Here is a 144,179-nt window from a genome sequence, read left to right as displayed (position 1 = left end):
ATGGTTTATTTTTTTACATAATGGAATCGTCTCACAGTGTAAGACGATCTTTCACAATAACTACTGAACAGATAAAGATAAAGATGGAGAGTTACCATCTAATTTAGCACTCAATAATTTTAAAATGTACAAAGTTTAATTCAATAAAATAAAAACATACTTAAATTTGAATATTATTTTGTCAATGCCCTTTGATTGACAAAATTGCATTCTTCATATCTTGCATTGAATAACACCCTTTGTATTTCTTCATAACCACCCCCAAGCACATTTCCTTATTATTATTATTGATATTAATCTCCTCTTCATCATCAAAAAGTGAAGACTTTGCACCAAAAGAACAAAATGAAATACTTCTCCTATGAGACTTATTCCTAATCTTCCTTCCACCATGTGACGGCGAGGAAATCGAGGATGAACTCGACGAGGTAGTCGACCATGACAATGTACTCGATGGGGACGACGTAGGGGTAACATGTGAATTTTTCCGTGACAACGAGGATAAAATAATATCGAAAATCCTCGATTTTCGACTTTTATTATTAGAATGGACATGACCTAAGCTCAAGGAGGAGGAGGAGCTAAGGTAGGAAGGTGGGGGTGTAAGAGGAGGGACAGTATTGTCATTTTTATCAAAGATAGGATGTTTTGGTGTACCTGGTTGTGACTCCCACATGAAGGGTATTGCTGCCCCAGTAGCACCATAATACACTCTAAAGGAGCCCTCACCCATTTCCCTTTTTTCATTGGACAAAAATACCCCTGCCCTTGTGTTATTGTTAGGCATACTTTTCTCTCTAGATCTGAATCTTGGGAATTTGTAGAAGAGAAAATGAATGAAATGGGGAGATTTAAGGAGTGAAATGAAGGTTCCTTAGAGGGTGTATAACACATGGGATGTGGCTATAAAATAAGTGGGGAGTATGATATAGTGATCAAGCATTAATTGATGACATATACACTGAATAAATGAGTGACACTAGAGTACAAGCATGAATTTAATTATTTCTGTTGGGATATTTCTCAGTCTTTGTATATTGTGTATTTATTTCTAGTAGCTAGGAGGGTATGGTAGGAGGAGTAGTAGCTAAGGTGTGAGGTTAGATGATTAATAATGTGTGATTGAACATGTAGATTGGGAAATGATAACAATAGTTATTTTAAATCAGATGGTGTTGTTTAAGACTGTTTTAACAGAAGATTTTTCACAGCTTTCGTTTATTTCTATTTATTTTAATCGGGTGTGAGAGTTGTTTTAAGTAGTTACGACGATTTTAAATAAGAATGGTGATTTTGAAAGAGTTGCAAGGATTAGGCAATGATGGAGCTTATTATTTAAGTTTTCTTATTGAAAAAGGTAATGTGCTTGTAAAGGTTAGGGAGCTTATTATTTAAGTTTTCTGATTGAAAAAGGTAATGTGCTTGTCAAACCGGGTTAGAAGTTTGGATCAATGGATTGTCTAATCAACAAACAATTGTTTTTTTTTTTAATGTAACAATTAAGTGAAATAAAAGTTTTTCTCTTTTATAAGGCAGTAAGAGAGGCGGTATCAAATTATCATTAATGAGAGACACCTCTCATAAGAGATAGTTATTATTTTAATTTATTGTTATATCTTTATTTTTAGTTAGTTTTTAGTATATTTATTAGTTGTCTCTCATTAATATTAGTGATTAGTGAGAGACAGACTCAAAGAAGATTTACTATTTTATAATATATATACATCGTCCTTATGGAAAGCTAAGTATTTGCAGTTAATGTATTATACAACTGGTTGTATATACAACTTATTAATATAGTTGAGCTTTGTTATAAAGTTATCGAGTTCTGCTACAAAGTTATTGCGCTTAACAGAATAATTATTAAGCTCGATAACTTCATAAAATAGCTCAATAACTTGCAAAACAGCTCAACAACTTTGTGTGAGCTCAACAACTTTGAAGCGGTTGTATAATGTTAATATACAACTAGTTGTAGGATAGTATTTATGTAATATTTGTGTCATATATATATCCGTTATCTTATGTATATTATTGTTGGTGATGATGATATTTGAGAAGGTGAGATCATGAGGATGAGATTTATTGGGTTTGTAGTTGTGGTTGCATTGCGCCGGTTTTAATTAATGACAACGTACGTAATGGTTGCCGCAACAAACAGAGCTACAAAATTAACTATCCAGCATTAACATTCAGGTGCGAGATACATACACGAAACATGTTCACTATTTTGTTACATTTAATCCAACAAATTTTCCGTTACAAACCGATAGGCGATAACCGACCTTTTCATTTCTTATAAAAATAAAACTCGTATATTTTTCAACAAACATAAAAAACAGCCAATACAATTGTTGTTACTGTTATTGTTAAGACAAATGTCGTTATTGTTATTTACGTCTGTTTACCTGGATATATGGAGAGAATTTTGAGAAAGCGGTGCAAACACAAATAAGGAGTATTATTTGATAATTTATAAAAACATTAGAGAGACGGTTTCTCACTAAATTATTGAGTGACTGTTATAAAATAAAGGGAATAGAGAATTAGAGAGAATGTAGAGAGGAGTTAAGAGCGAATTTTTTTTTTTTTTTGACAGCTGTGAAGAAAGAGTTTTACATTATAGTGGTACGGCTCACTAAACCATACCTATAAACTACAACATAAAACACCATAGAGCTACTAAAAACATAAACTAAAGCATGGTAACAATTGCATCGGTAAACAACGTCGTGTTGATGGCGTACGACTGAAGTCGAAACACGCTCTTCAAACTCAAACTCCACCCCAATCACTAATGGATGAGCAACGCTGGCCAAAGGAAAAGACTCATCTTTGCTTGTCTTGATAGATGTAGCTTCGGAAAAATACCTGCAACAAGACCTAAAAAAAGGTCTCGGAGATTCATCTCCTTGGCTGTGAAAATCTTCCTCAGAAAACCAACGACCCTCCACAAACTCATTAATACTCGTCTTAATCAAAACAGCCGCGGAGAAATACCTACAACAAGACCCAATGAAGTATCTCGGAGATTCATCTCCTTGGCTGTGATACACCTTATCTGGAAACCAACGAGCCCCTTGACCCAACGAGAGAAAACAAAGTGCACTTACGCCCCAGGGACGTAGAAAGAAAAGACGGAAAGCAGACCACACAAATCTGTCTCCAGAGGAGAGAAAACTCTTACACTTTGTACCACAAATCCCGCTGACCAGAACCCCATAGCCAAGAAAAGCGAGTAAATAGGTGGAAACTAACGGAGGAAACCACTTGAAATTCCCCCTAATCAAAACCATCTCTGCAGACTGCAAAGAATTAGGCTCAACACTGACCCAATGCAAAGTACCAATCGTCCTACTTAACCCATGGAGAAGGGGACAGGACACCCCAACCCACCAAGAGTTTATTATTTGAATTAATAAAATACACAAAAGACCGGAAAGAAGCATTAATCAGAGATGGACCCACCGCATCCGACCCAAACGACGACACTGCCAAACACCCCAATTCCACCCTCCCCAGCAACGCCTCAAGCAAACCGAAAAGAAACCCGACAACCATGACCGCACCCCAACCAGAGGACGAAACATACTCGACAAACCATCCACGACCGACAAGAAAAACCAGCACACACCAAAAACCCGATAAAGACCCCGAGACTCCAAATTCCAAACTGAACCCCCCCAGGACCATCGGTCATCCTGCAACAAAACACCGACCAAAACTACTACAAAGCCCGACACAAGAGAAACAGGTAATGGGACCGAAATGGTGGGGGGAGGGGGCGAGGGGAAGGGGAGACCACCAAAACGACCCAAGACCATCACCATAACCAAAAAACAAAACACCAATAAGAGCCAGACTCATTGACCAGACCGTCGACCTCAAGGGAACGGGAACATACCAGGGGTGGGGAAGGGGCGAGGGAGAGGGGAAACACCCCCGGTTGCAGGCGAGACTTTCGATGACAGGACAGGGGACACGGAGGAACGGAACGACCTCGGAGCACGACGCAAAACTTCAACGCAGCCAGCCGGACAACGGGATGGAATCAAGCACCGTCAAGCCAAAAAGAGGTGAGAAACAAGCCATAGATAACAGAAACAGATCGGAGGCGTGAGCATTCGCCGGAGATAGGGCAAGGGAAGGCCCCATCTCCGGCGAAAGAGGAGGGGGAAATGAAGGGGAAGTGTGTGATTGGGAGATGCGGCGGCTCAACAGGAAAAATTAGGGTTTTTTTGTTAGTTTTAGAGAGACAAAGAGTTTAGAAAGAGAAAGCGTTAACAATAACAAATTGTTAAGAGCGAAAGTAAGGGAGACAAAACTGTGTATTATTGCATTATGAGAGGGTTTATATACACATACAATAGGGTAGAGTTTCCATAATATAATATCTCTAGAATATCCTAACATATGGACATCCATATAATATTACATAATAATATTTCATAACACTCCCCTTGGATGTTCATTATTGAAGAAAATGCCTCGTTAAAAACCTCACTAGAAAAATCTCTTGGGAAAAACACTGGCGAAGGAAAACAGTACACTAATCTTCAAACACGCATAATAATAGTTGTCTCGTTAAAACCTTTCCATGGAAAACTCAGTGGGACAAAACCATGGATAAGGAAAAAGAGTACAACGCGTGTCTACTCCCCCTGATGACTACATAACTTGATGTATCTTGAAATGAACCATGCTTTAACGTAACTTCTCGTCTCGATAGTTGAATAAAATCAATTATAGTTGATAACCAAATCCTTGATAATTTCAATCTTCATATTTCTTTAATTCTCACAATATGGGTGCAGTCATTTGTGATGACTCTTGGATCTTCATTTCAAATAATATTTTCCACAATAGTGATAGGGAACTTCTTGATAGATGACATAACATTATATGTTAAGAATAACTCATCTTAATAATCATAGCGTATCAATGTGCTTATTGTGCTACCTCGTTAAAAACCTTGCTAGGAAAAACCCATTGGGAGAAAAAAAAACCTAGTCGAAGGGAAAAAGAGTGTAGCCATCATTCCTTAATTCCTTATCTTAAGGAGAATCAATCCGATAATTATTGAATAAATCATCCAATACTTTTGAGCGATTTTCTTTGCTAAACAACATATGTATAAATTGGCATTCTCATTGTAGACTTTGACTACATTACTTTCCAATCGTTATGGTACTTCTGGACCATAAACTAAATTTCACATGTTTAGCATGAAGCTCATTTAAATCATTATTTTCTTATGCTCAAACTTCAGGTTGAGACAATAACAATTTCAAATAAACTCAATAGGAGTTTTGATGTTCCATTTTAGAACTAATCACGATTTTTTCAATCGTATTGTAGAGGTTTATATATTTCATCAAGAGTTTTCAATAACTCAATTGATCAACCATTAACAATTGATGATCATTTATAAGAAGCTCCTACAGGGAGTTTTCCACAAAGGAGTAGATCATAATATATTTCTCCTTTCCAACATTATCCATTCAAAATTATATTATGAAACATGTGCATGCATATGATATGAAACTAAGTGCTAAATGACATATGCTAACAAATATGCAATAATAATAAATTAAATATTAAAATTAATATGCAATGATAAACTTACTCTCTATATGCACATGATGATGACTCAAAATGCAAACTGTACAGTTTTCTTTTCCAATATTCATAATTTTGATTGACTCCATGTCAATGGATGGACTTCAGGTCCATGATGAGCTCATTCATAATCATTGATTATGTGTCGACAATAAAATTATGGACTTAAATATAAAATCCCCATTTTCTAGTCCATTAAACTCCGAGCGTAAATGCATATCGGTTCCTTAAATATATCGATATAATTTCAATATCTTGCGATATTATCAGTACTGAATCAATGATATCTGAATATATTTGTTACCATTCATTTTCTATATAGGTCATCTATTATCATTCAGATATCTATGTCACTTCCGGGACATCCAAATTTCGTTACTCCATAGGAGTACCAACTGCCCATGCTTGCCGTTTTCTTATTACTTAAAATATGTGAACCGATATGACTCTCACACTACATTCCACGTGTGGTTATTGTTCAATTTGGCAAGAATCTAATTTTCATTACATATACTTTTTATGACTAATTTATAACTCACTATACCACATATAGGGCTAATCTGTCTATAACTAAATCATAGATTTTAATGTAAACATATCACATTTTGATAAGGTGATAAAAGTGGTATCATAATACATCTTCATAACCAAATGAATACCATAATTTCTAATTCCATGAACCTCCATTTGATGTATTTCATATTGAAAACAAACCACTGAATTTCAGGTCCAGTCGGGGATAATATTCTTGTTTGTTTTTTACCAACTTTTCCTTATCATTCTCCCCCTAAGGTGGTAAAAACCATAACCACTTTAGACCTTAATTTATTATATCACCGATAAGAATTTATATGGGCATTTTTGTACATTAACAAAATCTTTTGGGGAGTAACATATAATGCAGTTGGATTTTAAGTGTGCTGAATCACAATGCCCAATTCGGAGACTAACGATTCCATATAATAATCAAACTGTGATCTCCAATATTAAATATACTCAGTCTTCGTGTAATGTCTTGCCTTTAATAAATTTACACGAGAGAGTTTCAGCACTTATATGTTCCTTAGGATAAACTTCAGGTTTATCAAAACGGGTATAATAGGAACCCGGATGACCTTAATTGTCACATCTGGATTATTTCAAGTCAACTTTCTTAATTGCCCACAATATAATTCATGGCAATTTTTCATAATAATAGAATGTGTCTTATCACATACCACATTTTAGTCGTTGACTATAATTAACATGTGGTTAGCAATATTTATCTCATATAAACTCCAATTAAAATTTTCTATCTGGCAAGATAAACGATGTGGCATAGGACACAACAGGTGTCTCAAAATATGTAAGCAAGACTCATCAATATTCCAATAGGTAGCATAACTGTATTACTCTTTGAGTATTTTCATATCATATATAATTATTATATCATAAGATAAACAAATATAATGAAACTCATATCAAACTTTTTGTATATAATCACGTCTTTGTTACAAGATTCAATAGTTAAAATCAATAAATACTTGTAATAAACAAACGCACCCATTAATGAGACAAATCCAGCTAATAGATTGCATGTGTTATACTACGTACATGATGTGATGAGATGATTACTTACCAATTCATCCAAGTTGTAAGCCGTTAAATTGGTCTTAGGATATAGCAAAGCAATGCCACAAATATCCAATTAATTAAGTGATTAATGAAAAGTATAAAACAAGACATTAAAAACAATTTCCAAATAATTGCGAGAAGTATGATGGAAGACAATCTGGAAGACAAACTAGTAGTGTGAGATAATAATCATCAATAGTAGTAAACAATAGCAAGTATAAAAACTAAAATTAATGGCAAGAATAAATATTATTCCAATTTTATAAACATCTATGCATAAACTTCGATTTCTTTCTAAACTTTGATACGGATTAATATATATTAACTATACACAAACTGAAAATCTGTAAATAATATGAAGTTCAGGTCTCTGTTTTAATACCTGTGAATATTATGAACTTCAGGTCATAATTATGTATATGTAAATACTATGAACTTCGGGTCGTAGTTTAATTATTTGCAAACACTACATATGAACTTCAGGCCATAGTATGAATGTCAAATATAAACCCGTAAATAATTTTTCCCTTTCTCATATCAAACTTCGCGCATATAAGAGTCTCACATGACTTTTAAGAGAAATTTCTTTTGATGAACGAATATGGCTCAATAAGGCCACACCATTAAGCTCAATTAAGGCTTCTTTATTTGGGTCATCAAATGGCACATTATTAGGCTCAATTAAGGCCGCAATACTAGGCTTGTCATAACGCCACAGTCTCGATCTCTGCTACAGAGTCTTTATCAGATGTCTCATTCACTTCAAAGAATGAATCAAATTTCATATCTCATTATACTGTTCAACTTCAGGTGAACAAGAATTATTTCGCAAATAAATTTGTCTTTCATAAAGATCGCTTTAAATTGAACAGCGATTCATATACTCATAGACGTGGACTTCTAGCCACTTACACTTATACAATATGAATATATTGTACTGATGAGACGGTGTTAAATTAGTACACACCTTTAAAACTTTGAACTTCTGGCCAAAGTTATAATACAGACATATTTCTCATCTTAATAAAATAAATATTTTGGAACTTGAGGCCAAAAAATATATGATATGTCCCTTTTCAAAACTTATATATATTTTGTAACAAATGCTCCGTACTTCTTTTTAGATATAGGAATCAAAATCTTGACGATTATAAAACAAAATTAAGTACTTATACGTATATCGGTATATGGAAGAAAACTGTACTAGAAAAACTTAACTGGCGTGATTAAGTGTGATAAACACAAGCTATTATCTTTGTTGTATGACCATCTTAATGATTATGTCTTCCCCCACTTTCCTTCTATCAATTCGGTTTTTTTTTTAATTAATGAGGGTTTCGTGCTATTTATCACTCGTGATTATACGAATATAATGATGGTCATCTAGCCAAGAAAGACAAATTGCATGACAAAATAGCATTAGAGGCTAAAGCAAAATAAGAGAATTCATTAATACTGAAAAGGTGGAACACAAATCAAGCGGCTATAATAAACAATGATTATTAACGACAAAGGACAAAAAGAAAGTGATTACCAAATTAGTGTATGTTTGGATGCGAGAATTTAACAATGGTTAGGAAACTTACACAATTAAATTGATTTCCAAACCGAGTTCAATAAACATACCTCAATGATCAATATTTGACGAAAGACGTGTATGATTATATTTGACGAAAGACATGTATGATTATGAGTTCGGATAGAGCGTCGTGCTGATAACGTGTTATAAAATAAAGGGAAGAGAGAATTAGAGAGAATGTAGAGAGGAGTTAAGAGCATTCTCACTAAATTATTGAGTGACCACTTTATCGTATTTTTTTATGTATTTTTCGTACTCCTTTTGTTATTGATTATGGCTTAAAATATCTATTTCATTTGGTACATGCATAATTTCATAACAAGCTCACTCATTGATAATTATAATTGTTCACACGTTTTTAGGATATTCTTAAGATAGGTACATGATTATCATAATAATAATTAAATATTACTCCCTACTACTCCTTAGAAATATTATATACCAATATTTCTTATTACGAAATATTATCTTTGATATATTTCTGTATATAAGTTTTCTTATTTCCTTTATGATTGAGTTAGGGGAATAGAGGTATAAAACCTCTTGAGAGTTATACGTACAACACATTAAATTTGTTTGTTTCATCAATAAATTTTTTTTTTTCTGTTAATAAGCAACTTACTAATTATAGACCAAAATTAAATACCTCTGCATTGTATGCATCATCGGCATGTTTATGTGCATGTAATGCATGATGCATGATACGTAATTACGTAATACTCCGTATATTACAATATCACATATGTGGATAATATCACAAGCAAAGTCAGCATTTTATGTTCCTTTGATGCTCCTTGCGATTATATAGGGCTAACAAGATTTTTGGTTTTATAGTTGTGGATGTTATAAATGACGAGAGAGATAGTTGTGCCAGAACGATAGCTACAAAAGTAGGAACAAAAAACGTACTAGTACGCTGTAGCTATAAATTCCTCCTCATGCATCCGGGATGGTAATAATGTAATATGCATTTTTTTTTATGAGACTCTCTCATCGAGTCGTCGAGTCATTGTACAAAAAACTTACTTATAATGGAAAGATAAATATCGAACTTTAATGAATATTCGAGATGTTTTTATATACGATTAAACGGTCTTAATTATACGAGTTAAGCTTTCTGATCTCCACGCTTGTCTGACTCGTTTCCTATTAATTGCTAAACCGTAGTAAGTTAATCCATATCAACAACATAATTAGTTAATTACATGTGTAATACCGTAATGTGTTGGATCTCACGATGACCGAAGGTCGAAGGACATAACCTAAACAACAATTTGTTAATTACAAATTTATTATTACGATTTCTCTTAATAAAAGCCAGCATCCAGCAAAAGTCTAGTAGCGTACGAGTGTTCATTTTAAGCTCTTGTTTATAGTCGAAGTATGGGCACACATACAGAATAGTGTTAAAGACGTACGTAAGTTGCATGAGGCTTCATTATATCTTGCTCGGTTATAATCAGCAAGAGATGGGCGACGTATGATAACAGTTTTTTTTGGATTTTTTCTCCATTGTTGTCACAAATCAATTATCCAATAACGGAAAATATTGATTGTTTGTGAATAAATGGTCGGGGCCGGGCCAGGCCAATACGTGTATCTAGTAAATTTTTAATTTCCGTCATCTAACTCCCGTAATTTAAGTTATGCCGATTATAAATTTAACATTAGTGTATACATAGAGTATCAAATATCTTAGTTGTCATTATCCCTTCAAAAACGATCTCATATTTACGTGTCTCGCATTATGATAAATTTATTATAAAACTGTTGTGATATAAAATTTTGCAAAATCTTAACCTCAAACTCGAAGCCTCTTAATTATGCTGAAAAGACTATTAGACATTCTTAGTTTGTTCCTTACAGTATTAGATAACGAAATGGAACCAATTGGAATAAATTTTGAAGTATAATAAAAGCTAGTTAGGTTCCATGACCCATTAAGATGGAGTTTGGATTATCTGTCATCCCAATTTGTGTGTCATTACATTTTCATTTAACACATAAACATTAATCATTGAAAATACTTATATATATCATCAGAAGATAATTATGTGTCGGAAAATAAAAATAGTGAGATACAAGATAAAACACGAAAATGTGACAGAAGTTCGGGTTTGATGAGGCTGAAGCCATCATGTCTACAAAATCAATAGTAGCATGTGTAGTAGAGTTGAGCTCCAATTACCATCCAAATAAATGATTATGTGATTTATACATTTAGATGCATCAATAATTTCCAACCACCATGCATCTACCTACACATATTAATCAGTATGTATTTAGTACAAATGGTCCTAATTCGTATCCTTCAGGGGTAATCATACCCTACCAATTAGATTTCATATCTACTATTCACATATATGCCACTAGTTAATGAATGAGTACTTACGTTTTTTTGCCAATGCGTGCACAACCGTTACATACTTACAAATACGAACCTAAATTAATTGGACTTGCATGGATGTAAGTAAAGCAGGGCCATCCCGGTTGTTTTGGGGCCCTGTGCGAAATCTTATAGAGGGGTTCCGGTATCATTTTTATTAAAAAAATAATTGAAAAAACGTATATTAACTATTTTGAGTAATTTTTATATGGCCGGTTTATTTCTCAATTCTAGAAGCAATATAGTACATAAATATATTGCTTTTATATTCTTCAACAACAATTAATTAGCATGGTGTTTAGTTGGATGATAAAGAAGAGATGCCACCCGAGTTCGATGGCCTTATTTTTCTGAAAATTGAACAACATAAAATACGTGCTAAATTAATTATTAACTAATGCGGATATTTCTTACGATTGGGCCCCCTTCAAGTCGGGACCCTGTACGGCCGTACCGCTTGCACGGCCACAGGGCGGCCCTGAAGTAAAGGATCAATAATCATTGTCTGAGACAGTTTTGTTACTGTGATGAGACTCTCCCATTTTGTATAAGAAAGATATTATACATTACACTACAAGAAAAGGGTGATTTAGCTAATAGCGATTACATAGTAGCTAATTATATAATTTAGCAACTAATTTATAGACTAACGATTTAGGTAGTCTCTAATTTTGATACCAAAGTAAATCATCAGTAGCTGACATTGTCTCTATCTTAGCTATACTGATTAGCTAATTATATCATTTAGGTAGTCTCAAATTTTGATACCAAAGTAAACCAAAGTCTTTTTTTTTTTTTTTTTTTTTTGACAGCTGAAAAGAAAGGTTCCTAGTGCGAACTCATAGCCTGTTTTGCTAAGGCATGAGCTCTGAAGTTACAGTCTCTGCGAACATAGCTAAAACACAAACAATGAAAACCAGATGAAATAAGAGAAATGTCTTGAAGAATGCCCCTAATAAGATGATGCTTTGTCTGATTCCCCATCCATTGCGTCAGTAGCGAGAGACAGTCAGAAGAAAGTTCAACGTGTAGAAAATCTTCCTGACGTGCCCAAGAGATGGCCTCCTTCACCCCTAGAGCTTCAGCTTGAAGGGGAGATTCAGCCCGACCACATAAATAACCTTCATATATAGTTTCCCCTTCAGGCCCAATGGCAATCCATCCAAACCCCGCAAGACACGGTTTTTTCTAACTTGCATCAACATAAATACGTATCATAGCGCAAGAAGAGAAATTTCTGATACAGTAAAAAGGCCGACCCACACGGAGCATCTGGAAGTCAATATCATTTTCAGAAGAAGAGCCTGAGGCACCGTTCTCAAAACCAGGCGGATATAAAGGAGCATTGTTACCCTTTTCATTTGCTTGATGAACGTCTTTAATCATTTGGCGAGTCTTGGTGAAGAAGACGTTCGGGTTAAAGGCTTCACCCCTGAAGCGGGTGTTATTTCTTAAAGACCAGAGGCTAACCAAAATAACGAGAAAGCTTAAGACAAGATTAACCGCATCCTCAAGACCGGATAGATAAAGGACCCAGTTAATAATCCAGTCACGAACATCCAGAGTAGGAAGATGACGGACATTTATCCCCAGCTCCGATCCAGCCCAAATCCTGGAGCTAAGAGGACAGTCGCGGAAAAGGTGATCAAGAGACTCCACGGAATCGCCTGTATTATTGCACATAGAACAATAGGGAGCCCAGTTTAAGTCCCTTTTTGCAAACTCACTCCCAACCGGAAGGGAACTTGCCATGATTTTCCATAGAAGTATTTTCCAAGGTTGAGGACCTGGCAGATTCCATAATCTTTTCCTACAAAAGAGTTTCCAGTTTACGTGGAGCCGCTCTTTGTCCTTTTTAGATCCATGTTCATTGAAGTAATCGTGAAAGCTAATGCCATATCCACTCTTAACAGTGTAGATGCCGCTGCTAGTGAAGGGCCAGAAAATTTCATCTCGTGATTGAGTAGCACAAAGAGGGATGGCCAGAATTTGATTCGCGCTTTCTTCAGTAAAGAGTAACTTAATAAAACCTTCATTCCACCCTCCATTATTAATGCAGATGTCCTTAACACGAAGATCTTTTAGGAAAATAAAGCTTCCCTCAAGAAGGCAGTCTTTAGGTTCCGGGGTTCGCCCGTTAACCCATTTTTTGTCCCACACATTAAGATTAGAATCAATTCCAGGTTTCCAGCCAATATGTTCCTTAATAATCTTTAAGCCATGGGAGATGCTCCGGGCCCCCCAGGAATAGTACTTTTTGCTGCAGAGCCATGAATTGTTTTCTATTCCTAAGGGTCCCAGAATCTTGACCGAACAGAAAAGAGATGTCTCATTTGACACAAGTCTCCACGCATGTTTTGCCAATAAAGCTTGATTGAGACAACCCACATTTCGAATACCAAGACCCCCTTCACTCTTCGGAAGACTAGTAAAGATTCCACTACACCAGTGGAGGCACTTACCTGTTTTACATCCAGCCCACCAAAAATGTGACAAGAGAGCATTAATCTTCTTAGTCACACTTACCGGTATTTTAAATGCCGATAGAAAGAAAATGGTGAGATTGGATAGGACGGAAGAGATTAAGGTAAGTCGTCCAGCTGGAGAGAGAAAAATCCCATTCCACGAAGAAATTCGCTTCATAACCGCCTCTATAAGACCCATAAAAACCACCTTTTTTGATTCCTGGAACTCAGTTAGAAGGCCAAGGTATTTCCCAAATCCTTTGTTATGCTTAATGTTGAGGGACTTTAAACAAGATCTCACCTGTCGTAGAGTGGTGTTTGGGCTGAAAATGATCCCCGACATATCATCATTAATGACCTGTCCCGACGCCTCGCAGTAATTGACTAGGAGGCGTTTGAGATGGCGCACAGCCATTCCTTTGTTTTGCAAGAAGAAAACCGAGTCATCCGCAAAGAAAATATGCGTTAAGGGGGGCACTCCACGACACAGTCGAATACCCTGGATAGTGCCCTCTTGTTGGGCACTCTCGATATTGCAGGATAAGACCTCCATACATAGAATGAAGAGATAGGGTGATAGAGGGTCACCCTGCCGGAGGCCACATTGCGGCTTAAAAGGGCGGAGAGGGACTCCATTTAATAAAATTTCATAACTTACTGTCGAGACACAATTCATTATCAAGCTAACCATCCTTGAAGGGAAACCAAAAGCAAGCAAAACAGCCTGAAGGAAATCCCATCGAACTCTGTCAAAAGCTTTGCTCATATCAGCTTTGAAAGCGACCCTACCAGATTTCCTATGCTTGTTAGTGTTAACTTTATGAATCGCTTCATGTGCTAGCAAAATATTGTCACTAATACTTCTTCCAGCCAGGAATGCATTTTGGTAGTCCCCTACTAAGTATCCCATGACCCTCTGCATGCGATTTGTGATACATTTGGTAATAATCCTCATAATCACATTACAAAGGCTAATTGGCCTGTAATCCTTGACCTCTTCGGGGCTATCACATTTAGGAATTAAGGCGATGAAAGTACGGTTCATTTCCTTCAAAACAGCACCAGAGTTGAGGATGGAAAGAATAGCCTTAGTGCAATCTTTTTTTACAAGATGTCAGCATCGCTGGTAGAAAATTGCCGGAATACCATCCGGGCCAGGAGACTTCAATGGCCCCATTTGGAAGACCGCCTGTCGGACCTCCTTAGCAGTAAAGGGCTTACCCAGAAAGTCCGCATCATCATTTGTCACTCTTTTTTGAATGTTCCCGAGTAACTGGGTTAGAGGGGAGGGCGAGTGTCCATGTGGTTGCTGAGCCTGGCGCGGCCGAGAGAAAAGGTTGATAAAAGATTCCTGAAAACAGTCGCTAATCTCCCCATGCTCATAAGTCCAGTTCCCATCATTTCTTTTAATGCCCAGAATATAGTTTCTTCCCGCTCGCCCTTTGACCCAATTAAAGAAATATTTAGTACAAGTGTCACCATCGACCAACCATTTTAGCTTAGCTCTTTGTCGCCAGTAAATTGCCATTACCCTTGCAAACTCCCGAACCTCCTCATTTACAAGTTCATACTCTTCTTCCCCACCTCCCGCAGTAGCAATTTCAATACCATGTTCCAGGCGTTTGTCAAAATCATCCCATTTGTCGGACCAATCATTCCTTTTATCTAAGGCCCACTTTCTGACATGCTGTCGAACCCGAGCAAGTTTCCGAGTAACTCGGAAGGCTGGGGAACCATTTTCAGGTACTATCCAAACGTCCTTAATAACTTGAATGCATTCTGGGTAATCCAAAGCCCAAGCATCCAATTTATAAGGTTTGCTGCCGGTTGGTTTAGTAAAGTGAAGATCAAGTTCAATAGGTGCGTGGTCCGAAATCTGGATCGGATGGTGTTTGATGCCCGTTTCAGGGAACAGAGTAAACCACTCTTTAGATCCTAACGCCTTATCAAGGCGTTCATAGACTCTGGAATCTCCCTTTCTATTGTTACACCAAGTAAACCTAGGCCCCTTAAAAGGGATATCAATAAACTCATTCCGTAGCTTCCAATTGTTGAAGGAACAAGCGCCTCGTATTTGCGAACTACGGGCACTTAGTTTATCGCTCCTATAATCCACTTGATTAAAATCCCCCACAATGAGGTACGGATGAGAAAGCTTTTGTAAATATGCCTCTAAGTTCTCAAAAACCGACTCCCTTAACTCAAAATTAGGCGCACCATAGAACAACACAAGATACCATAAACGCCCATTCATTTTTTCCACGAGAAGAACCATAAAATTATTACACGCGTCAATTAGGCTCATTCTTGCTTCTTTTTTCCATCCGACCCAAAGCCCACCCGCCGCACCATTAGCATCAATTCCAGCGGACATAACAAAACCAAAAGGGCGAAATAAAGGACTAACATTATTTACATTACATTTTGTTTCGATAAGAAAGAGAAAATCATAATAACTACTACTAGTAAGCGCTCTTATTTTAGGAATTGTAGGGGCGAGCGCGTTGTTGAGACCCTTACAATTCCAAATAAGTCCATTCATGGTGAGAGAGGAGGTTGTGACGGCCCAACCTCCGCAAAGCCACCGTCAAAGTTCACCGAGGAGTCTGACTCCACCATTTCTTCATCATCAGTGATTTTGATACAAAAACTTGCTGTCTTGACCTTCACAGCCTTTAGGGTACCTGCAGCAGCAGCATTTCCCTTATCCCAGCACCGCTTTTTTGCCAAATGCCCCAGATAATCCCTAGCCTGACCTAAGGAGCTCACGTAATCAGCATCAACTAGGCCATCAGCCACCTCAGTGCAACACTTCCTCTTTTTAGCCCTCTTGATTGTTTCCTTCAAGCTTGAACTCATTTCAGAATGACAGTAGAAGTCAGCCAGTCCCATACACCCATCAGAGGAACCATGGACTGCAATGTTAGCATGAAGAAGATCTTTGTTACCAACAGCTGGTACAGCAAAGAAATTATCCCCAGCCTGCCCAGAAAGTTCCTTAGTAGTAGCAGCAGAAGGTTTAGTGACATTAACCTCAACTCCCATCAAAAAATCTTCCAGAGGTAAAAGGGATGTAGATCCCATATCAAGTTCCTTGCCTTTGTTGTTGATGGCAGTAGAAGAAAAGTCACCCTTAGCATCAGGGATTTGTCAAAGCTGATGGTAGTCTAACCAAAGTCTTTCTGTAGCTAAGTTTATCACTATTTTAGCTACCTTTGATAATGCAGAGTATCTAACAATATAATTTAGCGACTAATTTAGAGACTAATGATTTCATTAGTCTCTACATTCACGAACAAATAAAGTGTCATAGCTAATTTAAGTGTCATCGTTAATTTAGCTAATAAGGGCTTTTTTCTGTGTACAAAGTGTCCCGATCATTTGTTTACTGTTGGTTTTGACACAAAGATCAAAGAAAGAGGAGCAGAGGCGATCGCCCCCTGACGGATGAAATTTTCGAAGTTTTTAGTTAAATTTCCGAATTTTATTCGAATGTACCTTATGAAATTAGTCGTTCGCCCCCCCTAAAATTTTTCGCCTTCCTAAGTTCAAATTCTGGCTCCGCCACTGAAGAGGAGGGGTCCAATAATTAGATGATAAGTAGACCAAATTGAACGTGTAGATCAAATTGTCCATCAAAGACATTTCTAAAATAGAAAGGTAAACAATTGACTAAAACACGCAAATGAAATAGGTGAACTATTGACCGGGACAGAGGGATAACAGATAAGTGATTTTTCATAAACGATCATCTCACAATGTGAAACCGACTTATTCTTATATAAATGGATTGCTATTTTTTGAGCTCATATATTAACTGGTAATGGGTTAACTATTTTATCAGAAAGCATCGAGTTTGATTCGATGTTAATATTGCCAAAGTATTTTTATAGCATTTTATTTCATTGCTGAGTTACATGGATAATTTTAATACAATAGGAGTACATATATAATACTAATGGGCTTAAAATACAAATTGCAATTCTTAAAAGCACCAAACTTGAACTTTTACTTCGTATCAGTTAAATTCGTTGACATTCTCAAAACTGAGAAATTATATTGCCAAAGTAGCATGGCAGGTAGTACATCGTCCCTATAAAATTATACTATATCTATAAGTAATCTGACAAGCCATATCATAATGCGATTAACAAGGCGAAGGCGTGCATGGGGTCACATGCTACACCATGCATGTTGCTCCACAGTCCTCACCATTGTCATCTCCCGCGTATGTGTATTCCCATCTCTTTCCGGCAATCTTCTGTTTATTGCAACAATTATTACTCTTTAACAATTAATTTTAAGTTCATTATTCGAGAATTATTGTTCACCAAACTCTTGGATACACTCTTATATTCAGGGGAGATTGGAGTATATCATACGTCAATTATTCAAATTAGTGTTATACTTGGTGTAAAATACTATGCATATAATACTTACTGGGGACCTTAGTTATATTGGGAGAGGATCAGGTCCACCAATAATTTAAGTTTATGTATATTTCGATGAATAAATATGATCACTCGGCCCTCCTTGACTCGCTGATTGAGGATAAGTTAGTAAGTATTCCCTTACAAGATGACATGTTCAACTCCTTACCCTCCTCATTATTTATTTCCAGATCCGCCACTTATAGTAAGAATTAGTTTTCTTAAGTAGCAGTCAAAGTTAATTAATTTGTAATCCTATTAGTCAAATAGTAAGAGCAATTATTTCCAGATAAATTTCATGCATGTTTCTTTGTGTTTGTACGACTATCTTAGCGTAGAAGCTAGATTCTGAGTATTTTATGTGTCTATATCGGACTTCCCCCATTTTTTATGTAAGATGTTTTTGTTTTGAATTGAACCTTTGACTTTAAATTACACACAAATATATTAGTCTAAAAATTATAAAAATTAAACTATTAAACTCCCCATTAAATATGTTTTTGTAAAAGTATAAATTTCATAATATTACTCTATCTATATTTTGAGATTAGAGATATTGAAAAGAGAAAAAAGTATTAAAAAAAAAAAAGAATTGACATATAAAAAAATAGAGAGAATATCAGTTACAAAAAATACTCTTTTTTTAATACTGTTATATGATTATTAGCGAACTAACACAAGCTTATATTCGTAATGAATATTGTTGTCAAATTTTGTAAAGTATATGAGACAAATAACAAATTAGTGCCAATAAAATTACTTTGTGTATATTAGATTACTAGTAGTAGTATCCGTATTAACAAAGAGAATTTCAATCAATCATCATCACTAGTTAGTACTTATTGTTAGAGATAAATCATCGACATAAACACACCAAAAATCGCCATTAAAGGTCTCTAGCTTACTTCCATTCGTGCTATCATCAACAATGTCATCTCAAGGTATGCATTTCTTCTTGAATCAATTTGAATTTGTTGGTCTTTTTGATAGATTGAATTAGGGCGAAAATTTTACCCTAGAAAATCAATTTGGGCGTTTTTGATTGAGCCCATTTCAAGTGAAATTGATGATTGCATTAGGTTAGAAACCTATTTAGGAGTATAGGGGTGCTTTTAGTTTGCATTTTGGTCCCCGTTCCCGCTCCCTATGTTCGAAAAACGTGAGTGAGGTGGAGAAACCGTCTCATCTCATAATGCCAAGTTTATTTGCTGGGTAGTGGGTCCCACTAGGTTGCATTGTAGTCGGGAAAGACCGTATTTGCCATTATGGACCTTTGTTGGGTATTGTGGGCAAAATTGGAGTTTTTTTCCTTTTGTGACGGTCTTATGTCTGACAAAATAAGCGCCTGTTTGGGCTTGAATTGAGTCAGCTTGCCTTGAAATAGACTTTATTGGTAGTTTAGGTCGCCTTGAGGCGTGATAAAATCACGTTTGCCTTTTTGCGGTCGTTTTTTGAATTTTTGACCGGTTTGTGCTCAAATTGGCGTAGAAATTGCCTTTTTGAGCTGTAGAGAAAATACCCCATTGTATAGGGAATGTATTTTGGTTTGTTGGCGGACCTTGTACGGGTCTTGGGGTGCCGTTTTTTTTGTTGTGGTTGTTTTGACTCGTCTTTTGCTTGAAAAGAAGGGCGAGTCGTTTTTTTTTTTTTTGCGTTTTTTGTGAATTGTTTGGTTGGGTTTGGGCGGGATTGCCCTTGTTCTGTTTTGCAGGGTTTTTTTTTTTATTTGTCCATTTTACGCCGTCGTAATGCCGAAATTTCGGCTGACGTTCTTTGTTTGCCTTTGATTGCAGGGGAGTGTTCGGGACCTATGGGGTCCGTTGTTGAGGCATTGGAGATTTGGAGGAGGATGACCCCGGAGGAGCTGCAGTGACCGAGGAGGCTGTTGGAGCCGAGGTGGTGGTGGAGGACGCTTCCGTAGAGGAGGAGAGACGGCCGACATGGCCGGCTTGTCCTTTTCATTGTGGCTCATAGACAGAATGGCTGATGATTGGGGGTCAGCACCGGGGTGGTGCGCCGCATCATGGTTTTTGGCCTCTTTATCATCCAAAGTCAGCCAGATATTGTCTTCTTTTTTGTCGTGGAGCAGGAACGAGGTGTTACCGTCATGGTAACCACCTCTGCTTCCGTTGTTGCTCCTCTGTTTACTGTGTTGCTCCCTTTCTTTTCCGTTTGGAAGGATAGGGAGTGCTTAGTTCGGTAGGTGGCGGGTAGCCCCCAGTTTGTTGTCTTAGGTCAGTGTCTGTATGATAGATAGTTTTTTTAGGCCAGTGTCTGTATGATAGATGATTGTATCGAACGTGTGTCGATGTATTTTGCGTGAGGCGGTTTGTATATATGTGTTTTTGGATTGTGGTTTTTTCTTGTGATTTTTGGCTCTTTTTGTTTTGTGTTGTGTTTCGGAGGAGCGATGTCGGCTGTCAATTCCCCTTTTGCTTTGCACTAGTTCCTGCATCGTTAGTGTAGAAAACAGGCAACAGGTAGCACATATGCATAAACGTAAACATGTAAAAGCATTTGGTCGAAAACAAAGTTAACCAAGATGACTTGAAGTTAAAATTGAATTTTGAAATTTTGAAAAGAATTTTGAAAATTTTTGCGACGAGTCGTCACGTCTGGACTCCAAAAGGAATTAATTTGAAAATTGAGCAATTAACTCGTGTCTTGAATTAAATTGCGTTGAAATTGTTGAAATTGATTTGTGACTCGAAAAATTCAAACTTAAACCGTCGGGGATGAATTTTAGAAAACATTTTTTGCGAGGATATTTGATTTGATTTTTTTGTGAAATCAAGACTCGAATTTGTGAGTGCTTGAGTTTTGGGGAAAACTTACGTCGTGTTATCAATTTTCGATTTTGTATTTTTGTTGGGAAATTGCGAAAAAAGCGAAAGACTTTCGGAATTTTGATTGACATGGAAACGATCCGTCGCGGATCGGGGCGACTAGCCCTTCCCCCTTAAAAAAAGAAAGAAAAATCCGTATGTTTAAAGCTGCGTCATGGAAACTGTGTCGGATTTCGTAAAACGCAAAAACAAGGAAATGTGAGTGTGAGGAAACACAAAATGTCTTGAATCATCCCGAAGAGGCGCGAGCGTTCTGGCGGGAGGTTTGAGGTGTTAGGAGAAAACACAAGTTGAAAGAGACAAGTCAAAGCGGGAATCCTGGGAGGGGGCCTAAAGAGGCCCGAGCTACTGGGCGATAGAAGCCAACTCTCCCTTTTTCTGAAAAACGCGCTGATTGTTTTGTATAAATAGTGATGTTTGTGCTTCATTCTTTCATCATCCGAAACACAAAAACATCTCTACAAAAGCTCTTCTTTTTCCACAAAAATATTTCATGGATGCTTTTGAGAATGCGTTGCGCCAATGGTGTCGGGATTTGTCGCCTCCCGAAAAGTATCAACTCATTTATATTGGAGTTGGTCAATTGTTGGTGCTCCGTCAAGTGAAGGTGCAATCCTCATTTCTCGAAGCATGTTCTCGGTTTTGGGATTCGAAACATCATGTTTTCGTTTTCCCGAAAGGTGAAATTTGTCCTCTTGCCGAAGAAGTTTGGAGCCATTGGGGGGTGGTCGGGTTGTGTTCCAGTGCTTCCTACGACTCGGTTGTGCTACAAGGAGACTTTCGTGGTGCCTGTCGATCCGCCTAGGCTGCTATTCCAGGAGTGGACGCCTGACGAGGTTGAGGAGCACCTTCACGGTCATGGAGGTGAGGAGTTGTTGTTGCGAGGGGTCGACTAGGACACCTTTCGTTTGTCGAGGCTCGCTTGGTACCCGATCGAGGTATGCTCCCTCGGCTCTTTGCTCATTGCCACTCTTTGTTTTTCGATGGAAGGGTTTGTTACCTTGGACATGGTTTCCCATTGTAGGGTGTTGACGACTTCATGAGGACCCAGCCCCCAGCTTTCACGGCACAAACCACTTTCCAGGGGCCGAGTGGTGAGAAGTTGCAATTGCGTCTGCCAGAGCCTGCAGTTCCTGAGGTGACCGACGCCGACATAGAGTGGAGGTTGACGGTTTTGAGGGTGAGCTTCTAGTTTGAGCCCTCCTTCCTATTTGTATTTGGCTTTCTGTGTTGTTGTTGTTTGGTTGAAAGGTTTTGCTTTGTTGTGTAGGTGTCGACCCTTAGTCACCAGGCTTTGTGGCAGATGGCTAACCGATGGAGGGCGCTTGCTGGTGACCTGGCCGCGAGGGAGTCTCAGCTTGTGGAGGTGCCTTTTGTTTGCTGTTCTTGTGTTTTTATGTGTTGCATTTCATGTTTAGACCTTACCGACCTAGGTTGTGTTTTTCAGAGTACTACGAATCCGGCGGAGCTGGCTCGGGTCCGTGCTGAGTTGGATGAGGCGAGAGCAACGATCCAGGCACAGGAGCTTGGACTCACTACTCGTGGTCAGGCGTCACGAGGACGAGCTGCAGAGCCGAGATACTGAGATCGCTTCTCTTAGGGCTCGGTTGGCCGAGGCGGAGGAGCTTCGTGTTATGATGGAGCGGGAGACGTTGGAGAGTTCTCCTGAGAGAAAGCCAGAGCAGGAGGTGGTGTCTGCTTTGCCCATGACTCCTCGTGAGACCGAGGCTGGGTCGCCGTAAGGCGCTTAGTAGTTGTAGTTGTTTGTCCGTGTTTTGGACTTTGGTTTGTATATGTGTATATTTTGCTTGAGGCGGTTTGTATATATGTGTTTTTGGTTTGTAGTTTGTTTGTGTTTGGCTTTTTTTGTGTTGTGTTTCGGAGAAGCGTGGTCGACGGCTGATTCCCCATTTGCTTCAACATTTGTTCATGCATTGTTAGTGTAGAAAACGGGCAACAGATAGCGCATACACATACACGCAAGCATGCAAAAAATATTTGTTGAAAACAACAATAACCACGATGACTCGAAGTTGAAATTGTTTGTTTAAGAAAAGAATTTTGAAAATTCTGTGACAAGGCGTCACGTATGGATTTTTCAAATGGAATTGTTTTGAAATTTCGAAGGATTAATTCGTGTTTGAATTAAATCGCATCGAATTTTGCCAAAATTGATTTGCAACTCGAAAACTAAAACTCAAACCGCCATGGATGAATTTCAAAAGAGATTTTGTGAGTGTGTTAATTTTAATTTCTGGAGATCAAGACTCGAATTTGCAAGAGCGTTTTGAGAAATATTGATGCTATGTTATCAATTTTGATTTTTGTGGAAATGCGAAAAATGCGAAAAAAATTCGAAATTTTCGACTGAGATGGAAACGATTCGTCGCGGATCGGGGCGACTAGCCTCCCCCCCCCTAAAAAAAGAATAGAAAAATTAGTATGTTTAAAGCTGCGTCATGGAAACCGTGGAGGATTTCAGAAAACGTGAATCCAAGGAAATGTGAGTGTGAGAAAACAAAAAAAAATTCGGAAAGCCCTGAAGAGGCGCGAGCCTTAAGATGAGAAAAAAGATGCGTCAGAAAGAAGTACAACTTGACAAGGACAAGTCAAGGTGCGAATTCTTAGAATCAGCCCAAAGAGGCGAGAGCCCCTGGGTGATGCAAGGGAGCTCCCCCTTTTTCGTAAAAAGGTGTTGATTGTTTTGTATAAATAGGGACGTTTGTGCTTCATTGTTTCATCATCCGAAACACGAAAAATATCTCTACGAAAACCTTCTCATCTTTTCCACAAAATAATTCATGAATACTTTCGAAAATAGGTTGCGACATTGGTGTCGGGATTTATCGCCCCCGAGAAGTATCAACTCATTGTAATGGGAGTTGGTCAATTGTTGGTGTTTTGTCAAGTCAAGGTGCAATCCTCGTTCCTTGAAGCATGCTCTCGTTTTTGGGATTCGAAACATCATGTTTTAGTTTTCCCGAAAGGTGAAATTTGCCCACTTGCCGAAGAAGTGGGTGCTACTGGAGGGTGGCCGAGTTGTACTCCAGTGCTTCCTCCAACTCGGTTGTGTTATAAGGAGAAGTTTTCTTCTATGTTGGGCTTGTCGACAAGCCAAGCGAACTTCCTCCTTGCTCCTCATGGTGTTGACATGTTGGCTCTTATCAACATCTTCTCAAACCGCTTGGATGTCAACATCTCGGAGGTGGCTAGGAAAAGGGCTCTTGTCTTTTGCCTAGTGCATGCTTACCTCCTTATTGATGCTTTGAAGGAGGAGAGGCCAAGATGGTATGGTAGCATGACCCTTGTTCATGTTGTTGAGCAAATGGAGCATGGGTGGGATCCATCGTGGTTGGTGTTTGGCGAGATCGTCCAAGCTTTGGACAAGAAGGGTTCTTGTGGAGAAGCTCATTCGTTCGGATCTCCAAGGATCCTTAAGGTTTTGGTTGAGTTGGTCCATCTACCATGGTATCAGAGCCAGTGTGACCGAAGGTCACGGGTTCGAATCCTGACAACCTCAAAACCCCTCAAAAACTCTCGAAGTGGAAACCCAGCACACGGTACGGGGGAGCCGGTGCACAACTAACCACTCTTCAAGCCCAACGGGCATTTGAGTGAGGGAGCGTAATAGAAATATTTATAATAGTTGGGCCTCAACCATCACCTTAAGGTTTTGGTTGAGATGGTTCATCTATCAGTTAACTTGTCTCTGCTGTTGAGCCATATATCAAATGTGGTTGGTGGCAATGCGGTGTTGCGTTTAATATCATGCTTAATCTTTCTGTTTGATTCTCATTTGTCAACTCAACTTCTTAAGTCTAGCATTTATTTTCAGTGCACCAACTGCACTTGATGAGCTCTCAAAATCGGGTGCCTTCAACTTTCCGAAATTTCATTTCTAGAGAACCTCCTGGATCATCTTTCCTGCCGGAATCTGGAAGATATCACCTCTACATATCTTATGCTTGTCCTTGGGCATGTACATGTCTAAGTATTGACATCTTAACATTGCTTCTTTTGTGTAACGTGAGCCACTACGCAATTTTGAAGCTGACGGGTTTTAAACCTGTTAGATTTATTAACCCCAACATTAATAAACAAAGCATAAGTTAACTCAGTTTTGACTAGCTTTTAGAGTCTGCAGTGGCTACGACTTTTTAGGTAAATTACTAATGTTTTTCTTTAGTATCTACGTTAGTTACTAGGGTTAAATATTAGGAGTTGTGTTAGTAAGATATTAAGACTCTTTATGTGGCTAGTAAAGTTAGGACCTTATAATTAGAGGTCATTGTCATTGTCATTGTTGTAAGTATGTATTATGCTTTAATATCCCCGAGTTAAGCATAGAGTGAAAATCTTAGCTTCTTAGGGTGTGTTTTGGATTGAGGAATTTGGAGGAAAAGGAAAGGGAGGGAGAGTAGGAGATTTAAAATTTCAAGATTGGATTGCAAATAAGGGTGGAAGGAAATGGAGGGGAAGCGATTTGAATTTGGAGGAAAAGGAAAGGTATCACAAGGAGGCATGGATTCAAGGCCGAGTCGCGGGTGGAGGCTAAACAATTACAAACTGAACACCAAATACAGATTTATTGATGCGGTAGAAAAAGAGTTGGAACACATACATCCATATAGATAGATCACTTCAGACATTTTAGCTACACAGTCCTAATATATTTTTTGTAATCCAGTAATTCGGATGCATGAATCAGCCTGTAGCTCCAGTATGCAAAAGTATGGATCTCCGACGTAGCCACATATATAGTTTAGATAACAGCTAAAAAAGCAAGAGTTGAAGACCGACAAGACCATCTAGTAATTAGCCAGAGGTGCCAAGCTGATTGAATATGGAATTACTGTTGGAGCAATGAAGACTTGACGTCCCAAGTCCGTGATGCTACAAAGTAATCGCATATTCCTTGATTGAATCTCCAGAGAAAAGGCCGAGTTAGACACCCTCAAGAACAAATTACCTTCTTTAAAGGCCAAGAGATGCATCCATGTAAATTTGGTTACTCTCTCCACCAAGTTACGGAAATATTCTGGGTTTTTTTCCTCCATCGCCTCAAACGATATGAAATCCCTAAGATCCCATTTGGAAGTAAAACGGTCCACTAGGGCCCACACTTGAAGCGCGTCTGTAGACACCACTACACAATGTAACACACCCTCAGATTCACCCAGACAAATTTCAGGGCCATTGTTATCAGTAAGAGAAAGTGGGAGTGAGATCATGAATGACAGTTCGTTATCTATGTCGAATGTAACAAGTTCAAAACCGTCAGTAAGGCAGTACAAGATCCCCTTGAGAATAACCCTTTTGTTGCTGCATAATGAATCTTCAGACTGACATAGTTCCTTTGACTTGACCCATTTTTTCTTTTCCCAATCATATATTCCAAAGCCAAAGAACAACTCTTCCTTTCCCTCAATCAAGTCAACAGTCTCAAAAACTTTCACAAGTTTGTAATCTCTTGCGGCATTGATCAAGGAAGTAGAATGTGGCTCAAAAGAAAAGGCTATTTGATCTCGCCTTTGAAAATTATCCCATTTTAGCTTTACAAATTCTTTATTGGCAGGATTACAGACGTATAAAAATGGGTCCGCAGAAGGGTTGCAACTCCTACAGCAAATCAGACCATTGCTTGATGCCAAAATGGTGACTTTCTCAGGCAAAAAGTCTAGGACATTTTGGTAAATTTTTGTTTTCTGGACTGCAAGGGGTATGTAACATAGTTTATCCACATCAACTTCACTGTACTCATATCTTTCCTGGAAGAAGTACCCTGAAATTGAAATTGGGGGAGATATATTCATTTGAATGCGCTGGAAATCCGGATCTGTAATAAAGTTTTGCCATTGTTTAGAAACCCGCTTTAACTGGAGTAACTTATCAGCTGGCAATCGAGAAAGGACGTCGAAGGGGATATCGTTGTTCAGTAAGCACAAGTCCATAGCTTGAGAGACACGTTTCGTCATTCTGAAGAAATTAAGGCATCAACTTAAACTTGATATTCATAAATCATAGTAGTTAGAATAACACGAGAAAAGTTATATGAGACCGTCTTACCTGTCTGACAAACTCATAAACCTTCTAACTAAATGAAGAATACATATAATTTTGGGATGGTCTTTATATTTTAGTCCATCTCATAATCATTATTACCAGAAGACACGACATTAGTTGAAAATAATTACTAGTACTAGTACTAGCACTTATTTATCTTCTATCACATGAGACTGCTCAGATTCTCAGAGATGCTTATTATTACAAACTACTTTGAACACTTTCTTAGCATGAAAATGAACAATTCGGCATTTAGTAAAAGACAACAGCTATCAGGGGAGAATTAATTAGGTGTTGTGAAACTGCATGGGCGCAACCTAGTTTTGAAGGTGAGAAAGTTAACAGAGGAAGGTGAATGATTGAATTGTATTGCCTTCTCCAAATTACAATGTTCCTATATATACAAATATGCTAAGCTATGATATAACCCTAATACAATACAATATTTCCATAACTAAAATATACACCATATCATATCAAATAATTCGATTATATGATACGATATTCTTGATACGGTTTCCATACTCCCCTTCAAGTTGGTTCTCCGGGTAAACCGAGACCCAACTTGCGTTGCAAGTACTCGAACACATCTCCTCCTAAAGCCTTTGTGAACAAGTCTGCCACCTGCTCTTTACTTCGAACATGCACCATCCTTATCGTGTTCTCGACAAGGTGTTGTCTAACAAAATGGCAATCTATTTCTATATGCTTTGTTCTATCATGAAACACGGGATTCTTCGCTATGTGGATCGCAGCTTGATTATCACAACACAACACCATGGGTTTTGTATGAAACACTCCTAATGATGCCAAGAAAGACTTCAACCAAATCAGTTCACTTGTTGCGCTTCCCATAGCACGATACTCAGCCTCCGCCGTCGACCTTGATACGGTTGCTTGCTTCTTTGCCCTCCATGATACAGGCGACGAACCGAGTGAAACAAAATACCCGCTTAATGAACGTCTTGACAATGGACATCGCCCATAATCTGAGTCACAATATCCTCGCAATTCCAAGTTCGAATCTTTGCTTAGAACAATTCCCTTGCTCGGGTTCATCTTTACATAACGCACTACCCTTAATGCAGCGTCCCAATGTTCCTTTCGCGGCTCGCTTACGAAACGAGACAACATGTGCACCGAATAAACCAGGTCGGGTCTAGTAATGGTTAGATAAACCAATCTCCCAACTAATCTTCTATACTTCATTGCATCCTTCAACAACTCGCCTCTAGCCAATTCCAACTGATGATGTTGCAACATTGGCGTGTACACGGGCTTAGCTCCACTCATTCCCGCTTCTTCAATTATTCCTAATGCATATTTTCGTTGATTAAGGAACAGTCCCTTCTGCCCGTGTGCCACTTCAATTCCCAAGAAATATTTGATTCGGCCCAAGTCTTTTATACCGAAATGTTCATTGAGAGTACCCTTGAATTTTCCACTTTCCTCCATATTGTTACTCACCATTATCATATCGTCGACATACACCAAGACTCCAATGAAAGTGTTTCCATTGTTATAAGTGAACAAGGAATAATCGGCCAAGGATTGAACGAAGCCATACCTTTTCAAGAAATCAGTGAGCTTGGCAAACCAATTACGGGATGCTTGTTTGAGTCCGTAAATCGATTTTAACAGCTTGCACACTCTATTCTCCCCTTTTCGTTCAAACCCTTGTGGAATCCGCATGTAAACTTCCTCTTCTAAGTCTCCATGTAGAAAAGCGTTGTTTACATCTAATTGTTCGATGTTCCATTTCTTTGCCAATGCCACCGTCAGTAAACAACGAACGCTAACCATCTTGGCCACAGGTGCATATGTCTCGTGATAATCGATTCCTTCGACTTGAGTAAAGCCTTGTGCTACTAATCGTGCCTTATACCGTTCAATTGAGCCATCCGCCTTGTATTTAACTTTGTATACCCATTTGCAACCGATTGGTTTCTTTCCATTTGGTAAGGACACGATTTTCCAAGTCCCATTGCTCTCCAATGCTTCAATTTCTTTATTCATGGCTTCCCTCCATCTTGCATCACCTACGGCTTCATGGAAATAGACGGGTTCTTGAACCTCGTCTATTTTGGTTAGGAATGCTTTATGGGAATTAGAAAAACAACTTGTGTCAACATAATTAACTAAGGGATAACGAGTACCTGATTTCTCGGACTTCGACTGATCGTGATGAGCATTTGTGATGGGCTTGACGATTCTTGTCGACTTACAAACATAGTCCTTTGCCCAATAGGGCTCTCGTCGTTCTCTTGCTCCTCGTCCAACCCTATCAATCTCGCTGTTTTCTGTCGAAACATTTTGTGTTTCATTAACAGTCACTTCAACTCCTGCCCCTGTATTGGTTTCGTCCTCTTCAAGAGGCACTTCCTCTTCAATATTTTTCGGACCGTCCTCAACATACTCTACCCGCTTACCCGTATTTTCGATATTTGTGTGTGACGGGTTGGGTTCATAGAAGGGAAAAACGTGTTCGAAGAATATTACATCACGCGAAACAAACATTCTTTGGGTACTTAAATCATACATTTTCCACCCCTTTTTACTATGTGGGTAACCCAAAAATAGGCATCGCTTTCCCCGTTCCCCAAATTTGTCCCGTGGTTTTTCTTTGTTGTGGGCATAACTGAGGCATCCAAGTACTTTGAGGTTTGTCAGGTCTGGTTTTGTGTTATACAAAAGTTCATATGGAGTCTTATTTTGAAGTAGGGGAGTTGGTGTTCGGTTTATTAGGTACGCAGCTGTCAAAACACACTCTCCCCAAAAACGAATGGGTAAATGTCCCGCAAAACGCAAAGCTCGAGCCTTTTCTAAAATATGACGGTGTTTTCTTTCTACCCTTCCATTTTGTTGAGGGGTGTCGACATTGCTAGTTTGGAATAAAATCCCATTATCCTCATAATAATATTTCATGACCCCTGATAACAGTTCAGTTCCGTTGTCACTTTGAATAATTTTAACGTTTTTATTGAACTGATTTTTGACCATCTGACAAAAAATTTTCATCAAATCACCAGCCTCACTCTTTTCTTTCATCAAATAAACCCACACACCTCGACTGTGGTCATCGACTATGGTCAAGAAATAATGGGCTCGGGATAAACTAGCAATAGGGTATTTGCCCCAAATGTCAACATGAATTAAACCAAACAATTCAGCACACCGTTTATTATTCCGACTAAAAGAATTATGCGTTTGTTTAGCCCTACAACAAGGGTCACAAACTTGACTAGAATCCCAATTCAAATTGCAATTAACTAATTTAGAAAAAGAAAATGCTTTACTCCTTGACGGGTGGCCAAGTCGTTTATGCCACAACTCGGCATCCTTCTCGATCGACACCGTTTTTGCCTCCTCTCTTTTATTCGACTTGAACTGGTATATCCCATCACAATGCTCACCCCGTCCAATCTCCGTCTTCGAAACCTGATCCTGCATTATACAATAGTCAGGGAAAAAGGTTATGACACAATTGTTTTCGTGGATTAGTTGTTGAACCGATATCAAATCACACGTTAGTGTGGGTACATATAACACATCTTTCAATATAAAATTATCGTTCAACACCACTTCTCCATGCTCCTTAGCTTTGATTTGCTTTCCATCTGGTAATCCGACAATCGATGGTTCCTCGGTCCAAACATTAATTAGACAATCTCGATTCCCTGTCATGTGATGCGAAGCACCACTATCGATTAACCAATTTCGACTATGTTTAATGTGCATACCTGTCAACTTGTCACTACCTTCGGGACTAGCATTGAGTAGTATTCGAATCCTTTCTATCTCGTCATTAGTGAAGGGAACGTTCTGCTTGACTGCTTCTCCCTCCTTGTTACTCGACGAGCTGCTCATGGCGTTAGCTTGATAGGAACCCTGCTGTCCACGACCTTGTGACCTGCCCCTACCACGTCCTCTTCCATATCCACCGCGTCTTCCTCTTCCTCTTTCTCTACTTTTCACAACCTCATATCCGTGCTTGTCATAGCAGTTTTCCTCTGTGTGATAAAATTTTCCACAGTGGCTGCATTGTGGAGGTTCAACCTCCTCTTCTCCTTCTGTTTTCGTGTAGCTCCCCTTGCCTCTTCCTGCTGCATAGGACCTCACGGACATGGCTGCCTCATTGCTTTCCTCCTTCACTTTCGTCACATTCGAATGTCTTTCTTCACGGAGGACCAGTGCATATGCGCGTGGTAAGGTGGTGATGGGGTCTTCCATCAATAAATTTGTACGGACATGACCGTATAAATTCTTATCGAGTCCCATCAAAAACTGATGGACTTTTTCTTCTTCCTTTTCTTTCGCCATTACGTATTTGCACCACAAGTGCACGGCGGAATTTTGCTGTAATTAGCAAGCTCATCCCATATAGTTTTGAGTTTTGTGTAATACTCAACAACTGTCATTCTTCCTTGTTTGCATTCCATCAATTCCCCTTTCAACTGGTGTACTCTTGGCGCGTTTCCAGCCGAGTAACGATCCTTCAATTCCTCCCAAACTTCAGCAACAGTTAATTCAAAAGCTATGCTCGGATGTAACTTTGGGTCGATTACATTCCGTAACCATGCCTTTAACATGGCATTGCACGATCTCCATGCTACTGCTTCAACATCTTCTCCGTCAACATCAGATGGTCGCTTGACCTTTCCCTCAACAAAACTCAACTTGTTCTTAGCATCTAAGCCGTTTTTGACTGCGGCGGCCCACAAATCGTAGTTTTCGCCATTGAAAACAATCTGGGTGAGGGATAGGTTGGGATTGTCTGATGGGTGAAGATACAAAGGGGAACTTGAGGGAATGTTTTTGGGTTTTGTATTTTTGCCATCGTCTCCTGGCATCTTCGTTTTCTGTTTGATTCAACGTAGAAAGTTTTTGGTGTTTGTTTTTTTTTTTTTTGTGAAACCCTAGCTCTGTGATACCATGAGAAAGTTAACAGAGGAAGGTGAATGATTGAATTGTATTGCCTTCTCCAAATTACAATGTTCCTATATATACAAATATGCTAAGCTATGATATAACCCTAATACAATACAATATTTCCATAACTAAAATATACACCATATCATATCAAATAATTCGATTATATGATACGATATTCTTGATACGGTTTCCATAGAAGGCTTTTAAGGGATTGCATTTATGACGCAATGTACAAGATCAGACCGCGACTTAGACAGATTTAATTCAATGGAAAACAAGGTTTAACCTGATGCTACTGAGATGCATTAGAGAATCAGATGGGTATGTTATGATCGATTTTGCTTGTGAGTGCTACAAACATAGGAATACAGAACAAGAATGAGAAATCCAAAATAATTGTTGTCACTCACATAGTCACATATCAATACAGATATTATAGTTGAGAAAATAAATCAATTCAGCCCGTGGTATTACTTGAAGCCGTGACACTGCCAATGAATTAGTCGGGATTGCCCATAAAGTGCGCCACGACTGACTCAGGAATCAAGACTCAACCCAGTATTTTGATAGCATTATGCAGATGATATTCATATATGACTAAAAGAAGCTTCCACATAGTGGTCAAATTCAAATAATTGCTGACTCAAGTAACTTTCCAGATTTCCACAGTTTTAACAGTGGCGTATCCAGGATTTGAGGTCAGGGGGGGCACACTAAAAAAAAAAATTGCAGACAACATTTATACATTAAAATGAGACCGAGAAATTAAAGGGGGTAAAACCGGATATTCCGATTCCGATTAGGCTATGGGAAACTTGGCACATAAATTGCCTTGCTGTGCAACATCAAACAATTGCCCTACTGCTACAAGCCACTAGCGTGAAAAAAAAAAAATAGTGTACAGAAATTGACCATAATAAAAATTGACCTCCCGAACCAAAGTAGCACCAATTTGTACATATGAGAGCACGCGTACCACGTAAATTATTGATTATAAGGGTTTCGTTTGATTAGTCGAACAAGATATTCAAGATACACCAAGCAATACTTCATACTTGTTAGCAATACACAAGTAATAGTATGTAAGTGAGTGATTTAGGCCTTTAGGTTTGAGAAAAATGAGATAATTAACCAAATAATCAATCTACACTAACCCAAGCCAATAATTACACAAATAGATGAATAAATTTGCAAACTAATAAGAACAAATTTGGGATCTAGGTTTTGGGGAACAAATTAATCAAACTAACAAGAACAAATTAATTGAATTTGGGGAACAAATTAATCGTATTAATCAAACTAATAACTAATAAGAACAAATTAATCGAATTAATCAAAACAAGCAACAACAAATTAATCGAATTAATAAGATTATAAGAACACATACCGAATTAATCCCATTTCTCCATTATACAAACAAGTACTATGTATTCTGTACCACAAATTTTTACAGAACAATTCAACCAACTTTATTCTCATTATTATTATTATTATTATTATTATTATCATTATAAGAACACAAAAAACAGTCAGATTTTACTATTTCAGGAAAAAAAAGGTAACTCTTTCACTCAAAACAATTTTTCTACCTACTTATTCAATTAAATCTATTGATTGATATTTAAGCATTATAATGAACCTCAAACATGTTATATGAATATTACAATACCAAAAATGGATTTAAACGAAAAAGATGCAAACTTTAGCACAACATAAAAATTACATGTATCAACGACATTGTAAAAAGTAAGAAATATTGGTACCAAAAAAAAACATTAATAATAAAAGTAACAAGTATGAAAATATGAAAATTTTAAGAAGAAATTATCGAACCTTGAAGGAGAAAAAATTAGCAGAAATTATGGTTTATGGACATTTAGATTCTTTTCCTTGGAGCTTAAACCCTCCAAAAACCATTCACTGTTTTACTTTTGTGTCTTTGTACAATGTAAAACAAAACAAAATATATTTGGGAGTACAGCAGGAAATTTTTTGTTTTGCTTTGTTTTCAATTTTTTTTCTTATCTAGTGATCAAAGGAAGTGTTGCTTTTTCCCATATACTCCCTCCATTCAACTCCACTTTACAAGTATTCTATTTCCGTCCATTCAACTCCACTTTACAGGTTTCCTTATTTGGACATGTAAAAGACTTTTCTATCCTTATTGAAAATCTATATTTACAAAAAATGTCATTCATATCCCACACAAATCCACCATAAAACTCACCTTTATATTTTTTTAATATCTTTAACCCCACCATTCCCTTTCCCTATGTACTTTTAATAGTTTTTTAATCCGTTTCTTAATACCCGCGCAAAAAGCATTGTTGCAAAGTGGGGTTGAATGGAGGGAGTATGGATGTTGCTTAACCAATGACTTGTTTAGCTTCAAACTTCCTCCTACATGGCTACATGTAGCTAAATGATGCCTGTTTTGAATTACTCCCTCCAATTTCCTATTATCTTTCCTCTTTCCTTTTTCAGTTTGATTATCTTCCTTCTTTCCTTTTTTGGTAAGTTTCATTCATTTTTTATTAATTTCTCTCTCCTAAAAAATCAACAACTCTCATTACTTTATCTATTCTTTATTCATCATTTATTCTTTATTATTTTCTCTCCCCTATAAATTTCACAACTTACAATACTTTATTTTACTTTATTCCTTTTTTCTTCCCCTTTTTTAATTTTTGTGCCCAAAAGAAAGGGGAAGATATAAGGAAATAGGAGGGAGTATATGATATGATGTTACGTATATTTAGTAATTTGAGTGCAACCGCGTTGAATTGTCTTCACGTGGGAAAGGGGTTATTTGAAGACCCGTCAAATTTTAATTTGATCCAACTCGTAAACCCAACTCAACGGAATCGACCTGATTCTTAGGGTCAAGACTATAAACAGGGATTTGCGACCCAAAATGATCTAAATTCAAAGATATTTCCGACTTAATTTTTAGGAACCTCTATAATTTAGGATTAAAACTCGGGCAAAATTTTCGACCCGAGGTCGAAATAAGTTTAAGTGCAACATATTTTTAGCATATAAAAATTTAAAAAGAAAACAATGATTATATTTAAAATGTATGGGTATTAAATTATTAATATTCATATATAAATGTGGATTTTGGATCATATGAGAACAATCCCTTAGGTGAGAACGGCGGGAACACTTTTCAATCATAAGATCCAACCAACAAAATATAATATAAGGGTTATGATTAACTCTATTATACATCCGACCACACCCAATCTAACATAATTGACAACTATTATACATTTGTTCTACATTGACCCGCCAGAAAAGTCAACGCCACCGGTCAATGGCAGCGGTCGATTGTCGGTTAATACTGGTCAACGGTTGCTCAACTCCAGTCAACAATGGCTGGCTGGTGGCGCCACCCGTTAACGGTTGGTCAACTCCGGTCAACGGTGGCTGGCTGATGGCGCCACCAGTGAACGATCGGTCAACAGTGGCCAACGGGCGGTGGTCAGTGGTAGTTGCCGATGATCCACAACCACCAGTGGTCAACGGATACACCAATAAATCAAACCTCAAAAAAGGTTATCGATGAGGGCGCCACTAGTCAACGGTCGGTCAACTATGGCCGACGGGCGATGGTCCACAACCGCATGTGGTCAACGGATACCCCATTAAATCAAACCTCAAAAAAGGTTGTCGATGAGACTGATATGTGCTTATTTGGTAACAATTTTCCTCTTCTTCCCTATGCATTTTGCCTCTAGTTGAGACGGTTTTGGCATCTTTAGCTTGCATTTTACGTATTCAGTCCCATGTTATGAGTTTTCGTCTCATCTTGCAAAATTTGAGCCAAAAGAGGATTAAGGAAGCAAGCAAAGTAGCATATGAAGTTAGCATGGGGAAGAAGGAGGGAAGAAATCAGAGGAGGACTCCCGGCCGATTGGCCGGCAGCCGGTGGACCGGCTGAGAGTCCCTCATAGGAGCTTGGACCAATTTTGAAGAAGAAGATACCGTTGGTTCTGTGCCGGTCGAGGACCGGCGTCCGGTCAACCGGCCCATAACCACTGTTAACCTAAGTCAAGGCCAATTTTTAGATGAACTTCCAGATGGTTTCTAGTCGGTCCACGACCCGCGGCCGGTTGACCCGGCCAAGCTACTTCTCCGCAATTTTGTCTTCCTCTTCTTTGGTTGACCTAATTATTAGAACACTATATATAGACCGTCATAATTTGTATTAGATACACTATCCTAGATCTGAATTTATTTCCTCTTTAATGTTAAGCATTCCCTAATCAAGTAATAATCTTTCCATAATTAAACCTTAATAACTTCTTAAATAGTTTAGATTTCGTTTATTTGAGTTGTTTACATTTGGTTATTGGGTTGTAATTAAAGATATTGAAGAATTTTTTCCTTATTAATTTCAATCCAAGTTTGAAACTTTTGATATAATTTCATCCTTATTTACATTTCTCTTTGTTTATTTACATTTCCTAGTTCATTTAAGTTATTGTTTGAAATTTTGAATGGCTTGATTTAGTAACTATGTTTGTTGCTTTATCCATGTTTACTTCTCCATTTTTTTACATGTTTGTTCCAAGCATGAGCGAGTAGTCCCTTCTAGGGCTTCGGGGGACCATACATAACATCATTAGGCCACATTTGAATCTTTACAACGTAATTAGTCAAAAATAAACGGAGTATATAAAACCACATCAAAATAATTCATTTTTAAAATGAAATTTTAAAAGATCTTGGGCCAACATTTCAAGGTGGAATTTTGATTCGCGATAATACATGCCGTTACCAACGAAGAAAAATCAAGACTTAACACGAGAAGATTCTTAAGCTTCATTAGTCAACTAAACTAAGTCTTTAAACACGAAACATCAAGGCTTACTCATGAACATTAAGGTTTCGAAATTTTCGGAACAAAATTTTCAAGACAATATTTCAATCATATGACAAGAATTAGCAATAACAATCAACTTTAGTCCTTGTTAAACAATTAACCAAGCAAAAAAAAAACACAAATTAAATTATTGACTCAAGAACATATATTTCCGAGTTCATAAAAAAAATAAAAATTGGGCAAAATTTCAACATGAAAATTTCATATTTGTCATCATAAATGACGTAAAAAGGTGATTAATATCATTAATCAAACAAAACATGCCATTACTTGACAAATTTTTTGAAGGAATTAGCATAGATTTAAACAAAGTCAAATTGGAAAAATAAGAGGAAAGAAAACGTCACTTGCGTGGTGAAATTAGCCAATCTAAGGGGCTAAAAATGGAGTAAAAACTTGAATTCGAGTAACAACAATCAACAATGACGTTTACAAGAAAAATGATTTTAAATGAAGGAATAAAGAGACAGAATAAGACAATAACACAATTTTTTTGCGAAATTCACAACCCAGAAGTTGGCACTCGGTCGAGTGACAGTCCACACGGCCGAGTGACAGTCCACTCGATCGAGTGCCTTCTCAACTCGGTCGAGTGACTCACTTCCAGAAATTTTCAAATTTCTGGAAATTGCTCCACTCTTTCGAGTGATAGGGTCCACTCGGTCGAGTGACTGGTACTCGGTCGAGTACTAGCTCGTACTCGGTTGGGTGCCTCTCTATGGTTTGCAATTTTCGACTAATGATTACTTCTTATACTAGCGACTACTTTACTAACAACTATTACAAATCACACTTTAACTATAGCATTAGTGAAAATTCAACATATATGCGATATTAAAATGTCAAATGACGGGGCTAGCGCCCCTCATATACTAACTCGTCATAACCGTTTTCAAAACATGTTATACACATTACTCTTTCATCCAATTTTCACATATTAACATATACCAAAGGAATACCTACATCATGTAAGAATCCTATCAACTATGCAAATTACGGCTTCAAAACTCATCATACTCAAACATGCAACACTCATACAAATGAATGCATTTCACATGAAACAATTCTCTACTCGTATCACACATATTTAACTCAAGTGAACATTTCAATTCCATCATTTCAACTATCATATTATAAATTATCACACAACCTCTATATCATGCAAGATGTTCAACAAAACTATAACACAAGCATAATAATGCAACATTTTGTTGGAATATGTGTCCTCCGACAATAATGCGGTCACAACTGTTGTTCATGATGATCACATGTTTAAGTCTCATTCTAAAGAATACAATTGGGAATTAATATTTTACTGTCAACTGGTCCACACATATCGGTAATGATTGGCTGACTAGAGTTTGACATTACTGTCGTGCGACGGTGGTGACCAGTTGATCCCCTTAGGTCATACCTAAAGGGTAACACTCTTAATTGATCATTTAATTGATCGTATGACAATACGGGTTAATTAAATTACTTAAAATTGACGGACGATTTTGGAAGTAATATTTACGTGTCTCATTGTAATTTGATTAAATAAGATACGGTCTAAGTAATCGAATTGTTTTATTACTTAGATGAAATTATTGTTTAAGGAAACAATTGCATTTGAATGAATAAATTATTATAAATACAAGATGTTGTGATTTATAATTGGTAAAATATTTTGCTACAAGTAATTATGAATTATTACTAAGTCAATTTTGTATATGACGTATTTTTATTAATGCGTTGATTTTTAATATGTTAAAAATACATAACAATTTTACATGACATGTGACATGTGACAAATTGACAAAGATAAAATGGAATCCATTTTATCTCCATATGACCGAAATTAGGGGTGATATTAGGAAAATATTATGTTGATTAAGTAAGTGGTAAACATAATCATTTGCCTAAACCTAGCCATGCAAACCTAGTGGTTATTGTGAAGAGCACTTTGATCATGCATTGGGCATAAAAACCTCCCCCCTTCTACCCGGTTTTGAGAAGAGAAAAACCATGGGGTTTTCTTCTTATTTTTACCTAATATACACTACCAAAAACATTAGTGTATGATATATACATCACACAACTAAAAATAAGAGTTTTTAGTGAGATAAAATCTTCCTCTTTCTCCTCTTCTCTTAGCCGAAAATCAAGAGAACAAAAATAATATTTTGGTCAATTTTATTTAAATTAATATTATTCTAGTAATAATAATATTAATTTTATTAAGTTGTTACCTTGGGTATTAATCCTTGGGAGGGATTCTTTACTTGAATCCTTGTTCATCTATTTAAGGAAGCTCAAGAACAAGTGAGTAGGAGAACTCACTTGTGCCCAAATAATCCGAAATCTTCAATGTAAGATGATGATTTCTTCCTTTATTTTATTATTGTTTGCATGCATAAGATCAACATTTAATTTTATGACTAAATTTAAATCATCACATATATGAATATGTCAAGTAATGAGATATAGATTTCTAACAAGTGGTATCAGAGCCTTGGTTTTTTGCATGCAAATCGGTTATAGTTTTTCCGAGTTATACGATTAACATATAAAACTTGTAAATTTGTGTTATTATGATATATCACGAAATAAACTTTGCATGTTAAAGTTTCTGGTCCTAAAATGTATTTAGGATATTTTGATTAATTTATGGATTATTATTGTTCATTTTATATAATAATGGCATTAAAAATGTGATTTTATGATTAAAATGTCATTTTCGGACTAAAATTAGCTAAACTTCGAATTTTTCAGTGGTTTTTGGATATGTTTTCACATATAATATTTTTAGATGACCTGTAAATTTTAAGAATTTTTGGAGTTCTTATGCTCGAAATATGGATTTTTCATGATAAAAATCGGATTTAGATGAAAAATAGGTTAATATGAGAAATATTTCGAATCTGGTCATATAAATTTAGTATGTTGTCACATGCAATTTTACAAGATGTGTGTACAATAATAGGCTATAATGAAGTCTTCATGCATGATTTATGAATTTTTGATGAAAAATAGCATAAATAGTGACTTAATTAGTGAATAATTGCTAAAACATACTTCATGACAAAGAAAAAACGTCATATGTTGCATTTTATTATATTTTTCAGATCTAAAATTGAAAAGTTGATGAATATAATTTTTCTCATGTTTTTATGATTATAATTGATAAATCCGATAAACCGCAACATAGTTTTTCCGATCAATATTTCGAAATTTTAACCTAAGTTTTTGAATATTATGAGTGTCATGGTATTTTTCCAGAATGTTCATGAGTTTAAATTTCAAATTTTTGAATTTATTTGAAATTTTTGTGATTTATTTGGAGTTTATAGCATTTTATTGTAATTTTGGGTCCATGAATGAACAATTTTAAGAAATATAAGTTAGTTATAGTCATATATGTTAGTGGAGACTAATTTTGAGTCCTAAGTTGGTTAGGGTAATTAACTTATGCATAAATATGATTTTATGTAATTTATTGTGATTTTAAAAGGTTGAATCACGCAAATCCGTAAAAACCGTTTTATATACGATATTGGCTCCTTAAAGGCGATTTAGCATAAAATTGGGCATGTTCATACATATTATAATGCTGCATTTTATTTATGATTGTCATCATTTTATTTTATGTAATTTTGAATTATGTAATTTTTACTTAGTATGGCCTTAGTTTTTAATTGGTATTACCCGAAATGTATGGGAATATCGATTCGGTTGTAATTTATTGTGATCTTGTATCACCGTTTTGTAATTTAATAGATTTGTTTTATTTTAATTACAAATGTATAATAGGAAATTATGTAATTTATTTATTCCGGAGTTCTTTGAAGACGGTGTCACTCAAGAAGGCGATACATAAAGACAGTGTTACCTCGAGATGCGTGCCAAAACCGAAGTTCAAGGGACCAATGGAGTTGGTTTTCGAATATGTAATAGTTAATTAGATTTTCTATTTTAGGAAGGCCATACTAGGATTTATTTTATGTTTTGCATTTTATTTATATGTCGCATGCATCGCTAAATCGCCATAACTAAAACATGCATTATCATTTAATCGAGTATATCGACCGTGTCAATTAGAATTATCGTAGTTCACCGCTTTAGTTCACTTAAAACGTGATAGATAATAAATTGACATGACCTCTCGCTAAAAATAAACAATTGAGACATAGCCTTACCAAAAAAAGTAGAAACCATGAAAACCTATTTCGCGAGGGAGTGCACTCGGCCATCCCAGGGTACAAACCTTGTTACGTAGGGGAAGTGGGTGATAAATGTTTATCCACCGAATTCGTATTGATGAGGGTTTCATCGGCTATCTCATGCCCAAGTTGATGTGAATTTGGGTCATGGACACATTTATTTGAAATTTGGATTGACCTCAACGGAAGTATTCGTGACCGCAGTCGCATGTGTTTCGGGCTCTAGATAAATATTAGAGTAATTTTATCGACCGAGAATTCTAAAAGTAGAATCGATTAAAGAGTTAGTCCACCTAGTTATATTGATAAGGGTTTCATCGGCTATCCCGTGCCCAAGTTAATATGAATTTGAATCTCGGAATCATTTATCAAGTTGGGTAGAGGTCACTAGATAAATGCAATAAAACTTGTTTAAATTAATTTTTACGAGTATTATTATTATTTTGAAAACGACATATGTTTTATTCCTTCTATTTTGTTTTGTAGACCGCTTTTATTTCTCATAACAAATGGCCAATCCAAACACCAACGCCACACCTCTCACTAATACTTCATGGCTCCGATCCTTCATGGATCGATGTAAACTTGAAAAGAATGGGTTAAATTTCTCCGATTGGGATGCCCAACTCAAATTAGCCGCCCAAGGTGACGACAAGCTTCGTTACCTCACCGAGGCCTCTCCACCCGAACCTAATGCTAGGTCGAGTGCCGCTACTAGGGAAGCATATGAGGCTTACCACAAGGAGTCCGCCGCAATGAAAAATGTGTTGATCTTTGCGATGGAAGCGGATCTCCAAAGGAGAGCCTTTAAGATGGGCACCGCTAATGAAATCTATTCCAAGCTTGTGACAATGTTTTCACAAACTCCGCGGATCGTCGAATATGAGGCGCCGCGGCATTCTTTGATCTCGACTTTAAGGAGGGCCAAAAGGTTAGCCCTCACGTGATCAAATTGATGGAGCTAGTCAAGACCTTGAAGATTCAAAAGGTTGAAATCCCCAAAGAACTCATTGTAGATAGGATTCTACACTCCTTATCCAAAGTCAAAGCGTATGTTCAATTCCGGGTGAATTTTAACATGCAAGACAAGGACGTGTCTCTTGAAGAGTTGCACAAGTTACTTGTGCAAGCCGAAAGAGACATGGGGTTAAATGTTAACCCACCTAAGGATGTGCTTAACATAAGCACCAAAAGTAAGGGGAAGTTCAAGAAGAATAGGAAGAAGGGTAAGAAGCAAACTCCCACTTTCACCAAAGTTAAGACTTATGAAGCTAGCACCTCCAAGATCAAGAAGGGTCCTCTTGATAAATGCCATTATTGTAATGGTGTTGGACATTGGAAAAGAAATTATTCCAAATACCTTGGTGACATTAAAGCTGGAAAGATCACTCCAGTAGGTAAATGACTATCCTTTCTTTTATGTTTCTAATTCAACTATGGTATTGTGATACAAAGTTGTAATAATGTATCCCCTTTTTATTGTAAATAGGGCCTCCACCAAGTAAGGACAAGGGAAAAAAAAGCAAGTTTGAGAAACCATCGAGAAGCTAGGAGTAGCTTCCATGAAGCTTGGCTTTTTATTGTCTTATTTTAATTTATGTTTCGGATTTTAGAACCTTTTGATTTCCGTGTTCGACATGGAAATGTATTTTGGATAATGGTTGTATTTTGGATAATGGTGGCTTGGTTTGCAACCCAAGTCACCCGTTTTATCGTATTTTATCCTTGTTCTAAAAATTCGCCTTTATCCGCTTGCTCATAGAAACATATGATCATTCACTTAAAGTGATCTAATAGACAAGCTTAAGGCTTGTATATGATCAATTATAAAGTGTTGATTGAGTTGATGAACTCTCCTAAAGGAATGTCAATCACCAAGTACACTTATCAAATTTAAAACAATTAGTCAACCTATGAGATAGTCCTCCTTATACTTCAAAATCATTATTTGTGTCTCATAAGCTATCTTTGAATCTCTAGTGTATTTATTCTAAAGATAGAGTGGGAGAAAAATGAAGACACAAACAACACCAAGCAAAAATTTGTGTACTTGTGTAAAGGAGATCTATGCAAGAAAGAATGATTTGTATACCTATATAGATAGTATACTCGAATAGATGAGATCTATGGTCTCGAATAGATGATATCTACATGAGAAAAGAGACCAAGTGAAGTAATCAAAAGAATATGTTCTCAAGATAACTACACGAGGAGACCAAAAGAAAGTTTTGGAATAAGAATGACTAATATAAAGTCTTAACAAGAGTTTTGACTAGTTTATGAACAACATTTGACCAATAGTTTCATTATTGATATTTACTTAAGAGCCTAAATGAAACAAAGTTGCATCGTCGAAAATAAATGAGATTTATGACTAAAAGTTGCAAATATTGATATGCCGATATCCACAAGAGCTGAGTTAAGTATTAACCACGCTAATGTCATTACTTAACCTCATTATGAAAATGAAATGGTTAAACCTCCTTTCGAAAAGAGTATTTTTGAGAAGGACGTGTATTAGATATAATTCACATTTAATCTAATGACATAGCCGAGCATCATTATAAAATGAATGAGTTAGAGATTAGAATCTCTTTCCATAAGGTTAAGATTGAAACCTTTTCACAATAGGTATTTTGAAATGATATGATAGGAACATATATGGTTTTATCTTAATAACTTGGCAAAGCAAAAATATATTTCAAATTCTTGAAAAGTTTCGATTCAATAGTCAATTGTGAAACATGTGGAATTAAGTGGGAGTTGGAAATTATCATGTGAAGACATGGAATTTAGTGGGAGAAATCATCTTGTAAAAGTTTATAACTCATTACTCATTGAGAATGACGAGCTAATACTTTCTTTCACAAAGAAGTATTTGAGTTTTCAATTCTGGATGAAAATGGACTATGATGAATCCAATCACATCATGAGATGTTGGATAGGTATTGAGATATACACATCGAATCAACGAGAAACATAGGTTATTCATGTCGATGAAAATGGAATTACCATAAGTAGTCATGGTCGTTCATTGAACTTAAGAATGGTTGATCACATGATTATTAGTTACTAATATTTCCGCCATTAGAATAATCATGCACATGTCCAATAATGAATCATATGCATAAGAGCATGATGATTTATTGGCAAGCCATAGAAGAATCGTCATGTATTTTCGAGGAGAATCCGATGAGCGATTTCAATGTTTAACAGAACACTCTGTTATGTGTCAAGAGGTAACACATATTAAAGTTCGAACACGCGTAAGGATTTATGAAAATCCTAAGCTTTTCAAGCTAAAAGGAGAAATAAGAAGTTTGGAAAGATACTTAGTTGAAATGAGAAGTTACTCAAAACTAATATTTTCTAAAATGCTAGGACTTGTGAGAAGTACTAGGCTAATCATCTTGACAATTGTTGCAAGACTCTACAAAACATATACCTAGTGCATTGTGTGTGAGTGGAGTACTTGATCAGTGCAAGTTATATCATTCACTACAAATTCGTTGGTTATGTGATAAACAACCAGAAAGTTCTTTCAAGATAAAGAACCCAAACCGAGGTTGGGAACCTATATGTGTACTTGGTAAGGTTCATGCTATGAGAGATAACATGAATGTAAAGGAAAATGCGATTAAGAAGTTTGAACACATGGACACATGGTATATTAAACTTCCATTACAATCGTCTGGTGTTTATACACTTACGATATGCATCACAAGGTTGTAATACGATATTGACTACCCGAATGTGATGTCGACATTTGTCGTTTGAGTTATTATTAACTCACCTTATACTTTGTTACATCCAAACGGGTTGTAGAGACAATTGAACCCCGTTACAGTGAACACGGATTAGCATTGTATTCGCCCATAGTTACTTATATGAGGTGACGTCTCGAAGTGACTAGAGTGTGATGCGATTGATGGCAAGTTCAAGTGCCATGAAGTCATATGAGAATGACTAGTCGATCATATAGGCAGACTGTTAGAAACACTTTGTCGGGCCTTATGACCGCTTATAGAGTTCTGGCAAATTTATATAGCCTGGTCGTGGCGAGAGCTACTATAGTATTCTAATGAGTCGATTCTTTTTACTAAAGACTATTCGCCTAAGATGGCACAGTTTCAGATTAACTTTGATTTGTGTTACTACGACCTTCGTAAATGGGGTCAAATGGGCATATTTTGGGTTATGATGGCTGTAGCTAGTCGAAGGGAATGAGTGCGATATGAATTGTCCACCCCTAGTCAGGGTTAAAACAATATCTCAGGGCCACTCGAGGAATAATGAACTGGAAATGCATGGCCACGCTAGGAAGATATCTATGGTAGATAAATCCGGTCAATCAGTTATTCTCCAGATCGAGGAAACCACTCTCGATATGATCACTTACAAGTACGACCTGAAAGACACCTTGCATTGAGTGGGAAATAGTAATAGGACAAGAGAATTGGTGACGCACACTTGTCGAGGACAAGTGGGAGATTGTTGGAATATGTGTCCTCCGACAATAATGCGATCACAACTGTTGATCATGATAATCACATGTTTAAGTCTCATTCTAAAGAATACAATTGGGAATTAATATTTTACTGTCAACTAGTCCACACATATCGGTAATGATTGGCTGACTAGAGTTTGACATTACTGTCGTGCGACGGTGGTGACCAGTTGATCCCCTTAGGTCATACCTAAAGGGTAACACTCTTAATTGATCATTTAATTGATCGTATGACGATACGGGTTAATTAAATTACTTAAAATTGACGAACGATTTTGGAAGTAATATTTACGTGTCTCATTGTAATTTGATTAAATAAGATACGGTCTAAGTAATCGAATTGTTTTATTACTTAGATGAAATTATTGTTTAAGGAAACAATTGCATTTGAATGAATAAATTATTATAAATACAAGATGTTGTGATTTATAATTGGTAAAATATTTTGCTACAAGTAATTATGAATTATTACTAAGTCAATTTTGTATATGACGTATTTTTATTAATGCGTTGATTTTTAATATGTTAAAAATACATAACAATTTTACATGACATGTGACATGTGACAAATTGACAAAGATAAAATGGAATCCATTTTATCTCCATATGACCGAAATTAGGGGTGATATTAGGAAAATATTATGTTGATTAAGTAAGTGGTAAACATAATCATTTGCCTAAACCTAGCCATGCAAACCTAGTGGTTATTGTGAAGAGCACTTTGATCATGCATTGGGCATAAAACCTCCCCCCTTCTACCCGGTTTTGAGAAGAGAAAAACCATGGGGTTTTCTTCTTATTTTTACCTAATATACACTACCAAAAACATTAGTGTATGATATATACATCACACAACTAAAAATAAGAGTTTTTAGTGAGATAAAATCTTCCTCTTTCTCCTCTTCTCTTAGCCGAAAATCAAGAGAACAAAAATAATATTTTGGTCAATTTTATTTAAATTAATATTATTCTAGTAATAATAATATTAATTTTATTAAGTTGTTACCTTGGGTATTAATCCTTGGGAGGGATTCTTTACTTGAATCCTTGTTCATCTATTTAAGGAAGTTCAAGAACAAGTGAGTAGGAGAACTCACTTGTGCCCAAATAATCCGAAATCTTCAATGTAAGATGATGATTTCTTCCTTTATTTTATTATTGTTTGCATGCATAAGATCAACATTTAATTTTATGACTAAATTTAAATCATCACATATATGAATATGTCAAGTAATGAGATATAGATTTCTAACACATTCCACTTTACGTTTCCCGACTCATAGCCACCCACGTAGTGACCAACCGAAACAATAGGATCTAGTTTTGAAATGAGGGATCCTTCTCACCCAAAACTGACCTCCTATTGTACTCATGTCGGGTTCATTTTATTAGACACTCATATGTTCATTTTGGTTCATTGGTTTAGGTTCCAAAATCGTCGCTCTGATACCACTTTGTAACACCCCCTTCTTACCCGGCCAAGGTAATTAGGAAATGTTACCATCTCGGTTTCCCGAGGCAGTGAAATCGGAATTATAATGAAGAAACTTCTTAAAATAAATAATAAGTTTAGTTATTACAACATAAACTAATGAATAAATGTGAACTATACAAATTATAAGTTAACTACCATCTATGTCATCTATACTATGCTACTCGACTCCGAGTCCAAAGCACAGCCCACAACCCCGATCACGTCAACAAGCAAAACCTATACTTAACCTGCTCCCCATATGATCGGAAATATCATATGGATCGACACAGGCTACCCCGAAAATAGGTGACAATTACACAGACAGACAAACGCCACTTTCAATAAATAAAGTGTGACACGACTCGAGTGTGTGAACATGCAACATGACTATGATATGAGTGAACCGCTATCAAACAACCACCACCACGGTATCGGGACACGCCCAGACATACCGACAACCACACTGGTACCGGGACACGCCCAGACATAGCAACAACCACAAACAGGTACCGAGACACGCCCAGACGTACCGGGTTTGGAAGCCAACCGGATCCCCTGCCAGACGTCGTGTCTCAACCACACGAGTCCCTCCATAACTCAAGCCATTAATGTGCACATCCCTCTTGGAGTGGGAAGCTCCAAGAGGCGACCCGAGCGTGAGACGGTCTCTCAACCGCCTCACGTCTCCATAACAACAAGTAAGCCACCAAGTCCTCCGACATACATGACAATACAATAAATGCAAGATGTCGTATAACATGCCAATTACCGACTCATTCAATACAAATGAATGACATATGACTCATTTAAGAATTAGACAAATTATTAAAATTGAGAAGGATAAACCTACCTTTTAGCATTCTTCACAAGCGATCCAAATAATAATAATTTCCCACAAAAACCATCACCTAAATACCATTAATTACAAATAATTACTAACTAATCTAATTACTAATTAATCTAATTAAATTAAATACGAAATTAATAAACAAAAACCCGCCTTGAAACTTTCCCCAAAACCCGTCACATATTTGGTCCATGTAACCACCTAACACCACCATTTCCACCACCAATCCTAGCCACCATACTCACACCCAAAACAGCCGCCGTAACCACCCCCTCTACGGCCGACCACCACCTACGACCTCAACCCTCACAACTCCCATGACCCACAACACTTATACACACATACACATACACATACACATACACATACACATACACATACACATACACACACAACCGCCACCCCCATCGGCGCCGGCCACCGCCGTGGTCTCCCCTGCCCACGATGGGCCCAGTGACCACCCACCACGCAGGCGGCAGCCACCAGCAGCAACAGTAACACCAACGACAACAATAACAACAATCGACACAACACAACAAGTCCGACACCCTCCTTTTACCATCGGTTTCCGACCACCACAACCACCTAACCCACCACCCAAGACCACCACTATGACCTCATCACTCCCCTCAACACAACCCACCCAAGGTCAGCCCAAAACAACCACGAAAGGTGGGTCAAAAATCCGTCTTAAGACGGTCGCACAAAACAGCTATAACAACAATTTAACCCCTATAAAAGTCACGGTCAAACCCCTTTTTGGGCGGTCAACGGTGGTCAAATGATGGGTCAACGTCGGTCGAGGTCGAGGCGGGTCAACAATATTAATTAAATAATATATAAATAAGTTTAAGACGGTTTTTACCTTACGATCTCGAGGCGGAGAGACAAAATCTCCATTTTCTTTCTTCTCTCTTCTCTCATGATTTTGGTGGATTTTGTTGGATTATGAAAGGATAAGGTTGGTGGGTGGATAAGGATGGAGGGTATATGTATATGGGTAGTTAGTATGGTACCGTATATATACATGTATCGTATTTATTATTATTATTATTATTATTATTATTATTATTATTATTATTATTATTATTATTATTATTATTATTATTTAAAGGATGCGCGCAGATATCATTAAAATAAAAATAAAAGTTTACATGAAATTGGTGGGGAGCCGAGAGACAATCTGGGCTCCCACACCCTTAGCAACAGCAAAGCTAAGTCAAGTAAAAATGTAAGCGGCCACCCGAGCCCCCGCATCCTGAGATACCGAGAATTTCTGGATCCGCTTGAACAAGGCAACAACATCCGAATCCAGCTCCCCAAGTGATGAGAAAGAGAAGGGAAGGAAACCATAACCCGCTGCCGCGCACAAATCCCCGTACTTAGCACACTTACGCTGAGCAGCATCAGCAACAACTAAAATTTTAAGGTTACAGTGGAGGTTATATTAATATTTTTAATATTTTAATATCCTAATATATATGCTATTTCACTCGAATGCATTTTGGGCTTAGCTTGAATAGTGATTAGTGTTCAAGCTCCAAGAGTGGTTAGTGTACAAACTCTTTTCTAACCTGTGTTGAAATTCAATTATGAGATATTGGCTTGGGGGGATCCCAGGATTTGAACATATGACATCTTGGTCAGGCTGGCTCTGATATCATGTGAGAAGACTGTCAAAACCTTAAGGTTATAGTTGAGGTTCAATCATTATCTTAGATGTTGTTTGGCTTTACTTGTGCAAAATAGATTTTCGTTTTTAAAAGGAGTTTATTTACAAGCTACTTTTTGGAAAAGTTTTTGTTGTTTGGCCATAATTTTGTAAAAGCGGTTTCTTATAAAATTTATATGTTTGACCTAACAACTTCCATTCAGCTATTTTTTTTTTTTTTTTTTGCTTTTTTCATTAACCATGTTATTTGTAGATTCATCAGCTGAATAAAATAAACGTTTAAAAATTTTATGTAATCACTCGTCAATTATACTAAAACTATATAATTATCCTTCAATTTACTCTGTATGACTTTACACACCCTTTTCAAATCAAAATTATGCCAACCAATATTGTGTGAGGAGAGAAGCAAATCAAAACTATAATTTTACATACCCTGATACTTTAACGGTGTACGTGAGAGGAAAGAAGCAAATATTGTATAGAGAAGAGAAAAAGTGAAGGTACAACATGTATAAAAAAAATAATGGTTTTCTAGAGAAAAAAAGTGCGTAAGTATACTTATTTCTAGAGAAAAAATAATGGTTTTCTAGAGAAAAATAACGGTTTTCTAGACAAAATACCTACTTCTACTTTTAGGGTAATGAGTTTTTGACTTCTTAAAATTAGTTTTAAAACTCCGTAATTTAAGGTGTTTGGCCTAGGTATTACTTTTTCAGTTCCAAAAACACTTTTTAAGTTTGGCCAACCAGCACCTTAATATCCTAATACTTATTGCTTTTTATATTACATCTCCAATTGTTTTTTTTTTTGGTGCAAAAGAGGGGAAAAAATCCCCGACAAATAAAATAAACTAGCTAGAAACTAATCGAGGGAATGCGACTCCCAGCAAGTCTTCTCTTAAGATAGCTCGAAGGCCATCAGGTGGCTCATCTCCAATTGTATGTGTAGATATCTCAGGAGGAACCGAGGAGGGATGTACAGCTTGTCAGGCCGACTTCTGTTGACACACGCAAACAAGTTGGGCCCCGTGCAACACCCGTCAAAAGTATGTAATTGACGAGTCGGGCTTTCAAATTTACTCGACCTTGAGAGCCTCTCATTTGTATGCACCTGCGTTCCAATAATCGATGTCCAATATGCATATGTCATTTAGTTATCCCTCACACTCACTTCAATGTCTAAGTGTTTTGGAATTAAACTTGGTTAAAGATCCAGAGATCTCGAAAACTCATCCCCCCGGCTGCTATGGGCTAACAAAGTTTATCCTCACTTAACCCATGTGTAACACCCCGTAAATTTGAATACCTTTATTATATTTTAAGAGTAATATTTTAATCTATTTTAATTTAATATTAATTTATTTGAAATAAAATTTATTTGATAAAATATAACTTTATTTTATTTTGAAGAAATGTAATCATTTTTGATAGTTTAGAAATGTTTAAAAGTGATTTAAACTATATTTAAACATTTTCCTTTGTTAAAATAGATTTCGGATAAAAGTCGTAAAATTGGGATTTTCCCATTTCTTACGGTCGTTGGGTAAACGAGTTTGGATATTGGGTATATGAGTACTTAATCTTTTAGTAAAATCGTGTTTAAGAACTTTACTTTTCTCGGAAATCGCGTTCGACGAATATTTCTAATTTCCGTCGAAACGAACCAAAACGTAAACAAATGACCCATCTCCCCATGTTTTTGGCTGGCCACCTACCCTCCATTTGTCCCCTCTTCCAATTTTCATTTCCTCCATAACTCAATTTATCTCCTCCTTCTCTCAAACACCAAAAACCCACTAAAAATCCTCCTTACAATCCCTAAATCCACCATAAATCCTTCATTTCTCCACCAATTTGCATAAAAATTATATATTTGGAATCCTCTTTTCATCCTTCATCTACTAGTAAGCTTTATTTTCATTTCCCCCAATTTTTGTTTAAGACACTTTTTTTTAGGGTTTCGAATTTAAACTTAATAATTGTGTTTTTGTTGTTCTTATAGGTGAAGAATTTGAAGATGAGTTAGGTGACTCATATGTTGTTGAAGATGAAGAGTAATTTTGGGTTTTAGAAGCTTTCTCAAGTTATTATTTGTCTCTTTGCTAGCTTAAGGTAACTATTCCGAGTTACTCGACGAATTAATGTCACATTAGTAGTTGTATTTGTTGTTTGTTGTTGTTTGTTGTTGTTTGAGACGATCTTGTTGATAAATGAATGAATGGAGTAAGATGAGTATGCTTATGTTTAATTTATGTTACCCATTTGTATATTATTGTTTGGAACAAATTTGGATGATGAATTATGTGGTGTGACAAGTCCGTGTTTTGGCTGGAACGCGTCAGTACCAGACCAAGACGGTTTCCAATGTTTCCAAAAATATGACAGATTGAACGGCGTCGAAAAATTAGGTGGTTTAGCCACTTGAATCACTCAATTCGAAGTCCGTATGAGTAAATGGCGTCGTTTTATCGATAAAATTTATAGAAAAGTTTACCCTTGTGTGAGACGGTTATTTATGCTAGTTTATTATGCGAGAATTTTGTGGAATTAGTTATTTTGTAAGTTGGAATATATTTTCTTATGTTAGTAGTCTTTCACATGATAGAAATTGGAAATGGCATGAGAATGATATTGTGATGAATTTTGTGATTTGGGCCAAAGTAGGCCAAGACTCGAGTGGGCAGTTGACCGAACGAGTTTGGTCAAACTAGGTTTAAACCGGTCAGCCTCGATTTGACCGATGACCCGTCGCGGGACTAGGGTCGAGGATTTGTCTTTGAGTATGATTGTCTTTTCACATGTTGGTTGTTGGATGCTTTGGATGTCTTATGCTTGAGTCTTGTTGCCTCTTTGCCATTTTAGCTTGTTCTCATGGATTATGGTACTGTTGGTTAGCTGGAATTTGGATTATTATTGATATTGGAGATATTGTTGGATTGTCAGCTGAATATGCTCTTGCATAGCCTTTCATATGCTAGGGTGTGTATGATCATTTGTGTGTGCAAGTTTGGACTCTTTGCCCTCTTATGGTTAATTGGGTGTCCTACTTGTCTTGTCTGGCGTGGGCTAAAGTATTCAAGCTGGGACTAGGTCCTAGGTGTGTATTTCGGCCTTCGTCATAGATAGGCCATTATAGTCTTTGACGAGTGTATGTTTGCGGCTTAATAGCCTTTGTGTCTTAGCTTGGTGGGTTTATATCCAAGTTAGGGCATGACCTCCTGACGTACTCGTAGAAGTATGTGGTCAGCTTAAGTACTAGCCAACCCTTTGGTGGACTCCTTAGGGGCACTCATGTGTGTGATCATGGGTCTTGGATGCGGTATTTTCCGCATGTCGCTAGGTCTGCGCAGGTTTAGGACTAGGGTGTTTACCTTACCTCGTGGTATAGACTCGAGTTACAGAGTGACTATTGACCGTCCTAAGAACTTATGCCTGTCTCTAGATATATTGTCCTTTCTTGTTTGATGATTCTATGAATCATAGAAGGTGAGATGCAAGCCGGCTATGGTTGATAGAGTTTGGATTCCTGGATGATATGTGATTCACATGATAGTGTAGTATGAGTCGGTCTAGTATTCACATGCTAGGACTATGTGTTGTTTTATTGTTGTTCACATGATGAGTACAATTGTCTAGCATCTATATGCTAAGGCTATGTGTTATTCATATTCATATTCTTATATTTACATGTTATATTAATTATGACATTTCGTGGCTGGGAGAACTCGGAGTTACTCCCCACTGACTGTGGCTTTCGTATTTGTATAAAATGCGATTGACAGGTAGGTGATGCATATATGGGGTACATGGACGAGCTAGCGAGCAAAGTAACCTTGAGACCTAGATTGACTTTATTTTATTGTGACCCTTAAACACTTTTTATGTTATATACTTTTTAGGGACATATGTCTCCCTTTATCATATTTGGGTTGTATAACTTTGTTTCGCGACTTTAGCGATATTTTATTATGAGATTTATTTTAGACCTTGCATGTTTGACACCTTCCCATTTGGATACTTTTATAACAGGTTCAGGTTTTAAAAATTACAGGTTTTTACCCAAATGAACCTATTACAAACATATCCATGCAGTTTTATTCTAGAATTACGTGTTTATTTTTCCGCAATGAATGAGGGTGTCACACCATGGATCAATATTCCTTCGAGGCTCATTCGAGCCTCACCAAAATCGAGCAATTATGGAACAAAGCTCATCAATGAGACTATCAGGGTCATAAACATGCTCATAATGTAAGTGGGGATGACCGGTAACAACTCCAATCAATACCCTCGACCCTCTTGTGTTTTTTTCCCTATAAATGATCCTTTACGTCGACAAACACGACTTTTTTAGATCCGCCAATGATAATGGGTATGCCTATGTATTTCTCATGTTTCTCGACTTCACGAACTCCCAACACCGACTTCACATTTTCTGTCATCGCAATATGCACATTTTTGCTAAAGACAACTTCAGATTCATCATAATTAATTTTCTGTTCATAAGCTCTTTCATATTTGCTAATTATGTTAGCAATCACCGAGCATTTCCTTATATCGGCCCTAGCAAACAGTATACTAACTTCGGAGAAAAATTAAATGTGAAATACCATCAAGTTTTTTAAATCAAAGATTGACTCCTAGTCTCAATAAACTAACAACATATCGACTTAGATTCTATCATAAGAAGTTAATCGTTCTTTCAGCTTCATTCAACCCAAATCCGAACTAAAACCCGCCTCAACAAAAATAAAAAATTTCCAACATAGGTTGGCTACAAATGTGCCAAGTAATTGTGTTGGATAATACATTGTTGGACTTACATTCATGGGCCATAGACTTAAAAATGTTCAAACTTCAAACATATATTTACTCTAGCCATAGCCCAATATACACCACACTAAGCATATTACACTTGATCAAAACAATGATTCCTTTTTCTAATGCAAGAAAAACTAAAAATAAGACTAGATAAAGGAAAGGTGGGAAATACATGACTAATTAAATTAGCAAAAAATAAAAATAAAAATATCAGACCATTTTATAATTGAGGATAAAAAATTCCTTTCCCAACAAAAATAAAATAAAATATATTAAAATAAACTCAAGATTTTGCAGAATTTGTTTTGAGAAAGAAGGGTTGGTTATAGAGAGAAAAAAATGGAGTGTTGTAATATTATTAGAGGTTCAGCTATAGTTCCTTCTTGTAGACCTTCATCTTCTTCTGGGTTTTTTGAGTCTCAATTTTCCAACAACCTTAAATTCTCGGTAATTTATATCTTTCTGTTTTATTCTTTTGGTTTTATGTTGTACTCAATCCGTCACGCTCATTTGTTTACGTTTGATTAAAATACGGCACATAAAGAGTAGGATAAGATAGGTAAATAAATGATTGAGACGGAGGGAGTATAATTTTTGTTGTTATTGGGTGAATTTATGAATATGGTTTTATTTTGTTTGATTAATACAGAGATTAAACAGGCAGAATCAAATTAAAAGACGTTTAGTGATTAGAAATGCTTGTGGTTTTGATCAAAATGGGCTTCCTTTCCTCCCTGGCAAATTTTTTATGGAAGAGGTGAGTGTTTTTTTTAATTTTTTTTTAATGTAATTTAGTTGTATTTGTGTGTTTTAATGTGAATTTTAGTGGGTTTTGGTTGGAAATTTGTATGGTTTTAGCTTTGTTTTAAGTTTGTGATTTTCATGGATTAGGTAGTTTATGGTATGAAGCTGAAAGTTTTGAGCTTTATGGCTAGTTTGATGAGTTCTTGTTGTTTGTTATTATTTCATTAGGAATTCATTGTGTGGTATGTGTTTAATTTGTGGTCGATTTGAAACGATGTAATTTGTGGTTTTAGGCAATTGGAGCTGAATATGGAGAAGGTTTTGAAACTTTTAGACCGGATGGACCTTTAAAAGTCGATGTGGTATGAATCTTTGAATGAATAAATACGTCTTGAATGCTTATATTAAGACGAGAACACTTTAAATTATGGTCGAAAATCTTTCCTAGGTCAGTGATTGACTCATATAGTCATGTTTTTATGGCATTTACCTTGTCTGTGTTAGGATTTTCTGAATGACCGTTTACAAGAAGGCTTTCTTCAAAGAATACGCTATGCAATGAAACCGGATGAAGCATTTGGACTTATCTTCTCGTGGGATAATGTCGTGGTAAGTTCATTTGAAAGCCTTCTGCTTTCTTCATATGCTGTTGCCTTTTGTATATGAACCATTGTGTTGCCGTTTCAGTTGTTGTTGGGTGAAATAGAATACTTGTAGGTGTAGCCTCCACAAATTGTGCAGAAGTGATAGTTCATCAGTAAGTTTGGAATTTATGTAATCTCGAAAGGACACTATACTAGCAAGTACATACTAGTTTAAAACAATTCATTTTGCATTGGTACTGCATTTTGTTTGCTTAGTTGAGGTAGCATGCAGAGATAATCTACATCCGTGCACAATAACTGTAGAGTTTCTCTTGCAAGTTGCAACCGTGAAGAGTCTCTTCCGAAGGAAAGGTTCCATGTAGTTGCCTACTCCTCGTGCCTTTTGTTAGTCATATCTATACACATCTACAATTCACATTTAGGACAAAGTTATTGAAAAGAAAAATATTTCACATACATACTGCGTAAAACTACTTGGAGGAGAAAGCTGAATTAGAACCCCATTATCTTAGCTAGAAACTGAGTTCCATAGCTAATTAGCTGATCAACTTGAATGGAGTGCTGAACTATCTACATGGTGTTAAATGTGATTCTGTTTTGATAAAAATACTTGCTTTCCTCTATTTTCAATCTAATGCTTCTTGTATATTTTCAGTCTGATACTCGAGCATTGAAGTTGAATGCGTGGAGACAGCTTGCTTCTGAAGAAGGTATTCAATGACTATGTGCCATATCCTTATTCTTTATGTTTCTAGTTGAAAACTCGTGCCTTTCATCCTCTCCTTTATTGAGGAGAGAAGAGGATTTACGTAAGTCTACATACTTTTCTGTTGTCTTGTCCATTTTCTGTGCTGGGATCCTGAAGAGTTCCATTTGCATGCGAACAAGCTCAACTGATCAAGTATAGAACTCTGCTTTCATGTAGACTCAATGTTTTAAATCTCTAGATGATTACTGTTATAAGTGAACCTCCACTTGGCGTACCATTGCACAATTTATCGTCCTTCACAGTCTCCTCTGAGTGACTAAAATCACTAGATGCTCTCTTTCACAAACTTCTTTTCATATTACTTAGTTTAACTCTTCTGCCTCTAGGGTGTTGACAGTTGGAATTTACTCCCTTCGTCCCAATCATTTGTTTACCTTTTTTATTCTTTGTGAAGGGCATTTTAATCAAAGGTAAACAAATGATTGGGAGAAAGGGAATAGTATTTTGTGTTGGCTGACAGGCTGAGATAGTTGCTGCATTATTGATTTATTCTGTGAATATTTCTATTGCAAATTGTAATGAAGGCATGAAGCTGATTCCTTGACGTCTCTCTTTCCCGGTAGACGTAGAAGTGATAGAACCACTGCTTTAGATCACTAGATGATTACTTTGTGCACAATACCATTTGAATGCAATTATGTGATACAGTCGTTTAGTGAATACGACATTCCTTTCTTGTTTTACAGGAAAAGAACTTCCTGAGGATGCTAGTACCCAAAGACTGATGCTTTACTCAGACCCTGACTATGTGCTGAATAAGGTCTGATAATTGCTTAAGCTATACTCGTATTTATCATCATGTTGAATACTTGTTGATATTACTAATTACTTGTCAGGGGTTTATACATAACTAGTTATATCCTCTTATAGTTGCATTCATTCAAATTTTCTGTTAACTAGCATTATAGAACTAATAATCACCTCTTTTTTTTTCTTCGCCTTCATTATCTAGTATTTTAATTGATCTTGGCTAAATAAGCCTGTCTACTGAGCAAATATGAATGTCTGGCTACAAAGCCGGGTACATTTTCCCGTAGTGTATATTCCACTACACAAGAGAATCGCTGAACTGTGGTGATTTCTGGACGATCGAATGTTGTTTTGTGCTTTAAATTGTGTGTTCAAAATAGTGTCTAAAGGGATGATAAAATTGCGCATAGAAAATATGATCCTGCTGATGAGCAAATATTGTTTTAACACTCTTTAATTCTATCAGATTTTGAATTGGGAGAAATCAGAGAGTGACGTGGATTTTTTGAAGCTTAAACTTTCACAATTTTATCATGAGAATCTTCTCAAGGTAAGCGGTTTAACTTGTGGATTATTTGTGCTTGTGCTTGTTTCCATATAAGTTGGTATAACTATTAACAACGTATAACGTAATTGTGTTTAGCTTGACAAACCTTTGGAGGGCTTGGAAGAATGGCTGGAGGCAGTATCAACTGCTCGTATACCTTGCGCAATTGTTTCAAGTTTTGATAGGAAAAACATGGTTGAAGCCTTGGAGAGGATGAGAATTAAAAAATATTTTCAGGTAACAGATTTACCTTAGCATGGTACTTCCTGTTGTTTAGTGCTGAAAGGCGAAAACAAATTGTAATGAAGGCCGAAAGAATACCAAGCTAGTATGAAAATGAAAGTGGTTTTTTTTGCTAACTCGTCTGTTGAAAAAGATTGCTTGTATTTGTGTAACTTATCCTTTGAAAAAGAGTACTTTTTTTATTGTTGGGGAACTTGCACGATAAATCTGCACTAGCCATTAATCATATAATCGGCCTGACAGGCAATTGTGAGTGAAGAAGATGGCATGGAGGCAATGGCACATAGATTTCTCTCTGCTGCTGTGAAGGTTAGAATTCCTTATGATACATACTTCACTTATGCTTTACTGTTGAACTGTGTATCCACCAATTTTAATTTAGGACAATATGTATCACATTAAGCTGTAACTAGACTCGATAATCATAGTTGCCATGTTATAGCCACTTAGAGGTGTAACTTTTATTTTTAAGGGATATTCTCTCGTGTACCCCTTAACTTTTTCATTTTCTATGATATACCCTTCTTTTCATGCAAAAAAACTTTGACCGTCAATAACTCTTGGCTACAAGTTCAGAATACGATAAAACTTTTTTTCCAAATTGTCTGTCTTTAAGAGGTCTTCCGTTTGAAAAAAAATTCACCGACGTCTCAACTTGTAGTCGGAATTATGGTCGGTCAAAGTTTATTTGTTAAAAAATGTTTGACCAACGATAACTACCGGCTACGAGTTCAAAAAGCGGTGAATTTTTTTTTCAAATTGAAGGCCTTGACGAGATAATTGGTTTGAAAAAAAAATTACCGTTTTCTGAACTCGTAACAGAGAATTATTGTCGGTCAGTTTTTTTGCAAAAAACGAGGGTACACCATAGAAAACGAAAAAGTTCGGGGGTACACGAGAGAATATCCCTATTTTTAATTTTGATCGTTTTCGATTTACTTTAACCCAAACAATCATGGTGTACTAAATTTGTGCATAGATTACCATTTTACTGTACAGATGGTACTATCTCAATGTCCCATTTATGCGCTCTACATCCAGTTGCCTGTTTTCTTGGATAACGTAGGCACGTTGATTGATTTCCACATTGATGACTTCTTTGCAGTTGGATAGGAAGCCTTCAAAGTGTGTGGTCTTTGAGGATGACCCAAGAGGCGTCACTGCTGCTCACAACTGTACGATGATGGCTATAGCTCTGATTGGTGCTCACCCTGCGTATGTCTCTTATACCACTATGCTTATTTCAAGTAACCCGTTTTGTAAGTGTTGAAACTTTGGTGAAGTCTAGCTACATCGAGCAGGAAAACTTGCACCTGATATTCCGGTATATGGAGTTCGTACCCTTCATTGTTTATAGTGAATAGCATGGTGGCAGAAAGAATGCATCACCGCTTTCATTGGTAGATGCAGAGAGAGAGAGAGCTAAAAGGGCCAGGAAGGGGTAGAAGGATATTAAAAAATTCGCAACGTTTGTTCAAAAGTATAGAAAATGCACGAAATTTGTCAGTTGATTCCATTTGATATCTGAAATTGTCGATTTCTGGCTCGCCATTGGCCCTCTCATTGATTTTATTAAATAACATGTGTTGCTGGAACTCTGGAAGCATTAATCTCCCTTTTCATTGATTCCGCCATTGATTTTTTTTTTTTTAAATTTGGTGTCCGTTGGCTTGTGCAGATATGATTTAGTGCAGGCTGATCTTGCAGTTGGTAGCTTCAGCGAGCTCTCAGTGATAAATCTTCGTAGATTATTTGCACACAAGGGCTCTAATTTCATGGACTTGCAAAAGCAAATTGCTGAAAAAAGCCCCCGGAAAAGAAGGCTTACTACCGATACCATTTTCTAGTTCAGTTGCCTGATTCAATTACAAACTCGACTTCTATTTGCTCCTGTACCGTGCTAGTTCTGTAGTAGAATACTAGAATGTCTGTATAAACATTGTTCCGGATCGCCTTTCAGGTACATTACAAGTTTAAACAAAACATTCTCTCTTTTGTTTCGCTTTTCCATTTTCCCCAATTTTCTAGCATGTGTACTTATATAGCCTTTTCTACGGGATTCCGTGTCAAGCGTGTATATAACACGGCATATACTCCGGAATCAAATGTTCTATGCTGGGATGTATGATAGGGGAGTATTTGAGATTCTGTAAAATTGATGTATTCCACAGTAGGGAATATAGTTGCAAAATTATTAAAACATGAATACTTAAAATACAGAAAACCAAACACCGACTTAGGGAGTGTTATTCGACTTGACAATGAAAGACAATAATTTAAAATTGGGGAATAAAAAAGATAGGCGGACAATATAACGAATGCATGTCCTCTCTTTTATAAAATGGCCATATTTTGTTTTCTTTGTTGTCATAAACACCCATATCATGTCCACCATGCTCCTTTGGCAACCGCCAAAGCTCATACTCATCATCCGTGAAATATATACAATTACGTTGTAATCCTTGAGCATATTCCACAGACACACACATAGAAGAGCTCCCTCCTACAAACAATGCCACTTCTCCGAAATCATCAATTTTCACCCATCTTTTGTCTTCAAGTTTCAGTTTGTATACTTGAAAACCAATTGTTTTGTAAAAAATGTCGTCATCTTCATCATAAGAATCATCTGATGAATCATCTGAATAATCATCTGACTTGGAACATTCATTTTTGAAACGTAACACCATTAGGAGATCCCTACCAGTTGCTACCATATAAAGTGAATTTACTTGTCTAAACAAGACATGCAAGATATTCAAGATCTCCACACGAGCCGTTGGGGAATAATATTGGGGTTTTATAAGTTTAAGGTCGTTGAAATCTTTAACCTCCCAATATATGACTGAACCATCATCACACAAAGCAAATAAATTATCATCCATGGCTACCATATCAACCACCATAGTCTCTCCTATTTCCTTCAGCGATATTGTTGTCCACGATTGATCAACATGCCTAGCAAAAGCTAGGGACTCCATAACCTCATGATTATCATACATTATGACGATAACATACTCACTTTGACCATTTAGAGATAATTTGAGCACAGTGAGTCTAACCACAAAGCATCTCAAGAACCATGAGATATAACCTTCTCCAACATCAGTTTCATCGTCTTTATTGGTATGTAAAAGTCCTACATTTGGGAAACTAAGGAAACCTTTGTTGATTGGATTAAACAATTGAATGTCAAAGTTGCGGTCAACGAGTGCAAGCCAACCATAAGCTGAACCCCAGCACCTTGTTCCAAACGTCTCTGGAAGATTCAAACTATAACTCTTATTTTCATTAAGATTAAAGATTTTCCGAACGCAATCAGGATTATCTTGAGTGTTTTCAGCAAGTAAAAGCCATGGTACTTCTGGTTTAACCCTCCACAGGTGCTTAATCGAGGCCGAAACACGATTCCAGGAACGACAAACAGCAGAAAAGTTGATAAAATCTTGGAAAGTTTGTAACTTTAGTACAATGTCAGCAACAAGTTCGAGAGGCAGGGTAGACCAATCGACGGCCATCTAAACCAGTAACAACAAGTGAGACTGTCATTATCAAAATAGAATAATACTTTCTCCGTCTCAATCATTTGTTTACCTTTGATTAAAATACCCCTCGCTCACAAACAAGTTAAACAAATAATTGAGACGGAATGTGTAATCAGTAATACTAATACGGAGTAATACCGTAATAAGACCAACAGCAAGACAGTATAATTATAACACTTACTCGTCTCAATCATTTGTTTACCTTTTGATTAAAATACCCCTCGCTCACAAAGAAGGTAAACAAATAATTGAGACGGAATGGAATAATAATAATTCGGAGTAATACAGTAATAAGACCAACAACAAGACAGTATCCTAATCAAAAAAAAAAAAAACAACAAGAGAGTATAATAATTATAATGATAAGAGAAGTAATAATAGAGAAAGGGGAAACCTGGAGTTGGTGTTGAAGAAAGAGCAGAAATTTAGTTGGGCGCAGTTGAAATTTGAGATCAGTCGGTTACTCGGCTATGAATGTATGATTATGGATGTTGATTGTTCTAACTTTATGTTTTATGTTTTTTTTTTTTTTTTTTTTGACAGCAAGTTTTATGTTTTTATACAGTATGTCTGAAGAAATCTAGTTGGGGGTTTTTGGGAACCCAAACTCTCGTGTTTTTATACAGTATGTCGCTTACGGAGTGGGTAGGTTTGACTTTTCTATTTTCTTGGACTTTCCTAAGTTCCGCGTGTCCTTGGCAAAGTTTTTTTTTTTTTTTTTTTTTTTTTTTTTTTTTTGGGAAGTGATAGGGCGACACCCGGTGTTACCGAGTTTGAGTAACACCCTTATTAAAATAATAATATAAATTAAAATCAAATCTTTCCTTTCAATCTTCCCACCCGAACAAATTTTATATTTCACAATTGTGCCAAAATTAGCAAGGGTATTAATGAAGGGTGGTGCTCATTCATGGACGAGTTTTACTCTTTTATGGACGGAAATGACCATTTTACCCTTATATTTCAATGGCTAAATTTTCAATTCTCTCTCTATTCAATTCTCCTCTTGAATTCTACCACCTCCCTCCCCCACATGTTGCCACTGCCTTTCCCGACCTTAACATTAACATCATCATGACATCATCATCATCACCTTCACTTCCACTCCTTGCTCTTATTATACAGCTATTTGTTCATCCTCTCAAAACTTCTTGTTGTATTAATGATTGAGAGACGATAACGATTCTTGTAACAATATGTTAGAGCAAAGAGTGGAGTAACGTGACTCAATCCCCAATTAAAAGTTATGAACTTTACCTTCGTTACGCACATAACCCTAATTTCACAATTTCTGTTATTTTATTTAACCCTAAATTAATCATGGCACAATTGACTACATCTTCTTAATTTGATACAATGAAATAATCAATAATTTAAGAATCATTACTTGTTTATGAGGATTACGATTATTAATTGAGCAACTTGATTAATTTTAAGAGAGATAAAAAGAGAGAATTTGATTAGAAGAAGGGTAAGATATGGAAAAGTTATGACAAAAAGTACGTGAACGAGTAAAACTTGTCCATGAATGAGCAACTACGTTAATGAAATTTGGCTTAAATTAAATCTGGAGTTCCATTATTTTCCAGCAACAATGCCAACAATAGAGGACATACCCTCCTCATTCCTCAACTTCTACAGGAAGTACAACCATGGTTGGCTAATTGATGGCTCTCTTTTGCTCATGGCCTTGTTTAGTAGAACAATTTTTCGTAATTCGGTGTATTTTTGCATAAAAAATTGAACTACGTTGTGCTGGAAACGAAGCCTGTAAATCATTTCTCCAAGATTTTTCATTTTTTCATCCATTAAATGAAATTGACAAGGATCTTCCTATTACAAATATATCTTCTCCAAATAATAAAGATCAAGCATCAACCTAAAATAAGAAGCAATCAATGTAAATATTCCATATCTTGTTAATGATAGCAATTAGCATAATCATATCCTGTCAATAATATCAATTAGCATAATTATAGCTTCAATTAGTCAAGTGTTCATACTCTAATCTTGTACTATAAATACCTGTAAACTCTTGAATAAATCATCAATACAATTTACATTCAAAACCTCTATCTTACATGGTATCACGCCGCAATCGATCCGCCACCCCAAACTGCCTTCTGCCAAAATCCGCTGCCTTCAAACACACTAAAACCAGCCGCCCTTCCCATCCATTCACCACCATGGCACAAACCGAACAACAAATTCAAAACCCTCATGAATCAAACACACCTCTTGTTTCGCTCAACTTGAACCACTGTGTCAAGTTGAACTCCGTCAACTAAACTGCATGGAGATTTCAGTTAACAAATATCCTATTCGGGCTAAGCCTCCTAGGCTTCCTCGATGGAACCCACCAACAACCACCCGCCACCATCGTCAATGACGATAAAACCGAAACTTCCAACCCCGCATATCTCATGTGGTTGAAGCAAGATGGACTCCTTCTAGGAGCCCTCATGGGCACTCTCTCTGCCACCATCCAAACATTAATTGTATGTGCCAAGACATCAAAAGAAGCGTGGGATATATTAGCCCAAACATACGCTAACCCGTCCCGAATCCACAAATTACAATTAAAAGATCGACTTGATTCGATCGTAAAAACCAGTGACCAAACAATCACCGAGTATGTGCACGCTATTAAAGCGTGCGTCGACCAACTCGCCTTAATGGGCACCATCATCGATCCCGAGGACATCACAGCCAAGGTCCTTAAAGGCCTTGACTATAACCTGTTTAAACCCGTCATCGACGCTATACGAGCCCGGGACACCCCTATTTCATTTGAAGCTCTTCACGAGAAGCTGCTTCACCATGAACTTCTCAGCACACAAAACCCGAAAACCGATCCATTTCAACCCACTGCCAACGTCTCCTACCGCCACAACAACCAAAACCGTGGCCACTACCACCGCTTTAACACCAATACCACCCCTGCCACCACCCACGCCCAAGGCAGCAGCAGCACCAACCCTAACCCGAGGCCCTTTAAAGGCCGTTGTCAGTGGTGTAGACAAGTCGGTCATGTCATAGCCGATTGTCCCTTATTTCGAAAACTTTTCCCAACCATCATATTTCCTGCTCCTCCAACCCGCCAACATCAGCAGGCCCCATAAGCACACACCGTCACCGCCGCATCTGCTTCCAACTCGGCCTACCTACTCGACAGTGGAGCCTCCAACCATGTCACCTATGACTTAGACACGCTAGCCCTCCACTCACCATATCTTGGGCACGATGATCTCATCATCGGAGATGGCTCCGGACTCAATATCGCCAATATAGGTTCATCTACTATACCCTTCTCTACTGTCAAATTAAAGAACGTATTACATGTTCCTAATATTGCTAGAAATTTAATTTCAATTTCCCAATTGTGCAAAGACAATGATGCTTACGTTATTTTCTCTTCTTCTGATTTTGCTGTTAAGGCGATATCAACGGGAGCAACCCTTCTCCGGGGACGGGCTAGAAACGGAGTCTACGAGCTGAGCACCTCGAGCAAAACCGCCCAAACCGCTACTGCAAGTCTCGGCTCTAAGGAGTGGCATCACAAGTTGGGCCACCCTAATTATAATGTAATCCGATTAATTAATAAAAGTTTACCATTTAAAATTCCGGACTTTTCTTTTTGCAATTCGTGTCTAATTAGTAAAAGTTCGAAATTACCATTTAACCAATCATCATTTACAACCAATGAACCACTTGACTTAATATTTTCCGATCTATGGACCAGTCCAATAACATCCCGCGAAAAATATAAATACTATGTAATTTTCGTGGACCATTTTACGAAATATATTTGGCTCTACCCGCTCAAACAAAAATCGGACACGACCTCTGTATTTATTCGATTTAGAGCGTTAGTAGAAAAATATTTTAAAAGACCTATACGACGATTTTTTTCCGATAATGGTGGTGAATTTCAAAAACTAACCCACCATCTACTAGACAATGGAATAAGTCACTTTACCTCTCCACCACACACCCCGGAACATAATGGATATGCCTTGAAGCTTACACACCGTCATATTGTAGAAACGGGCTTGCCCTTCTCGCTCATGCACGTCTCCCTACAACACTATGGCCATTTGCATTTAGCACCGCCACATACCTTATTAATCGACTTCCAACAACCACCCTAGATGGATTAACACCCTATTTCATGCTACATAAAATTCAACCAAATTACAACAAATTAATTAATTTTGGTTGTTTATGCTATCCGTGGCTCCGGCCGTACACTAAAAATAAACTCGACTATCGCTCAACCCCGTGCATTTTTGTTGGTTACTCATCCACACAAAGTGCATACCATTGTCTTGACCCCAAAACATATCGTCTCTACACATCCCGACACGTCAAATTTGTTGAAAATGAATATCCATTTCAATCACTTATCGACGAAAAAACCCAACCTCCCTCTAACACCAATCCCGACGATTGGTGTCCCCTCGTACTCACTCTTCTTCCCACGTCCACCACTCAACCACTAAACACCACCACTCCCTCCGCCGCCCAACCGAGACCTCCCATAAACCACGTGTACACTCGTCGCACTAAACCTGCCCATACACCACCTACTACCGAAAACCACACCTCCATTAATGAAACCAACCCGACTGCCTTGCTTCCGCCCTCAAATACTGAAACAGCTGCCACCACAACCTCTGACACGACCACCCGCCAACAAAAGCCTAAACCAACTCGACCCGTAAAAACCATTACTACTCGACTTGACAATAACATACGAAAACCCAACCCGAATTACGCAAATCTAGTACAGTCCATCACCACTTCAACCTCTTTGCCAAAAACAGTAAAACAAGCACTTATATCCACCCAATGGCGACAAGCAATGCAAGATGAGTTCGATGCTCTAAACCGAAACAACACGTGGACTCTAGTGCCCCGACACCCGTCTCAAAACATCGTTGGGAGCAAATGGGTCTATCGCATCAAATACAACCCCGATGGCTCGCTCAAACAATACAAAGCTCACCTTGTCGCTAAAGGATTTCATCAACGCCCCGGCATCGACTACACCGAAACATTTAGTCCCGTTGTAAAACCAACTACAGTACGGTTAGTCCTTTATCTAGCCGTAACAAATTCTTGGTCACTTCGTCAATTAGATGTAAACAATGCATTTTTACAAGGTACACTAACTGATGATGTTTATATGACTCAACCTCAAGGTTTCGTAGATGAAAAATAACCCGATCATGTCTGCAAACTTACTAAAGCAATCTATGGCCTCAAATAAGCCCCCAGGGCATGGCATACCGAACTCAAAAATTATTTAACTACTTACGGATTCAAACAATCATTATCCGACTCCTCACTCTTCATTCTCAAAACCAACGTCACATGCATCTACATGCTTGTATATGTCGACGATATAATCATAACTGGTCCAAATAAAACACACTTAGAAAATTTCATTACTCATCTAGCCAACCAATTCTCAATTAAAGATTTAGGTCCATTATCATATTTTCTAGGCATCGAAGTCACACCCAACCAAAGTGGACTCCACCTAAACCAATCTAAATATATACACGATTTACTTCTCAAATATAAAATGCTAGACGCTAAACCCAACACTACTCCCATGGGAACTGACACACATCTTACACGAGAAGATAACAAACCAATCCATAACCATTCTGATTACCGAGCAATTGAAGGCAGCCTACAATACCTCTCTCTCACAAGACCTGACATCGCTTTCACAGTCAACAGACTAGCACAATTTCTTCACCACCCCACCATTAATCACTGGACTGCTCTAAAACGCTTACTCCGCTATTTACAAGGCACACAAACCCATGGTATACAACTACATCGTACCTCTCCTATGTGTTTACATACATTTTGTGACGCTGACTTTGCAGGTGACAAAGACAACTACCTATCCACCACAGGCTATATCCTCTATCTAGGACGAAATCCCATCTCCTGGTCCTCAAAGAAACAACGTGGACTAGCCCTGTCAACAACTGAAGCCGAATTCCGAGCAGTAGCAGCTGTCACGACCGAAATCCTCTGGCTCCGCAATCTCCTTCATGAACTCCACATTACCATTGTCAAACCACCAGCTATCTACTGTGACAACATGTCTGCCACACTCTACGCCAAAAATCCAGTCTTTCACTCTCGAATGAAACACATGGCCCTTTCATTTCACTTTGTTAGAGAGCAACTTCAGCTAGGCCAAATCCGCATCCAACATGTTGCCAGCAAAGACCAACTAGCAGACGCCCTCACCAAGCCCCTAGCCAAACAGCGCTTCCATGAACTACGAGACAAGATTGGACTCATCTCCCCGACGTCCATCTTGCGGGGGCGTATTACAAATATATCTTCTCCAAATAATAAAGATCAAGCATCAACCTAAAATAAGAAGCAATCAATGTAAATATTCCATATCTTGTTAATGATAACAATTAGCATAATCATATCCTGTCAATAATATCAATTAGCATAATTATAGCTTCAATTAGTCAAGTGTTCATACTCTAATCTTGTACTATAAATACCTGTAAACTCTTGAGTAAATCATCAATACAATTTAACAGGGCAGATTTAGGAGATCTCTGTGCTCATCTTTTGTAATTTGCAATTTTCTGGACATAGCGAAATATTCTCCATCACCCTGGTGGATGTAGCTAACGCATTGATAATGAACCACGTAAATCTTGTGTCTTTTATTTTCGCATCTACTCCGTATCGCTTCTGCACAACATTTTGGATGTGGAATTTACGGTATCTATTTTTATGGTGGGGGATTACCATTTTAGGTCAAAGGGAATAATATGGATTAAGTAGGTTATGGTTATATGGTTGATTTGAAACGATGTAATTTGTGATTTTAGGCAAATGGAGCTAAATATGGAGAAAGTTTTGAGACTTTTAGACCGGGCAAACCTTTAAAAGTTGATTGGTATGAATCTTTGAACGAATGAATATGTCTTGATTGCTTATATTGAGACATTGATTAATAAATATTATGGTCGAACTTTTTTGTTAGGATAGTGATTAATAATTATTAGGGGTGTAAACGAGCTGAGCTAAGCTCGGGCGCGGCTCGAATTTTTTAACTCGAGCTCGGGCTCGTCGAGCCTATAAAAATGAGGTCGAGCTCGGCTTGAATTCAAATCAAGCTCGTTTTGTAATTATATATTTTCACTTTCTCACCTTTTAAATCTAATTAAACCAGTTTTGGAACCCGTAAAAATAAGGGTTTTTCTGTTTTTGGTGTGTCATTTTATTTTCCATAACATTTTTAAATGGAGTTGCCTTTATATGGAGTCTTTTCTTAACCGAGATGCAAATATACAATTGACATTTTAAAGTACATTCCCGTTTTTGGTTATTCATTTTATTTTCCATCATTAAGTTCCCCATTACCGTGTGAAAAATACTGCCACCATATCTCATCAACCCCTATGGACCGGCATGAACCTCTACGACCACCACAACCACAAAATAAACTCCCAAGACACCATCACTGATCACACAAACACAGCCGCTACAAATTCTAAGCTCATCCCACGGCCTCACCATCCACCATTGGAAACCAGCTTCTGCAATACTACAATCTTCACTCCATTGTAGATTAGAAGTTGCGTAAATTAAAGAATTTTTTCTCAATATAGGGTTTAAAATCAAACTAATTCACGCTTTAGGGCCCATTTCAAACTATTTCCTCCCAATGGGTCCACGTCATCGTTTTTTTTATATTTTTGCAAAACTTAGCCAAATCGCTACCCCAACTAGCGATTTGCACCAAGCCAATATAACATTGTTGCTTCTCTTTCTCTTTGCCATTCACGCGTCTCATTTTCGATACAACCGTTCTCCTTTATCTCTCTACTGTTTTGCGTGATTTTTGTGCGGTTAGATTCCTCTCGCGGTAAACTACAAACTAGTAAAATAATATTTCAGTTTCTTAATCTTCATCTCCATTAATGATGGTACTTTCAATGTGTGATTAGGCATGTCTTACCTGTAGGTGTATTTACAGACTTGTGAAGCTCTTTGCTCTTTCTACGAAAAACAAAAGAGAAATGTCATATACTCATATCTAAGGAACACAAACGAGTCAAGTAGTGTAAGCCACTCATACGACTGATCTCTCTCCATAAAAAAAACTTGCAATGAATCGTTATTGTATGTGTTGCGGTAATGGGAGTAAGTAGTGTAAGCAGCACCCCATCTAATTATGTTTACGTGGTCCTCCTAAGACCGTCTAAACGTAAGTCCTTTTAAAACCTCCCTTCATTTCCGCATCTATTTTAGTCGAGTGTGAGAACCGTTTTAAGTTAAAACAAAAGTCTTAAATAAGAAGACAAATGGTGAGGCACACACATTGTTTACCATATAGCAATAATCATTTTGTAGCATATTAGTTACGACGATTTCATAAGTTGAATAGTACTCCACTTCATCATTAAGCTCTATTTAGTTTTCTTCATAGAACTTTTTGAATAATACTGATTAAAATGGCTTAAGATTTTAGATAATAAAAGTTAATTAACGCAAGACTTCGGTTAATGTTTGATTTTAATGAGAACTTGCAAGTTGAGAATTGCTTAAATAGGTGATCCAACACTTTGCTACTTGTCGTGACAAACAATACTAAAGCCCTTAGAGGAACCCACTGAAGATGAAGAAACTGAAATATTATGTTACTAATGTGTAGTTTACCGTGAAAGGAATCTAACCGCACAAAAATCATGCAAAACGGTAGACAGATAAAGGAGAACGGTTGTATCGAAAGTGAGACGCGTGAATGGCAAAGAGAAAGAGAAGCAAATGTTATGCTGGCTTGGTGCAAATCGCGAGTTGGGGTAGCGATTTGGCTAAGTTTTGCAAAAAATGAAAAAAACGATGACGTGGACCCATTGGGAGGAAATAGTTTGAAATGGGCCCTAAAGCGTGAATTAGTTTGGTTTTAAACCCTATATTGAAAAAAAATTCTAAATTAAACCCTTGAAGTGGACTACGTAATCAACTAAGTAGTAGGTGATTGATTTTCGGCTGAACTCAGATGTGTACACGGTTTTTTCTGTTTGTGTATAGCTTAAAACGATTTGCATAATTCTTAAACTGCACAATATCCCAAAACCCCTTGTTGTGGGGCGCTAGTAGTCGGAACAGGATTGTCAACATTTGTTAACTTCCATGGACGCCCTCTTATGCGAAAACTACAATCCATGTCACCAGTGGCAGGCTTTTGCGTCTGTTGGCGATTGGTCCGGCCAAAGTGTTTTGACCTCTGTTTTCCGCAGGAACCGTGGAGTTTGGAAGGTTTGAGGTTCCCCAAAACGGGTCATTGTTGGAGGAACAGTTGGTTCAATGTCCATGTCTTCAGTATTGGTCCCTGTGGTTTGGAGTATGGGAAATAAGAACAAAATGTTTACTACTTAGTAGTGCGAGTATAGAACGTGTAATTCCACAAATAAATTAAAGACTTTAACACACCTTTGATGGTAAACGGTTCATATTGCGGAGAGTTGCCGCGACTTTGGCCATGCGTGACACCCTCCAATCCGGTCTGGGCACCACGGGCAGGAATAGGTGACTTCGGCTTCGTAGTCGGAGGGCATTAGCACCCGAATAGAGGAATAGGTGACCCGAATAGAGCAAAGTGTTTTTCATATATCAAAAGTCTATCTTTTACAATCGAGAATGAAGCCTTTATATAGGCAAGTAAAATAGAAATCTAAGTAAGATAAGAAGCATGCAATGGTTGAGAAATAACTATACAATGCCTTGTAAAAATAAATACTTGGAGAGTTAGGTTAATTATCATTGGTTGCTTTAAGGACTCCCTTCTTGTCTTCAAGTGTAGGGCAGTTGGTGAGGGTTCTTGGCAGCTCAAAGGCTTTCAAATGAAGTTTGGAAATCAGTCTTTGTCGTGGCCAAAGACATATGTAGCTGCAATTGTAGAGGAAAGAGCAACAGTCCAAAAACAGTTCATTGGTTGTATTTCTCACTTTCAAAAGGTATTCTTTCACCTCTCCTTGGCTGACCTCATTCTTAGGACAACTAGAGGACCATTTCCTATCCTTGAACGTGCACCTTAAGACATGAAAGATAGTCTCACAGCCCTTGTTACACACAAGTGTCAGTCAGACCATTACATAGCATTCTTGGCATCAGACCCGTCTTGCAGACCCCATATCTTGCTCCTCAGGTTGAGATATAATGTCCCATAGGTACCAAATGAAAGCTAGAAGAGTTAGCTTTCATTTCCAATTGGAATCACATGAAATAGGCCCCTGGATTGAGAGATATAGGACAAAGAGTAAGTTCAGGTCAGAACTGAATGTTCAGCAGCATGCTATGTTCCAGCAGGGACTTTGAGGATCCATATCTCTTTCCTCGGGTTGAACCAAAGTGCAAAACACACATCAAATGAAAGCTAATTGAGTTGGGTATCACCTCCAAAAAGAATCACCCCAAGATGTTTTCTGGTTTAAGAGATATGAGCATTTTAGCAATGAGAGGTCATTTGCTAGGAGCCGAGTTGCATTCTGCGTGACAGCCTTTGGAGCTCTATTGTGAAAAATCTACTCATTGAAACTTGTTGATTCCAAAGCCATAGGAAAGTAGACTTCTTCAAGATTTTATCCATATAAATAACATAAATTTTGTCCATGTAGAACGCAATTTATGAGCAGTTGAATACAGCCCTTATACAACTAGTCTGGCAAAATGTGTTTTTAGCTCGGATTTGCTTCTAGTGGTTGTTTTGAGCGTGACCGTCACTAGGACTGTTTCCTTGACTGTGCTTGATTCCTTTAGAGGGTATGTTTTGATGAAAAGAACGATCCTTACCCTTAGCTCCTGCTTCAACGTTGTAAATGTTCAGCATATTCCCCAGAGACACGCATAGAAAAGCTTGCTCCTACAAACAATGCCACTTCTCCAAAATCATCAATTTTCACCCAACTTTTGTATTTACGTTCAAGATTGTACACTCGAAAATTAATGTAATTCAACGCACGAATATAGTCTAATTGGAAAATTATTAAAACATGAATACTTGCTTAAAAATACAGAAAACCAAACACTTCCATGGTATTAAAATCCCGACATAGAAGCGCGACATACACAATAGTCGACAATTTAGTAATATGTCGCAGTCAATTATTTAAAATTCGGGAATAAAAAAGATAGGCGGACAAAATAACGAATGCATGTCCTCTCCTTTATAAAATGGCCATATTTTGTCATCTTTGTTGTCATAAACACCCATATCATGTCCACCATGCTCCTTTGGCAACTCCCAAAGCTCATACTCATCATCCGTGAAATATATACAATTACGTTGTAATCCTTGAGCATATTCCACAGAGACACACATAGAAGAGCTACCTCCTACAAACAATGCCACTTCTCCAAAATCATCAATTTTCACCCATCTTTTGTCTTCAGGTTCAAGTTTGAATACTTGAAAACCAATTGTTTTGTAAAAAATGTCATCGTCTTCATCATAAGAATCATCTGAATCATCTGAATAATCATTCGACTTGGAACATTTATCTTTGAAACGTAACACCATTAGGAGATCCCTACCAGATGCTACCATATAAAGTGAATGTACTTGTCTAAACAAGACATGCAAGATATTCATGATCTCCACACGAGGCGTAGGGGAATAATATTGGGGTTTTATAAGTTTAAGGTCGTTGAAATCTTTAACCTCCCAATATATGACAGAACCATCACCACACAAAGCAAATAAATTATCATCCATGGCTACCATATCAACCACCATAGTCTCTCCTATTTCCTCCAACGATATTGTTGTCCACGATTGATCACCATGCCTAGCAAAAGCTAAGGACCTCCTATCCTCATAATTATCATAAATTACGACGATAACATACTCACTTTGACCATTTAGTGACACTTTGATCACAGTGAGTCTGGACACAAAGGCAATCAAGAACCATGAGATATAGTCTTCTCCGACATCAGTCTCATCGTCTTTATTGGTATGTAAAAGTCCTACATTTGGGAAACTAAGACAATCTTTGGTGATTGGATTAAACAATTGAATGTCGAAGTTGCGGTCAACAAGTGCAACCCAACCATAAGCTGAACCCCAGCACCTCGTTCCAAATGTCTCTGGAAGATTCAAACTATAAATCTTATTTTCATTAAGATTAAAGATTTTCCGAACGCAATCAGGATTATCTTGAGTGTTTTCAGCAAGTAAAAGCCATGGTGCTATCGGTTTAGCCCTCCAAAGGTGCTTAATCGAGGACGAAGCACGATTCCAGGAACGACAAACAGCAGAAAAATTGATAAAATCTTGGAAAGTTTCAACCTTTAGTACAATGTCAGCAACAAGTTCGAGATTCAATGTAGACCAATCAACCGCCATCTAAACCAGTAACAACAAGTGAGACTGTCACTATCAAAATCTAAATACAAACCATAGAAAATTCAAGTATTTAGTATTCAGTATTCAGTTTCGAGGGGATGTACACGCAAAAGATTAAATTAAGATCAGAAATAGACATGGAAAAAAGAACGTACTTGTGCGCTTCAGAGTTTCCCTTCTCTTTGATGCTTCTGCAGTATTGAACTATTGATGTATTGAACTATTGATATTTCCGTCTTAAATAAGAATTTGGGTTACTACTAACCTTAGGGGTGTTCATTATCAAGGCCGGAATGGGACCGACCAAACTCTTTGGACCAAGACAAATAAGGGTTAAGAGGTGGAATGGGACTGCACCATATTAATATTGGTCCGTCCTGGTCTGCATCATTAAAACATGTGGACCGGACTGGACCGGACCAAATGGACCAAAGTGGACCAAATATTATTGTCATTGACATGATATACCATATAAAACTAGAACTCGAGAAGTTCGTAATAATCAAAATAAACAACATTATTTTCTTACGAGATTTAACTACATAATTACACATCTTATAATACGTGTAAACAAAGTAGAAAATAAAATCAATAATATTACAAATTTAAAAATTCTTTTATTACATAACTTCGGTCCATGGTCCGGTCCATGGTCTATTCGGGTTGGTCAGGGGACAGCATCAAGACCAAAGTAGAGTAAATAGGTGGACCGTGGACCGGACCAAACAAAATTCGGTCCGGTCCGGTCTGGTCTTTGGTCCGGACCACTGAGTGAACAGCCCTAACTAACCTACCTCGTCTGCCTTCTTCTACTAAGGGTTTATGGCATTCGGAAAATCAATATATTGATCAAGTTTTGGTGTTTTTTTTTTTTTTTGACAATAAGTTTTGGTGTTTTTTGTTTTGGGGTTTAAGTTACTGGGGTTTTTATTGATTTTTCTGGGTATGGATCAATTTTTTTCATTCTATTTTTATAGTTTGATTATTTTAAGGTTGTTTAGATTAGTTTAATATAAACCTGGGAAACAATGATACATACGAAATTAATGGGTTTGAATTGGGGTTTAAACCCATTCAGGTGATGTAAGCAGATCGACATAAACACAACACGGTATTGGGTCAGGTTTAGGTTGAGCTTTCTAAACACGAATGACCCATTTATTAAATTAATTTCAAATTTCTTTCATCCTCCATCACATAAGTATATATGACTAAGAAAAGGCGCGGTTAGTAGACCTGGCAAAATCGACCCAATCCGATTGACCCGAGACCCGAAATGACACGAACTACATCACCCGAATGTGACCCAAAAACCCGAACATGACCCGAGCTTTCTTTACCCGTAACTGACCCGACCCGAAAATGACCCGATCCAAAACCACCAAATCCGAAAATGATCCGACAAAATATAACTCTAATTGAACCGAAAAGACTTAAAATGACTATTTCTCTTTTATTCATTGACCCGAAATGACCCGAACCAAAATAACTAGACCTGGCAAACAGATCGGATCGTTTCGAGTTCGTGTCCGTGTCACATGTAAACGGGTCACAAACCCTCCAACCCAAACCCGACTCAATTAAATATCGTGTCGTGTTCGTGTTGACCCACTTACATAAATGGGTCATCAAGCCTCAACCCTAACCCGTTAATTTCGTGTCGGGTTTGTGTCGTGTTTTCGTGTCATGTCCATATTTAGAAAGTTTAAGTATATTTATGTGATGGAGGATCAAGAAAAATCAGGATTAATATAGTAAACAGGTCATTCGTGTCGGGTTCGTGTTTAGAGAGCTCAACCCAAACCCAACCCAATTAAATATCGTGTCGTGTTCGTGTCAACCCACCTACATAAATGAGTCATTAAGCCTCAACCCAAACCCATTAATTTCGTGTCGGGTTCGTGTCGTGTCATTGTTTGCCATCTCTAAAAATAACCTAACCTGCTTGACCCGAAACAGATCCGACCAACAAATTCGAAACAGACTCAAAACCCATAATAACCCGTTCCGACCTGAATTAACCCGAAATCAATAAAAAACCCGAACTGACCTACTTTTGAGATTTTCAAAATTTTGGGTCATCTTACACTTTCACCTAGGGATGACAATGGGTCGGGTTGGATCGGGTTTTGCAAGATCCAAACCCGATCCACTTACTTATTGGATCACAAATCCATATCCATACCCGATCTATATCCAAAATATTAAAATCCATACCCGATCCGTTATACTTTTTTCAAATCCATACCCGCTCCAAATCCATACCCGATCCACCACATAATCCAAAACCCAATACGAAACTTGATTTGACTACATAAAAATTTAATCTTATATAAGAAAATTTAAATTTCAAGGTTAATAAAGCCTAAATTTTCAATAATATCCACTTGGATCGGGTTCGGGTATGAATGGATCGGGTTGGATTTGGTTCGGGTTTTTTAATAGTGGATATGAATATGGGTTTTTAAATAGTGGATCGGGAATGGATTATTAAGTAGTGGGTTTGGATCGAATTTTGTCCTTCGGTTCGATTCGGGTTCGGTTCGGTTTAGGTCATAATTGCCATCCCTACTTTCACCGTATAAGCATCATATAAGAGAGTTGGTGAGTATTTTAGTAGTTGTTTATCCTAGTTGGACCGAGTGGGCTTCCTTGAAGATTCATTGACGGCCCATTCAAAATAACGTCTATTTGTCTCATTAGTCGGCGTCTTTCCCTTAACCTATTGCATAACCAACATATAATTAGCATTAAACTCTAATTAAACAAAATAAAATCACTCCATCATAAACACTAATAAATACACCTCTTTTTGTCTTCACTCTTCACAAATTCAGATCTCTTCTTTCCCATAACAACTTTTTCTCTTACTACCATCTTTCCACAATTATAATCATTGTTCTTATAATTATTAAGAGGTAATTTCTTAATTTCCTACAACTTTTTTTATCAATTTGATTGTTTTTATTTCATGGGTATTTCTGATTATTTGACATGATGCATTGTTTTAATTGTACGTATATGCTTCAATGATTGCACTTTTAATTGTTATTATTATTATTATTATTTTTTTGTTGTCTAGACGGTTTTGAATGATGATTCAGGTTAGCCGACCCAAGTTATTCCGGAACTAATTCTTTGTTGTCATTGTTGTATGTATCCTTTTTTTTTTTTTTTTTTTTTTTTGAAAAGATTGATTCTTTAAACGTTAAAAAGTTGGGAATTTGAATACTTTAGTCAATTTAGAATATGTAACAAAAGTGGGAGAATAATTAGAGAAAATATCACAAAAGTTGTTTTTATTCTGATATTTTTGTTATTTGTTGATTTTTTATATTTTTAAAAAAGTGTAAATTAAAGGTGATGATTAATTCCGAATAAATTGGATTTTTAGTTGAAAAATTACTCAAAAAAAGCTCATAAAATATCAGAAAACAGAAAGTAATACAGTAATACCCAATTAAGGTAAAGCGTGGACACACACAATTTGTTTCTGTTATTATTAATGTTGTAATTGTAAATGATTAACCAAAATTTTCTATTATTATCCGAGTTTTTCTTGATTTATACCAAGTTCTAGAGAAAAAAGACTTATTCATTTGTTATAAAAAATCTCTATAATTTGTTGTTCTATTCCTGCATTACTGATTTCGACATATTTATCGTGTCAACGTCGTTTTTGTTGGTCTATTTGCTGCACCTGTGGTTATATTGATATCTAGAAAGCGGGTTATTGTTCGATTTTGGTAGTGATTGATTTGTTTCCCTAAATTGTCGATATCAGGGATTTATTCTGATCTTTCCTGCTGAGCATTGAGTAAAACCGCGACATCAGGGGATGCAGAAAGATGTGTGTTCATCGTGCAAATTTATGTTGTGAAAGTTATCGTCTTTTTTCTTTTACTGGAAATCGCTTGTTGTCCTTGGATGAGATTGGACATGCTACTTGCTATGGAAATGTGCTATGTGGTCAAGTGTATCATAGAACGACAAGCAACAGCATGTTTGCCATGCTAAAACACGAAGCTGTGGATGACGGTTGAGTAGTCTAACAGATTGACTATCATTCTGTGACGCGAACTGTAATTATTTTTTGAGAGCGAGCAAGATTGTTGATTAGAGATGGAGAAGAAGGGAATTATATTGATGGACAGGTACGAAATGGGAAGAGTGTTAGGGCAAGGGAACTTTGCGAAAGTGTGCTACGGTAAAGATATCAAGAGTGGCAAAAGTGTGGCCATTAAGGTTATTGATAAGGAGAAAACCGTGAAAGCGGGACTAAGTGAACAGCTTAAGCGAGAAATATCCGTCATGAAGCTGGTGAAGCATGAAAATGTCTTGCAATTATACGAGATCATGGCTACAAAGAGCAAGATTTATATAGTCTTGGAATACGCAAAAGGAGGCGAGCTCTTCAACAAGGTTGTTAAAGGCAGGTTGAAGGTCGAAATTGCTAGATGGATTTTCCAGCAGTTGATTAGTGCCGTGGATTGTTGCCACAAACGAGGTGTTTATCACAGGGATTTGAAACTCGAGAATTTATTGATAGACGAGGATGGTACCTTGAAGGTCGCTGATTTCGGGTTGAGTGCTCTTGTTGAATCAAAACGGCAAGATGGAATGTTACACACAATGTGTGGTACCCCTGCCTATGTTGCTCCGGAAGTGATTAACAGAAGAGGTTATGATGGGGCAAAAGCCGATATTTGGTCTTGTGGGGTTATCTTATATGTTATGCTGGCTGGTTATATGCCTTTCAAAGGGACGAATTTGGTTGATATGTATAAGAAGATAACCAGGGCTGACTATACTTGCCCTAATTGGTTTCCCGCTGAAGCCCGGAGACTTCTGCTCAGAATTCTTGATCCTAACCCAAAAACTCGGATACCCATTAGTAAAATAATGGAGAGTTCCTGGTTCAAAAAAGGGTTAGGAACCCAACCCGCAAAACTTAAGGTGGATACCAAAGAAAATGTGGCCGTGGAGGTCCAGACATTCGAGAAGAAGCTAGAAATCCCAAAACGAACAAACCTTAATGCGTTCGACATTATATCTATGTCATCTGGGTTAGATCTGTCTGGTTTATTTGTGGGTGATGACAAAAGAGAGGATATCCGGTTCACATCACTACAGCCGGCCTCAGCCATTGTGTCTAAACTTGAGCAAGTCGCTACAAACTTGAATTTGGAAGTGGCAAAGAAAGAAGGTGGATCTCTGAAGTTGGCAGGTTCAGGAGGAGCTAGAAAGGAAGGAGTCGGAATTGATGTGGAAATATTCGAGTTTGCACCATCTTTCCACTTGGTGGAGATGAAGAAGGCTAATGGCGATAGTTTAGATTATCAAAAGGTCTTGAAACAAGACATACAGCCTGCACTTAATGACATCGTTTGGGCTTGGCAAGGCGACAATCAGGCGCAACAGCAAAAGCAAGAGATTAATGGAGTTTGGAATCCCTTGCAGACCGAAATCAATGTGTTTTAGAGGTGTGGTTAACCTTGAAGTAGTTCAGTAGTTCTATGTTCCATTTTCGTTGTTTATTCTTCCCATTTGATTCTGTCATTTTAGATTGTCGATATTTTAAGGCCATTATTGAACAAATAATTGCTGTGATTTGTTCCCTCAACTGCTAATGTAGCACTCACTAATGAATGGTTATGAAATCTTCGACTCAATTAGGTGATGAAATATCTCTGATTTTCCGTTATCATTTTGCATTTTGCTGCAATCGGACCACTTTTTCTCTGTTCAACCTACTGTTAGGTACATATGTAGGCCGAGAATTAAGATTGTCGTCCGTCTGCTGTATGTCGGTGTCAGTGTTGTAATACAACACTTACATAACTGTAATGAAGGACCGGTCACCCCATTCAACTTGTAAACAAAGCGTGTTATTTGGTGGTAATTTAGACCCCGTCGAAATACAACCTGACATACAATCCTGAAAATGCCCTTCATTTTAGTTTCATAATCCCAAATTAATTTAATCCAACTCGCTGATAATGCTGACCATATTAAGGTCATGTTCTTTTGGACTTAAGCCGTCTGAACTCAATTGAACTGAACTGAATGAATCTAAACTGAAATAAAGAGTTAATTTCTGAAGAGAAAAGTTGAACTGAACTGAGAGTTGAACTGAACTGAAATAACTGAAATTAAGTCCAAAAGAACAGAGTCTAACTCGTCCGGAATCCATCTGATAAGTTTAGCAATAACAAGAATGTCTTGCACTCGAACCCGTGTTTAATCCCACCTTGACTTGGTGTTGCATTGTGTTACAATTTTTCAATGATACAATGAATGTCTTGGCAAATCTATCCTGTAAAGGTTGTAAAATGACTGGCTATCTTGTAGTTGACATTGAACATCTTTGTCAAATGTTAGTATGTTGCTGTCTACACATTTTCTAAGCAACTTGTTCACGGAAACAAACATTGAACATACAGACATACATACTTCAGCAGTCCGCCTCCTTACCTACTTTCTAGTTTATACTATAAATCAACCATTGACTTTTGGAAATATCTGATAATAAAGCATACTAATTAAAGCTAGTTAAGAACTGACGGCTATATTCGATAGGTGACCTCAATTAAAGATATTTTTATATGGGACTTCATGACATATTATTTGACTTGATTGTTAGAAGGTGTCAGCTGTTGCTACGAATCCATGATTGACACTTAGCGAAGACGAAAAATTTCAGGAGAACTACAGCGGAAGAAGTTCAAATTTCAACTAAAAAATTTAAAGTTTTCTTCGTTCAGTCACTGTTAGCCCTCCCCTAGCTCGACTACCGACTAGCAGAAAATGGTGGAAAAAACTGTCGGAGAGCATTGTTAGGCTTATTGTTCACCGTGCATATTCACGAACTTTACATTATCAGTAAGTCACTCGTAGGACGGCAATATCCACGTTAACATGAAAGCATGTCAAGTATGCTCCGATTTGCATAAGCATGACTCGAACCTTTTATTAGTTTATATGCATCCTCCTTTTGTCTCATCTTCCATATTTAACCCGCTTTAACCTAACAGATAGTGCCGTTTTGAATAAGAATTTGTTTACCTTATATATGTTTTTCAAAATCCTCTTTGCATATGTTCTACATAGCATGGGAAAGCATGATAGCTGTTAGGTATTAAGTGGCAAATAAAAACAAAGTATGGAAAAACACACAAGATTTTAGTGGAAGAATTTTCCCACACCCTTATTGTATTAATCGACAAGGCCACTTACAAAGAACTCTTTGTAACACTACAATTTCGAAAACTCTCAAAATTTACTAGCTAGGCTCTCTCTCACAATTCTTGGGTACAATTATGAGCAACCTAGCCAACCCTATTTATAGGGTTGTACAAATATTCTCCTTACCAAAAAATAACCTACCTTCCTAATTTTATTAGGAAATAAGCAGTTTTTCTAATAAACTATTAATATTAATTAATATATATAAGAAAAACTCTTCCTTCTTGGGCAAGAAACGAACATCCTACCATGTCTAGAACTCTAGACTTATTTTTCCATATCAAGCCTATTTCCTAACAAACCTCCCCTTAGGCTTAATATGTTAGTCAACCTTGATTAATGACGAACAACTTCACCGTGACGAACTCGGCCTGGCAAAGCCTCCCCTGAAACACAAACATCTCCACAATGCTCGAGCTCATAGAGGTTTCTCTTGTTTCTTCTTCCTACTATGGCCACCGAGAACCCATTAGTAACCATGATTCTTCCGTCTCCTACATGAACGTTATACCCAAGCGTATCTAATCTCCCTATTGAGATTAAGTTCTGGCCTAACTTAGACACATGTCTAACCTCAGCTAGATAGAGTATTTGATTGTAAGGAAGCTTTATCTTGACTTCTCCAACTCCTTCAACCTTCACCTTTTCTCCAGTAGGTAATGTTATGAACTTCCCCTCACACTTCTCATAAGAAGACAAATTGTCCTTCTTTGTACAAATATGATAGGAACACCCAGAGTCTAAGATCCACTCTCCCTTAGCATCACACTTCTCTTGTACCAAGAGCATATCACTTGGGGACACTCATATTGAATATGTCCAAGTTCCTTGCAATAGTGACACTTCACCTTAGAGTTACGACGCACGCCCTTTTTAAAAGATCTACTACCACTACCGTCAGCTACTAGTGCACCACCTACCTCCGAAGTGCTCGAACTCGAGCCTTACTTTGACAACTTGTCCGCTTCGAATAGAACAACGGTAGTTTCATCCAAGGTTAAAGTTATCCTTCCTACTAACAAACTAGTAATCATGTTATTATAATGATTATTATTTGGTAGAGATGCCAACAACATTATCACCTTGTCTTCCTCCTTGAATGTCTCATCTAAACTAGCCAAATGGGTGATCAGGCCATTAAACTTGCTAAGATGATCCCACAAATCGTCGTTCTCTTCCATCTCGAGCTCAAACAAGTCTTTCTTCAAAAACAATTTATTTGCTAGGGATTTCGCATTGTATATGTTCCCTAGTTTTGTCCACAAACTCTTCATCAAGAACGCTACCATGTGAAAGAAATATGAACTTAGCTGATCCAAAAGTACCCTTAATCGAGACGCCGTGTAAGACATTGTCCTAAGTCAGTTAGACCCCCACTATGGTGCGCTTGGGAAACTTGGTCACCGACCTCAGGGTTAGCGCCTCCTTCCTCACAATGGTGCACTCCACAGACGGAAGTGGGAGCTGCTCTCGGAATATAGAATGAAGAATGAAGAAGATATAAGATAGGAAAAGTATGTAATTTGTGTGTATAGAAATGCTGGAAGTAGAGGGTTTATATAGTTGTTAGAGACCTCTAACAGTCATATAAGAGTCATAAAAACTGGTGTTTAATGGCAATAAATCACAGCAATGAATTGTAATAAATCTATGTAATTAGGAGATATTATTGTGTATCAATTGCAACGGACGGAATCCAATAGCTAGAACTCAAGGAAAATATTTGGACCAAAAGCAAAAAAGGGCCCCACCGCACACGTGTCCCGAGCCGAGCGGCGGCGGCGCGCGCGCGCGTGGGGAGACTATAGTCTAGTTGACACTTGGTAGTGTACATCCGTATATAAAGATAACATTCCAATGTGGCACAAATGTTACCATACTTAAGTTTTGGAGCAACTTCCAACTCCAACACCATGTCTAGAACTCTAGACTTATTTGACATCCTACCATGTCTAGAACTCTAGACTTATTTTTTCATATCAAGCCTATTTTCTAACAATAACTTAGAGAGAGATCGTCTCTTCAAGTTTTAGTGAATTGTTATTGTACAAATACCATTCATATTAGCTAGCAAAGTCATGAAAAGTGTTCAGCCATACAAATCCCTTGGAAGTCATGATTATCGAAATCATAGTCCAAATGTTTTGGGCCCAAACATATTAAGGTTAAATTCTACATGCAGGCCCATACTGCTTAATTTAATTTATTCCCAAGTTTAAAGACTATTCAAGTATCCACATAATTACATTTCTAATCATGATAGGTTATCATGTGGGCATGGTTAACTCAACTAAACTGTAACAATGGGCCTGCATTCTGATAATTAAGGTTAAAAAATTTATAAGACATTTAAAATATCTGATATCATCAACGTGTTATTTAATAATTAATACAAAGTACTTCGTAGTATATGTTATTATGGCTGGATGGCACTAATTAAAAGACAACCCTATGTTAATTGCGAGGAATTTTCCTTTATAGAAATGGTTTTTCTAACATATGTCTTATCTTAAGGACATACAGGAAAAATTTACGAAATATTCTCATTAATTATGATAAAAACATGTTTGTACTTAAATTTTTATGAGAACATACTGTAAATTTTCACATTTAAGTTTTTAATGTGTGTGTTAAGGTACACGTTAGAAAACGGTTAATATAAAACATTTTTCATTTTTATCACTTGACATTTTGTCGGCCACATTTAGTTTAAGTCTCTATCTATGGTAATGGAAGTACAATCAACAAAAAGAATAAAATAATTCAAGGTAATACTACAAGATAATCAAAGAGAAGAATGTTTATATTTATATTACAAGGGAAGAAGTGGTAAGCGTATCCATTATAGAGATGATTAGAAAATCTTTAATCTAAAGTTAATGAATCTAAGAGTAAATCAGTTTGGTATGCGAGCTAGCTGTCTTCAGTTTCATGGTGTATGGGTATGGGGTATCCATGACTAGGAGCTCAAATATATGAGACTTTTTACACTCTTTTGAACTTATTAGGATTGCAAACATCTCATAAAGACTTCGACCTATTGCAATGAAGTGAATAAACATACTATTAAATCTTGATCGGGGTCGCGGTCATGGTCGTGATCGTGGTAGTGGTCGTGGTCGTGGCTGCACATTAGTTGTCGCTGCCCAATGAAATAATATAACCTAAAAATATGATCATGATAACCTTTTAATTGAATATTTGTAACTCAGTTTTATACCAGTGTTATACACTAGTGTAGATCCCGCACAAATGCGCGGTAAATATAGTTCTTTTAATTTTTAGTGTATTAGTTATAAATTTTAGATTTTTATCTCATAATTTTTTTAATAAAAAATAACTAATATTAAAACTATTACGGAGTAGAATTTAATAATTCCATGAATTGTGTTTTTTTATGAAAATATTTTAATTACGTCAAATTATTTTAAAAAAATTCTTGTTTCGTCACGAAGTTAATAACAGGAGATACAGTTTTTATGTATAGATTATTTTAAATGGAAAATTAGTTTAATAAATGAAAATCTAATTTGTTTTCATACATAAGTTTGAGCACTTTGTAGGAAAAATTTTAGAGAATTTGTATTATCTTAGTATATAGGAGGATTTATATACTTTTTAAATTTGCACCTCATTAATATTTATCAGTCAACTCAATTGTATTTTGATATGAAACAAAAAAATAAAATGGGAAATCAATTTGTTTTCATATAGGATTGTTAATTAGAAAAGTCAAAGATTATTTTTATTGGTGTTCAAGTTAGATAGTTAGCAATGAGATATGCCAAATCAATGCAAACTCAATTAGTTTTAAATAGTGGGATCAAAACAGAACGTGATTTGTGGTGTTTTCAGTCCATAAAGCAAGCCCATCAAAGTAGGGAGCACTTGGGCGGGAAAATACTAAGAGAATTTTATTCTCTTAGTAGTAGGGGGGATGATATTTATAACAGCGTAATAGTATGTACGTTTGATTGGTTTGGTTATAAGAGTAAATTGGATATTACTTCCTTTTGAAATCAACTTTTTTAAAATTACTCCCTTTTAAATTTTTTTTTTCTAAAATTACTTCCTTAAATTACATTTTTTCCTAAAATTGCTCCAAACACCAATTTAAGTGACTTATTTCGTCTGTTTTTGAACTTATCCCGTTTGTGGCTTAGTCAATCTATACTTTGAAATGTATAACTATGTAGACAAATGTAGGTGGAGTTCAAAAATAGAGGAAATAAATCACTTAAATTGTGAGTTTTGAAGCAATTTTAGGAAAAAAAAAAAAAAAAATGCTTCAGAGAGTAATTTTAGCAAAAATGCAACTTGATGGAGTAATTTTAGCAAAAATACAACTTAAGGGGGTAATTTTAAAAAAAAATAAAAATAAAAAAGGGTAATTTTAAAAAAGATTTCAAAAGGGAATAAAATCTAATTTATTCTAGTTATAAAAATGAATGTTTTAGTTTTTCTATTTTGTACTTGTGTTAAAGTTGTCTTGAGAGCAATATAGTGTGAGAAATCATATACACATATTTCTAATAGGTTCGAAGTGTTTCAGAGTACTTTTTAACTAGCTAATTTAATTTAAATTAAATTGATATCATTTTAGTGATGATATAAGAATTTATTGTTACAAGCATAAATTTTTCGGAAGACAATAAATTAACACAAAAACTAGGAAACATTTTACACTATTAACTCATTACTCGTAATAATTGGATAAATGTTCCTACTAAGTTCAATTTTCTAGCTAATTCCCATTTTTCACATTAGAATAACAAGTGCAATGGAAAAACTTAATATAAAATTCTTCCTTTATCATGTAAGATTTTGACAATTCCAATTCTAAATCCCACTTATAGCTCATAGCTTAAGTACACTTAACAATGCGCATAATCCATCAACAATAATATTAATTATACTAAGTGCGTGGACTAGTGGGAAGCTGCTTCACAATATTGGACCTCATGTCATGGCAACATTTAATTTGACAAATTAATGCAAAAAGAGTAGACAAAGACAGAACAATAAGAGAAAGAGTAAATATTAATAAAGAAAAGTGGATAGAATAATGTTTAGTATACGTTATTTAAAGTGGATAAGATGAAAGGTGGAGCAAACCATGCAGGACGAATTGCAAAAGCATTACCAACACTCTTTCAAAGTTATTCCACCTTAATTTACCTTTAATATCTTTCTACAATTTTGTTTTTTTACTTTCTTTTTAATGACGAAGAAAACGCGCAGTTTGTTATCTTTGATGCATATTAGGTAAACTTCTAAGCATATACGATAGCATGCGAACTTAAATGTAATTTTAGAGGAACAGAACGGGAAATGTGTTTGGAGCTCTTTTTTATTGCTCTCACCGCATGACCAAATTTCACAGGAGTAGATCCGTTTAACACAGATATGTTATTTGTAATTAAAATTTGGACTTTTGTTAATAAATATGTTTGAATCGAATCTAAAAACATGTTGACATATTCACTATCACACAATACATTACAATTTTATAACCGTTATGTGCTATGAAGTGATTACCATTTTATACGAGTATATGACTACACCCTTTATTTTCTATAAATTTCACATAATATCATAGTTTAAGAATTTCCCATAGATTTATAGTGATAGTAAGTCATATATCTCTCATTACATAATTGAATGACTGTTTTTGAGTTGAAGAGCTACTCCTTTCTTGTCGACCACTACTTTTAATCAAAGATAAGCAAATAATTGAAATAAAGGTAATACTGATCAATTAACACATTATGATTGGAAATCTTGTATTTACAAAGAAATATGATGAGATTATGAGTACACCTCAACATTAGTATGTTATTCTAATATTTTCATTGTCAATATATGACTTGAATTGTCAACCAAAAACACGGATTATGATCCTCTCCTTTTTTTTTAGGAAATGGAAAAAAATGGAGAGGTCATTTCCTCTCTAAATCCCTTTTAATAATAATTTCCTCTTTTACCCCTATTTTTCCTTTATTTTTATGCGTAAATTTAGAACCGCTAAATGTTGTCAGAATACGATTCACATCGTTAATGGGAAATGGACTCTCCATTCTCCATTTCCTAGAGAAAATGGACTCCAAAAACACACCCTATGAGAATTTGTGATGAACTAAAGGCCATGTGAAGGCTAGGTGAGTGTACCTTAAAAATTAGGGACAACAATCCACCTGAGCCAAAAGAGTTGGGAACGAAGAACTTTTAATTGTACTACTTAAAAACTAAAATAAACTTTCACTAAGAAATGAAAAGGGCTTTTATTTGGGTTGTGCTGTCAAAATGTCAATCATTAAGCAACAAAAAGACATCCATTCTTATACTTGCTACTTGCTCAACCACTCAATCTCTTACCCCACGGACCCTGGGAGAATATGATTATTGATAATGCTTCCAGAACCAATTATTATTTCACTATTATTGGCCTTCAATTGTAAAATTATTTCAAATTAATTCATTCCTTTATACAATATACTCTACAATTAACTTGTATTTTTTTTTTTTGGTATAATGTAAGTATAATATATTCAAAAAAGTGTCCAAAAATACAAAAGATATGAGACCCCTCTTAACTAGTCTGACTAACTACAATTAACTTATAGTTTTACACTAATACTTGCATAAAACCGTCTTATACCAAAATTATCTTGAATTACATACACGTTCTTCTCTTTTTATTTTATTGTTGTGTAATTCGGGTGTCTCTTGTTTGACTACTAATGCTTTTCTCATTTTGCCTTTTGTTTTTAATGAAACAAAGGTGGTTTGTAGGGGATGCTAGACTAGGTAGCACCAAAACGGACACGGACACAGACACGGACACGAACGGACACGTGATAAGGCATCCCATGAAATTTAGGACACGGGACACGCTAATTAAATTTAATAAAATATATATTTTATGGTTATAGATAACGTATGATTTTAGTTTTATAATGTATTTGATATTAACTTTAAATATTTAAGGGTCTAATTTGACCTTGACTATAACTAATTCTCATTTCCCATCCAAACTCGTCTTCTAATCAATCTTTTTTGACATTTTATTCCTTGTTCTAAACTATAACATGTTTAGGTGTGTCCGACGAGTGTCGGGTGTCCAGGTGTCCGACACGCTGTCGGACACGGGACGGCTAGTTAGGAGGAGTGTCCGTGCTACCTAGATGCTAGACAGTCTAATACTTTATCAAATGCGAATAGAAAATGCTATCTACGGATTTAAAGTTTGTGTGACTGTGTAGCATTAAATCTTTATTGGTAACTGCTAAGGCGATCTCATAACAATTATAGTGTCATACCAAAATTATTAACTTATAGGAACACATTAACCTTATGATCTTTGAATTGTCACCAGTCTATAATAACAAATCTACTAAGGAGATCTATCATATAATTTTATAATACTTGGTCGGAAAGATGATGATAATTAGAGGCTTGAAACAAGTAAGGTGCACTTGCATGAACTCATCCTTATGAAAAAATAAAAATTTAATTTGGTGGGAAATTGTAGTTTCTATATTTCACATTTAAATGATCATAAAATGTTATTTTTATTTTCGTTAAGTCTTTTAATACAAACTCTCTTCTAAAATTGTTGGTTTTCTAGGTTATTATTGCGAAATATTCCGACTTCCTACTCCTAGGGTATTAGGGTAACCAAGGCCGTCTTAAAAATGAAGGCCTTGTGCTCCAAGAAAAATAAGGTCCCAAATATGAACGCACAATTATACAAGATTTGGATTGAATTTTTTCAATAAAACTTGTAAATTTGATGACCAAAACCAAAAGCTTGATTCTCGCGCTCATGGTGAACAGGGCCTTAAACATTCCTGAGGGTAACTAATGCGGAGTATGATATTTTAGACCCATTATTTATCAATAATATTAATAACTCATACGCCAGTTTTAAGTGTGGTTTATCAACGTTCTGAATGATATAGGGTATACGATGCGAATAACATTGTTTTTTCAGATATAAGAAAAGGCAAAATTTTGAACCAATAATGAAGATGTAGTCATGTAGAAAGTACAAAGGTCCAATGTGGTTGGTTATTTGGAGTTTGCTTAATGTACTATCCCATCCTATGCTTTTAGTTGTGGAAATTATGTTGCAAAATGTTATCAATCGCTTTCATATGATGCTAGATTGCTAGATAGTGAAGACCAGCCAGTTCTCATATCACTACTAACTTACTAGAAGGCAAAAAAAGGAAGAGTTTAAGAAGAAAGGGTGAAATATAAAGTGCCATATATAATTCTCATTTTCGTGACCCACATACCCTCTCATTCCCCCACCCCATTCGTATTCTTGTGTGATTATTGTTGGGATCGAATGACTTTGTGAACCCTAATTGAATTGACTACCACTATCTCCAATACTTATCTGGAGCTGAATAAGGCTTCCATCTCGAGTAGTTGAAGATCCTGAAAAAAAAAAAAATAATTCAAGTGTCGATTTGTTATTTTATGAAAAAAAAATTCATGATTTTAGTCTAAAATGAAGAGTTGAGCGTCTTATCCATGTCTGATTGTCGAGTATCAAACCCAGGTATGCGAGGTAATAAGGAAGAGTCCGAGCATAAAGGTTGTGATGTAAGGTACATAGTTAATTTCACGTATAACAAGTAATAGTAAGTCTTCCAAAGAATAAAACAGGTCAAATAACACCCATGTACTTGCAGAGATGGAACAAAACCTTTTATTAATTTCAATGCATATATAGTAAGACAAAACTTGTGTAAGACAAAACTTCAAATCTAGGAGTAGTAATTATGAATTTAACATTGGTTCATATTCTCACTCATTATCCTTACTTTTCTAACCGATTGGATAGAATTGTGTAATAACTTTGGGTGTTTTGGCATAATAAAAATAAAAGTCTATTTTGGTTGATACAAACATTGGTAGTGGAGGAATGGACCTATGATATGTGTATCCTCCCCCCACCTCAAAAATGACCACACGTCGAGATAATAAAGTTTGTTTAGATGCTTGAACCCATTTTGCGTAATACTACAATACAATTATTTAGCTTTCTTTCCAAGAATTATTATGGAATCGTGATTTGTTCCTTAGCTTGTTCATCGAGGGTGATAGATAGACGTATTGTTGCCGAGAATATAAATGTGTTACTGTCATATATATGGGCATAATAATATGTATGTGTTGTCAATTGTAAACGTGTTAAGTGGTCGAACTATCAAGGTTACAAATTTCATAAACTCGTTTTTAGAATCTTAAGGAATATGAATATATATATGTCGTTTTGATGTTTGGATGTTCGCTCCTTAGCTTGTTCATTTTCATTATCTTAATGTTATATATTCTCTAATTATTCTTATGATATCGTGTTTAATATTGTGGTATTGTAAGTTTATTTTTCTTGTGCATAATATTGCCAAGAGGGTTCGAACGTTGTAGGATTGTTAGTTTTCCACTTGTCAAAAAAAAATGTAATTGTTATTTCATACGCGCAATTTTCTACTTCATACACAATTTTTCACTTTTTTTTCCACCAGTGTCCTTCCCCTTAAAAATATAAAAAGAATTCTTTTATCTTTTCTCTCCGCCCAAAACCTTACAAAGCTCTTGAAAATTCGACAATTATAAATCTTAATTAGCATTTGATACAAAAATTGGTTGCTTACATGAATTGATAGGCCTCAATCATTATTTCAAGTATAATATTTGTTAGGAAAAGTCTATAGTAGAGGCCTATTATTTCTCAATTTTATTTTACTTTATACAACATTATTTTAGGGGAAAAGTTCCGAAATATAAAAATATTTTTAAGATGAAAGATAATTTATTAAAGAAAAAATCATGCCTCCCCCGCAATAAAAGTTTTAAGTTGATTAGAATTGCATAATTGGTATTCATGATCATATTACAATATATAGGGAAGTAGTACAATTTAACCTAATCTAATCTAAAGCATAATATTATTTCACCTTCTTTAGTTCTGGTCATTTGTTTACATATTATGCGTATCTCGGTCATTTATTTCCCTTTTTATTTTAGGAATATTTTTCTCCATTTGTCATTTCACTCATTTAAAAAGTTATTCATAATGTTCAACAAACGTGTAAAATTGTCAATCCAGATTTAAGTCTATGAATAAAACCACAACTTTAACAAAAATCAAACTAGAAGATCATATATAGGTAACTTGTTTATTAAACACTTGAATGGCATGTGTGATCACTCACTCGTTAAAATCACGTAGTTGTTTTATCAGGAACCATTCAACAAAAGGAGTACCGTTTTAGTAACGATTATTAAACGACAAATTGATAACTTTATACGACATCGAGAGCACCCATTTTGCATGGATAAGGAAATCGTGCCATATTATACACTACGTCACTACCTCAGTTTTTTAATTATATAATAATGATCTTGTTTTTGGGTTGATTTTCTACTTTTAACATAAAACCGAGGAATTAATTGATCATCATTTTCATCTATTATTTTCGATGGTAAAAAAAAAAAAAAAAAAAAAAAAAAAAAAAAACAATGAAATTACATGAAATATACTCCCTCCTATTCTAAATAACTCTCCCTATTTCCTTTTTCGTATATTCACAATACTCTCCCTATTTCCTTATTTGGCAAACTTTTATACTTATTTTTGAAATTAACTTTTATACTTATTTTAATCATCTCACCCCACAATAATACCCCACAATACTCATACTTTATCTTATTTTAAATACCTTACCCCACAACAATACTTATTTTCATCACACAATACATTTCCTCTCTCCAATCTCCTACCCCACTTACAATATTTTATCATATAATACTCCCCTCCCTTAATTTCCGTGCCCTCCATAAAAGGGGAGGGTTATTAAGAATAGGAGGGAGTATAATTTAAATTTGTTGGCGAACTCATGCTTACAATATATGGGGTAGAACATGGTCGAAAATTAAAGGAAGGTCGAATTATCAATGAGATGTACGGAGTAGTAATATTCGGGAAAACGATGAGAAAATCAAAATTTTGCATTTTTAGATGGCAATACTCTTAGTCCCTGGTTTTTTGGGCTAGCGTAAGTTAAACTGAACTATATTGAGCTGAAATGGGTTAAAATGAGTTGGATGAAGTTGAACTGAATTAAAGTTAGATGAGATGACGGGATAATAGTTGAAATTAAACCGAAAAGGCAGAGCCTTGCTAACCCACTCATTTCTTTCGGGTTTGAATCCAAAATGAATAAAGCACGATCAAGTTGATTAGTTTACAAAAAAGTAAACAAATCCCAAGTTGATCATAAATTTATACGTAATTATTAGTTTAGCTTCTTTATTTGACTAAAGTTTAATTAACACATGATTACATTAATTAGCTTGATTACCTCATTTATCATCATTGCTTGCCCACGTCCCTTAGCCTTTGCGGCTTAGCAACTCATAACCATTGAAGCCTAAATTATCATGAATTTATGTCACGTTCAATGAATTCGATTAGGTAAGCTGCAACGACGACTGATTAGTCTGAATGCCATGACATTTTTTGTCAATTAGTCGTGTTTTAGTACTCATTTTGAAAGCGGTTCAAATCCCGAGTAGTTTTTTTGTTTTTTGTCAATAAGAAGTATTTCCTATTGACGGTGGGGACAATTTCTGAAGAGGTATTGAATGCAATTTAATGGCTAAACTTCCTTTTAAGTCAGATTTTTTATTCGCAATAGTCAGAAACCGAACCCGTTATGACTTATTTAAGAGATGACTTTGTGTTTGACTTTGTCAGCCATCAAATATGTTTTGCACGTAAAAAAATTTGAATTGCTAGTGTGGTTGACTTTGTCATGACTTCATGAGTCAAACTTTAATTTGTTGTATTAATATGTGTGCTTGACCAACTTACAACCGAGATTTTAGGCTACAAATTCAAAATATTTGTTGAGGGTTTACCTAATCTGTAGAAAATTATAAACATTTATTCTTGATTCCCTTAATTTTGCTCTTGATTATTGAAAAGCTTATTTAAAAACAACAAATAATGGAATTCTCTACTGAAAAGCAAAGTAACTTGTCTATCATTTTGCGAAAAAACAATAAAAGGCTGAAAAAGATTGGTTTGACCTTGAGTTTGACATCAAGAAAGAAAACAAAACAAATGAAATTGATTGTATAGACAAGGAAATGAGATATTTATGCTTTATGGGGGTATTACGGAGTACTTCGCAAAGAGGAAAATTAATTGAACGTGTAAAAGATTATTAACTTATTTTACTTCAAATATACGGAGTAGTTGTGAAAAAATAATTGAGACTTCAAAATAAAGAAGACGTAAAGAAACGATCATGACAAAAGAAACATCTCCTGATTAAGATTTAAGAGTACAAGATACCAAGAAAAAATGCTAATGAAAATTATAGTGTTGTATGAGTAAAAAGTACTCACATCAGTCACATATAAGTATTTCGCGTTAAAATAACTCTTTTACTAATAAGAAGCTTTCATACTCGTTTCTTTATAAGGATTTGATCAAAGTCCCACTATCGACTCCATACAACATCAAAGTCATTGTTAAGGTGTGGTTGATGACTCGAAAATATAGACCATACCATATCAAACCACGATTGATCTACCTGGTTTGATATGGTATATTACAATATAAGATGATAGAATGTGGAACTGTAGAAGGTTACATGCATGTGTTTAACGACAAGAACTTATTGTTCACTATGTCTGTTGGGAACTCATGTAATTTGATAAACAGAGAAGGGAAGAATTTTATGTGTATATTTCTTGATGATCAAAACGGAATACAACGAGGCATATATATAGGGCGAGAGTTCAAGCCTTACATCAATCCTTTCCTAAATACAATACTGTGAGATTAGGATAGAAATTGAGGCTAATGATAATACTAAAGATAATACAAACTATATCATATACGTAAAGATAATATAGATAATATTTCCACACTCCCCCTCAAGTGGGAACGGTAGGAATGCCGATTCCCAACTTGGACTGTAAATAGCGATATGCCTCTCCTCCAAGAGCTTTTGTAAACAAATCTGCAATTTGCTCTTTACTTCGAAGGTGAAACGCAGAAATGGTGCGGTCTAAAAGGTGCTTACGGATGAAATGGCAATCGATTTCTATGTGCTTGGTACGATCATGAAAAACGGGATTCTTTGCAATGTGTAATGCCGCCTGATTATCACAAAACATCTTCATTGGACGAGCATGAAGTATTCCTAGGGAACCGAGGAAGCTTTTTAGCCAGAGTAGTTCACGCGTTAATGCTGCCATCGCTCGATATTCCGCCTCGGCTGATGATATGGACACTGTAGGCTGCTTCTTAGCTTTCCATGAAATAGGTGTGCCGCCTAATGACACAAAATAAATAACTCTGCAGCACCGTCACGACAGACAAGAACCATAATCCGAGTCGGAATATCCTCGTACTTCCAATTCCGCATCTCGTTTCATAAAGATGCCTTTACCAATGTCGCCTTTAATATATCGAATAGCGCGAATAACAAAGATCCCAATGTTCTTTTCGTGGAGCATGAACAAACTGGGAAAGAATGTGCACTACATACACTAAATCTGGCCTTGTGATCGTTAAGTACACAAGACGGCCTACTAACCTTCGATACTGCATAGGGTCTTTAAGAAGATACCCCTCGGCCAAAGCTAGGCGATGGTGTTGTGGAATAGGCGTGTCAATGGGTTTCGCTCCTTCCATTTTTGCTTCTTTGACAATTTCCGTAGCATATTTCCGCTGACTAAGAAACAGTCCCTTCGGTCCTGTGGCTACCTCAATACCCAAAAAATATTTTAATCGGCCCAAGTCTTTAATGCCAAACTGCCCATTCAGAAAAGCTTTGAGTCGGGTGGTGCACGCAGCCATGTCATTGCTCACAACAATCATGTCATCGACGTAAACTAGAATGCCAATAAAAACATTGCCTTTATTATAAGTAAAAAGAGAGTAATCTGCCATAGACTGAGTAAAACCGTATCCCTCGAGTGAGCAAGTCAGCTTTACAAACCAGTTCTGTGACGCCTGCTTAAGGCCATACAAGGATTTTAATAGCTTGCAAACTTGATTCTTCTTTGGGACAACAATGCCTTGTGGTAACCTCATGTAAACTTCTTCATTGAGTTCACCATGTAAAAATGCATTATTGACATCTAATTGTTCAATAATCCAATTCTTTGCAACGGCTACAGCTAATAAACACCTCACACTAGTCATTTTGGCAACGGGGGCGAAGGTTTCATGATAATCGACTCCTTCTACTTGCGTAAAACCTTGCGCTACCAATCGGGCTTTGTACCGTTCTATTGTACCATCGGCTTTGTGTTTAATCTTGTATATCCACTTGCAACCGATTGGTCGTTTCCCTTCCAAGCAGACTAACAATTTCCCATGTTTTATTTCGCCTCAGCGCCAATTTCTTGTCTCATGGCTTTTCTCCTATCGGCATTCTTAGCTGCCTCAAAATAATTTGAGGGTTCTTTGGCATTATCAATGCTTGCCATATATGACCTGTGAGCATTCGAAAAACAACTAGTAGTAATATAATTAACTAGAGGATAGTGAGTACCTTTCTTAGACGCTGTAGATGGAACCGAAAGAGCATTGGTTGCGGGGTTTATTATTCGTGACGATTTACAATAGTAATCTTTCTTCCAAGCGGGTTCGAATTTCTGTCGAGCACCCCTTCCTTCACGTAACTCATTGTCAGCCATTATTATGTCATCACGGGCTACCCCCTGATCTTGACTTGTCTCTACTACAACCACCGGTTCCTCTCGTATTTCTTCCTCCACCACCGATTCTGCTCTGCTCTGTTTCTCAACAGTTTCAACAGTACCAGGAGGCACGCCACTGTCCCCTGTACTCATCTTCTTATCAGTGTTAGTGGGTACGTGCTCTTCAAAATTATGGGCATAAGGAATCCCGGTCTGATGAAAGAAGGTTTTATCTATCTCGGGTGGTAATCCGACAGTCTCACTGCTATCCGCAAACGGAAAAATATTTTCATAGAATTGTATGTCTCGAGAAACCAGAAACTTTCTCTGCTTAATGTCGTATAATCTCCATCCTTTCTTTCCTTGTGGATAGCCAATGAAAACACATCTCGTACCCCTTTCACCAAACTTGTCTTTCGGTTTCTCTTTGTTATGCGCATAACAAAGGCAACCGAATACCCGTAAATCAGCAAGGCACGGCTTCGAACCATACAATATTTCATAAGGAGTTCGTCCATTAAGAATGCGAGTGGGAGTGCGATTTATCAAGTACGCAGCAGTAAGAACACACTCCCCCCAAAAAGACAAAGGCAGTCCGGATTGAAAACGTAAAGCACGGGCTTTTTCAAGAATGTGTCGATGTTTCCGTTCTACTCGTCCATTCTGCTGTGGAGTATCAGTATTACTAGTTTGGATGAGTATTCCATTGTCATTACAATACTTTTTCATTCCTCCTGCCAAAAACTCCGTCCCATTGTCGCTTTGAATTATTTTCACTTGTCGCCCAAATTGTGTCAGTGTCATTTTACAGAAATTTCTCATTAAGTCACCTACTTCTCTCCTATCTTTCATTAGATGAACCCACACGCTCCTGCTACAATCAACAATGGTGAGAAAATAATGTGCCCAGACAAACTCTTGGTACGGTAACCGCCCCAAATATCACAATGAATTAATGAAAATAATTCACTACTTCTTTTATTATTAATTGTAAAAATCGACCGAGTTTGCTTGGCTCGGCAACACGAATCACAAACATAAGTATTATTCCAAGATAATTTATTGCCAACTAAACTAGAAAAATAAGGTAAAATACTATGAGACGGATGTCCAAGTCTCCTATGCCATAACCGAGCATCCTCATCAAGCCGAGTTGTTGCAATACTATTCTCAGATTCCGTCTTCAAATAATAAACCCCGTTGCGATGCTCACCTGATCCAACTGCATCGTCATAGATTGGTCCTGCAAAATACAATAGTTTTTATTAAATATGACTACACAATTATTTTCCTCGATGAGTTGCTTTATGGAAATCAAATCACAATTTAAACTTGGGACATATAGCACATCTTTAAGGACGAATTTGTCACTCAAAGTTACTCGTCCATGCTCGGAAGCAAAGATGTGGTTCCCGTCAGGGAGGCCAACTCGTGATGGTGAGCTTTTCCATCGATTTTCCAGTAAATCAGAACGGCCTGTCATATGGTGCGAGGCACCGCTATCGAGTATCCATTCACCAGGAGTTGTATTGTGTATACCTGATGATGATGCTTGATTACCGTCTGATTTGCTTCCTAAGAGAGTGCGTACTCGTAACAACTCATCTGCTGTCAGTCCCTGAGTAGGCTGATTGGCAGTCTCAGTTTCAACAGTCGCAGCATTCGCAGCTTGAGTGTTGCTGCCGCGGCCTGTACGACCTGCTCCACGTCCACCACGACCACGACCTCTACCACGGCCTCGTCCCCTAGAAGGGTAGCCATGCTTTTGATAACAAAATTCTTCGGTATGGAAATAGCGGTCACAGTAGGTGCATTGGGGTGGTGGTGGTCGGGTAGGCTCGGAGATTCTCGTAGGCGACGGGTTTCCTCGTCCCCCGCCTTGCACGTGGCTATGCTTGACAGCCATGGCGGCCTCACTTTGCTCCTCTTTTGCTCGTGTGTGATGTGTTGTGGACGTTCTTCACGCAAGACAATAGCATAAGCGGTGAGAGAGGTGATGTTATCTTCCATTAATAAATTCGTCCGAAGATGCCCGTATAGGGTACTATCCAATCCCATAAGAAAGTGGTGTACCTTTTCTTCCTTTCGCTCTTTGGCCAGGGCCGCTCCAGCCCCGCAAGTACATGGGGGAACCCGACTGTAATTGGTTAATTCATCCCATATAGTTTTTAATTGAGTGTAGTACTCAACGACCGATTGCTTCCCCCCGTTTTAATCATTGAGATCATTTTTGGTTGGTGAACTCGAGGTGCGTTTCCGACTGAAAAACGGTCTTTTAATTCATTCCAAATTTCCGTCACAGTGGCAGAAAAGGTGATACTAGGATGAAGCTTTGAGTCGATAACATTGCGGAGCCATGCTTTGAGCATGGCATTGCACTGGCGCCACGCGATGGACTCAATACTATCTCCGTCACTGGTGTCAGCGACGGGTTTTGTGACGGTGCCTTCAACAAAAGCCAATTTATTTTTGGCGTCAAGACGTCCAACAAAGATCGGCCCGGATATCATAATTATCTCCATTAAAAATAGTTTGAGTAAGCATCAAACTAGGGGCATCAGACGGGTGAAGGTACAAGGGGGAAGACGGTGTTATTACAACAGGTGGCTTGCCACCGTCCTCGTCCCTGCCTTTGTTTTTGTCGTCGCCGGTCATGATGGATTATTTGGAGAAGGGAAAAAAAATATCAGGATCGTTACTTCACTGATACCATGATAAACAGAGAAGGGAAGAATTTTATGTGTATATTTCTTGATGATCAAAACGGAATACAACGAGGCATATATATAGGGCGAGAGTTCAAGCCTTACATCAATCCTTTCCTAAATACAATACTGTGAGATTAGGATAGAAATTGAGGCTAATGATAATACTAAAGATAATACAAACTATATCATATACGTAAAGATAATATAGATAATATTTCCACATAATTCCTTTTGTTAGAGTGTTTTTATAGTCATCAATTGATTTTGAGACGAAATTCATTTCTCTCCAATCCAAATTTGACATATTCTTAAGCGAAGACCATTAATTATACTAAGAAAATACCAACCCAAATTGATCAAGTATATACTATACTACTAGTCTACTACTATCAACTTTAAGATCCAATTAACACGGAATCTATCATATCTAGTGCCTTTAAGGCTTTAATCAACGTACCATTCATTAATAACTACCTCACTAATGAATTCCTACCCTTCTCAAACTCTATTCACACTTTATAACAAACTCTCTCAATACTCTAAACCTTACAAAACTTCCCACACCAAAATAAAAAAACACCCTTACATACGCTCCCTCCATCCCTACTCCCTTCCATTTACCATGACTGATCTCGACACCATCGTAACCTCGACTCTAAACCCTAAACCCACCCCGATAACTCGGCTGAACGCTAAGATAGCTAACAGCCGAGTCGGGAAACATTTCAAACTCGCCGAAAGGCGAACTAACTTCACTACCGAGCTTCGAGCCGGTACCGCTACTTTCTTAACAATGGCTTACATACTCGCAGTCAACGCGTCTATATTATCCGACTCTGGTGGCACGTGTTCAGTCGCTGACTGTGTTCCCTTATGCTCCGACCCTACTTTCCACGTCAACAACTGCTCTGGTCCAACACGCCATGTCATCATCCCTGACGACACGTGTAAGTTTCAGCCAGTCAATCCAGGGTATGCTTCGTGTTTGAGCGGAATAAAAAAAGATTTGATTGTTGCCACGGTGGCATCGTCGTTAATTGGATGTTTCATCATGGGTATTTTCGCCAATTTACCTCTCGCATTGGCGCCTGGTATGGGGACAAACGCGTATTTCGCGTATACCGTTGTCGGATTTCACGGTTCCGGGAATATTTCTTACGAGACGGCCCTCGCGGCTGTCTTTATCGAAGGGTTGATATTTTTAGCGATTTCCGCGGTCGGGTTACGAACGCGGATCGCTAAATTAATCCCGAAACCGGTAAGAATATCTTCGTCAGCCGGTATCGGGTTATTTTTAGCTTTTATTGGGTTACAGAGTAGTCAGGGTATCGGGTTAGTTGGGTACAGCGGATCAACTTTATTGACATTGGGTGGGTGCCCGAGTTCGTCTCGGGTCCCACTCGCGCCAGTTGTAACATCCCCAAATGGTACAATTTCGTTACTACCCGGTGGGGCCATTTCGGATAGTATTTATTGTTTAAATCATCGGATGGAAAGTCCAACCTTTTGGCTAGGTGTAGTTGGGTTCGTGATAATCGCATATTGCCTTGTTAAAGATATCAAAGGTGCTATGATATACGGCATTTTATTCGTTACTATCGTGTCATGGTTTAGAAACTCGAGCGTCACGGCGTTTCCCCACACGGAATCGGGAAACGCTGCGTTTAGTTACTTTAAAAGAGTGGTAGATGTCCACTTTATCAAACACACAGCTGGCGCACTTTCTTTTAAAGGTGTAACCAAAGGTCCGTTTTGGGTTGCATTAATCACATTTCTATACGTAGACGTATTGGATACTACGGGTACACTCTACTCTATGGCACGTTTCGCGGGTTTTGTGGACCGGAACGGGGAGTTTGAAGGACAGTATTTTGCATTCATGTCCGACGCCGTTTCAATTGTTGTGGGGTCCCTGTTAGGGACCTCACCTGTAACGGTATTTATTGAGTCCTCGACGGGAATTCGTGAGGGTGGGAGGACAGGACTAACGGCGTTAACAGCAGCAGGGTATTTTTTCCTGGCCCTGTTTATAACGCCGTTACTAGCGTCCATACCCGCGTGGGCGGTGGGCCCGCCGCTGATATTGGTAGGAGTTTTGATGATGAGGTCAGTTGTTGAAATTGAATGGGGGGACATGAGACAAGCAATTCCAGCATTTATAACACTAATTTTGATGCCAATGACATACTCTATAGCATATGGTTTAATTGGAGGGATTGGGACTTATATTGTGTTGCATATAGGGGATTGGGGCTGGGAGCTTCTAAGCAAATATGGGATAGTTGAAGGATCAAATAGCAAAAGTAGGGGTGGGAATGAAAATGATGGTGTTGAGCTTAATGGAAGTAGTGCTAATATTAATAATGATATTATTCATAGTGGTGATCATGTAGATGCAAGTAGTAAAGCACTTGAGGTTTAGTAGTATTGGATGTAATGATAGTTTGTACTTAGTTTTAGTTGTAGATTTTTTTGTTCTTTTTGTTACTTTACTTTTAGATTGTTTGAAAATTCATGTTTTTAGGGTAGGAGCTTGATTACAAAAATGTAAAGTTTTCTTTGGTAGATACTCTATACATATTAGGGTGATCTTGTATAGTTAATTTAGTTTTTCGTGTTTGTATAAAGTAGAGGTAATCTATCGTTTGATTTATTATTTCGGGTTAGTGGTAGAGAATAATGAGGTTTTACATTATGAATTACGTGTTTGTATGATCTCTGGATAAGGTGAGAATGTGAGATCATGAGATCGACTTAGACTGCCACAACCAATTCAAGCTTATTTTTTCAATTATCCATTATGTTTCTTTGATTGAACGTATTAGTTATTACAAACTACGAAGTAATGTGTATTGAAAACTCCTTGTAACACTAAGTTTAGTTTGATTTGTCCTACAATTAAAGAAAAAATAATGAGCAGTGGTATACTGATATTCATGACCCGAGTTACGTTCAAACCCAGTACGTCAGCATCAAAATCGTTCTTGCAGCTCTCTTTATACCAAAACCATTAAAGAAGAAATACAGTCGATCGAAAAAATAGGTCAAATTAAATCAGTCCATGACTATGCTAGTACACTTTTCTAGTAAGGGTGAATATCTTCTATTTTAATTTTATCAGTTGTATTTTAAAATTTAATTTCAACAAAACACTACCTTAGTAAGAGGTCATTCTAAAAATGATATGTTCTTAGGTCCTCCAGGAGGACCATTAATGTGTCCTCCCTAATCAATAAGAAGCTTTCATGCTAATATTTTCCTTATATTTATCTTTATATTTATAGCTTTTAAATGGGCATGAAGGCCTCTTACTAGTTAGGGTGGACACATTAATGGTCATCCTGGAGGACCTAAGAATTTTCCTGGATTACATAGGTAAAATTTAGGGTAACTGATCTATGTCGAACACTCGAACCCATGAAAGGAAAATAAGTATTTCAAATTTATAGGACCAAATGAAATTTCACCCAAAACAATGGGTTAATATGAACAATAACTCATTAACTTATAAAAATTGATTATCTTTCAATCTCTCGTACTTTGATAAAGTAGAATCGTCATACGTACTTCCTCCGTTCCTGTCATTTATTTACCTATTTTATTTTTTAATGTCTCAGTCAATTACTTTCTATTTTGTAAATACTTTTGATAAATATTTAGTCCTCTTATCTTTCCTTAGTATTTGTGCCATAAAGTTAAACAAATACCAGAACGGAGGGAGAGGGAGTAATCTTATATATATATATATATATATATATATATATATATATATATATATATATAATTGGGTTGAAGCGCCGTGGATGCGCCACGTGTCAACCCAGCATTAAATACAGGTATTAATTACAGCTGGACATTAAAAATAAACATAATAAATGCTACATAAATATCAGCAAAGTATTAATTAGAGTTTAATAAATGTATTATAAAATTACAAATAGCAATTACGGTGATTTATTTTAAATTTATATAATTTTTTTTTTTGATAAAAATTCTAAAGTTAAATCATTACCTTTATTGCGAAAAATGCTTTAAATTGAGTATACTATCCATTATATTTATTGAAATATTTTGATATGTATAGATGATTAAAGTGAGTGTTTCACAATGCGTTACATTTACTTAAAGAAAAATATTTTGAGAAAGTTATAATACTTAGACCATTTCCATTTGCGATCAACAGCTCAGTGTAATTATGGAAGAACATTTATTAGATGGTGGAATATCTTATCTTAATAAAAACAAGAACATTTAAAGGATTTATGTGCAGCCACTTCATCATGGCAAGTTTTTTTTTTTTTTTTAAATTCCGAAAATACGGGTCCCACAGAGAAAACTACGGAATTAATTACAAAATAACGTCTGTTCTGATGTTATTTGCGAAATTGTTCGGAACGTACTAATTTAATTATTCGAATACAACAACTAATGTAGTCTACCATGAAATTTTCCTACATTTGGAATGATATTAGACTATTTTCGTTAATTCTACAATTATGTTTCTTCAATTTGATTGTAAACTCTTTTCAAATCTGATAACTATTTCCATTTTACAGCGATATTTATATTGTTTGCTTTTTATTATTTCCCATATATTGCATTTATTATATACTATATACTATATACTATATACTATATACTATGTTTCATGTTAGTATGTTACAACACTGAATTTGTGGGGTTTATATCACATATTTAAAACATGTGCAAGTTTCAACCCCTTGCAAATTTAGCACGTGTTTTATTCTATTATCAATATATAAAAGAAATACAAATTAAAATATCCATGTATATTACTTAACATTTTTTAAATATTTACAGTGATTTCAGTGATTATAAATTCATACCCGTGCAAATTGCACGGGTTGAAAACTAGTTAGTCATATACCAAAAATACGTGAAAGTGGATGTTGGTTGAACACATAAATTTAAAGCAGGTTGTAATAAGATAACTCTATATATATACCGCTCAAACATCTCACCAATTTATTTGTCTCACTCTCTCTGAAAACACTCAAACAACACATCCCAACATTCAAAAACAAAAACACAAAAAATGTCTGGGGGACCTCCCTCTCGATGACTAATGCGGAGCCAAAAATCCCTTGTGAGAAAGTACCCAAGGCAGACGAGTCCAGCTACGATCATGAGGACACAAACCGCAACTCCCAAAACTATCGCACCAATGCGAAAATCGCTACTGAAAAGTCGGGTGTAGGCGTCCTGCTTAGTATCAGTAGACATTTTTGGGGTTTGTGTTGAGTGTTTTCAGAGTGAGAGACGTGAGATGTTTGGGGGTAATTTATGTGCTACGATGTTTGGGGGACTAATATTATTACAACGCTGCTCAACCAACTTCCACTTACAAATTTTAGTTTTGGTAATACGATGAGTAATATTCCACTATGTCTTAATTGTTCTACCATAATAGTATAATACTGAGCTGTTGATGTTTTCATCATTAACTTATTTCAGTAATTACCGTCTTTCTGTTGGATTGTCGATTGAATTACATCTCTAAATTTATGTGTTCAACCAACATCCACTTTCACGTATTTTTGGTATATGACTAACTAGTTTTCAACCCGTGCAATTTGCACGGGTATGAATTTATAATCACTGAAATCACTGTAAATATTTAAAAAATGTTAAGTAATATACATGGATATTTTAATTTGTATTTCTTTTATATATTGATAATAGAATAAAACACGTGCTAAATTTGCAAGGGATTGAAACTTGCACATGTTTTAAATATGTGATATAAACCCCACAAATTCGGTGTTGTAACATGAAACATAGTATATAGTATATAGTATATAATAAATGCAATATATGGGAAATAATAAAAAGCAAACAATATAAATATCGCTGTAAAATGGAAATAGTTATCAGATTTGAAAAGAGTTTACAATCAAATTGAAGAAACATAATTGTAGAATTAACGAAAATAGTCTAATATCATTCCAAATGTAGGAAAATTTCATGGTAGACTACATTAGTTGTTGTATTCGAATAATTAAATTAGTACGTTTCGAACAATTTCGCAAATAACATCAGAATAGCTGTTATTTTGTAATTAATTCCGTAGTTTTCTCTGTGGGACCCGTATTTTCGGAATTTAAAAAAAAAAAAAAAAACTTGCTATGATGAAGTGGCTGCACATAAATCCTTAAATGTTCTTGTTTTTATTAAGATAAGATATTCCACCATCTAATAAATGTTCTTCCATAATTACACTGAGCTGTTGATCGCAAATGGAAATGGGGTATCGTCAAGATGTTTTCTTTTCCGCCGAGCCATTTTTGTAAGACGTATGGTAACAATTTATTGTTAGACCAACTTAATATTCATTTACACAAGGGCGGTAAAATGTGTAGATGAGTTGGTCTTCCAATAAATTTATTTATCGATGATATCATATAAAAGTTTTTGTCTTTCGAGACTCAAAGTGAGGGTAGGTTGTCGCAAAGGAAGGACTATCGGTTTTGGTTTTGGTTTTAGTTTTACTTACCAACTCTGTAAAAAAGAAATCACATATGCATGGTGTTGTATATAAACTGTCCTCTACACATTTTCTGTGTTCTTTTTTGGATAAATTGCAAATAACCACCATGTATTTACGTATTTTTACAAATAACCACCATGTATTTCTATTTTTACAAATAACTCCCAGACTTTAACGTATACTCCCCAATCACCACCGTATATTTAAATCGATACTCGTTTTTCATATTTTCCGACTCGTTAATGAAAAATTTACGTGGAATACCCATACTACCCCCCACTTACTTACATTCACTAACTTTGCCAAACATATTCAATTACATCTTCCCCAATTACCCCAAATTAATTTATATTCTCAAATCCTAATCCCAAAATCCTCCAAATCAAACCACCAATCATGAGACTGCTGCTTTACATCCATCCTTTTTTCTTCAATAATTATCAATTATCATCATAAGACATTAGTAGTACAAGATAAAAACCGGAACCTGAAGAAACATTATCAATAATGCCAAAACTTTGCGAACATACAAACTTCTGATTATAACCATTGATGGGGCATATTCTGCACCGCTGACCAAGTCAACATATTGAGCAAGGTCAAAGACGACCACAGCAAGTCAACGACTTAGACAGCCTAGCCGATGCAGCCCATCGGCCTGTCAGCCTGGGTCTCGGCATGGCAACCTGCCAGCCGGGACACATACCCGCGTACTCATATCCAAGAACCCTCGGCGGTGAGTCAACAGGGCCCGCCGGCCTGCCATAGGTCCCTCGGCCGAGGGGTAGATCAGTCTTTTCACCTGCTAGCCACTTGGCCACTTGGCCACTACGTGACAAAAGGTGAAAGTCTATAAATACTCCTCAACCTTCATTGAGGAAAGGATCCACATCTTAACCTAAGAATCACTATTCATCTGGTATTATCTTCCTTATCTCTCTACAATATACATTTAGTCAAATAACAACAACTTATCCCATAAGTTTACTGACTTGAGCGTCGGAGTGAGTTCGCTCGGCCCCAAGCCGAGCCCTCAGTTTGTTCATCGTTTCAGGAGACCGAAAGGAGGATTCAAGCAAAGACGTCATTCTACGAGCTACGAGTGGTAACAAATATCTGCTCTGGAATTACACCCGGAACAATTGGCGCCGTCTGTGGGGATCGCTACTAGAAGCTAGTCACATTCATTCCCAAACAAAAAAAAAAAAAAAAAAAACCACCCAAAAAGCTAAGAAGATGTCGAAACAACAAGATGTAGTCGTAACCGACGAAACCGCACTCTACCAAGATGATACCTTCAACAATTCTGGAGTCGTGCAGCCCTCCACCGGCGGAGTAATCCAACCGGAATTCGGGATGCCGATAATACTGGTTTTCACACGCGCTTCGCCAACCAGGTCACCATCATGGGACATGTGGTTGACGTAGCAAAACTGAAAATGCTCCTGGACCTAATTGGTAATACGCCTGCTCACACTGTCACGCCGACAAGAGCGGCGGAAACCGTACAGGAGACCAGGGCCCGAAATGTGACTCCGAGAAATTTGAACGGAGCACTAGGAGAAGCTGACCCAGTCAAGTCGCCGGGGGAGCCCAAAGTGGACGTGGTAGACCTAAGTCCTTCCCGCACTCATGGGAGGATAGCGTCCCCGCTGCATGAACGAGGCTTACCCCAAAGGAGCCAGAGGAGCCCGACTCAGCAGAGTCGGAGAAGAAGCCCGAGTCGAAGAAGGAGTCCTTCCCGCTACGAGGGGAGGAGCCGGACTAGGAATGCGAGGAGCCGATCGCCGCGTATCGTTCGACACGTGGTCAGACAGCCCCTCAGCGCCTACGTCCTAGAAGTCCAGGTGCCAACTAAGCTCAAGTTGCCACCCATATCATACAAAGGAGATAGTGATCCAGCCGACCACGCCGAGGCTTTCGAGTCTTACATGTCGGTATGGGAGCAGCCCGATGAGGTCTGGTGCCGAGTTTTCCCAACAACTTTGCATGGGATGGCTCAAAGTTGGTACAAGGGGCTCCCCGACGGCTCGGTATACTATTACGCCGACCTAAGGGATGCCTTTCTAGCCCAGTACTCTTGCAACAAGAGGAGGGCCGTGGAGACGTCGGACCTCCTAACTATCAAACAGGAGGGGGGCGAGTCTCTACGAAGCTATGTGAAGAGATTCGACGGAAAGGTCCAGCAGATTCGAGAAATTAATCCCGAACTGGCGGCCTTCGCGCTGATGAAGGGCCTCCCAAGGGGAGACTTAAAAAACGAGCTCATTACGTGCGGAGGCCTGGGCTTGGACGCCGCTAGGAAGATGGCCGACCAGGCCATCAAGGTAGAGGACTATCACAAGACCGGGGTATGCCCCAGCGAGGCCGGGCACTCAGAAAAGAAGAGCCACCGGGAGGACAACCCGAATGAAAGACGCCGTGACAACAACGGGTCACGGTCCGATGAAAAACGCCGTGACAATAATAGGTCACGGCCTGACAAATCTGCCAGGAAACCGGACTCGACGGGCGCCGGGTGGAGTTCGGGAACGTACCACCAGAGGCGGTATAATGATAAAACCCCTCTTGTCGTATCAGCCGCCGAGGTCTTCGCCCGAGCAAAACGAGGGCGAAGTGGGAGAGACCCCCAAGCCAAAAAGTGACGGTGACACGAGCCGATCTTTGTGAGTACCACGGCCACACCGGCCATTTAACCAACGATCGCCGACATCCGAAGAATGCCATTGAAGAGCGATCCGGAAGGGGAGCCTCGGCAAGTACGTTGCCAAAGGCCAAAAGACTGACGCCGGCAGTTCAGATAAGAAATCCGTCTTCGAACGAATAGGAGTGATCCATGTTGTCATCGGGGGCAACGAGAACGGAGGGTTCGCTCATGGGCACAAACGACACCTGAACGAGCTATATCAGGCCATCAACTTTGTGCCCAACACAGCGATCCCCTCTTCCAACATCCCCGACATGACTATTGGAAGGAAGGACTACGAAGGAGTCATCGCTCCTCACAGCGACCCACTTGTAGTCAATTTGGACATATCCAACCACCTGGTCAAGAGGTGCACGATTGACACAGCGCATACACGAACATCATGTTCGGGAGTGCTTCCTCGGCCTCGGCCTAAAAGTCAAGGACTTGAGCCCCCGCACCAACCCACTATACGACTTCTCTCCGGGGCCGGCCTGGTACCACTGGGATCAATCAGACTCCCGGTGACGTTCGGCGAAGGGAATGCGGCTAAGAATGTCCTAGCTGAGTTCGTGGTCATCGACGGCTCGTCCGCCTACAACGTTCTCATAGGCCGAGTCACCCTGAGCGAGGCCGACGCAGTGATGTCCATCCGGGCCCTAACACTGATGTATGTCTCGGACCGGGGGGAAGCGCATAAGCTCGTCTCCAAAGACGAAAAGGACGAGGTGGTCAACGTCCGGATAGCCGCCGAGAGGATGCAACATGCAATCCCTCAAAGTGGCAAAGAAATCAGAGAAAGGGAAAAGTCTATCCTTACAACAGGAGGGCGACCTCATGGATGTAACTAGCGGCTGACTGGGAAGGTGTGCCTTTGATAAACCATTAGGACGCTGGTAATCTCGGGAAAACTCTATGTAGCGGCGGAGGTGTCCAAAACAGCTGTGGGCACCCCGACGCATGTTTTTATCTAATGAAAAATCGTCCAAGTCTTCCATCAAAATGTTCATTTTCCCCATAGTCACTAGGAAGCGTGAGAGACGCCGGCTCACACATCATACCGACAAGAGCGGCGGTCTTTATCGATGCGACGTCGGCTCACACTTTGTCATACCGACAAGAGCTAGTCTCCATCAAGAAGTAGGCGCCGTCGCAGTCACCCCAAGTAGTAGACGCCACGGCGGTCACCCCAAGAGGTTTGACGCCGTCGCAGTCACTCCAAGTGGTAGACGCCACGGTTAGATCTCCATCAAGAAGTAGGCGCCGTCGCAGTCACCCCAAGTAGTAGACGCCACGGCAGTCACCCCAAGAGGTTTGACGCCGTCGCAGTCACTCCAAGTAGTAGACGCCACGGTAGTCTCCATCAAGAAGTAGGCGCCGTCGCAGTCACCCCAAGTAGTAGACGCCACGGCAGTCACCCCAAGAGGTTTGACGCCGTCGCAGTCACTCCAAGTGGTAGACGCCACGGCAGTCTCCATCAAGAAGTAGGCGCCGTCGCAGTCACCCCAAGTAGTAGACGCCACGGCAGTCACCCCAAGAGGTTTGACGCCGTCGCAGTCATGTCCAAGTGGTAGACGCCACGGCAGTCAATAACAAGGAGCAGACGCCGGCTCACACTGTCACACCGGCAAGAATGGCAATCACCCTCAGGAAACAAACACCTCGACGGTCACGACCAGCGCAGTTGATACTCGCAAAGCGATCAAAACGCCTTAGAAGCGTTACACAGTTGAGGAACTCAGACGAAGACGAGAAAAGACCTCGGCCAAGCCAGAGGCAAAGTAAAAACGCTAAGTACAGATTGAGACGCTCAACTATTAGCACAAGAAAAAGGAATGAGGTAAAGACCTCGACCAAGCCGGAGGCAGAAGAAACGAGCTCTTATTAAAAATGTTCAACAAATTACAAGAAATGCAAACGACGGCCGTCCCCATAAGGATCAGCCAAAAGACAACCTACCAAAGTTGTACAAAATAGAAAGACAAGAAAGGCAAAAGGGTACAGATATCATCTCCCTATGTCTGTTGCTGCTCGCCATCAGCAACGGTAGCAGCATCCTCTTCGATGGGCAACCCAGCGGTTTTCCTAGCAGCCTCAGCTTCAGCAGCCTCAGCCTCAGCCTCGGCAGCCTCAGCTGCCCTCATTCTCTCGGCATCCTCCTTGGCCGTCTTTGCCTTCTCAGCAAGGGCTGCTGCCTCCTCGGCCGCCTCTTTCTCTATCTTCACCCTCACCGCCTCCTTGGCTTTCTCCTCCACGGCATTCTCCTTACCTTCGAGCTTGTCGTCAAACAGCTCGTTAAATTTGCCCCACGGGAAGGAACCATCAAGAGGGAAGAGCTCCCCAATCACTTCCCTGGCAGCTTCTTCGGCCAGATCCCGGAATTCGGCGCACATGTTAGGGAGCATGACGGTTTGGAGCATCTCAATGTCATCCTCCTTTTGTCTGATGATGGCTTCCTTGCTCCGAATCACCTTCCCCTGGATCTGAAACCGGTCCCTAAATTCATTCCTCTGCTGGAAATAAAGGTCGGCGTGCCTCTGAACAAGGTCACACTTCGCCAGCAGCTTTGCAACTTCGGCCGCAGCAGCCTCGGCCTTGGCTCTCTCAGCAAGGACCTCCTTCTCAGCGTCCTCCCTAAGTTTTCTCTCAGCCAAGAGCGCTTTCTCAGCATCCCCCCTAAGCCTCTGCTCATTGAGGAGATCCAGCTTCGCCTTCACGGCCACCTTCTTAGTAGCATTAAGCTCAAAAGCGGATTGAGCCACGGCCTTCTCCTGCTCTATAATACGAGCACCGGTCAGCTCGTTCCACCTCCCCAGCCTCTCGATCAACCTCGCGCTTTCCGTTACAAGCTGGGAGGAGGAAACCTTCTGGGATGAAGAGTCGGTGGTGATGTTTCGATCACCAGCCTGCAGTCGGGAGGGGGAAGCCTTCTGGGATGAAGAGTCAGTGGTGACGTTTTGATCACCAGCCTGCAGTCGGGAGGGGGAAACCTTCTGGGATGAAGAGTCAAGGGTGACGTTATGATCACCAGCCTGCGCGGGATTCTCCTCCACTTGCTGCTCAATAAGAGCGACGGCCGACAACGGCTGATCTACAAAATTTTAACGAAAGCATCAGTATCTATATGCATAGACATGACAGAGAGCCCGTCATCAGCAGCGCCTAATGAACCGGCTAAATCTGAGCCACAGGATAGATCAGTACCATGCTTGGCCTTCTTGGCCGGAGGACGCATTTCCTCGCCAGCAGCAGAAGCAACGGCAGCGGTAGAGGCTGTCTCCTTTCTCTTACGGACAAGGGGAGACCCCTCCTCATCGGAGTCCTCCCCATTGGAGATATAAACGATCTCCACCGTCTCCTTCTGAACAGGGGGGATGGGAGGTGGAACTGATGTCGACGCCATCACCGCCGAAGGCTTTGTTTTTCGCGTATGGCGCGGCATGTTGCTAACAACCTTCGCCTGGGCCTCCACCGCAATTAAGCTTTTCAGCTGCTGATCCATGAGATCATTCGGCGACGTCCGGCGGTCATGGGTCAGAGCCTTGGGATGCAAGTTAGCAACGGTTTTATCTTTGTGCAGCCCCATTCTCCGGAGGATATCCTCAGACAAATCCGGTCCAAAGTGGTCTGCGAAGGAAACAAAGCAAGAGTTAAGTAGAAGAAATAAATCGAAGTTCGAAGAACAGGAACATTGAGAGCGGTGATGGGCCTCACACCGACCCCACTCACCCTGTGCTAGGGCCGGTATGAGGCCGACATGATGAGAGCGGCTCATCCGAAGAATGATCTGCGTTGGGGGAATCCATCTTTTCGGCACCCCACTCTTGTCCGCCTCAAAAGCCTCATCGCGACTTCTCATCCTCTTTAAGAAGGACCTTGCTGGCATCCATCTTGAGCTTTTTCGGGTGACCCATCCGTCATGCTCCGCCTTAGTCTCACACCGCAAGTTAACTTGGTGCTTTGGCAAGGGGGCAGCGTGGATAGTCATCCAAGCACCTTAACGTACACCCACCGATCTCTCCGGTCCTTGCAAGAAGTAAGTTTGTCAACAGAGACATAACCCTTCTCCATGTGCACCTTTGTACCATCCGACGCGCCAGAGATTGACCGGAGATGATGAAGCCGGCGGAATAAATTCACCGTTGGGGCCTCCCCCTTGAAGAGACAAAGCCAGACAAAGCCGACTATGGTCCTCATAGCCAACGGGTGCAGTTGGGCAACGGCAACGTTCATGGCCCTAATGATGGCCATAACGTACTCATTCAGCGGAAACCGGAGCCCGTACTCCAAGTGTCGCATGTATACGCCGGTGTAGCCCGGTGGAGGGCAACAGACGGCCTGACCCTCCTCAGGGATAACAATTTTGTATCCCCTGCCAAAGAAGAAATGGCCCTCGAAAAATGTGTCGCCGGAACAACTGGCTAACTTATGGGTCCAAGCACGGTCAACGCGTACCTTACAGGCGTCACCGTGATCCATAACGTACTGCCTCCCCTCTTTAGGACGAGCCTTTTCAGCATCATCACCAAAATCGTCTGCGTCATCATCGTCATCCTCCCATTCCTCCAAAATTTGAGGATCAACTTCAGGAGAAGGAGACCTAGGGCCCCCAGGCCTTATCAGGAGGGCGTCCAGCTTCTCCTCCTCATCAAGACGCGACGGGGAACCCCCCCCGGCGCCGGTTTGCTAGTCCCGGCATCAGCAGAAGACATGTTTACAGTAAAAACTTACAAAGTTAAAAAATTGGAAATTTTGTTTGTTTACCTTGAAGAAAAACACCTGCCGGAGTAACAACTCTGAAAATTAGAAGACAATGAAACCCTTGAAAGTTTAAAGGGGAAAATTTTGGAGAATGAAATTGGTGGCCAATTTCACGGAATAACTGCCCTATTTATAGGGAAAAGCCCATAAAGAAGGACCAATCAGCGAACAGCCCATGAAGCGTCAACCAATCAGCGTGCAGACACGTGTCGGACATGCAACCACGGGATGTCAATCATTGCAACAGTTGAACGTCAATCAATGCAACAGTGACCAAGCGTCTTCAACACGCCCATTCACATCTCTCCGCCTATTCACCTTCCTCAACAAATTCCCAAGCATCTGTTCTCCGCCGGCCACATGATCAACCAAGCTAGGTAGCGCCGGCCGGGGGCAATCAAAAACAACCGGCACTCTCAACCCTGGTCTCGGCCAGCGTCATTTTCTTTTCCACATCGGATGCCCTTTACGCATCCATGTGGAGGGGGGATATGGTACGGCCTAAGAAAGACCAGGCCGAGGTAAAAGAAGCCGACGCAGTAGAAGAAGCCGATGCAGAAAGTTTTTTACAAATTACTTACGCAGAATATACGCTCAAACACACATCGGAGCCCATACCACGGCATAGACTACGCTGGGGGCAAATTGATGGGGCATATTCTGCACCGCTGACCAAGTCAACATATTGAGCAAGGTCAAAGACGACCACAGCAAGTCAACGACTTAGACAGCCTAGCCGATGCAGACCATCGGCCTGTCAGCCTGGGTCTCGGCATGGCAACCTGCCAGCCGGGACACATACCCGCGTACTCATATCCAAGAACCCTCGGCGGTGAGTCAACAGGGCCCGCCGGCCTGCCATAGGTCCCTCGGCCGAGGGGTAGATCAGTCTTTTCACCTGCTAGCCACTTGGCCACTTGGCCACTACGTGACAAAAGGTGAAAGTCTATAAATACTCCTCAACCTTCATTGAGGAAAGGATCCACATCTTAACCTAAGAATCACTATTCATCTGGTATTATCTTCCTTATCTCTCTACAATATACATTTAGTCAAATAACAACAACTTATCCCATAAGTTTACTGACTTGAGCGTCGGAGTGAGTTCGCTCGGCCCCAAGCCGAGCCCTCAGTTTGTTCATCGTTTCAGGAGACCGAAAGGAGGATTCAAGCAAAGACGTCATTCTACGAGCTACGAGTGGTAACAAATATCTGCTCTGGAATTACACCCGGAACAATTGGCGCCGTCTGTGGGGATCGCTACTAGAAGCTAGTCACATTCATTCCCAAACAAAAAAAAAAAAAAAAAAAAAACCACCCAAAAAGCTAAGAAGATGTCGAAACAACAAGATGTAGTCGTAACCGACGAAACCGAGTATGTTTCGGTAAAGTAAGTGAATGTAAGTAAGTAGGAGGGTAATATGGGTAATTTGCGTAATTTTTTTTGTTAACGAGTCGGAAAATATAAAACCGAGTATCGGTTCAAATATACGGTGGTGATTGGGGAGTATATGTTAAAGTAAGGGGGTTATTTGTAAAAACAGAAATACAAGGTGGTTATTTGTAAAAATACGTAAATACATGGTGGTTATTTGTAATTTATCCAAAACAAAATATAAAGATAACTACTAAGAGATAAGTTTTTATGATGTGATAGTGAAAAAATTATATTAGACAAGTGATAATGTGATAACGAGTTAGATATTTGAAAAAATTATGAAAAACTTAATGAAAATACATTTGAGATTTAAGAGGTTTTAAATAATGTGATAACGAGTGTAGATTTGTACTTGAATGATGGCTTTTTGGACTTTTTCGAGTAAGTTAAGATGGGGTTTTAAGGCGACTTGATACCTATCGTAGAAAAAAGTTAATATTTTGGTACTGATTTCTAATTATTGATTATGTTGATATTGATTATGAAAAAGGGTCATTATATTGGTACTGTTTATCAATTAACCTTATTTTATACTTCCTACGTTCCAATGAGTTACATACGTTTGCTTTTTGTGCACTATTCATGGGTAATGAGAATTTTTATTATAACTTCTAATACATAACATAAAAGATAGTCATATGAGATCCTTATAAAATCGTCTTATCGAATACGTTATGAATATCAAATTTTTATAATTTTTAGCAATGTGTAGCTAAAGATATGAGTAAAAGAAAACGTGCATTGATGTACGTGTATAATGCAAATGTATACAACTCATTGGAATGGAGGAAGTATATAGTTGTTTCAAAAAACAAAAGGTACAAATTTCTTATAAATATGTTGTTTGACCAGTGTTACTCAGACTCGGCAAAGAAGTGTCGTATCCGACGCGTATCGGAGTGTCGGACACGTGATTCTAAAATTTAAGTGACACGGGGATGCGGTCAAACAAGTGTCTTGACCGACTTTAGAGACACCGATACGACACTTCGAAATTAAAAGCTTACAAATAAATAGTAAATATAGTTTATTAATATCATTTTTTTACATGGGAAAGGACAAATCTATACAATATAGTTAAAAGGCTTCTTAAAGCATTAAATTTAATTCCATGTGGCATAATCGTTAAATTTTATTCCATGTTGCATTTTCATACTTTTTTAATTTGTATTAATTATTACTAAAATTCCTTACAAAAGTGTCATCATATATTTTTTAACATATAAGTTAAAGTAAATCAAATGATATTATCATTATTCTTAAATTAATTATATACATTAAATATTTCATGAGTTAAAAAAAATTCAAAAGTGATGTAATCTATACAAATTCACTTCCAAATTTCATAATTTTTGTAACATATAAGTTAAACCAAATCGAAGGATATTCTCATTATTCTTAAATTAATTGTATACATTAAATATTCATGGGTTAAAAAAAATTCAAAAGTGATGAAATCTATACAAATTAAAATCCAAATTTCATAATTCATAATAAAATTAACATTTTAATTGGAATTTTTGTAATAAAACACGTTAATGAATTCATTAAAAGTTCTTTATACTTATTTTTTTTAAAATTTATAAATTTGATTAAGTGTTGGTTGGAGGTGTTGTATATTTTTTTCTATAAATTGTTATACTTTACTTTCCTAAAATGAACACCTTTTTAATTAAAAATAAATATAATTCTGTAGTTTATAACATTCCTAAAAGTAAAAGTATGACATTTTATTTCAACCACAATTTAAGATCAATAATAATAATAATAATTTTAACATTAGTCCAATTTACTTATTACGTGAAAAACTATTCACGTATCTAAAAAATAGGCAATTGAACACCCATAATTTTGATTAACATTTTTCCTATTTAATTTAACTCTTGAGGTCTTCACTAATCAATTATCTTATTTAATAATACTCATAACTCACAAAATAAATGAAAAGAAAATGGTTTTATAATGGATATAAAACTAATAGTTTCCATTCACTAAACATCCATTTAATATCCATTGAACATGAATTTCCAAATTACATACTATATTTCATGGTTGAATACCATATTTGATTATGGTGAGTATGGACCTATGGTATGTAAAAATGAAATTAACATCCCCTATATGAAATTGTTATTGTTGTTGTTGTTTTGTAGTATGATAAAGTATATTTTAATTTTTTATGTTATTCGTTTTATGAATTGTTTGCTTTATATTTGAATTTATACTTTTTATTTGTGTTAATTTAAATGGTCTACATGTGAGAATATTTTGATTCTTTTGTCAAATATTCGTCATGTTGATGTTTTCCCTTTTGATCAATAAAACATGTGTATCAATTCTACAACATCATCAAAGGCACGTGAATATAGATATGGTAGAGCATCATGCAAGTAGTTTGAAGACTGAAGATAGTCAAAAGTCATAAGACTAAAGTGAAAGCTAATAGTTAAAACTATTTTGTGTCACATGTCAATGGGTTGTAAAGTTTGTAAAATATATTTTGGATAACTATTTTGTTCATATTAGGATTTTTTTTTTCACTTTCTCATATTTTTTTTTTCCGTGAATCAAACTATTTATGTTTCAAACACAATATGTAATTATTGTCATGTACTAATATATCTTGATTTCTGCAAGAATTTGTTGTACATTTAGTTTATTTAATCATTATAGTTCACTTTTGACAATTAAGAAGCATGTCTAAATTTTAGTAAGAACACTTATATTTATCCCGTGCATTGCACGGGTAACAAAACTAGTTTATTTCAAAAGTCCAACTTTTCAGTTTTCAATTGCATGAGTAATTTTATGGGGAAATAAAATAGATTAATAGACCATTAAATATGCACTGCAGCCTCTCTCTTCTTTTATATTTTAACATTTCCCCACATTTCTCTCTCTTCTTTAACCCTTTTCATCTTTCCCACGTTATTTCTTCATCTTTTCTTGCTCTCTCTTCTCCATCTTCCTTGAAATACTTCTGACTATCACTGTGCAAAAGTGTCGGGAGTCGTGTCGTACTGTGCAGTATCCCAGACGTGTCAGGTGTCGTGTCTGGTGAAGTGTCGTGTCGACACTCGACACCCCACCTACCTGGAGTGTCGAAGCTTCTCTGGTTTGACATATAGCATATGCAAGATATACACAACCAAAACATTCAAATAAGTTGAGCTTTGACCCTATATGTTTGATACATAAACATCACACGTTATACATTAAAAATTGAAAAATGCATCAAATTATATTCACATTGATTTGAACAAATATTAATTGATTTGGAACATAACGTATTGTGAAATGATTTAACTTAATGTTGATTGTTGTATTATTCGAATACATTTATTTTAATTAATATGATATTTGATAAGGCACAAAATTATTTATATAATAAGGTTATCGTGAATAGCTAACTATCAATCTATCATTATTAGTTATAACTAAAACTATATGTATTTTATTTTAAAACATTAAAGTTAAATCTAAGAAAATAAGAGTTGAGAAAATTAATTTATTTTTATTTATATGTAAAGATATTAAATGTCATATATGTGAATTATATTATTTTTCTTCAATTATAATAATAAAATTTTCAAACAGGCCGCGCGAAGCGCGGAATACTACCTAGTATTTAATAAGCGTGACTTTTTAACTCCTCTAAACAAAAATTGTATTACTAGTAGTAATTATACACTTATATGAGTTTGTATTTGACTCATTTACATTAAAGACGAATATAACCGTATAAAGATACCAACCGCATTTATATTTCTCAGTATATATTTATAGAAAGCAAGGTAGTACTATGCAATAATGTCGATTATCACATGTTGTAATTCCGTGCAATGTATGCAACTGAAGTAGGAGCAAGAGTGTACTCACTGCTCACCTATATTATTCATTCATCATTTATTATGAAAGTTAGGCTATGAGGTCCATGACTATGGTATGATCTCGTAACTTAGACAAGTGGATATTATATTCATCACTTATTTACTTGCGCTTTAGTTCGTATATATCTTATTGTTTACGAGTTTATTGAACAAAAACGGTCTTATTTTAGAATTTATGTAAAAATAACGATTAGTTAAAATTTTAAAAAGATAATTCTAACTATACTAGGATATTGGCTAACATTTCCGATTTTATGATATATAGCTTTTCAATAAAATGACCTTCTCCTCTCTATTACTACGCCCCTCCTTGGCTTAGAAGCGGGAAAGAGTTTAAAGAACACGTATATCTATTTTAATTTACTACGATATGATCTTATATGTACTAAAAAAAATTGTGATCTAACCTTATAGAATAAATATAAATATAAATTATATTATTAGACCGTTTGCTGTAAGATGCTCTTTTTATTGGTTAAACCATTTAATTTTTATGTATTATTTTCAATGAATTAAGTGTTTTAATATATTAAAAGACCTTACGTGGTGAGACTATACAATAATTACTATTATTTCTATGCATTATACCGTTTTACGCGATTAGACTATATAATAAATATTGTGGTGCAATGTCAGCTAATTTAGTTGGTTAAGTTATAGAAGACTAGAAGATGGTCAATTTCCTTAAAATAAAATAATTAATTAGTATAAACATGCACATTTATGGTAATTATTATCATCATAAAATTATATATTAAATTTAAAATCTATGCAATTTTATTAAACTTTATAGTTTATTAGATGCATAGAGATGTTAATTATTTAACATACAAAAATATAATAAGTAGGTTATAAATAATTCAGGTTAGATTCCATAGTATATAATATTGCATAATTCTTTCGATTTGATTTAATGCATATATGTAATATATTTATATAAATATATAATCCTCTTAAAATTACATGCCTAGGTAGTAAAAGTAATTTCGTCAGTAAAGAAAAGAGTTGTAGTAACATATCACTCATTTGAATAGTAAAAGTAACAATATTAGCAACGAGATTAGTGAAAGTGGTAGAAACAACAACGGGAGTAGTGAAATAATCAATATTAATGCGGCAATAGTGAAAGTAACAATAATTACGGCGGGAGTAGTGAAATTATCAATATTAATAGGCCAGTAGTGACAGTAACAATAATTACGGCGGGAGTACTGAAAGTAACAATGATTACGGGTAAGTAGTGAAATGTTATTACTATTGTTTCATTAATAAAAGTAAAATATTAATAGCGAGAGTAGTGAATTTGTCTCAAAATTTATTTCATCGTAATTTTAGGACATGTTATAAAAAATATATTAATAATAAATTTATGAGTTATGCAACTTTAAGTAATTTTATTTAATGAAAAAAAAATTAATGGTAAGAAGAGATATCCCGGGCGAAGCCGGGCACCAATACTAGTAAAGGATAATACTCATAACCTGAATTCAAACCCCAACAGCTAGCTATGTAATCTTTTGTGCACATTACAAACATCTGACATATATAAATGAAGCATGGTAGATAGTGATCAAATAATTTAGTGGCTTAGAAGTTAGAACCTTGTAGGGATGCCAATTTTACCCGCATCCATCAAAACCCGATCCACCCGATCCTAAAAGATGGATGAAAACCCGATTTAAATGGATGATGGATGGATGACGGATGAAACGGATGATGGATGACGGATGGGTTGGATGAAGAAATTCCACCCGTCATCCACCCGCCATCCATCCATCACCCGATTTTATTATTTTTTATTTAATTTTTTTTTACATATAACACATTATTAAGATATAAAATATTTAAATTTTCATATTTTTCTACTCTCAATATAAATATTTTGTGAACCTACCCACTAGAAAGTTACACTAAAATAATTATCTAACTTTATTTTTGTAGCGAAAAAAAAAATCTTCATTTTTTTTAACTTGAAATATATAAATACACAACACCCGTTTATCACCCGATCCACCCGTTTCATCCATGGATGATGGATGGATGGATGACGGATGATATGTTTCACGGATGACGGACGGGTTGGATGAGATTTTAAAAGGACGGATGGATGACGGATGAGGCTTCACCCGACCCGAACCCGATCCATTGACATCCCTAGAACCTTGGTCTCCTAGTTTCGCATCTCATTTTATAAAGCGGTCTTACAAAGTCACTGGATTTGATAGATAGAAGTATATATTTATGATTGAGGAATTGGAATAGAATCAAATTATGATCGACGTACTTGCGATGCTGTATCAAATTAACCGTTAGTGTATATATAGCCAGCAAAAAAAGAATTTTTTGGTTAATTAGCGTTAATTAGCAAAATAATTAGGTAATTAGCGTTTATTTGAAATTATTTGGGTCCATAGTATCCACGTCATCCCTTTTTATTTTTTTTCCAATTTTTATATGAAACCGCTAAGAAACCTAGCGGCTTCATTTAGTTTTTTTTTTTTTTTTTTTTATATATATAAAAGTCAAAACCGCTAGGAATCTTAGCGGCTTACCATATCAGTACTGTCATTTTGTAGTGTACCTAATGCAAATTGTTGAAAATTGGTGGAATAATAAGCCGCTGAGAATCTCAGCTGCATTGCTTTTCATTTTTTTTTTTAATAAAACTGATATAAATATTTGGACGATGACATTTTGTAAAGCCGCTAGATTTCTTAGCGGTTTTGTATAAAAATTGAAAAAAAATAAAAAATGATGACGTGGACAGTATGAACCAAAATAGTTTGAAAGTAACACTAATTTCCTAACGGGAGTGCTAGGGCGACACCGGGTGTTACCGAAACTCGGTAACACCCTAATAAAATAATAGAAAAAAATTAAAAAGTAAATTGTACTTTTCATTTTGCGCCAATATCCCAAGGATAAAATTGTAATTCACAATCTATTATATTAACAAAATATAATATAAAAGATACTCCGTACTAACTAAAACTAAACTATATCTTATATACAAGATACATATCGTAACAAACACATCTTTATCTTCATCATCAAATCATACGTTTACCGATTAACAAAAAAAAAAAAAGAATTCTATTGCCAAACGTAAAACGACAAATACCTTATGGAAATTTTTCACTAGATTCAAGTAATTGTTAAAATATGTTCAATTGCACAAATGAAAGATAAAATATAAATTGTTCATTAAATTTGTTGTGTTTTAATAAACAAAAGGAAGAACACATTAACATTGGTTTTGGTGGGAGACAAAATTCACAAATCGGACGCTTCAAGTAAACAGGATTGACCTTGTTAGAATTTAGAATTATCTTTGGCATTCATCATATGGAAGAACAAATTAGAACTTTGCAAACACTCGCCATTTATTATCAGTAGTTTATTTGCTTAATTGCTTATGAGATTGTTCCACCTATATTGCACACCAATATCATACAAAATCTTTCAATTTTTTTAATTTATTTTTTATTATCATTATTGTTAAATTAGTTCATTAATTAATGTTAAGTTTCTAAACCACCCTTTAACACTAATTAGTTTAAAATTTGAATTTAGATGGAGGGAAACTAAAATGCATAGGTAAGTTACAATAATACCCCGGGTGTCGCTCAATTTGAGTAACACCCGGTGTCGCCATCTCATTTTCCATTTCCTAATTAGCTTGCTAATGAACACTTATTAACCAAAAAATTCAGCAAAAAAGGCAGATAAACCTACTTCCATGCTAGATTATGCATGGTGTCTGCCTAGCTTAATAAAGACCGGGCATAATGCCACATTTCAATAGTAATTGATCTTGTCGTTGCTAGTGCTCTCGGAAAATGTAGGCCGTTAAGAGTCAAGAAATTTGTTCCATTTTCATTGTTAGGGATCGAATTCTTAAACTCAAAAGAAAGGAATTAAGTGACCGACTTATTCCACACTTGGTTTTTTGTTAAATGAGGACTTCCCAAAAGTTAATTATTCTGATATTATTCTCGACAAACACGCTTAATTACTGCAGAAGGATTTTAATTGGATCAAGTATATATTACCACCTTAGAGGTACTACACTACTAACATACCATGAAAAATGGCCAACATATTAGTATGTGAGTAATACCCTTAATTGAAGCATAACTGATTTACCTCCGCTCGTGGCACAAGACGTATGTTAGTGGAATCAAGGATTTTCCTAACGCAAGCAACTATCGTAGTCTTTATATATATCCTGTTGGTTATCTTCTTAATTTTTTTGACGTGTTTTATAATCATAGTAATAATTTTCATATACCTTTTAAAATTACTAATACATTTTTATACTTTACTAAACATTGTTCATTACTTTTCATTTTCCTATTACATAATCCATATATATTATTTTCGCGGAAAAAAAAGAAGAATTCCTAATTATAAAATGACACATTTTACAAAAATAAGTTTCACCCTTGTCCCATTTGCACTAATTGTATGCGTTACGTTGCAGGTATCTCTTAGGTTATTGGTAGTTAAGTATACTTATAATTATTGGATCTAATGTTGATATATATAAGGAGTATATATGATCTTTAATAATGAAAGCATAAGACCATGTGTTGATGACTTTTACGCTGTTTTATCCAATTTAAGTGTCTTACGACACGTACTTGTCTTAAGTATTCCCAAAGACTATATATCGACCTTGCAAAGCATATCAAGTCACCACGTACGTACTCAGGAACCCTTTAATGCTTTATTTATGCTTATGCTTGGGTTATCCACATTGCTTAAGCATCAATTCGTTACGTATTCTATTTGTACCAAATATGCTATCAGTCAGGTCAATATACATATGTAGTGTCACCCACTAATATCATTCGGTTTCGAATAAATCCATTGCATGCACGGTGTCCAATAATTTCATTATAACTTAATACATTTTATTTCATAATAGTGCGAGACTATTATACATTATGTAATGATATTATTTGATAAATTGTATTGTACGGAGTATAATAATATAACGAAATGTATACTTAAAATAAATCAAACAAAATGGTGTGTATTCGGTTAGGGAGGCATAAAGACGTAGAAAAATAAAGAGAAAGGGACTGGTGAGGTAGTACATTTTGGAAGACGTATAAATAACATGTTTTGACGAATAGAATTATGGAGTACAAGTATAAGAGATAGGGAAAAGGAAATGTAGAACATATTCTTGGCAATCTGTCGAACCATGGTGCCCTCTTAATTATGTGGCCAATAATAATCGTTCCATTTCTTTTACGAGGTATAAAGTTGGACGTTTTGTTAGTTTAGTAGTGGTCTAAAATAAACTCAAACAATTGTATTTTTAAGGGTTTTGCACTAAATGAGTATGCATAAGATTGATTATTTTGTTATATTAGGTTACTTGATAAAACTGTTATTTCAGAGAGGATTTTACTCGTGTATGAAATTTCAAGAAAAAAACAAAGTTAAAACAAAAGCCATAATGTAACATAACAACTTTGTCTTAAAATCAAAAGAAATATTTCAAAAGTTAGCAATTAGTATATCGAAAAATAACAACAATCTACTAGGATAATGGTCATTAGGTGATATTCTGAATGAACGTAGAGTTACTATGATTAGATCTTATATGTAATACGCCAAGTGATTGTGAAAAAGTTGTAACATATCGCGGAGAAATTGGAAAGTTTATGATATATTTATAATAGCTTTTATTCACCACACTAGTAATAAGGCCTTGTGCTTTTGGACTTAAGAGGGAATAATATAGGCCCAAAGATACACACCCGTCTTATCGGGGTTGTTTCAGGACAGTGTTCGGTCGGACTGTTATATTGTATGTCTCTAACTGATATCTGGTGTTTTGTAGTTTTTTTTTTTAGAAAAAAAGTGTTTTATGAAGGACTTGACTAAAAAAAAACTCACAATCCTACCTATTTAGAACAAATAATTTCACCTAAATTTTGAAAAAAAGAAAAATTTAAGTGCTAAAAGAAAACGTTTTAAAATCCTTTTGGAATCTTCATTTATACTCGTTATTAGCCAATCATGATTAAACAACAACTTTCGCATATGACGTTTTATAGTATATGACTACTCAAATAAGGAAATGGCCCAAAATTAATATTTTGGCATATTTATATTTTAACTTTATTTTAATAACCCGTTATTTTATGTAAAATACTGTTATATTTAAATATGTAAGTGATCAATATAAAAATACTGGTTAAGAAAATAAAATATTTTTTTAGCAAATTTATGAACTAATTTATGTAAGACTTCTTGTTATTATACTAGTCTTATACATCAAGTGGTCATATCAAACAATTTGTGATTGAACAATAAGATCAGCCATGTACCAAAAAAAAAGGGTCCTGCTATACGTCGTCGACAAATTACTAAATATCGTCGACAATTAACGTAAAATTCCAAGTTTGCCCTCCATATCATGACTCCATATTGGTCTCACCAAAATGCAATTTCCGTCTCAAAACAGAAATGAAATTACCGTCTCACTAAAACACAAGTCACCGTCTCACTAAAATATTTCAAACAAAAAAAAAAAAAGTCGGGTTTTGTAATTAACAACATGAACGGGAACGATTTTAACAACGATTTCAACAATGAAGATAGTAACGAGGTTAGTTTACGATTTAGTTTTGTTAAAAATTTATGTTTTATTATCGTTTGAATCCCGAATTAGGATAGATGCCATGAATGTAGACGGAATTATGATAGAATTTGTGACGGATTTATATGAAAAAGCAATTGAAAAAAAAAAAAAAAAAAAAAAAAAAAGAACACGGAACTGGGCTGAGACGTGGGGGTTCTTCGTCCCAGGCCCAGTCCAGACGAAGAAATGGCTCGTCTCATGTTGGGCTTGGACGAAGGTTTCCTTCGTCTGGGCTTGGTGTTGGACGAAGGATTTCCTTCTGTGGGCGGTGTTGGACGAAGGATTCCTTCGTCTGGCCCATGTTGTTGTTTTTTTTTTTTTTTTTTTTTTTTTTTTTTGTTTTAGAGTTTCTCGTTACTTTTTTTTTTTTTTTTTTTTTTTTGTTTTTTTGTTTCCGACTCGTTTTGTATAAAATAATTAATTTCCGTCTTTGTATTAAAATTTTTTATTTTTTATAGTTTCCGACAATTCAAATAATTATAATTAATTTCCGTTATTTCCGACTCGTTGTGTACAAAATAATTAAATGCCGTTTTTGTATTATAAAACAATTGAATTAATTAATTACCGTCTTTATATGAAATTTTTATCTTTAACATTTCCGACTCGTTTTGTAAAAAATAACTTATTACCGTGTTTGTATTAATTTTATATTATTTTATATTTACTTCGACTAGTCCCGTAGCAAAAAATTGAATTAATAACTAACTTGTTGAAATGCGTGCGCAGGTGATTAACGATGGAGACGGTGTTGATTACTCAGATCATTTTACGACAACCAGATTTTTTGCATCTAGTATTGAAGCGTTTAATTGGGCATATGAGATCGGGCTCCGACTCGGGTTTGGTATAAAAAAAGCAAGCAACAAGAAAGTAGGTCGTAACACGAATTTGAGACAACGTTATTTTGTTTGTCGGATGGGTGGAAAAGGTCCCGTAAATAAGGATGCCGATTCTTTAACGAGGGTAACACGCCGCTCGCGTGGTGCAATTGCAAATTTGCAATGAAAGTTGTTGAATTAGAAGAGAATAAGTGGCAGCTTGTGATGAGATCGGGGTTTCATAATCATGCTTTAACGTTGTATTGTGACGGCGACAGATACTTTGCAAAGTTTGATGACGAGGAGTTGGCTTATATCGATGCCCAAGTTAGAGCTCACGTTAGGACCAAGCAATTATTAGTGCGGGTTTACATCGGCGGAATCCGGAAAAGTCAAGACCTAATCGGCGACAAATCTACAACCGTTCTCAGAAAGTAAGGGTCGAGGAAAGAGATGGGAGAAACCCGACAATGAGATGTTAGCACTTGCGGTTCAAAGATAAGTACGTTCATTATTGGGTCACTGATCAGGAGACCAATGAGCTAACCCACGTGTTCATGGCTCATCCAGAAGCGGTTAAGATGTTTCGATCATACTATTATGTGGTACAGATCGATTCCACGTACAAGACAAATGAATACCGTCTTCCGCTTGTTGAGATGGTTGGAGTCACACCCGTCGGGAAGAGCTTTGTCATCGCGTATGCTCTTGTGACGCATGAGTCGGAGGAGAAATATCTGTGGGTCCTACGGAAACTGAAGGCCCTGCTCAATGATGCCGTTCAACCTAATGTTATTGTTACTGATTGCGAGAGAGGTTTGTTGAACGCGATTCACATTGTTTTTCCGGATTCGTCTCACTTGCTATGTCTTTGGCATATATATTCTAACGTGGAGACGAAAGCACTTGATATCACGAGTCAGGATAAGTGGGCTAAGCACGTAACTTTTAACTTGTTTACTGCGGTTGTCGAGGCGGAGACCGAAGATAAGTTTAATGTTGCGTGGGGCATATTGGCAAGGGAATGGGCGGGAGTGGCGGCTTATATTGAGAGGCAATGGTTCCCGTACTTGGAAAAATGGGCCAAGTATAGAACGAACAACATAACTCATTTTGGCAATACTTCTACATCCCGGGTTGAGTCGGCTCATGCGAATTTGAAGAGATGGCTGAATAGCGAAACCGGCGATTGATAGCATCTGGAGTCGGTTTCATTCTTTGATGGAAACGCAACATGTTGAGATCCGACACTCGTTGGAGTTATCTAGATCGAGGCGGTTGACGGGGATTCAGCGATTATTTTCCAGACTTTCTTGCAAAATATCAAAGAATGCCATCAGTGAATTGCGTAAAGAATTCGAAAGAGGTGCCAAGATGACGGAAGATGCCTTGACGATCGATTGCGGTTGTGTAAAGGCTACTACACTTGGTTTGTTATGTGCTTGTTCACTTCACCGCATTTCTAGAAACGGATCTCGGGTCCCTGTTGATGTGTTACATGCATTTTGGAGGAAGTTGGAGTACGATGGTTCGGAGGCAATGCCGACTTGTGATGATGATCGATTGGAGGAGTTATTCGATGAAATTCGGAATGCACATCCGAGTATGAGATCATCCATGTTCGATGCCCTTTACTCTCAGATACATCCGCAAGAGGAGGATGTAAACGAGCCTCGGGTGAACGAGAACCCTAGAGGACGTCCGAGTAGGGGAACTCGTAGAGATCCGTCCGCCGTTGAGCATGCACGGGTTCATGTTCGAGTAGGTACTCCGTCTTCCCAACGTACTCCGTCTAGTACCCCCCGTTCTACTCCGACGGTTCTGTTACTCGTCGTCTACTCCCCGTTCTACTCCGTCGGTTCGTTTTACTCCGTATAGAACCCCCGGTCCACTCAAACGGGCCCCGGTACACCGTCTACCACTGCTACCACGACTACGGGGAGTTTCGGCACAACGTATTGCGCACCTCTTGAGGTCGACTACACCATTGGTGATTTGAGGTATTTTCCTTATCGTGACTTCCTGCCTTCATTTTTTCACGAGTATGTAGAAGCATGGTTTAATCCTTACGGAGACGGTCATTGTGGTTTTCGAGTTATCTCACATCTTTGTTCGGGGTGACCAATCTCATTTCACGATGGCTAGAACAGATTTACTTAGGGAAATTCGTAGTCCCGATTACCGTGATCATATCTATGGCCCAGGGAGATTTGATACGGAGGTAGCTAGAATTACATTTATGGATCAGATACCGTGTGGCTCGGGTAATTGGATGGACGGTTTTGATCTATATGGTTATGCTACGATGTACAATTGGGTGATATGTTGTATTTCTGCATTTGACGATCGAGAAGGTCAGCGAAATTGGAATGGTAGTTTTACTTATTTGCCTCTACGAGCCCCTCCCGGAGTACGTACCCCATATGGTGTCTTATGGGTATTACATGCGGGAAACCACTATTTGCGGCTCCGGGTACGCCCCTTGTCACCTATGCCTCCATTAGCCCCTTGTTGGGTACATGATGCAAGCGTAGATCATTATAATGGCCTGTATCGACATCAGATCCGATTATGGCGCGATTTCGCGAGGTGTTCTTAGCTTTTATTTGTCCGATTATTGTACCTTCTATTTTATATATCTGAATATTGTACCTTATATTTTTTTAATTAATTATCCGATTATTGTAGTTTATTATCCTCTGCATCCGATTAATTGACTTAAAATGTAATTTAATTAAAACAATCCTTAAAACATAATTTCACATATTTTAATAAAAACATTCCTTAAAACGCGTTTTGACATACTTAAAACATAAACCAATGAAAACATAATTAAACCCCAAACCCCAAACCCCAAACCCCAAACCCCAAACCCTAAACCCTAAACCCCAAACCCTAAACCCCAAACCCCAAACCCCAAACCCTAAACCCTAAACCCTAAACCCCAAACCCCAAACCCCAAACCCTAAACCCTAAACCCCAAACCCTAAACATGATCCGGGTTTCCTTGTAAAATTATACAAAGGGTCCCAATTGGAGGTTCTTCAAGCATGTGCCATACAGTGTCACTGGGAACCACTGATTCAAGACGCTCAATTAGAATTGGTAAATTTTGAACAATTAAATCGATTCTTATTTGATAAACTCTGGTTTTTTGAGCATTTGTGAGAACCATTTTGGAATTGGATGTTGTGAGTTAATAATTAGTATTGTAGTGAGTGAAGATGATTTGGATGTTGTGATTGAAATTGACATAGAATGGCCTATTTATAACCTATTAATTATATTGGTTAAATTTGAATTATAACGGTAAAATTTGAATTATAAATTGTGTTTTTGAATGTAACGGTTAAATTTGAATTATAACGGTAAAATTTGAATTATAACGGCTGTTTTTGAATTGTAACGGTTAAATTTGAATTATAACGGTAAAATTTGAATTATAACGGCTGTTTTTGAATTGTAACGGTTAAATTTGAATTATAACGGTAAAATTTGAATTATAACGGCTGTTTTTGAATTGTAACGGTTATTTTGAATTATAACGGTAATATTTGAATTATAACGGTAACATTTGAATTATAACGGCTATTTTTGAATTATAACGGTAAAATTTGAATTATAACGGTCACATTTTTCCCTATATAAACATCTACATAATGTTGTAATTTTGCACTCATCTTCAACCTTTTCTATTTTCCAATCATCTTCATCATCTTCCATTTTCTTCTTCAAATCTTTACTTATGTCAACATCATCCTCAATGTGGGGAACCCGACCAATTGAAGGCCTTGATTTTAAGAATCAAATTTGTAATCGTTGTAAAAGAAACGCTATCATCATGATTTCCGGGACAGCTACTAATCCGAAGAAAGCTTTTTTTAAGTGCGTACCTTGCGATCGTTTTGTCTCGTGGTTGACTGAAGATCATTTAACAATAACAAAAAAGTTGAATATACCATGTCAAGATGAAGGTGATGATGCATCAAGTGGAAATGTCATGAAAGAGCAAGTGATAGGTATAAAAAAGGAGATTTCGGAAATGACAAGGATGATGAAGTTTTATTTCAAGTGTATCTTGTATTTGTTTGTTTTCATTATGTTGGCCATTGTCATGAAGTAGTTACTATTTCGAAAATGTATGAATTTGCATCGGTTGTTATGTATTCAAGAAATTTAAGAAATTTAAGAAATTTCAGAATTTAAAACCGTCATGTTTTTTGAAATAAACAACGTTCAAATAGTCAACTAACATAATCATCCAACATAAAAAATGTCTTCAAAACCGTACAACATAAATGAAAACAAACACAAACTAGTTATCATCCTCTTGGTCGCTATCAGTGTACACACCATCTGATCTACGCTGAACAACATCACCGGGTGTTTGACGAGGTCCTCGCTGACGTATGATTTCCCCAGCCCTCTCAATCAATGGGCCGACGTTCTTCATCATCTTGCGGAGGAAGGCAAGCTGTTTCTTGTCATCCTTAATTTTTTTGGTCTCGTAAAACTGAAACATTACAGCACGTGCAGTCTGCAAATTGACAAGAACAACTAAAACATTATAAACATTATCGAGGAACAGTAAGAAAATTATATCGATTATTACAACAATTGTAAGTAATAATATTACCTCAGCAGGAATATCAAAATCCTCATGTGGCGGGGGGGCATCATGGTGGTCGGGATCAATGATGAACGGGTGAGAATTCCCATTAAACCAAGCCTCATACTCTGGCTCCGTCTCACCCGGGAAGCTAACTGGTCTCGATTTACGAGAAAGCTGAACCACGTGATCCTGCCAGCAATCCCAAAGATGATCAGTCTCCCCAACCCCAACACTAACCTCGTACCCTAAACCCGAAGCAGGACGATGCGCTGTCAATCTCATAATGGGATTGGGTATGATCTCGCACATACCCAAACCGTCGTAAACACCGATCGGTGGTACGGCTCCGCTATGTCCATGAAACGAATACAACCGGTATACAAAGTACGAGGATGATACTCCTCCTGACGCGGCCCGTACGGATCCCACCTAATGGAAGCACAAGTAAGCCCATCTAACAACCTCCGATACTCCAACAATTTCTCCGCATTTTGAGCGAAAGGACCAACGGATCTCCAAGAACACGACCGAGGCTGAGTAGGGTCAATTGCCGAAGGTGGACCGGGTCTGAACATAGGAAAATACTCATAGATCCACGATTGCAACAAGGTCAAGCAACCACCAATAGTCTTCACACCAAAGACGTGAAGCCACCCCCAATCGCTGTCGGTACATGAAGGCAAGTACACCGGCTCCCCAAGCGTAGTCGTGTACACCATCGATATCATACACTAAAGGAAACAACCGAGGACGTAACTTTGTCACCTCCGATTTGTCGACAAAAAGTGTCGACCCCAACACCATGACCAAAAACCCCGAGCAAAAACAACATCACAATTAGCTCTCGCCGTTTCACAAACTGCATCTACCAATATACCCCCACTCTTGTAAATAGGGACCTTCTTAGTAGAGTTTAACGGCAACCTCAACTTCTCTGATGAAATCCCAAAGAAGCCACATACATACATAAGGGGATCCGCCAACGTCCCGTCATTACTCTCCACCTTACAACGATTGCACAAGAACCCGAACGCCTAAGATCTCGCGCAACATCGTGAAGGAGTATGGACATCTCCCAAAAGGCATGTGAAAAAAGCTGTTGGTGTCGGGTTGCCATCTCTCAACAAAAGCAGAAATAAGGGGCATGTTATAATTCTCGGCCATGGAATCTAATAGGTGAGAAAGACAAGATCACTGGAAGTCATAAATAGTCTTAACGGCGGAGGGAGTGGCCAACAACTCAACAACCTCGTCTTACCAAACCGGTGGTAACTCGTCAAAACTGGTCGACCGACCTCATTAGGAGTCGACCATAAGGTGTTGGCAATGTGGCCCCCAAAGCTAGGAATCACGTGGGGAAAGTCGGGACCACCGGGGAACACGATGATCGATCAACCAAGAGACATCCTTACCCGACTTCTTCTTCGGAGCCACCACACTACTAGAACTACCATCCGACCTCCGCTGGAAACGCCCCTCCTCATTCCGTCTACGTGGCACCCTACGCACTCGCTCAATACCCGCCTCCTCCTCACCTATCACATCACCAGACCGAACCATCTCCTCCTCCACCCGCTCATCAGTCCACGAATCGGTACTACCATCTCCAACCTCAGACTCAAACTGGAGCCCCTTTCGAGCTCGAACGTGACGGTCATTTCCTCCACCGGCCATCTATTCCAAAAAATAAAACAAAGAATATTAAAATTTAAAAAAAAAAAAAAAAATTAACCCGGAACGGGGTTTATTAATAATAATTAATTAATATTTTACGTAAACTAAACGAGACGCAACAAAATTATATTTACAACAACTTGATTACTTAAATTAATAAAACAAAGAATTTATAAATATAAGTTTATGTAAATTAAAAAATAAATAAAAAAACAAAATATCCCCAAAAGAAGTTTATTAGTGATAATTAATTTATATTTTACATCGACAAAACGAGACGGAAAAAGACTTCGCCACGAACGACAATTATTATTAATAATTTATTACTTTATAACGATAACAAAACAAGACGGAACAAAATTTATTTTAAAACAAAAAAAAAAAAAAAAAAGTATCGACAATATCTAAAACAAAAACAAAAAAAAAAAAAAAAAAAAAAAAAAGGAAACGTGAAAACTGGGCCAGACGTGAGAATTCTTCGTCCATCACCAAGCCCAGACGAAAGAAAATTTCGTCCATGGCCCATGACAGACGAGAGAATCCTTCGTCTGGGCCTGGTCTTGGACGAAGAACTCTCTCGTCCCAGCCCAGTTTCCTTTTTTTTTTTTTTTTTTTTTGTTTTTCGATTACGATAATTGCGTTTGATTTCCGCTAAACAAGACTAAATCCGATTGAAATCGTAGCACCTATCCTAATTCCGTCACTAATTTGGCATCTATCCTAATTCCGTCACAAAATTACAACCTTAACAAAATACTACAAAAAAAATTTTAATAGTAATCACATACCTTGTTGAATGTTTGAATTCGTGACGGAAATTATGCGGTCGATACGTTTTTTTGTTGAAATTTGAGTCGGGTTTTTTTTGTTTTCAAAATTTCCAATTTTAAAGGATGTTATTGAATAAAAAGGAAAATATAAGGGGGAGTGTGAGGGAGGGGCAAAATTGGAAGTTCATTAAAATTGTCGACGATATTTAGTAATTTGTCGACGACCTTTAGCAGCCAGGAAAAAAAACAATAAGATCAGCCCAAATTTGTTATTGATGCCATTAATTTGGTTGGGCTAGTCCACCTCCAAAAAGGTTATATAAAGGGTGGCCCAAAAGTGTAAAGGAAAGGTCCATATTTAACAAAAAATATTTTTTCATAATTCACAAGAGTTGTTTGTGATTGATTGCCTTTACAATTACAGAAATTGTAAAATTTCACAATCACAAATTGTTCTATAAGGCGTTCTTATATGATAAGACCTCCCTATTTTAAAGCCCCAGCCCAAACTCTTTAATGGTATTTTTGATAGGAAAAGTAAAATAAAAATAATGAAGCCCTTCAGTTTGTTAATAATATTACTGTATCTCCATAATTATACTCCGTATCTTGTATATTCTATAATGTCTATGCCTTTCCTAATTCGCGTTTATTTGTATTTCCTTAGGTTGTTATATTCGTTTCTTGTATCTTAGGTTTTCCTAAATAGCATTGTTTGTATTTGTATAAATACCTTGATAATTCATCAATAATATCCAAGCTTTTCCAAACCTTACATGGTATCGAGCCTCACGATCGCAAACAAACCTCTCTTCTGCCCTAATTTTTTCGGCCTCCATGGCACCTCATGATCAAGTTATCCCTAATGCCAATGATCCAAATACACCGTTTATCCTCGTGAACTTTGCTAGTTGCGATAAGCTCACCCCTCTCAACTAAATGTCCTGGAAGATTCAAATGGAATCCCTTCTGTTTGGGTACGATTTACTCAAATACCTCGATGGCACATACCCTTGCCCACCCGAAACTATTGAAAACACCACCTCCAAGAAAACCACTGCCAATCCCGCCTTTCTCACCTGGAAACGACAAGACAAGCTCCTCTTTGGAGCCCTTGTTGGCACGATCTCCCCTGACATCTCCTCCCTCATTATTCGAGCTACCTCTACCCATGAAGCTTGGACCGTCCTAGCCAAGACCTATGCCAACCCGTCCCGTGGCCACATCCTTCAAATCAAAGACAACCTCAATAACCTCTCCAAAGGTGACAAGACCGTCACAGAATATATGCATTCCATCAAAGTTTACACCGACAAACTATCCCTCCTTGGTAAACCCATGGACCCTGAAGACATTATTGCCAAAGTACTTCGCGGCCTCGACTTTAACACCTATCGCCCCGTCATTGAAGCCGTCAAAGCCCGTGATGAACTCATCTCCTTTGACTCCCTTCATGAAAAAATACTCAATCATGAACTCACTGAGACTCAAAACCAACCCCCTCCTTCCCCTGCTTACTCCCCTGCCTCTGCCTATGCTGCCAATTACCGCGGCAGTACCTCCTCTACCCGCACTCAGCCACGCACCCAACCTCCCCTTCTTCCCACACCCACGCCTGCATCACCTACCACTACCCCGTTCAAAGGCAAGTGCCAATGGTGTCATGCCATTGGACACTTCCTTGAACAATGTCCTATATTCAAGAAGCTCTTCCCCAATGTCACTATCCCTCCTTACACACCCCTTGCTCGTAATCAGCGACCACCACAAGCTCCAAAAGCCTACACCGCCACTGCATCCAATACGGCCTCCCCATCCTCCTACCTCATTGATAGTGGAGCCACTCACCACATTACCAATGACCTCAACACTCTTGCCATTCATTCTCCCTATGATGGGTCGGATGAACTTCTTATAGGAGACGGTTCCTCCCTTCCTATTGCGAATATTGGTTATTTCTCCATCCTTGTTTCCTCCTTTCAATTTCGTTTCAATAATGTTCTCCATGTTCCGTCTATTTCTCGTAATATACTTTCTGTTTCACAATTTTGTCATGATAATGATGCAATTGTTGAATTCTCACACTCGTCTTTCTGTTTTAAGGCACGATTGACGGGCAAAACTCTTCTCCAAGGAGCTAGCTCTGGCGGCATCTATGAATGGTGTCCCTCCCCTCCTCGTCTTCATCAAAGCAGCCTCACCTCCATCTCCAGCTGGCACCATCGCCTTGGCCACCCTTCATCTCGAGTCATTAGTTTAATTAATAGTGTTTTTCCAATACAAGAGTCTGTTAGCTCTAAGCATAATTGTAACTCTTGCTCTATCAATAAAAGTCACAAATTACCCTTTAATTCTTCTACTCTTACTTCTACAGCTCCTCTTGAATTAATCTTTTCTGATTTATGGACCTCTCCGGTTGTGTCGTATGATAGTTACAAATATTATGTTATATTTGTTGACCATTATACGAAGTACACTTGGCTCTACCCTCTCAAACAAAAATCCGACACTGCTCAAACTTTCCTTCAGTTTAAAGCCCTTGTGGAAAAATATTTTCAACGACCTATAATTCAATTCTTTTCTGACAACGGTGGTGAATTCGTTAAATTCACTCCAAATCTACTAAACTCTGGCATCGCTCACCTTACCTCGCCCCCTCACACACCAGAACACAACGGTTATGCAGAACGACGTCATCGTCATATTGTTGAGACTGGTCTTACCCTCCTCACTCACGCCTCTCTCCCTCTTATTTTCTGGCCTCACGCCTTCGCAACCGTTGTTTACCTTATAAATCGCATGCCCACTCCAAATCTCCACAAAATTTCTCCGTTCCACAAGCTCTTTAATTCCGTCCCTAATTATGCAAAGCTTCGGAATTTTGGTTGCTTGTGTTATCCTTGGCGTCGGCCTTACTCTGAACACAAACTGTCACCAAAGTCTCTCCCTTGTATTTTTATAGGCTATTCCCCCACTCAAAGTGCTTACCACTGTCTAAATCCCGTCACCAACCGTATCTATACCTCCCGTCATGTTCGCTTTGTTGAAAACGATTTCCCATACTCTCGTCTTGTCTCCTCCTCGTCGAATACTTCTGTGTCTTCCTCCCAATGGTGTGAATTTAATATTCCCATCTTAACTCCCTCACCTTCCTCCACTGTATCCCCTTCTTCTATATCTCAGGAACAATCCCCTGAGCACCCTTCCCCCACGTCTCCTCTGGTTCCACCTTCTACCAACCCCACGTCCTCCTCTGCTGCTTCGCCTACTACACTTGTCCCTTCACCAGTTACTCCCACTGTCACCACTACTCCTTCTCCTTCTCCTCTACCACCACCTCCTCCTCCTCCCCCTCCTCTGCGCAATGTCACAACCCGTCTATCGAACAACATCCGTAAGCCAAATCCCAAATATGCCAAGGTTGCTACTCTTTCCAACCCCTTTACTCCCACTACTTTTCGTCAGGCCAACACTGACCCCCGCTGGCAAGCTGCCATGGCCGAGGAACATGCTGCTCTCCTCAAGAATAATACATGGCAACTTGTTCCTCCTTCTTCAAATTATAATGTCATCGGTTGTAAGTGGGTATATCGTATTAAATATAACCCCGACAACACAGTTCAAAAGTATAAAGCGCGGCTTGTTGCTAAGGGCTTTCATCAACAAGTTGGCATTGACTATTCTGACACATTCAGTCCGGTTGTTAAGCCGACAACCGTTCGTCTCCTTCTTACTCTCGCTGTTCATCATAATTGGCCCCTACGTCAATTAGACATTAATAATGCCTTTTTACAAGGTACCTTGAGTGAGACCGTCTACATGAGCCAACCTCATGGCTTCGTCAATGCGGACTGCCCCACTCATGTGTGTCGTCTAAATAAAGCCATCTATGGGCTAAAACAGGCCCATCGGGCCTGGTATACGGAGCTCAAAGTCTTTCTTCTTTCCTATGGCTTTAAGCCTACTGTCTCGGACTCGTCTTTGTTTGTCCTTACTCGTGGATCCTCCATTCTTTTTCTTATTGTCTATGTTGATGATATTATCATCACCGGCTCTTCCTCCTCTCTTCTTGATCAGTTTATTCAAGCAATCTCCTCTTGTTTCTCGCTTAAGGATTTGGGACCGCTCTCTTATTTTCTAGGTGTTGAGGTCACCCCTAATTCTCGTGGCTTGCTCCTTACCCAAACCAAGTATATTCATGATCTCCTTACCCGTTTTTCCATGACTGATGCTAAACCTACGCCTACCCCTCTCGCCACTTACCCCCCTCTTACTGTTGGGTCTGGATCGTCCATTTCTAACCCGAGTGAATATCGTGCCATCGTTGGTAGCTTGCAGTATTTGTCCCTTACACGTCCCGATATTGCCTTTTCTGTCAACCGTTTTGCTCAGTTTCTGCAAGATCCTCAAGAATCTCATTGGTTAGCTTTGAAGCGCCTGCTTCGTTATCTCAAAGGTACTATGACTCTCGGCTTACAACTTTATCGTGATTCCCCGCTTAGTCTTCATGCATTCTGTGATACGGATTGGGCGGGTGACAAGGATAATTTTATTTCTACATCTGGTTATCTTGTTTTCCTTGGTCGGACCCCTATTTCATGGTCTTCAAAGAAACAAAAGGCTCTTGCTTGCTCATCGACAGAAGCTGAATTTCGCCCTATTGCTGCTACTACTGCAGAGTTGTTATGGCTTCGTAATCTTTTAACTGAAATTCACTTTTCTCTTCGAGCCTCGCCGACTATTTTTTGTGACAATTTGAGTGCTACGAGCTATTCTGCTAACCCGACATTTCATTCTCGTATGAAGCACCTTGCTATTGCCTTTCATTTCGTCCGTGAGCATGTTCAAAATGGTTCTATTCGTGTAGCTCATGTCTCCAACCGTGATCAGCTCGCAGATGGTCTTACTAAACCCCTTGCCCGTGCTCCATTTCAGTCTCTTATTTCCAAGATTGGTCTTCTCGAAGGATCGTCCAATTTGCGGGAGCATGTTAATAATACGCAATTGCTAAATCCCGCACACTCTTTTACTAAATCCTACGCACTTTGCTAAAATATTCCGTAACTACCCTTCATCGTAAAAAAACCAAAAAGGAGTTTTCTCTCCCTTCTCTTTCACAAACCTAACAAATTCATTAACAATTAGACAATTATGAATCGGAATTCACACATACCACACATAATTTCTCCGTTTTATCAATAATTTTATTAATCCCGTCTTTTAATTGATTTAATAATGTTTTTTATAAAAAAAATAACAATGATTTTTTTACAATTAGGGTTTGGATTGATGGAATATTGATGTAATGTTCTTGAAGTGGTGGTTGTGGGGGTTTCGAACTGGCCGGAGTAAGATGGTCGAATGCACGGTGGGCAACCGAATTTGTGGCAGCGATGGAACGTTGTTGAACATGACGGAATGTTGTGTGATGTTGTCGCTGGTTGTTATGCGCGAGGAGTGGGTGGTCGCCGCAGTAGAGTGTGGTCGGCGCTGGGTTGGGAGCGGTGAATGGTGGTCGGCGCAGGGAGAGGGCTAGGGGAGGGGTTGTCCGATGGTGGCTGTTGGGTGTCTAGTTACGTTTGGCTGTTTGTGTATTTTTTTTTTTTTTTTTTTGTTTTTCAATCTCTTTTGATTCTCTCTCTTGTTTTTTTGGTTTGGGGGTGAGAAATGGGAGGGGTATATTAGGAATAAGGGGAAAAATTGTGCGGGATTGAGTAATATGGTGTGCGGGATTTAGCACGTCCCTAATAATATTACTGTATCTCCATAATTATACTCCGTATCTTGTATATTCTATAATGTCTATGCCTTTCCTAATTCGTGCTTATTTGTATTTCCTTAGGTTGTTATATTCGTTTCTTGTATCTTAGGTTTTCCTAAATAGCATTGTTTGTATTTGTATAAATACCTTGATAATTCATCAATAATATCCAAGCTTTTCCAAACCTTACACAGTTTTACATATTCTGGTTCTCTTTCGTCTTTTCCTTCCTCTTGCTCTCTAATTCATCCTGACCATCTTAATTTTCTTTTTTCTTTGTATACGTTTCTTCTATGTCATCTCTTACACCACGTAATTCTCATAAGGGGTTATTTTACCCCCTTTTCATTACATAATATACGGCTTTGCTGAAATTAATAGAATGAAGTAAGTAATTTTTCGTTTCTCTTAATTGTATTTCAATTTTAGTTAATTTATAGACCAATTTTGGTCATTATTATTGCATTTTTAGGGTATGCAACATTAATTTTTGAATTTTTGGTGATTTTGTGTATTTAGATAAACTTCCGGTTCGATATTAGGGTTTGTGAAATTGTGTGTCTCTTTGCACTATTTCGTTCCATGTTTGCTAGATGATTTACGACATTTTGTTTATATACAGTGTCTGTCATTCAATTTGTTAAAATTTCAAATTTATGGATTTTAGCTAGTCTTAACTAAAGCTTGGCGGTTTGATTTAACTTAAAACTTAGCTTGTAAGTTTAAGCAGATAACCTGTGATTTTAACTTAAAAATTCAGGTTTTAGATTGCACTTTTGTCAAAAGCTGACTAGCTCAAATGGAAGAGCATGTGCAATGGCACAAGGTGTGGGTTCGAATCCCGCGTTGGCTAGGTGATACTTGGTGTTTCGGCAACAACGATGAACGCCTATACCGTCTTAATTATAATTTTCTTTTAAAAATTTTAGTGTGTAATTTGGCTATTATGCTTTTAGGTTACAAATAAGTTATAAGCTTGAACTCAATTTTGTATTAAATACCTTTGATTTTAGCTTGAAAAGTTAAGTATCTCAAAGATACAAAATTTAAGATATCGGCTTTATTAACTTAAATTTTTGTTCTTTTAGTTAAAAGTTTACGGATTTTAATTTGAAAACTTGAGATTTTAGTTTGAAAAGACGTAGTTATGAGTATGAGTCTTTTAATGATTTAAGCTGAAAACTCAAAGTTTTAACCATGAAACTATTGGTTGAGTAGTTTCAAAATTCAATGTTATATATTGTTTAATGGAAAGTAGAAAACCTAATATTTTGTATTTGAAAAATCGTATTCTAAGTAGAAAACCTAGCATTAAAAAATAAAGACTTTAGTTGTTCATAAATATAACAAACAATTAAAATCCAAATTTGTAAAGATAAACATATAATCCTTTAAAATTTAGATAATTTATCTTTTGATTTGTAAATCATTTGCTTCTAACTTAAAAACTAGACATTTTAATATAATGCCTGATATTTATAAGCTACATCTTGAAGTTTTACTTTTAATACTATGACGTCAAGTAATTACGGTATGATTTATGGAAAGTAGTATCATGAACAAATTGCACATTGTACTGCTTGTGTAAAATGCTTCAGTGAGAGAAATGCGAGAGATTGAGACCATTATCTACCCCACGTTTTTTTTAACTGCTTTCTAATAGTTTTTTTTTTTTTTTTTTTTTTTTTTTTTTTTTTTTTTTTTTAACTCTCTTATTGGACTACTATACTACTTCTTATTGGGCCGTCCTATGCTATAGGACGGTCCTATAGGAGAGTAGCTGTTTCACAATTTAACATTTTATAAACGATTTGGTTACCCTCTACAATTTATGTGAATTGAAAAGTTCCATAATTTAACATTTTATAAATTTGTTTAGCTGCTCTTGGGAATTGGAGAAGCTCATGATTTAGCATTTTATAAACTTGTTTGGCTACTCAAGTTGGAGGAATTTAATTTCCTTTATGATTTACACTTTTTACATAATGTTGGAAGTCACTTACTCACTCTTCCCTTGGCCATTCTAACTTTCCACATCCTCAGATTATACAATTAAACATGTTTTAGCTATCTCCTATAGATTATATAAGAGTTAAATTTATGTGACTTTGATCTTTCTATCTAAATTCATTTTCTATATAAACCACACAATACCATCATCGAGAACAATAACATAAGGCTGAAGCATGTTAGTTAGTGACTCACTACTCTCATATTTGGTAAGGCTATATAATTACGCTACACATTCATGGTCATCGAGAAGCAGATGTATGCCCTGATTAGAGAAAAATATGTGATAGCGGGGTTTGTCGCACTCCCCCGATCAAACAAATAACTCAACTAATGTAGTAGGGTAGTCGAGGTCGAATCCACAGGGAGCATGGGTGATTACTAATTGTCTAAATTCTCGTGCTTAGCTAAGTCGGCAATAATGAAGTAATGGTAATAATCTAACAACTAAACTAACAAATTAAAATGCAATTAAATAAGAAAAGTAACAACGAGCAAGGAAGGATTAAAGTTGTAAATCAAATGAATAAAAGGCCTAGAACTCGGTTCTCTCACAACAATTCGTAATTCCACATACTAATTCCCTAGGCTAATCGTTTAGGTGAACGGGCAAGGAGGAGATGGCTCTAATTCGCCTAGAACCTCCCTTCCGGGTTCGCAAAAGGACACTAGCTACTCCAACTAACCCCCCTCCCGGGTTCGAAAGTTGGTATTCCTAACTCAAAACCCAACAACCACGAAAACATGCATTTTTCCAAGGAGGTCAAGAATTTGGTCAAGATCATTAAGTACTCATCGTATTCCGGGTCATCCCACTCCTCCTTCCGGAGGTCGATTTCAAACGCTAGTCTAGAGGCACCCTCCCTCGGTTCTCCCTTCCGGTCTCAACCTTAGTTGGTGACAAGGTCAAATTTCGGGTATCCAATTTACAACCTAACCAACTCCCGTTGGTGGACAAGGGTCACAAGTCGACACTACCCAAAAGCCAAACCTTAAACATGCAAATTCCTCTAAACTACCCTCACCAATTTCCCTAAACAATTAGCCCATATGAAAATCAATTAGTGAAACTACTCATGCCGGGTCAAACCGAGTCCTAGTAGAAGACTACTCACTAATCATGTTCCTAATTGCAAGAGAAACAACAAAGATGGAAACTTTATGCATAATCATGATGGAAGTACAAATTCTATTACTAATCATGCAACAATCCAACTTAAATTATAAGGAAAGACAATTTAATTCAAGAAACAATGAAGATTAAACTAAAGGCACAAACTTTAACTCAATAAACACAAAGACTCAATCTTTAACATGAGAAATCAAAGATTCAATCTTGTAAACAACAATGGTGAGAAGAGAAAAGATGAACAAGAGAGAGAATAACAACAATCTAACATAAACAATTAAGATTAAACTTGAAAGAAAAACAAATGTAAACAAATGAAATTAGGAAGAGAAATTATACCCACTCAATAGCAAAGAAAGGAACTTGGATTGAAATATGGAAGGATTCTTCAATTCTCCAAATACAACCCAAAATTACTAATTGTAAACTAATGAAAAGGGAAGAACTTGAATGAACAAAAGAAGAATTAAACTAATAATTAAAGAAAGATAACAACTTTTTATTGAATGAAAATAAGAGAGGAAATATGAGGGTTTTACAATATTGAGAGAGAATAAGAGACTAGTCTAATTTCTTGTCTAATTTCTAAGGTAGAGTTAATGGGTGGTTAAAACTCTCCTAATAATAATGACAATGTGCCTTATATACTAGTCTAATAATCTAATAATAATAATAATAATAATAATAATAATAATAATCTAATCTCTCCTAAGTTGTGTCACACGAAAACACAGCTAAAACCCCCAAAAGAGAATCCCAGCTTCCATTTCCTTTGTCTTCTTCCGCCAAAAGGCCAAAATATCTCCCTCCGAGATTGTACCCGACCGGGTAACATTATACCCGACCGGGCATCAATTTCACCCGACCGGGCATAATTAACTCCTTCGGCTGCACGATTCACCCGGTAGAGTCAATTAAATCCCCAACTTGATTTCTTCTTCCTTCTTCAATTCAACTCGGGTTTCGATTCCGAATCAAGGTGAGCAATTAAATTGAACTGGGTATGTTGCGATGGTGTTCGATTGTTTGCTGAACTGGTGTTGCTCGGCGGAGTTGTTGGAGCCATGTTGGTCAAAAGGAAATTCACTGTAGTCGACAAACTGGGCTGCTACAAATTGAATGGCGGACTGGAGTCGGGTTGTCGTGGTGGCCGAGGTCGGCCGTGGTTGGTCAATTTGATGATCGAAATGGGGACACTACTGTTGTGGGAGAATGAGCAGGAGCTTGATTATGATGCAGGTCATGAGATGTCGATTCATAGCTAGCTGCAAATCAACCTGGGTTTCAAAAATGGTGATTGATTGGGGTTGCTCGTGGTGATGTCGGGTTTGATTGGGTCGGGGTGGCACGATTTTCTGGGCTGGCGATTGATCAGACGGAGACGGAGGACGAAATTGATGGTGATTCGTTGATGATGATATATGAGGTGGTGAATTTGGTGTGAAATGGTAGGGATGATGATGAAATGGTCATGGTGATGACTGATGAAAGAATGGAGAATGATGGTGATAGTGAGGTTTTGAATTAAATGGAGTTTTTGGTCAATCGTAAGGTAACAGGGGGTTTGTGAATTGTGATTATGGTGGTCAAGTTGTTGGTCAACTTTTTTGCTTTCTTTAATATGCTCGTCTTCAATTTGAGTCCGTCTTATTTACCCGCTCTCCTTTCCCGTTTCGCCTACACATTAAAATAATATAATAATAAATTTATATAATAATAATAATATAATACTAATAATACTAATATTGTGTAAATCCGACTAATTATTAAATATAACTAATACGATTAATAATTATTATAAATTAGTAATTAAATGAGCTAATTAGACCATTAAGCACGCAAAATCGAGTCGTAATAAGATATAAATGCGGGGTAAAAAGTGACTAAAATACTATTTATCAAACCTCCCCACACTTAAATCTTACTCGTCCTCGAGTAAGCTCATTAAATAAACTACGACCCTTAATATAAAATGAGCAAATAGCAAATGCTTTATTATAAAATCCGAATCGGGTTTAGCTACACCCGTAGCCCTTTCAACTCACAATTTGACACTTATGAGGTGAAGTGCCCTATTGCAAGGCAAGTAAGGTCTTGCTACAAAAATTTGGTTCAAAAAGGCACTCAACTACCAAATTATGCATAAAAATGAACCGATCAAAATGCACACACTTGCCTCAATCAAGCGGGGTTTTCAAAGCCGGACCAAGAGAATCTATAGTGGAGGATGTCGTCTCCGGGTCGTACCAAGGTGTCAATTCCCAAGTTCTAGCTCAAGTAACCAAAGTTGACAACACGGAATGCCAAAGAAACAAATTCTTGGCGGGAAAGGGGAAGTACTTCGCTATACTCCCAAGAATGACACGACACACTCAAGATTCGACTCCATATCAAACCTTTGACCAAAAGGAGACCAAAGACCGACTCTCACGGGTTTCACTAGTCACTCAAATGAAAGAACGGGGTGATTTTTATGACAAAAAGTAACCAAAGTCACTCTCCTAACTCGACTTGCGAAGCATGCCCGCAATCTAATATGGTACTCCATCCAATATCCGCAAGAGAAATGTCAAATGATGCACATACAAGAGAGACAACCGGGTTGTAATGGGGCTTGGGTTCGGTGAAAAGGGGTTGGTGCAAGCACCGTTTTAAGACATGTGAGGCTATCGGTTAAGTAGTCGTCACGTCCAACCAATCCACTAAACTCTACCCATACAAATGAATTCTTCAACAAAATATGGCAAGATTGCCACTTCCAAAAATCATTCAATTCTCTTCAAAACAAACTTAATTTGCAAACTACC

The 144,179-nt window shown here is 37.4% G+C and overlaps 8 protein-coding genes and 1 long non-coding RNA gene across 11 annotated transcripts; 4 read left to right on the top strand and 5 right to left on the bottom strand.

Annotated features, from left to right (window-relative positions):
- Window positions 1-25,506: 25,506 nt before the first annotated feature.
- On the bottom strand, window positions 25,507-33,986 carry LOC141612303 (F-box protein At5g49610-like). Of its 2 annotated transcripts, none has more exons than XM_074431043.1 (2): window positions 33,768-33,986; window positions 25,507-26,915 (listed from the first exon to the last, which is right to left on the bottom strand). In XM_074431043.1, exon 2 carries the CDS (start codon window positions 26,912-26,914, stop codon window positions 25,748-25,750), a length of 1,167 nt encoding a protein of 388 aa, XP_074287144.1. In that variant the 5' UTR covers window position 26,915; window positions 33,768-33,986; the 3' UTR covers window positions 25,507-25,747. The 2 variants fall into 2 exon arrangements, with proteins under 2 accessions (XP_074287144.1, XP_074287143.1); XM_074431042.1 differs by lacking the exon at window positions 33,768-33,986 and adding an exon at window positions 32,221-32,795.
- A 17,280-nt stretch (window positions 33,987-51,266) lies between these two features.
- Window positions 51,267-53,469, top strand: LOC141615305 (uncharacterized). The gene is made up of 3 exons (XR_012529788.1): window positions 51,267-51,430; window positions 51,529-51,638; window positions 53,309-53,469. It is a non-coding gene; the product is annotated as an uncharacterized LOC141615305 (long non-coding RNA).
- A 1,050-nt stretch (window positions 53,470-54,519) lies between these two features.
- Window positions 54,520-60,008, top strand: LOC141612302 (5-amino-6-(5-phospho-D-ribitylamino)uracil phosphatase, chloroplastic). The gene is made up of 11 exons (XM_074431041.1): window positions 54,520-54,794; window positions 54,997-55,104; window positions 55,385-55,453; window positions 55,596-55,700; window positions 56,352-56,406; window positions 57,152-57,225; window positions 57,682-57,765; window positions 57,859-57,999; window positions 58,249-58,314; window positions 59,111-59,220; window positions 59,684-60,008. The coding sequence occupies exons 1-11, from the start codon at window positions 54,687-54,689 to the stop codon at window positions 59,850-59,852; spliced, it is 1,089 nt and encodes a 362-aa protein (XP_074287142.1). The 5' UTR covers window positions 54,520-54,686; the 3' UTR covers window positions 59,853-60,008.
- A 136-nt stretch (window positions 60,009-60,144) lies between these two features.
- On the bottom strand, window positions 60,145-62,140 carry LOC141612301 (uncharacterized protein At1g65760-like). Its single transcript, XM_074431040.1, has 2 exons — window positions 61,945-62,140; window positions 60,145-61,523 (listed from the first exon to the last, which is right to left on the bottom strand). Exon 2 carries the CDS (start codon window positions 61,521-61,523, stop codon window positions 60,282-60,284), a length of 1,242 nt encoding a protein of 413 aa, XP_074287141.1. The 5' UTR covers window positions 61,945-62,140; the 3' UTR covers window positions 60,145-60,281.
- A 9,047-nt stretch (window positions 62,141-71,187) lies between these two features.
- LOC141612299 (F-box/kelch-repeat protein KIB1-like) lies at window positions 71,188-74,963 on the bottom strand. Of its 2 annotated transcripts, none has more exons than XM_074431039.1 (3): window positions 74,750-74,963; window positions 74,115-74,224; window positions 71,188-73,999 (listed from the first exon to the last, which is right to left on the bottom strand). In XM_074431039.1, exon 3 carries the CDS (start codon window positions 73,957-73,959, stop codon window positions 72,721-72,723), a length of 1,239 nt encoding a protein of 412 aa, XP_074287140.1. In that variant the 5' UTR covers window positions 73,960-73,999; window positions 74,115-74,224; window positions 74,750-74,963; the 3' UTR covers window positions 71,188-72,720. The 2 variants fall into 2 exon arrangements, with proteins under 2 accessions (XP_074287140.1, XP_074287139.1); XM_074431038.1 differs by having other exon boundaries at window positions 71,188-73,959; window positions 74,750-74,962.
- Window positions 74,964-76,731: 1,768 nt separating this feature from the next.
- On the top strand, window positions 76,732-79,644 carry LOC141612298 (CBL-interacting protein kinase 2-like). Its single transcript, XM_074431037.1, has 2 exons — window positions 76,732-76,877; window positions 77,744-79,644. The coding sequence occupies exon 2, from the start codon at window positions 78,082-78,084 to the stop codon at window positions 79,438-79,440; it is 1,359 nt and encodes a 452-aa protein (XP_074287138.1). The 5' UTR covers window positions 76,732-76,877; window positions 77,744-78,081; the 3' UTR covers window positions 79,441-79,644.
- Window positions 79,645-95,622: 15,978 nt separating this feature from the next.
- Window positions 95,623-97,849, bottom strand: LOC141614660 (uncharacterized). The gene is made up of 3 exons (XM_074433406.1): window positions 97,276-97,849; window positions 97,075-97,186; window positions 95,623-96,817 (listed from the first exon to the last, which is right to left on the bottom strand). The coding sequence occupies exons 1-3, from the start codon at window positions 97,847-97,849 to the stop codon at window positions 95,623-95,625; spliced, it is 1,881 nt and encodes a 626-aa protein (XP_074289507.1).
- Window positions 97,850-99,132: 1,283 nt separating this feature from the next.
- On the top strand, window positions 99,133-101,346 carry LOC141612297 (adenine/guanine permease AZG1). The gene has a single exon (XM_074431036.1). The coding sequence runs from the start codon at window positions 99,133-99,135 to the stop codon at window positions 101,071-101,073; it is 1,941 nt and encodes a 646-aa protein (XP_074287137.1). The 3' UTR covers window positions 101,074-101,346.
- Window positions 101,347-129,588: 28,242 nt separating this feature from the next.
- On the bottom strand, window positions 129,589-131,038 carry LOC141615303 (uncharacterized). Its single transcript, XM_074433713.1, has 2 exons — window positions 130,053-131,038; window positions 129,589-129,953 (listed from the first exon to the last, which is right to left on the bottom strand). The coding sequence occupies exons 1-2, from the start codon at window positions 130,335-130,337 to the stop codon at window positions 129,732-129,734; spliced, it is 507 nt and encodes a 168-aa protein (XP_074289814.1). The 5' UTR covers window positions 130,338-131,038; the 3' UTR covers window positions 129,589-129,731.
- Between the last annotated feature and the right edge of the window lie 13,141 nt (window positions 131,039-144,179).

Source organism: Silene latifolia, chromosome 11 (genome assembly GCF_048544455.1).
Source record: "Silene latifolia isolate original U9 population chromosome 11, ASM4854445v1, whole genome shotgun sequence".
In the NCBI taxonomy this organism is placed as follows: Eukaryota; Viridiplantae; Streptophyta; class Magnoliopsida; order Caryophyllales; family Caryophyllaceae; genus Silene; species Silene latifolia.
This window is presented reverse-complemented; position numbering and strand designations above follow the sequence as displayed.

Excerpts from the sequence above, each read along its gene's own strand:
- LOC141612303 (XM_074431042.1), bottom strand. The coding sequence starts at position 32,240 with ATGCATCTCAGTAGCATCAG. Across the intron at positions 26,916-32,220 it reads ATGCATCTCAGTAGCATCAG|AATGACGAAACGTGTCTCTC; the intron begins GTTAAACCTTGT and ends TAATTTCTTCAG.
- LOC141612302 (XM_074431041.1), top strand. The coding sequence starts at position 54,687 with ATGGAGTGTTGTAATATTATTAGAGGTTCAGCTATAGTTCCTTCTTGT. Across the intron at positions 55,105-55,384 it reads GCAAATTTTTTATGGAAGAG|GCAATTGGAGCTGAATATGG; the intron begins GTGAGTGTTTTT and ends TTGTGGTTTTAG. Across the intron at positions 56,407-57,151 it reads ACAGCTTGCTTCTGAAGAAG|GAAAAGAACTTCCTGAGGAT; the intron begins GTATTCAATGAC and ends CTTGTTTTACAG.
- LOC141612301 (XM_074431040.1), bottom strand. The coding sequence starts at position 61,523 with ATGGCCGTCGATTGGTCTACCCTGCCTCTCGAACTTGTTGCTGACATT.
- LOC141612299 (XM_074431039.1), bottom strand. The coding sequence starts at position 73,959 with ATGGCGGTTGATTGGTCTACATTGAATCTCGAACTTGTTGCTGACATT.
- LOC141612298 (XM_074431037.1), top strand. The coding sequence starts at position 78,082 with ATGGAGAAGAAGGGAATTATATTGATGGACAGGTACGAAATGGGAAGA.
- LOC141614660 (XM_074433406.1), bottom strand. The coding sequence starts at position 97,849 with ATGGCTGTCAAGCATAGCCACGTGCAAGGCGGGGGACGAGGAAACCCG. Across the intron at positions 97,187-97,275 it reads AGATGTGCTATATGTCCCAA|GACCAATCTATGACGATGCA; the intron begins GTTTAAATTGTG and ends TGTATTTTGCAG. Across the intron at positions 96,818-97,074 it reads CGGCTTGATGAGGATGCTCG|CAGGAGCGTGTGGGTTCATC; the intron begins GTTATGGCATAG and ends TGTTGATTGTAG.
- LOC141612297 (XM_074431036.1), top strand. The coding sequence starts at position 99,133 with ATGAATTCCTACCCTTCTCAAACTCTATTCACACTTTATAACAAACTC.
- LOC141615303 (XM_074433713.1), bottom strand. The coding sequence starts at position 130,337 with ATGTGCGAGATCATACCCAATCCCATTATGAGATTGACAGCGCATCGT. Across the intron at positions 129,954-130,052 it reads ATTTTGATATTCCTGCTGAG|ACTGCACGTGCTGTAATGTT; the intron begins GTAATATTATTA and ends GTCAATTTGCAG.